This window comes from Bombina bombina, unplaced genomic scaffold (genome assembly GCF_027579735.1).
Source record: "Bombina bombina isolate aBomBom1 unplaced genomic scaffold, aBomBom1.pri scaffold_754, whole genome shotgun sequence".
NCBI classification, from domain to species: Eukaryota; Metazoa; Chordata; class Amphibia; order Anura; family Bombinatoridae; genus Bombina; species Bombina bombina.
The window spans coordinates 66,980-192,316 of record NW_026511690.1 but is presented as its reverse complement, the minus strand read 5'-3'; the positions used below and the strand labels follow the sequence as shown (position 1 = coordinate 192,316).

Below are 125,337 nucleotides of genomic sequence, written 5' to 3'. Positions count from 1 at the left end.
CTAACAGCATAGGTGTAGGTCACTTTTGGCCCTATTCAGATATCTTAATAAGAGTCCAGGGGATCAGGTTGAGAGTAAAAATAACAACACAAAAAAAAACAAAAAAAAAAACTGGACAATAACAAGCAAATATAACATATACACAAAGAGTTACATATTTAAGAATTGATGGCATGGACTGAACCCTCTAATGTCAATCTGAAAAAGAATAATATGATCACATTCTGTAGATTATGTTTTTACAGGGTGGCTACATGGTCCCATATGTATATAGAGAAAATTAGTGCTCTTTGTATTTCAAATCTAGGGATTAAGGTTGATGAAATGCATAAAAACTTAATAACAGCATCATATTTTGCATAACATTTAGGTCTTATGTGTTCCACAGATCGACTGTATGAATACATTTTGCAATCTTCATACATTTTATCCAGTATGATTTACATAGAAGCCCACAACCCTTGATGGAGTGTATGATACAACCTACTTCGCCCAATGCCCCGGCCGCTGGTCACCAAGCTAGTTTATTCTATAATGAACTGTGGGCGTATGTAGTGTTGTCCTAAATTAGGACTTTAAGCTGAGATCAATACTACTGTGATATATATAGTAAGTATACTGATACCGTAAAACAATCTCGTGGAACCTTGTGATGTGTCAAAATATCTGCTTACAGCATGCAGTGTACACACACCTAATAAATAACAAATGGCTTAAATACATACAACATTTTAACTAGATTGGGTATTAAACTTTTACCAACTGGAGATCTATGTTATACTATGCTACGAGGTTTTATTTACCCATTTGGTATTACTTCCATAGCAATATGTAAGTCACTAGACAGGACAAAAGCAGAATAGTTCCACAAGAGCAAAGAAGCACCATGTGAGATCTCCGGGTCCCTTAGCGTTTGCAAAATGTCCGTTGTTATTGGGGCTGCTTCTGGAAGTATATGGTATAAGTCCATTAAGCCCGATATGGCTGCCCGCGTGAACAGTGATTTCAGCTCTGCCCTGGCGACCTGGGGTTCCCCCCCGGAACCTCCTCCATCTACCGATTTATGTGCCTTCTGCCACTTGGGCCAAATGGACCCAACGGGTGGTTCCAGGGTCTCTTGTCTAGCTTGGCTCTTCTGTTCCGGGGCTGCTGCGTGCAAGTCCTCCTCCATCTTTACTGCCGGCATGGCTTGCTGTGACTCGCGGGGTAAGATATTTACTGAGAGCTCCTCTTGGTTGTCATACGTGTCAGCAGGTATCAGAGCAAAGTGCTTCATTAGGATATCATACGGAGCCTTGTCTAGTAATCGCTGGCACAATAGTTCAAGCTTGCTCCATCGTGTTTGAAAGCTGTCTTGTTTATCTGCTTCTCCCAAAGTGGCCATCTTGTCCATTCAGTAACAGATGGCGTATGCCTTTTTTTACTCTGTATCTGATGGGAAAGGTTGTGTGAGTCCAAAAATGAGTATCCTCTTGTAACTCAATGCGTTATTATATAGATAAAGTCAGTAGGGCAGAAACCTGCTGCCTGCACTGAATACCCGGAGGAGCCGGGGGAGGTCGTTACCTATTAGTAGGCCACCGCCTTAGGTCTTGTCTTCCGAACTACAGCTCCAATATCATTAAAACAACAAACAAATGATATACTATAGTCACCGCTGCCTCCGTGACTCTTTTATATTAAAATGTATATATGTTTTAGTTGTTAGATGTTCTTGAATCGGTGGATTGTAGAAAGATCCTTTAGAGCTAGTAGTAGATGCGTCCTGTTAGGTACGCTGCACGGACACGCCCCCGAGCTCTCCCTTTTATTTCTCTTTTTTTCCGTTGTAGTGAGCTACTGGAGATCTAGGTCTGTGTTTTTCCACTCCGGTTCTCAAGGCAAACCATTGGGCCAGATTTGCATGATACCTTAAAGGGACAGTCTACAATAGAATTTTTATTGCTTTAAAAGATAGATAATCCCTTTATTACCCATTCCCCAGTTTTGCACAACCTACACAGTTATATTAATATACTTTTTTTACCTCTGTGATTATTTTGTATCTAAGCATTTCTAACAGTCCCCTGATCACATGACTGTGACTATTTAAAATCTATTGAGTTGCATTTAGTACTGTGTTGTGCTAGCTCTTAAATAACTCCTCGGACGTGAGCACAATGTTATCTATATGGCCCACATGAACTAGCAGTCTCCTGTTGTAAAAAGCAAATACAAAAGCATGTGATTAAGAGGCTGTCAATAGTGCCTTTGAAACAGGCAGAACTTTAGAGGTTTACATGTTATAAAGTATATTAAAGGGACAGTCAACACCCTCCACAACAGGATTCCATATGTTTGTAACGCAAACGAAGATCTGGCTGCACCACCTCCCTTCTCTATTACCTCTATCCTTGTCCTAGTAATCCTTCCAAATAGATCCGTTAATCTACTCGAAATATGGCCGCCAAACTCCTCCCCCTTCTTCCCCATCTCTATTTCAAATCCGGCTCGTTCATGTAGGGATTGATGACGCGCACGATCTGTCATTACGCATGCGCATTTGTAATTCAGTCCGATTGTAAACAGTAATCGGACTTGTCGCAGCATACACACATTTTAATTCATTTACTATAAGGAGTTCATATTTATGTTCAAAATGCAATATAAATGACAATTTAGAAGTGCAAAAACAACGCTTATAGTGAAGGTAACAATAACCTATTATAATGGTAATAAGGTTCTGTTAAAAATATAATACGTCAGAAACTATTGGGGATAATAAAGTTCGGCTTTTTTGGTTCCTATTGAATTGCGCATGCGCGAACCGCCGTGAACGAGTTTGAAGATTCTGACCGAGGATTACATTTGATTGGAGAATGGATTGATTGGAGAATGGATTGAAAGAGAAGGTTAGTACGTAATGGTGGGGGGAGTTTGGCGGCCATATTTCGAGTAGATTAACGGATGTATTTGGAAGGATTACTAGGACAAGGATAGAGGTAATAGAGAAGGGAGGCAGTGCAGGCAGATCTTCGTTTGCATTACAAACATATGGAATCCTGTTGTGTTGGGTGTTGACTGTCCCTTTAATCTAACAATGTTGGTTGTGCAAAGCTGGGGAATGGGTAGTAAAGGCATTATCTATCTTTATAAACAATAACAATTTTTGTGTAGACTGTCCCTTTAACTAGAGCACAGGTGAAATAATCAGCTAATGAGAGCAGGTTAGTTACTATGGTTACTGATCAGCTGATTATTTCACCTATGCTCTAGTTTAGTTCAGATATCATCAAAACCTGACCTGCTAGGGTTACTTGAGGACTAGAGTACAGAAACCCCCTGCATTCAATTTCTCTTTTTCTCCCTTAAAGGAACAGCAAATACAGTAGATTTAGATAAACAACAAATGCCTGATAAAAAGACAATTCAAATGAGTAGTAGATTTTATTCTGACAAATTTCAAAGTTATGTATATTTCCACTCCCACTGTATCATGTGACAGCCATCAGCCAATCACAAATGCATATATGTTTATTCTGTGAATTCCTGCACATGCTCAGTAGGAGCTGGTGACTCCAAAAGTTTAAATATAAAAAGACTGTGCACCTTTTGTTAATGGAAGTAAATTGGAAAGTTGTTTAAAATTGCTGCTACTCTATTAACTACCACAGTGGATTTAAACATACATTTGTGTCCAATATAAATACAGTAATACTATATTCCGATTTCAGCTACTCATGTGGGCTCCTGGATGCATAAAATTGATTTAGAAAAAAATAACTAAATCATAGGTTAGGTACATAGCTTTAGAAACCCAAATGCTTTTTCTACAAGAGGACACCATTACCTTGTTGAACTGGACGGTGCTGAAGATGTCAATCCGTTCAGAAAACAACTTCTGAATGTTACTGAGTAGGTTGGTGTCCATAGGGGCACTGCAGGAAATGAGTAACAACATATAACACATACAAAGCCTGGCTAATACAGACATAATATACAGTAAAACAGAGTCATATACAGAGCTTTAGACAAACATAAAATACCTTTTAAGGATACAAAGTTAAGAGTGACACCCAAAAGAACATTCACTAACCTTGGAGTGTAGCTCTGCGCATATCGTCCCTGCAGACGAGAACTGCTGTACACAGAGAACGTGCGCTTACTGGAGTCACTGCTGTGAGCTTTGCGGACACCCTCCTCATAGAGTAGGCCAACCTGTTAATGAAAATAGTGAGTGAAAAGTGCATTCAGTACCATTGTATCTGTAGGCATAGGCTATATCAGTAATTAAAGGGATAGAAAGGTCAAAATGTGTGCATGGTTTTTGCAATATACGTCCGTTAGCAAAAATGCTTCTAGAATAAGTTATTACGGTTTTTCAGCGGCATACACACATATGCTGTGAGGGCCTGTGCACTAGTATTCAAGCTCAGAGCGATGGCGCTGTTGTGTATTGTTGTCTTTTTCTTCATTCTCTTGGTATCTTTATTTGAAAAAGCAGGAATGTAAGATAGGGAGCTAAATGTAGCCACCAATCAGCAAGCACTATCCAGGGTGCTGAACCAAAAACAAAATTTATGCTTACCTGATAAATTTCTTTCTCTTGTGGTGTATCCAGTCCACGGGTTCATCCATTACTTGTGGGATATTCTCCTTCCCAACAGGAAGTTGCAAGAGGACACCCACAGCACAGCTGTCTATATAGCTCCTCCCCTAACCCCCACCTCCAGTCATTCGACCGAAGACAAGAAGATAAAGGAGAAACTATAGGGTGCAGTGGTGACTGTAGTTTTAAAATAAAAAACACCTGCCTTAAAGTGACAGGGTGGGCCGTGGACTGGATACACCACAAGAGAAAGAAATGTATTTATTTTTATTTTTTTTATTTTTTTAAATTTTGTTTTCTCTTGTAAGGTGTATCCAGTCCACGGGTTCATCCATTACTTGTGGGATACCAATACCAAAGCTTTAGGACACTGATGAAGGGAGGGACAAGGCAGGAACTTAAACGGAAGGCACCACTGCCTGCAAGACCTTTCTTCCAAAAATAGCCTCCGAGGAAGCAAAAGTATCAAATTTGTAGAATTTAGAAAAAGTATGAAGCGAAGACCGAGTCGCCGCCTTACAAATCTGCTCAACAGAGGCCTCATTTTTAAAAGCCCATGTGGAAGCTACCGCTCTAGTGGAATGAGCTGTAATTCTTTCAGGAGGCTGCTGGCCAGCAGTCTCATAAGCTAAACGGATTATGCTTCTCAGCCAAAAAGAAAGAGAAGTTAGATTTGGATGTTTGAATGGACCTTGGAGTAGAAGGTCCTGCCTCAGCGGCAGAGTCCATGGTGGAAAGGATGACATGTCCACCATATCTGCATACCAAGTCCTGCGTGGCCACGCAGGTGCTATCAAAATCACCGAAGCTCTCTCCTGCTTGATCTTGGCAATCAGACGAGGGAGGAGAGGAAATGGTGGAAACACATAAGCCAGGCTGAAGGACCAGGGCACTGCGAGATCATCTATCAGCGCTGCCTGGGGATCCCTTGACCTGGACCCGTAACAAGGAAGTTTAGCGTTCTGACGAGACGCCATCAGATCTATTTCTGGTTTGCCCCATAGTTGAATCAGCTGGGCAAATACCTCCGGATGGAGCTCCCACTCCCCCGGATGAAAAGTCTGCCGACTTAGAAAATCCGCCTCCCAGTTCTCTACTCCTGGGATATGGATAGCTGAGAGATGGCAAGAGTGAACCTCTGCCCAAAGAATTATCTTGGAAACCTCCATCATTGCCAGGGGACTCCTTGTTCCCCCCTGATGGTTGATATAGGCTACAGTCGTGATATTGTCCGACTGAAATCTGATGAACCTGGCCGCAGTTAGTTGAGGCCAAGCCTGAAGAGCATTGAAAATCGCTCTTAGTTCCAGATTGTTTATCGGAAGGAGGTCTTCCTCCTGAGTCCACGAACCCTGAGCCTTCAGGGAGTTCCAGACTGCACTGTCACTATAGTCCACTCTGGCCTGCGGAAACTCATTCCCCTGGACAGATGGACCCGAGATAACCACCAGAGAAGAGAATCCCTGGTCTCTTGATCCAGATTTAACTGAGGAGACAAATCTGTGTAGTTCCCATCCCACTGATTGAGCATGCAAAGTTGCAGTGGTCTGAGATGTAGGCGGGCAAACGGAACTATGTCCATTGCCGCTACCATTAGGCCGATCATTTCCATACACTGAGCCACTGACGGCCGAGAAGTGCAATGAAGAACACGGCAGGAAGTTAGAAGCTTTGATATCCTGACCTCTGTCAGAAAAATTTTCATTTCTACCAAATCTCAGTGTTCCTAGGAAGGACACTCTTGTGAGGGGGGAGAGAGAACTCTTTTCTCTGTTCTGTTCACCTTCCACCCGTGAGACCTTAGAAAGGCCAGAACAATGTCCGTATGGGACTTGGCGATTTGAAAAGTCAACGCCTGGATCAGGATGTCGTCTAGGTAAGGAGCCACAGCTATGCCCCGTGGCCTTAGAACCGCCAGTAGGGACCCTAGAACCTTCGTAAAGATTCTTGGTGCCGTGGCTAATCCGAAGGGAAGAGCCACAAACTGGTACTGCCTGTCTAGGAAGGCGAACCTGAGGAACTGATGATGATCTCTGTGAATCGGAATGTGGAGATAAGCATCCTTTAAGTCCACGGTAGTCATATATTGACCCTCCTGGATCATAGGGAGGATGGTTGGGATTGTCTCCATCTTGAAAGATGGGACCCTGAGAAATTTGTTTAAAATCTTGAGATCCAAGATTGGTCTGAACCTTCCCTCTTTTTTGGGAACCCGGGAACTATAAACAGGTTTGAATAGAAACCCTGCCCCTGTTCCTCCCTTGAAACTGGGTGGATCACTCCCATAACCAGCAACGTAAGAATGCCTCTCTCTTTATCTGGTTTGCAGATAGTTGTGAGAGGTGAAATCTCCCCTTTGGAGATGAAACCTTGAATTCCAGAAGATATCCCTGGGAAACAATCTCCAGAGCCCAGGGATCCTGGACGTCTCTTGCCCAAGCCTGAGCGAAGAGAGAAAGTCTGCCCCCGACTAGATCCGGTCCCGGATCGGGGGCTACTCCTTCAGGCTGTCTTAGAGGCAGCAGCAGGTTTTTTGGCCTGCTTCCCCTTGTTCCAAGCCTGGTTAGGTCTCCAGACTGGTTTGGACTGGGCGAAATTTCCCTCTTGTTTTGCATTAGAGGAAGTTGAAGCTGCGCCACTCTTGAAGTTTTGAAAGGAACGAAAATTATTCTGTTTGGTCCTTAATTTATTGGACCTATGCTGAGGAAGGGCGTGACCCTTTCCTCCAGTAATATTTGAAATGATCTCCTTCAGTCCAGGCCCGAATAGGGTCTGCCCTTTGAAGGGGATGTTAAGAATCTTAGACTTTGAAGAAACGTCTGCTAACCAGGACTTAAGCCATAACGCCCTATGCACCAGGATGGCAAAAACATAATTTATGCTTACCTGCTAAATTTATTTCTCTTGTGGTGTATCCAGTCCACGGATCATCCATTACTTGTGGGATATTCTCCTTCCCAACAGGAAGCTGCAAGAGGATCACCCACAGCAGAGCTGTCTATATAGCTCCTCCCCTAACTGCCACTACCAGTCATTCGACCGAAGACAAGCAAGAGAAAGGAGAAACTATAGGGTGCAGTGGTGACTGTAGTTTAAAAATAAAAAACACCTGCCTTAAAATGACAGGGCGGGCCGTGGACTGGATACATCACAAGAGAAATAAATTTATCAGGTATCCTTCTTGGGGAAAAGATAATATCCTAGGAATCCTGACCTTACTCCATGAGTAACCCTTGGATTCACACCAATGAAGATATTTACACCATATCTTATGATAGATTTTCCTGGTGACAGGCTTTCGCGCCTGTATTAAGGTATCAATGACCGACTCGGAGAAACCACGCTTTGATAAAATCAAGCGTTCAATCTCCAAGCAGTCAGCCGCAGAGAAATTAGATTTGGATGGTTGAAAGGACCCTGAAGTAGAAGGTCCTGCCTCAGAGGCAGAGTCCATGGTGGAAAGGATGACATGTCCACCAGATCTGCATACCAAGTCCTGCGTGGCCACGCAGGTGCTATCAAAATTACTGATGCTCTCTCCTGTTTGATCTTGGCAATCAGACGAGGGAGCAGAGGAAACGGTGGAAACACATAAGCCAGGTTGAAGGACCAAGGTGCTGCTAGAGCATCTATCAGCGCTGCCTTGGGATCCCTGGACCTGGATCCGTAACAAGGAAGCTTGGCGTTCTGGCGAGACGACATGAGATCCAGTTCTGGTTTGCCCCAACGTTGAATCAACTGTGCAAACACCTCCGGATGGAGCTCCCACTCCCCCGGATGAAAAGTCTGACGACTTAGAAAATCTGCCTCCCATTTCTCTACTCCTGGGATATGGATAGCTGATAGATGGCAAGAGTGAATCTCTGCCCATTGAATTATCTTTGAAACCTCCAACATCGCTAGGGAACTCCTTGTTCCTCCTTGATGGTTGATGTAAGTCGTGATGTTGTCCGACTGAAATCTGATGAACCTCACTGCCGCTAGCTGAGGCCAAGCCTGAAGAGCATTGAATATCGCTCTTAGTTCCAGAATGTTTATTGGAAGGAGTGCCTCCTCCTGAGTCCACGACCCCTGAGCCTTCAGAGAGTTCCAGACTGCACCCCAGCCCAGAAGGCTGGCATCTGTTGTTACTATTGTCCAATCTGGCCTGCGGAAAGTCATACCTTTGGACAGATGGACCCGAGATAGCCACCAGAGAAGAGAATCCCTGGTCTCTTGATCCAGATTTAGTAGAAGGGACAAATCTGTGTAATCCCCATTCCACTGACTGAGCATCCAGAGTTGCAGCGGTCTGAGATGTAGGCGAGCAAACGGAACTATGTCCATTGCCGCTACCATTAAGCGATTACTTCCATACACTGAGCCACCGAAGGGCGAGAAGTATAATAAAGAACACGGCAGGAATTTAGAAGTTTTGACAACCTGTCCTCTGTCAGGTAAATCCTCATTTCTACAGAATCTATCAGAGTTCCCAGGAAGGATATCACAAGCAAAAACAGTTAGGAGCACCAAAAAGCGAGTGAAAAACAAAATTTATTATTTAACAAAAAGGGTTAATTAACCCCAGGGTAAGAGTGTGTAAGAAATATAAAATGAAATACAGAGAACAAAAAGGCTGACCGGTTTCGGCGTCTGCCTTAATCCTAGCCTGCTTAAAAAGTGTTTGTAAGTTCACAACTTAAAAACCCACCTCTGTGTTTCAATTGGGTGTGGAATTCACACCTTTCAAATAGTTAACCAATACAAAACATTCAAATTGATCAGACACCTGTGTTCCTTACTGACATCACTGCTGTTAGATGTGGCGATGTCGGTTCAACCCTCATAAAGTTTTAACTGTAAACTTTCCATTGCTGTCAACCAAATCGCATGAAAAACATAATTTAGGCTTACCTGATAAATTCCTTTCTTCTGTAGTGTGATCAGTCCACGGGTCATCATTACTTCTGGGATATTACTCCTCCCCAACAGGAAGTGCAAGAGGATTCACCCAGCAGAGCTGCATATAGCTCCTCCCCTCTACGTCACTCCCAGTCATTCGACCAAGGACCAACGAGAAAGGAAAAGCCAAGGGTGAAGTGGTGACTGGAGTATAAATCAAAAAATATTTACCTGCCTTAAAAACAGGGCGGGCCGTGGACTGATCACACTACAGAAGAAAGGAATTTATCAGGTAAGCATAAATTATGTTTTCTTCTGTTAAGTGTGATCAGTCCACGGGTCATCATTACTTCTGGGATACCAATACCAAAGCAAAAGTACACGGATGACGGGAGGGATAGGCAGGCTCTTTATACAGAAGGAACCACTGCCTGAAGAACCTTTCTCCCAAAAATAGCCTCCGATGAAGCAAAAGTGTCAAATTTGTAAAATTTGGAAAAAGTATGAAGCGAAGACCAAGTTGCAGCCTTGCAAATCTGTTCAACAGAGGCCTCATTCTTGAAGGCCCAAGTGGAAGCCACAGCTCTAGTAGAATGAGCTGTAATTCTTTCAGGAGGCTGCTGTCCAGCAGTCTCATAAGCTAAACGAATTATGCTACGAAGCCAAAAAGAAAGAGAGGTAGCGGAAGCTTTTTGACCTCGCCTCTGCCCAGAGTAAATGACAAACAGAGAAGACGTTTGTCGAAATTCCTTAGTTGCCTGTAAGTAAAATTTTAGAGCACGGACTACATCCAGGTTGTGCAGTAGACGTTCCTTCTTTGAAGAAGGATTTGGGCATAAGGAAGGAACAACAATCTCTTGATTGATATTCCTGTTAGTAACTACCTTAGGTAAGAACCCAGGTTTAGTACGCAGGACTACCTTATCCGAATGAAAAATCAAATAAGGAGAATCACAATGTAAGGCTGATAATTCAGAGACTCTTCGAGCCGAGGAAATAGCCATTAAAAATAGAACTTTCCAAGATAACAACTTTATATCAATGGAATGAAGGGGTTCAAACGGAACGCCCTGTAAAACATTAAGAACAAGGTTTAAACTCCATGGTGGAGCAACAGTTTTAAACACAGGCTTAATTCTGGCCAAAGCCTGACAAAAAGCCTGGACGTCAGGAACTTCTGACAGACGTTTGTGTAACAGAATGGACAGAGCTGAGATCTGTCCCTTTAATGAACTAGCAGATAAACCCTTTTCTAAACCTTCTTGTAGAAAAGACAATATCCTAGGAATCCTAACCTTACTCCAAGAGTAACCTTTGGATTCACACCAATATAGGTATTTATGCCATATCTTATGGTAAATCTTTCTGGTAACAGGTTTCCTAGCCTGTATTAAGGTATCAATAACTGACTCAGAAAATCCACGTCTTGATAAAATCAAGCGTTCAATTTCCAAGCAGTCAGCTTCAGAGAAGTTAGATTTTGATGTTTGAAGGGACCCTGTATCAGAAGGTCCTGTTTCAGAGGTAGAGACCAAGGTGGACAGGATGACATGTCCACCAGGTCTGCATACCAAGTCCTGCGTGGCCACGCAGGTGCTATTAGAATCACTGATGCTCTCTCTTGTTTGATTCTGGCAATCAATCGAGGAAGCAACGGGAAGGGTGGAAACACGTAAGCCATCCTGAAGTCCCAAGGTGCTGTCAGAGCATCTATCAGGACTGCTCCTGGATCCCTGGATCTGGACCCGTAACGAGGAAGCTTGGCGTTCTGTCGAGACGCCATGAGATCTATCTCTGGTTTGCCCCAACGTCGAAGTATTTGGGCAAAGACCTCCGGATGAAGTTCCCACTCCCCCGGATGAAAAGTCTGACGACTTAAGAAATCCGCCTCCCAGTTCTCCACTCCCGGGATGTGGATTGCTGACAGGTGGCAAGAGTGAGACTCTGCCCAGCAAATTATCTTTGATACTTCCATCATAGCTAGGGAGCTTCTTGTCCCTCCCTGATGGTTGATGTAAGCTACAGTCGTGATGTTGTCCGACTGAAACCTGATGAACCCCCGAGTTGTCAACTGGGGCCAAGCCAGGAGGGCATTGAGAACTGCTCTCAATTCCAGAATGTTTATTGGCAGGAGACTCTCCTCCTGACTCCATTGTCCCTGAGCCTTCAGAGAATTCCAGACGGCACCCCAACCTAGAAGGCTGGCGTCTGTTGTTACAATTGTCCAGTCTGGTCTGCTGAATGGCATCCCCCTGGACAGATGTGGGCGAGAAAGCCACCATAGAAGAGAATTTCTGGTCTCTTGATCCAGATTCAGAGAAGCGGATAAGTCTGAGTAATCCCCATTCCACTGACTTAGCATGCACAGTTGCAGTGGTCTTAGGTGTAAGCGTGCAAAGGGTACTATGTCCATTGCCGCTACCATTAAGCCGATTACCTCCATGCATTGAGCCACTGACGGGTGTTGAATGGAATGAAGGGTGCGGCAAGCACTTTGAAGTCTTGTTAGCCTGTCCTCTGTCAGGTAAATCTTCATTTCTACAGAATCTATAAGAGTCCCCAGGAAGGGAACTCTTGAGAGTGGAACGAGTGAACTTTTCTTTTCGTTCACCTTCCATCCATGTGACCTTAGAAATGCCAGCACTAACTCTGTATGAGACTTGGCAGTTTGAAAGCTTGAAGCTTGTATCAGAATGTCGTCTAGGTATGGAGCTACCGAGATTCCCCGCGGTCTTAGTACCGCCAGAAGAGCACCCAGAACCTTTGTGAAGATTCTTGGAGCTGTAGCCAATCCGAATGGAAGAGCCACAAACTGGTAATGCCTGTCTAGGAAGGCAAACCTTAGGTACCGATAATGATCTTTGTGAATTGGTATGTGAAGGTAAGCATCTTTTAAATCTACAGTGGTCATGTATTGACCCTCTTGGATCATAGGTAAAATTGTCCGAATAGTCTCCATCTTGAACGATGGAACTCTTAGGAATTTGTTTAGGATCTTTAAGTCCAGGATTGGTCTGAAAGTTCCCTCTTTTTTGGGAACCACAAACAGATTTGAGTAAAACCCTTGTCCCTGTTCCGATCGTGGAACTGGATGGATTACTCCCATTAACAAGAGCTCTTGTACGCAGCGTAGAAACGCCTCTTTCTTTGTCTGGATTGTTGACAATCTTGACAGATGAAATCTCTCTCTTGGAGGAGAGTATTTGAAGTCCAGAAGGTATCCCTGAGATATTATCTCTAGCGCCCAGGGATCCTGAACATCTCTTGCCCAAGCCTGGGCGAAGAGAGAAAGTCTGCCCCCCACTAGATCCGATCCCGGATCGGGGGCCCTCAATTCATGCTGTTTTAGGGGCAGCAGCAGGTTTCCTAGTCTGCTTGCCCTTGTTCCAGGACTGGTTAGGTTTCCAGCCTTGTCTGTAGCGAGCAACAGCTCCTTCCTGTTTTGGTGCAGAGGAAGTTGATGCTGCTCCTGCTTTGAAATTACGAAAGGAACGAAAATTAGACTGTCTAGTCTTGGCTTTGGCTTTGTCCTGAGGCAGGGCATGGCCTTTACCTCCTGTAATGTCAGCGATAATCTCTTTCAACCCGGGCCCGAATAAGGTCTGCCCTTTGAAAGGTATATTAAGCAATTTAGACTTAGAAGTAACATCAGCTGACCAGGATTTTAGCCACAGCACCCTGCGTGCCTGAATGGCGAATCCTGAATTTTTCGCCGTAAGTTTAGTAAGATGTACTACGGCCTCCGAAATGAATGAATTAGCTAGTTTAAGGACTCTAAGCCTGTCCGTAATGTCGTCCAGAGTAGCTGAACCAATGTTCTCTTCCAGAGACTCAATCCAGAATGCCGCTGCAGCCGTGATCGGCGCAATGCATGCAAGGAGTTGCAATATAAAACCTTGTTGAACAAACATTTTCTTAAGGTAACCCTCTAACTTTTTATCCATTGGATCTGAAAAAGCACAGCTATCCTCCACCGGGATAGTGGTACGCTTAGCTAAGGTAGAAACTGCTCCCTCCACCTTAGGGACCGTTTGCCATAAGTCCCTTGTGGTGGCGTCTATTGGAAACATCTTTCTAAATATCGGAGGGGGTGAGAACGGCACACCGGGTCTATCCCACTCCTTAGTAACAATTTCAGTAAGTCTCTTAGGTATAGGAAAAACCTCAGTACTCGTCGGTACCGCAAAATATTTATCCAACCTACACATTTTCTCTGGTATTGCAACTGTGTTACAATCATTCAGAGCCGCTAACACCTCCCCTAGTAATACACGGAGGTTTTCCAGTTTAAATTTAAAATTTGAAATATCTGAATCCAGTCTGTTTGGATCAGAACCGTCACCCACAGAATGAAGTTCTCCGTCCTCATGTTCTGCCACCTGTGACGCAGTGTCTGACATGGCCCTAATATTATCAGCGCACTCTGTTCTCACCCCAGAGTGATCACGCTTACCTCTTAGTTCTGGTAATTTAGCCAAAACCTCAGTCATAACAGTAGCCATATCCTGTAATGTGATTTGTAATGGCCGCCCAGATGTACTCGGCGCTACAATATCACGCACCTCCCTCTGAGCGGGAGATGTAGGTACTGACACGTGAGGCGAGTTAGTCGGCATAACTCTCCCCTCGTTGTTTGGTGAAATTTGTTCAATTTGTACAGATTGACTTTTATTTAAAGTAGCATCAATACAGTTAGTACATAAATTTCTATTGGGCTCCACTTTGGCATTGCAACAAATGACACAGGTATCATCCTCTGAATCAGACATGTTTAACACACTAGCAAATAAACTTGCAACTTGGAAATACAATTCAATTAGAATAATATTAAAATGTACTGTGCCTTTAAGAAGCACAGAAGATCTATGACAGTTGAAAATTAATAAATTGAAACAGTTATAGCCTCAATCCTTGTAAACAACACAACTTTAGCAAAGGTTTAATCCCATTAGCAAAGATAACAAATTCTGAAAGCAGGAAACAAATTACAGAATAAACGTTTTTTATCTCAGTCAAACTATAATTCTCACAGCTCTGCTGAGAGAAATTACCTCCCTCAAAATAAGTTTTGAAGACCCCTGAGCTCTGTAGAGATGAACCGGATCATGCAGGGAATACAATGAGTTGCTGACTGAAATATTTGATGCATAGAAAAAGCGCCAAAAAACGGCCCCTCCCCCTCACACACAGCAGTGAGGGAGAACAGAAACTGTCAGAAAAACAGATTAAGCAACTGCCAAGTGGAAAAATAGTGCCCAAACATTTATTCACACAGTACCTCAGCAAATGAAAACGATTTTACATTCCAGCAAAAACGTTAAACATAATCTCTAGTTATTAAACAGCTTTATGTATTTCTTACAGTGTAATTCTAGTGAAGTACCATTCCCCAGAATACTGAAGTGTAAAGTATACATACATGACATTATATCGGTATGGCAGGATTTTCTCATCAATTCCATTGTCAGAAAATAAAAACTGCTACATACCTCTATGCAGATTCATCTGCCCGCTGTCCCCTGATCTGAAGTTTACCTCACTCCTCAGATGGCCGAGAACAGCAATATGATCTTAACTACTCCGGCTAAAATCATAGCAAAACTCTGGTAGATTCTTCTTCAAACTCTGCCAGAGAGGTAATAACACACTCCGGTGCTATTTTAAAATAACAAACTTTTGATTGAAGATATAAAACTAAGTATAATCACCATAGTCCTCTCACACATCCTATCTAGTCGTTGGGTGCAAAAGAATGACTGGGAGTGACGTAGAGGGGAGGAGCTATATGCAGCTCTGCTGGGTGAATCCTCTTGCACTTCCTGTTGGGGAGGAGTAATATCCCAGAAGTAATGATGACCCGTGGACTGATCACACTTAACAGAAGAAATGCTCATCGCCACATCTGTTCAAGTAATAAAACAAATAAGAGTTGTAAATCTAATCAGACACTTTACTTGTATAACAATTCAGTAAATTGCTTCTGTATATTCTCTTTTGTATGTGTACATATCTCCGTGTCTAAAATGCTCACTAATAACTTGCGTTCTTTGATTGTTACAGCATCTTTGAAAAGAAAAGAAACCTGAGACTGCCTTGGTCCAATGCTACTCACTGTCATATAGAGTATGTATCCTCATAGCAAGGGATCCGATTTCAGCTGATTGGAATGCGTGTATGTTTGTTGACTAACATGACGTATATGTCACACCTCTTGTTGCGCCCTATAGGCTAGCATTCCCCTCAGCTTCCATAACGTGAAGCAATTTACTGAATTGTTATACAAGTAAAGTGTCTGATTAGATTTACAACTCTTATTTGTTTTATTACTTGAACAGATGTGGCGATGAGCATTTTCATTGCGATTTGGTTGACAGCAATGGAAAGTTTACAGTTAAAACTTTATGAGGGTTGAACCGACATCGCCACATCTAACAGCAGTGATGTCAGTAGGGAACACAGGTGTCTGATCAATTTGAATGTTTTGTATTGGTTAACTATTTGAAAGGTGTGAATTCCATACCCAATTGAAACACAGAGGTGGGTTTTTAAGTTGTGAACTTACAAACACTTTTTAAGCAGGCTAGGATTAAGGCAGACGCCGAAACCGGTCAGCCTTTTTGTTCTCTGTATTTCATTTATATTTCTTACACACTCTTACCCTGGGGTTAATTAACCCTTTTTGTTAAATAATAAATTTTGTTTTTCACTCGCTTTTTGGTGCTCCTAACTGTTTTTGCTTGTGATATTCGAATAGTTTGGCCATTGTGAGCACACTAAGCGAGTTCAAATACTATCAATATTCCCTATTGCGGAGGTTTAGCAATTCCCAGCTTGGATACTCACCAGTTGCAAATAGGAGTATAAAAATAGGAGCATTACAACAAGGATAAAACCAACAGCACCACAAGGAAACAAGAGGAAAGATTAACCCGAAACAGGACTGTGGTGAGTCTTTTTGAGACACATATATAAGTGAAATTATTTTACTGCATTGGAGAGTTTCATATATATAAAAACATTTTCATTCTAATTTGGCTATTGTCAGGGGAGACTGGGGGTGACCCACTGACATAGCATGACCATAAACTTTTGTCTGTTTAACCAAGCTGGTTGCGCAATGTGATTTATTATATTAACATATGAAATTATATACAACGTACACACCCAACCTCAGCACCCCTATTTTTCTTTGACTGTTCCCAGGAAGGAAACTCTTGTGAGAGGGGATAGAGAACTCTTCTTTTCGTTCACTTTCCACCCATGAGACCTCAGGAATGCCAGAACAATGTCCGTATGGGACTTGGCAATTTGGAAATTCGACGCCTGTATCAGAATGTTGTCTAAGTAAGGGGCTACTGCTATGCTATGAAGTGACCCCAGAACCTTCGTAAAGATTCTTGGTGCTGTAGCTAACCCAAAGGGAAGAGCCACAAACTGGTAATGCCTGTCTAGGAAGGCGAACCTGAGAAACCGATGATGATCTTTGTGTATCGGAATGTGAAGATAACCATCCTTTAAGTCCACGGTAGTCATGTATTGACCCTCCTGGATCATAGGTAGGATGGTTCGAATAGTCTCCATCTTGACAGATTTGTTTAGGATCTTGAGATCTAAGATTGGTCTGAAGGTTCCCTCTTTCTTGGGAACCACAAAGAGATTTGAATAGAAGCCTTGCCCCTGTTCCTCCTTTGGAACTGGGTGGATCACTCCCATAACTAGGAGGTCTTGAACTCAATGTAAGAATGCCTCTCTCTTTATCTGGTCTGCAGATAATTGTGAGAGGTGAAATTTTCCTTTTGGGGAAGAAGCTTTGAAGTCCAGAAGATATCCCTGGGACATAATTTCAAACGCCCAGGGATCCTGGACATCTCTTGCCCAAGCCTGGGCGAAGAGAGAAAGTCTGCCCCCTACTAGATCCGTTACCGGATAGGGGGCTGATCTTTCATGCTGTCTTAGAGGCAAGCAGCAGGCTTCTTGGCCTGCTTACCTTTGTTCCAGGCCTGGTTAGGTCTCCAGACCGGCTTGGACTGGGCAAAATTTCCCTCTTGTTTTGCATTAGAGGGAGTTGATGCCGCGCTCGTCTTAAAGTTTCGAAAGGCATGAAAATTAGTTTGTTTGGTCCTTAATTTATTAGACCTATCCTGAGGAAGGGCATGACCTTTTCCTCCAGTAATATCAGAAATGATCTCCTTAAGTCCAGGCCCGAATAGGGTCTGCCCCTTGAAGGGAATGTTGAGAAACTTAGACTTTGAAGTAACGTCAGCTGACCAGGATTTAAGCCATAGCGCCCTACGCGCCTGTATAGCAAAACCTGAGTTCTTAGCCGTTAGTTTGGTTAAATGAACAACGGCGTCAGAAACAAATGAATTGGCTAGCTTAAGCACTTTAAGCTTGTCAAGTATATCATCCAATGGAGTTTCTACCTGTAAGGCCTCTTCCAGAGACTCAAACCCGAAGGCCACAGCAGCAGTGACCGGGGCAATGCATGCAAGAGGCTGGAGAATAAAACCTTGTTGAATAAAAATTTTCTTAAGGTAACCCTCTAACTTTTTATCCATTGGATCTAGAAAAGCACAACTGTCCTCGACGGGAATAGTTGTACGCTTAGCTAGGGTAGAAACTGCTCCCTCCACCTTAGGGACCGTTTGCCATAAGTCCCGTGTAGCGGCATCTATTGAAAACAATTTCTTAAAAATAGGAGGGGGAGAGAACGGTACACCTGGTCTATCCCATTCCTTAGTAGTAATTTCTGAAAACCTTTTAGGTATTGGAAAAACATCAGTGTAAACAGGCACTGCATAGTATTTATCCAATCTACACAATTTCTCTGGCACTATAATGGTGTCACAGTCATCCAGAGTAGCTAAAACCTCCCTGAGCAACACGCGGAGGTGTTCAAGCTTAAATTTAAATGTAGACATATCAGAATCAGGTTGAAGCATCTTCCCTGAGTCAGAAAAATCACCCACAGAAAGAAGCTCTCCTGCCTCAGCTTCTGCATATTGTGAGGGGATATCAGACATAGCTACTAAAGTGTCAGAGAGCTCTGTATTTTTTCTAGCCCCAGAGCTGTCTCGCTTTCCTTGTAACCCTGGTAGTTTGGACAATACCGCTGTAAGGGTATGATCCATAACTGCCGCCATGTCTTGTAAAGTAAATGCCATGGGCGCGCTAGATGTACTTGGCGCCACTTGAGCGGGAGTCCCTTGAGCGGAAGTCAAAGGTTCTGACACGTGGGGCGAGTTAGTCGGCATAACTTCCCCCTTGTCAATTTCCTCTGGTGATAAATCTTTTAAAGACAGAATATGATCGTTATAACTTAAAGTAAAATCAGTACATTTGGTACACATTCTAAGAGGGGGTTCCACAATGGCTTCTAAACATAATGAACAAGGAGTTTCCTCTATGTCAGACATGTTTAAACAGACTAGCAATGAGACCAGCAAGCTTGGAAAACACTTTGATAAATGTAAACAAGCAAAAAATAAAAACGGTACTGTGCCTTTAAGAGAAACAAATTTTGTCAGAAATTGAAAAACAGTGATAAAAAGCAGTAAATCTTACGACATTTTTACAGTGTGTATAATAGACTAACAGAGCATTGCACCCACATGCAAATGGATGATTAACCCCTTAGTTTCAAAACCGGATAAAAAAAAACGATATAAACGTTTTTTTAACAGTCACAACAAACTGCCACAGCTCTGCTGTGGCCTTACCTGCCCATACAACGACTTTTGAAGGCACAAAAACCCTTTGTAGAGGTCCTAAGTGTTCAGGGGACTCCTTCAGGGAAGCTGGAAGTCTCAAGCTGCAAAAACTACTGCATGATTTAGGCCTGAAATTAGGCCCCTCCCAACCTGTACTCACAGTGAGAGGGCCATAAAAAACTATCCCTAGGCAAAATCTAGCCAGCCATGTGGAAAAAGCTGGGCCCCAATAAAGTTTTATCACCAATATGTAGAAAAAAACGTTTAAACACTTCCAGCAAACGTTATCTTATTTTCAGTAATGTGAGAAAGTAATAAGAATATTACCTTTTACAGCAAGCATGATACTAGTCGTTATTAAATCCCTGTAATCAGGCTTACCTTAAATAAATCCGGTATTAACAGCATTTTCTAGCATATTCATTTCTCTAGAAAAATTTAAACTGCACATACCTCATAGCAGGAGACCATGCACGCTATTCCCCCAGTTGAATTTACCTCATCTCTTCAGTTATGTGTGAGAACAGCAATGGATCTTAGTTACAACCTGCTAAGATCATGAAAAACCACAGGCAGACTCTTCTTCAACGTTCTGCCTGAGGCTAAAACAGTACAACTCCGGTACCATTTGAAAATAATAAACTTTTGATTGAAGATAAACTACATAAATTTACTACATCTCTCTAGCTACTTCCTATCTTGTCGAGAGCTGCAAGAGAATGACTGGTAGTGGCAGTTAGGGGAGGAGCTATATAGACAGCTCTGCTGTGGGTGATCCTCTTGCAGCTTCCTGTTGGGAAGGAGAATATTCCACAAGTAATGGATGATCCGTGGACTGGATACACCTTACAAGAGAAACCTGAATTCTTAGCCGTTAGCTTGGTTAAGTGAAAAACGGAGTCAGAAATAAAGGAATTAGCTAACTTAAGAGCTTTAATCCTGTCTAAATTATCATCTAACGGGGTCTCCACCTGTACAGCCTCCTCAGGAGACTCGAACCAGAAAGTCGCTGCAGCAGTAACTGGGGCAATGCATGCAAGAGGCTGGAGAATAAAACCTTGCTGTATAAAGATTTTCTTAAGGAGACCCTCCAATTTTTTATCCATAGGATCTAGGAAAGCACAACTGTCCTCGACGGGGATAGTTGTACGCTTAGCTAGTGTAGAAACTGCTCCCTCCACCTTAGGGAGGGTCTGCCACGAGTCCCGGGAATCATCTTTTTAAAAGCAGGAGGGGGAGAGAACGGCACACCTGGTCTATCCTATTCCTTAGTAATAATTTCCGGAAACCTCTTAGGGACTGGAAAAACATTAGTGTAAACAGGCACTGCAAAGTATTTGTCCATTTTACACAATTTCTCTGGAACTACAATGGGGTCACAGTCATCCAAAGTCGCTAAAACCTCCCTGAGCAATAAGCGGAGGTGTTCAAGCTTAAATTTAAACGCTGTCATTTCAGAGTCAGACTGAAGTAACGCCTTCCCTGAATCTGAAATGTCACCCACAGATAGAAGCTCTCCTGCTTCGGCTTCTGAGTAATGTGAGGGTATATCGGACACAGGTATTAAAGCGTCAGAAAGCTCTGTATTTGTTCTAGCCCCAGAGCTGTCTCGCTTTCCTTGTAACCCTGGCAGTTTGGACAATACCTCTGAGAGGGTAGCATTCATAACTGCCGCCATGTCCTGTAAGGTAAAAGAATTAGACGCGCTAGATGTACTTGGCGTCACTTGCGCGGGAGTTATAGGTTCTGACACGTGGGGAGAGCTAGGTGGCACAACCTCCCTTTTGTCAGTCTGAGAATTCTCTGGTGATAAATCTTTATGTGCCATAATATGGTCTTTATAGTTTATAGAAATTTCAGTACATTTGGTACACATTCTAAGAGGGGGTTCCACAATGGCTTCTAAACATATTGAACAGGGAGTTTCCTCTATGTCAGACATGTTTAACAGACTAGTAATGAGACCAGCAAGCTTGGAAAACACTTTAATAAATGTGAAACAGCAATTAAACAAAACCGTTACTGTGCCTTTAAGAGAAAAAAACTAGCACATAAACTGCAAAACAGTGTTAAAAAGGTAGTAAACTCTTCGAAATTTTTACAGTGTGTATAAGGGACTAAAGCAACATTGCACCCACTTGCAAATGGATGATTAACCCTTTAGGCCCCAAACCGGATTTAAAAACGTTAAAAAAACGTTAAAAAGCAGTTAATCACCTTGCCACAGCTCTGCTGTGGCTCCTACCTGCCCTCAAATATCAATTAGGGAAGAAATAAGCCCTCTATAGTGGTCCTCAGATGTCAAAGGACTCCTCTAGGGAAGCTGGATGTCTCAATCTGAATATGAACTGCGCATCTAAGGCGCGAAAATAGGCCCCTCCCACCACACACTCAATGTCAGAGGGGCCTTAAGAAAATACTTCTAGGAGTATCTGACTAGCCATGTGGAAAACTAGGCCCCAAATAAAGACTTATCACCCTCAGAGAAAAAACGTTCAATCTATATAACATATTACCCTGTTTTGTAAGCATGATCCCAGTTGTTAAATCACTGCATCAGGTTTACCTCAATACACAAGGCTCTGTCAGCATTTTCTAGACCTTATCATCTCTCTAGAAATAAATATACTGAACATACCTCAAAGCCGGTAATCTGCAGACCATTCCCACAACTGAAGTTTTCCCATATTCCTCAGTTATGTGTGAGAACAGCAATGGACCTTAGTTACAAACCGCTAAGATCATCAACCTCCAGGCAGAATTCTTCTTCTAATTTCTGCCTGAGAGTAAAACAGTACGACGCCGGTACCATTTAAAAATAACAAACTCTTGATTGAAGGTAAAACTACACTAAGTCACCACATATCTCTTATACTTCCTATCTTGTCGAGAGTTGCAAGAGAATGACTGGAGGTGGGGGTTAGGGGAGGAGCTATATAGACAGCTCTGCTGTGGGTGTTCTCTTGCAACTTCCTGTTGGGAAGGAGAATATCCCACAAGTAATGGATGAACCCGTGGACTGGATACACCTTACAAGAGAAAATGGGTCGGCTCGTAAGCTTACATTCCTTCTTTTTCCAATAAAAAGATACGAAGAAAAAAATAATAGGAGTAAATTAGAAAGTTGCTTAAAATTGCTGCTCCATCTGAATCTTAAAAAAGAAAAAATGTGGGTTCAGTGTCCCTTTAATTTGTGTCATACAAGCAACTGCTGAGTCTCTGAGAAGGTTTGATCTTTGAATACTGGTGCACAGGCTAACACAGCATATGTGCCTATGCCACTGAAAAACAGTCATATTTTTTACTGTAATGTTGCTGAATAGCCTCACATGCAGGCATCCAGCAAACAGAATGCAATTAGCGTGTATCTCATGTAATGGAGGCAACCCAATGACAGGCATGCAATCCCTAGCCTGGGTTGGCCTCCATGATGCTATTTCTGAAATTCCTCACTCATAAGGCATGTAGAAATAGTGCAGTGCTGCTGTTGGTAAGACTGCTCTGTAACAGCCCAGGACATAGCCGCTCTACAGGGTATATATATATATATATATATTTATTTATTTTTTTTGTCTCATCCTAAAATAATAGGTTGGGCTTACCATATGTAGATCTTTCTGTCAAGGGATAGGCAGGATTAGGTTCCTTCTCCAATTAGCAGAAAGAGGATTCCCACAATGACTTACTAGAGATCTATATATGGGCTCTGCCATTTGGGGTCAACTAGGAGGCTTAATGTGTACATTTGAATTTGAAAGCAGTGCTTGTGTAGGCAATGTGTTTGATGGGTCAGTCCTGTACCTCTAGTATAACTCCCAACATTTGTGGCTAGGTATCTCTGATGAAGCACATGAATGCATGTGCGAAACGTGTCAGTTCACTGACACTGCCTTGACACTGAAATCTGTTCAGAGAGAGTAAATCGCACAGTGGCTTCAACCTTATACTAGCTAATCATTCTCTCTTTTCTGCTGTGTACCTAGCGGTTGGGAGTACCGCTTTCAGAGACTGTTGTCCAGTGAGGATTATTAAGTCCAAGAGCTTTTCCTTACTAACAACTTCTAACATTATTCAAGCTTCCAACATAATACCTACTACAAGAGGAGTGCAAACCTTCCACTATCAAGCACTGTGACCAATCGTTACTCAGTATGCGCAACAACTAGTGATAGTGTATTGGACAAACGAGGATCACAGAGGTACTGTCTGAATAACTGTGGAGCTTGGAAGCTGCAGGATGCCAGAACTGTAGACAGGAGGCTATACACCCCTTTCGCATGCGCGTCACAGTGATACATGAGCAAGGGGAGAGAGTGGTGTGTGTACTAAAGTAACACAGGAGCAGTGAGCAGATAGTGTGCATGCATGTCACAGTGCTACATGAGCGAGGAGGCAGAGTGAGGTGTGTGCTACAGTAATACAGGAGCAGGGGGCAGATAGTGGGCATGCTCGTCACAGTGATACATGAGGGAGAGGAGAGAGAGGTGTGTGTACTACAGTAAAATGAGCAGATAATTTGCATGCGCGTCACAGTGCTAAATGAGCGAGGAGGCAGAGTGAGGTGTGTGCTACAGTAATACAGCAGCAGGAGGCAGATAGTGTGCATGCGCATCACAGTGATACATGAGCGAGGGGAGAGAGTGGTGTGTGTACTACAGTAACACAGCAGCAGGAGGCAGATAGTGTGCATGCGCATCACAGTGATACATGAGCGAGGAGGCAGAGTGAGGTGTGTGCTACAGTAATACAGGAGCAGGGGGCAGATAGTGTGCATGCGTGTCACAGTGATAAATGAGCAAGGGGAGAGAGAGGTGTGAACTACAGTAATAAAGCAGCAGGAGGCAGATAGTGTGCATGCGCGTCACAGTGATACATGAGCGAGGGGACAGAGTGGTGTGTGTACTACAGTAATACAGGAGCAGGAAGGCAGATAGCGTGCATGCACATCACAGTAATACATGAGCGACGGAACAGAGAGATGTGTGTGCTACATTAATACCGGAGCAGTGGGCAGATAACATGCATGCGCATCACAGTGATACATGAGTGAGGAGACAGAATGAGGTGTGTGCTACAGTAATACAGGAGGCAGATAGTGTGCATGCGCGTCACAGTGCTACATGCGCGAGGAGACCGTAAGATGTGTACTACAGTAACACAGGAGCATGGAGGCAGATAGTGTGCATGCGCATGACAGTGATACATGAACGAGGAGACAGAGGTGTGTACTACAGTAATACAAAAGCAGGGAGGCAGATAGTGTGCATGCGCGAGGGGACAGAGTGTGTACTACAGTAATACAAAAGCAGGGAGGCAGAAAGTCTGCATGTGCGAAGGGACAGAGCAATGTGTGTACTACTGTAATACAGGAGCAGTAGGCAGATAATGTGCATGCGTGTCACAGTGACACGAGTGAGGAGACAGAGCGCTGTGTGTACTACCATAAAACAGCAACAGGAGGCAGATAGTGTGCATGTGTGTCACAGTGATACATAAGAGAGCAGACAGAGTGAGGTATGCACTACAGTAATACAGCAGCAGGAGGCAGATAGTGTGCATGCGCGTCACAGTGATACATGAGGGAGGGGAGAGAGAGGTGTGAGCTACAGTAATACAGCAGCAGGAGACAGATAGTGTGCATGCGCGTCACAGTGATACATGAGGGAGGGGAGAGAGAGGTGTGTGCTACAGTAATACTGCAGGAGGCAGATAGTGTGCATGCGTGTCACAGTGATACATGAGGGAGGGGAGAGAGAGGTGTGTGCTACAGTAATACTGCAGCAGGAGGCAGATAGTGTGCATGCGCGTCACAGTGATACATGAGGGAGGGGAGAGAGAGGTGTGTGCTACAGTAATACTGCAGGAGGCAGATAGTGTGCATGCATGTCACAGTGATACATGAGGGAGGGGAGAGAGAGGTGTGTGCTACAGTAATACTGCAGCAGGAGGCAGATAGTGTGCATGCGCGAGGGGACAGAGTGTGTACTACAGTAATACAAAAGCAGGGAGGCAGATAGTCTGCATGCGCGAGGGGACAGAGTGTGTACTACAGTAATACAAAAGCAGGGAGGCAGAAAGGACAGAGCAATGTGTGTACTACTGTAATACAGGAGCAGTAGGCAGATAATGTGCATGCGCGTCACAGTGACACGAGTGAGGAGACAGAGCGCTGTGTGTACTACCATAAAACAGCAGCAGGAGGCAGATAGTGTGCATGTGTGTCACAGTGATACATAAGAGAGCAGACAGAGTGAAGTATGCACTACAGTAATACAGCAGCAGGAGGCAGATAGTGTGCATGCGCGTCACAGTGATACATGAGGGAGGGAAGAGTGAGGTATGCACTACAGCAATACTGCAGCAGGAGGCAGATAGTGTGCATGCGCGTCACAGTGATACATGAGGGAGGGGAGAGAGAGGTGTGTGCTACAGTAATACAGCAGCAGGAGGCAGATAGTGTGCATGCGTATCACAGTGATACATGAGGGAGGGGAGAGAGAGGTGTGTGCTACAGTAATACTGCAGGAGGCAGATAGTGTGCATGCGCGTCACAGTGATACATGAGGGAGGGGAGAGAGAGGTGTGTGCTACAGTAATACAGCAGCAGGAGGCAGATAGTGTGCATGCGTATCACAGTGATACATGAGGGAGGGGAGAGAGAGGTGTGTGCTACAGTAATACTGCAGGAGGCAGATAGTGTGCATGCACGTCACAGTGATACATGAGCAAGAGGAGAGAGAGGTGTGTGCTACAGTAATACAGCAGCAGGAGGCAGATAGTGTGCATGCGCGTCACAGTGATACATGAGCAAGGGGAGAGAGAGGTGTGTGCTACAGTAATACAGCAGCAGGAGGCAGATAGTGTGCATGCGCGTCACAGTGATACATGAGCAAGGGGAGAGAGAGGTGTGTGCTACAGTAATACTGCAGGAGGCAGATAGTGTGCATGCACATCACAGTAATACATGAGCGACGGAACAGAGAGATGTGTGTGCTACATTAATACCGGAGCAGTGGGCAGATAACATGCATGCGCATCACAGTGATACATGAGTGAGGAGACAGAATGAGGTGTGTGCTACAGTAATACAGGAGGCAGATAGTGTGCATGCGCGTCACAGTGATACATGAGCAAGAGGAGAGAGAGGTGTGTGCTACAGTAATACAGCAGCAGGAGGCAGATAGTGTGCATGCGCGTCACAGTGATACATGAGCAAGGGGAGAGAGAGGTGTGTGCTACAGTAATACTGCAGGAGGCAGATAGTGTGCATGCACATCACAGTAATACATGAGCGACGGAACAGAGAGATGTGTGTGCTACATTAATACCGGAGCAGTGGGCAGATAACATGCATGCGCATCACAGTGATACATGAGTGAGGAGACAGAATGAGGTGTGTGCTACAGTAATACAGGAGGCAGATAGTGTGCATGCGCGTCACAGTGCTACATGCGCGAGGAGACCGTAAGATGTGTACTACAGTAACACAGGAGCATGGAGGCAGATAGTGTGCATGCGCATGACAGTGATACATGAACGAGGAGACAGAGGTGTGTACTACAGTAATACAAAAGCAGGGAGGCAGATAGTGTGCATGCGCGAGGGGACAGAGTGTGTACTACAGTAATACAAAAGCAGGGAGGCAGAAAGTCTGCATGTGCGAAGGGACAGAGCAATGTGTGTACTACTGTAATACAGGAGCAGTAGGCAGATAATGTGCATGCGCGTCACAGTGACACGAGTGAGGAGACAGAGCGCTGTGTGTACTACCATAAAACAGCAGCAGGAGGCAGATAGTGTGCATGTGTGTCACAGTGATACATAAGAGAGCAGACAGAGTGAGTTATGCACTACAGTAATACAGCAGCAGGAGGCAGATAGTGTGCATGCGCGTCACAGTGATACATGAGGGAGGGGAGAGAGAGGTGTGAGCTACAGTAATACAGCAGCAGGAGGCAGATAGTGTGCATGCGCGTCACAGTGATACATGAGGGAGGGGAGAGAGAGGTGTGTGCTACAGTAATACTGCAGCAGGAGGCAGATAGTGTGCATGCGCGTCACAGTGATACATGAGGGAGGGGAGAGAGAGGTGTGTGCTACAGTAATACTGCAGGAGGCAGATAGTGTGCATGCATGTCACAGTGATACATGAGGGAGGGGAGAGAGAGGTGTGTGCTACAGTAATACTGCAGCAGGAGGCAGATAGTGTGCATGCGCGAGGGGACAGAGTGTGTACTACAGTAATACAAAAGCAGGGAGGCAGATAGTCTGCATGCGCGAGGGGACAGAGTGTGTACTACAGTAATACAAAAGCAGGGAGGCAGAAAGGACAGAGCAATGTGTGTACTACTGTAATACAGGAGCAGTAGGCAGATAATGTGCATGCGCGTCACAGTGACACGAGTGAGGAGACAGAGCGCTGTGTGTACTACCATAAAACAGCAGCAGGAGGCAGATAGTGTGCATGTGTGTCACAGTGATACATAAGAGAGCAGACAGAGTGAAGTATGCACTACAGTAATACAGCAGCAGGAGGCAGATAGTGTGCATGCGCGTCACAGTGATACATGAGGGAGGGAAGAGTGAGGTATGCACTACAGCAATACTGCAGCAGGAGGCAGATAGTGTGCATGCGCGTCACAGTGATACATGAGGGAGGGAACAGAGAGATGTGTGTGCTACATTAATACCGGAGCAGTGGGCAGATAACATGCATGCGCATCACAGTGATACATGAGTGAGGAGACAGAATGAGGTGTGTGCTACAGTAATACAGGAGGCAGATAGTGTGCATGCGCGTCACAGTGCTACATGCGCGAGGAGACCGTAAGATGTGTACTACAGTAACACAGGAGCATGGAGGCAGATAGTGTGCATGCGCATGACAGTGATACATGAACGAGGAGACAGAGGTGTGTACTACAGTAATACAAAAGCAGGGAGGCAGATAGTGTGCATGCGCGAGGGGACAGAGTGTGTACTACAGTAATACAAAAGCAGGGAGGCAGAAAGTCTGCATGTGCGAAGGGACAGAGCAATGTGTGTACTACTGTAATACAGGAGCAGTAGGCAGATAATGTGCATGCGCGTCACAGTGACACGAGTGAGGAGACAGAGCGCTGTGTGTACTACCATAAAACAGCAGCAGGAGGCAGATAGTGTGCATGTGTGTAACAGTGATACATAAGAGAGCAGACAGAGTGAGGTATGCACTACAGTAATACAGCAGCAGGAGGCAGATAGTGTGCATGCGCGTCACAGTGATACATGAGGGAGGGGAGAGAGAGGTGTGAGCTACAGTAATACAGCAGCAGGAGGCAGATAGTGTGCATGCGCGTCACAGTGATACATGAGGGAGGGGAGAGAGAGGTGTGTGCTACAGTAATACTGCAGGAGGCAGATAGTGTGCATGCGCGTCACAGTGATACATGAGGGAGGGGAGAGAGAGGTGTGTGCTACAGTAATACAGCAGCAGGAGGCAGATAGTGTGCATGCGTATCACAGTGATACATGAGGGAGGGGAGAGAGAGGTGTGTGCTACAGTAATACTGCAGGAGGCAGATAGTGTGCATGCGCGTCACAGTGATACATGAGCAAGGGGAGAGAGAGGTGTGTGCTACAGTAATACTGCAGGAGGCAGATAGTGTGCATGCACATCACAGTAATACATGAGCGACGGAACAGAGAGATGTGTGTGCTACATTAATACCGGAGCAGTGGGCAGATAACATGCATGCGCATCACAGTGATACATGAGTGAGGAGACAGAATGAGGTGTGTGCTACAGTAATACAGGAGGCAGATAGTGTGCATGCGCGTCACAGTGCTACATGCGCGAGGAGACCGTAAGATGTGTACTACAGTAACACAGGAGCATGGAGGCAGATAGTGTGCATGCGCATGACAGTGATACATGAACGAGGAGACAGAGGTGTGTACTACAGTAATACAAAAGCAGGGAGGCAGATAGTGTGCATGCGCGAGGGGACAGAGTGTGTACTACAGTAATACAAAAGCAGGGAGGCAGAAAGTCTGCATGTGCGAAGGGACAGAGCAATGTGTGTACTACTGTAATACAGGAGCAGTAGGCAGATAATGTGCATGCGCGTCACAGTGACACGAGTGAGGAGACAGAGCGCTGTGTGTACTACCATAAAACAGCAGCAGGAGGCAGATAGTGTGCATGTGTGTCACAGTGATACATAAGAGAGCAGACAGAGTGAGGTATGCACTACAGTAATACAGCAGCAGGAGGCAGATAGTGTGCATGCGCGTCACAGTGATACATGAGGGAGGGGAGAGAGAGGTGTGAGCTACAGTAATACAGCAGCAGGAGGCAGATAGTGTGCATGCGCGTCACAGTGATACATGAGGGAGGGGAGAGAGAGGTGTGTGCTACAGTAATACTGCAGCAGGAGGCAGATAGTGTGCATGCGCGTCACAGTGATACATGAGGGAGGGGAGAGAGAGGTGTGTGCTACAGTAATACTGCAGGAGGCAGATAGTGTGCATGCATGTCACAGTGATACATGAGGGAGGGGAGAGAGAGGTGTGTGCTACAGTAATACTGCAGCAGGAGGCAGATAGTGTGCATGCGCGAGGGGACAGAGTGTGTACTACAGTAATACAAAAGCAGGGAGGCAGATAGTCTGCATGCGCGAGGGGACAGAGTGTGTACTACAGTAATACAAAAGCAGGGAGGCAGAAAGGACAGAGCAATGTGTGTACTACTGTAATACAGGAGCAGTAGGCAGATAATGTGCATGCGCGTCACAGTGACACGAGTGAGGAGACAGAGCGCTGTGTGTACTACCATAAAACAGCAGCAGGAGGCAGATAGTGTGCATGTGTGTCACAGTGATACATAAGAGAGCAGACAGAGTGAAGTATGCACTACAGTAATACAGCAGCAGGAGGCAGATAGTGTGCATGCGCGTCACAGTGATACATGAGGGAGGGAAGAGTGAGGTATGCACTACAGCAATACTGCAGCAGGAGGCAGATAGTGTGCATGCGCGTCACAGTGATACATGAGGGAGGGAACAGAGAGATGTGTGTGCTACATTAATACCGGAGCAGTGGGCAGATAACATGCATGCGCATCACAGTGATACATGAGTGAGGAGACAGAATGAGGTGTGTGCTACAGTAATACAGGAGGCAGATAGTGTGCATGCGCGTCACAGTGCTACATGCGCGAGGAGACCGTAAGATGTGTACTACAGTAACACAGGAGCATGGAGGCAGATAGTGTGCATGCGCATGACAGTGATACATGAACGAGGAGACAGAGGTGTGTACTACAGTAATACAAAAGCAGGGAGGCAGATAGTGTGCATGCGCGAGGGGACAGAGTGTGTACTACAGTAATACAAAAGCAGGGAGGCAGAAAGTCTGCATGTGCGAAGGGACAGAGCAATGTGTGTACTACTGTAATACAGGAGCAGTAGGCAGATAATGTGCATGCGCGTCACAGTGACACGAGTGAGGAGACAGAGCGCTGTGTGTACTACCATAAAACAGCAGCAGGAGGCAGATAGTGTGCATGTGTGTAACAGTGATACATAAGAGAGCAGACAGAGTGAGGTATGCACTACAGTAATACAGCAGCAGGAGGCAGATAGTGTGCATGCGCGTCACAGTGATACATGAGGGAGGGGAGAGAGAGGTGTGAGCTACAGTAATACAGCAGCAGGAGGCAGATAGTGTGCATGCGCGTCACAGTGATACATGAGGGAGGGGAGAGAGAGGTGTGTGCTACAGTAATACTGCAGGAGGCAGATAGTGTGCATGCGTGTCACAGTGATACATGAGGGAGGGGAGAGAGAGGTGTGTGCTACAGTAATACTGCAGCAGGAGGCAGATAGTGTGCATGCGCGTCACAGTGATACATGAGGGAGGGGAGAGAGAGGTGTGTGCTACAGTAATACTGCAGGAGGCAGATAGTGTGCATGCATGTCACAGTGATACATGAGGGAGGGGAGAGAGAGGTGTGTGCTACAGTAATACTGCAGCAGGAGGCAGATAGTGTGCATGCGCGAGGGGACAGAGTGTGTACTACAGTAATACAAAAGCAGGGAGGCAGATAGTCTGCATGCGCGAGGGGACAGAGTGTGTACTACAGTAATACAAAAGCAGGGAGGCAGAAAGGACAGAGCAATGTGTGTACTACTGTAATACAGGAGCAGTAGGCAGATAATGTGCATGCGCGTCACAGTGACACGAGTGAGGAGACAGAGCGCTGTGTGTACTACCATAAAACAGCAGCAGGAGGCAGATAGTGTGCATGTGTGTCACAGTGATACATAAGAGAGCAGACAGAGTGAAGTATGCACTACAGTAATACAGCAGCAGGAGGCAGATAGTGTGCATGCGCGTCACAGTGATACATGAGGGAGGGAAGAGTGAGGTATGCACTACAGCAATACTGCAGCAGGAGGCAGATAGTGTGCATGCGCGTCACCGTGATACATGAGGGAGGGGAGAGAGAGGTGTGTGCTACAGTAATACAGCAGCAGGAGGCAGATAGTGTGCATGCGTGTCACAGTGATACATGAGGGAGGGGAGAGAGAGGTGTGTGCTACAGTAATACTGCAGGAGGCAGATAGTGTGCATGCACGTCACAGTGATACATGAGCAAGGGGAGAGAGAGGTGTGTGCTACAGTAATACAGCAGCAGGAGACAGATAGTGTGCATGCGCGTCACAGTGATACATGAGGGAGGGGAGAGAGAGGTGTGTGCTACAGTAATACAGCAGCAGGAGGCAGATAGTGTGCATGCGCGTCACAGTGATACATGAGCAAGGGGAGAGAGAGGTGTGTGCTACAGTAATACTGCAGGAGGCAGATAGTGTGCATGCACATCACAGTAATACATGAGCGACGGAACAGAGAGATGTGTGTGCTACATTAATACCAGAGCAGTGGGCAGATAACATGCATGCGCATCACAGTGATACATGAGTGAGGAGACAGAATGAGGTGTGTGCTACAGTAATACAGGAGGCAGATAGTGTGCATGCGCGTCACAGTGCTACATGCGCGAGGAGACCGTAAGATGTGTACTACAGTAACACAGGAGCATGGAGGCAGATAGTGTGCATGCGCATGACAGTGATACATGAACGAGGAGACAGAGGTGTGTACTACAGTAATACAAAAGCAGGGAGGCAGATAGTGTGCATGCGCGAGGGGACAGAGTGTGTACTACAGTAATACAAAAGCAGGGAGGCAGAAAGTCTGCATGTGCGAAGGGACAGAGCAATGTGTATACTACTGTAATACAGGAGCAGTAGGCAGATAATGTGCATGCGCGTCACAGTGACACGAGTGAGGAGACAGAGCGCTGTGTGTACTACCATAAAACAGCAGCAGGAGGCAGATAGTGTGCATGTGTGTCACAGTGATACATAAGAGAGCAGACAGAGTGAAGTATGCACTACAGTAATACAGCAGCAGGAGGCAGATAGTGTGCATGCGCGTCACCGTGATACATGAGGGAGGGGAGAGAGAGGTGTGTGCTACAGTAATACAGCAGCAGGAGGCAGATAGTGTGCATGCGTGTCACAGTGATACATGAGGGAGGGGAGAGAGAGGTGTGTGCTACAGTAATACTGCAGGAGGCAGATAGTGTGCATGCACGTCACAGTGATACATGAGCAAGGGGAGAGAGAGGTGTGTGCTACAGTAATACTGCAGGAGGCAGATAGTGTGCATGCGCGTCACAGTGATACATGAGCAAGGGGAGAGAGAGGTGTGTGCTTCAGTAATACAGCAGCAGGAGACAGATAGTGTGCATGCGCGTCACAGTGATACATGAGGGAGGGGAGAGAGAGGTGTGTGCTACAGTAATACTGCAGGAGGCAGATAGTGTGCATGCGCGTCACAGTGATACATGAGGGAGGGGAGAGAGAGGTGTGTGCTACAGTAATACTGCAGGAGGCAGATAGTGTGCATGCGCGTCACAGTGATATATGAGGGAGGGGAGAGAGAGGTGTGTGCTACAGTAATACTGCAGGAGGCAGATAGTGTGCATGCGCGTCACAGTGATATATGAGGGAGGGGAGAGAGAGGTGTGTGCTACAGTAATACTGCAGGAGGCAGATAGTGTGCATGCGCGTCACAGTGATACATGAGCAAGGGGACAGAGTTGTGTGTGTACTACAATAACACAGGAGCAGGGAGGCAGATAGCCGTGTGTTACCATGATACAGAAGCAAAGTGACTGCCATGTGTAGCAGAGATAAAGGTAAAGCGTGACCAATATCTGTGCATATATCACAGAGATACAGTAGGTAGCTAAAAACGCTTCCAATATTACCTGCACGTCCACTCCTGTAATGTCCTCCACTACTCTCTTCATTACAGCTCGGACATTGCGTGGCTCAATGGTTGTTACCCAGTCCCGAGTCTCAACACTTTTACGTAGCATCTGGGACACAACCAGACCTTGGCACTTGACATACTGATTGAGGAGAGTCTGAGCTGATGAGTGAGCGAAGGAGCAGAGCGTACTCACAGGGGTGACTAGGGAGTGATCCTGAGAATAGTCAAAAGAAAAAACAAATAAAAAATGCATTTTAAAAGCATTTGCTTTTTTTTAAAGTGTGATGTTTTGTAGTGTAGGGATATACCCCTTGAAAAACCTTGAATATATCATCTTCTTTACTGTGGCTAATTTAAAGGGACATTCTCTTGATTTAATTTGTTAAAGGAGCAGCAATGCACTACTGGTTTCTAACTGAACTTATGGGTAAGTCAATGACAAAATCGGTATATACACGTATATGCAGCCACCAAACAGCAGCTAGAACCTAGGTTCTTTGCTGCTCCTGAGCTTTCCTAGATAAATCTTTCAGCAAAAGATAACAAGAGAAGGAAGCAAATTCAATAAAATAAGTAAATTGGAAAGTTGTTTAAAATTGTATGTTCTGTCTAAATCATGAATGTCTTATTAGGACTTTACACATGAGCTATTACACTGATAAAATAATTGACTGACTATAGATCATGTATGATATACTCCAGCTGCATGGGAAAAAAGGACATACATAGTGCACTGCTACATCTTCAACAAAGGATACCAAGAGAATGCAAATTTGATGTTAATTGGAATGTGGCTTAAAATTCTATGCTCTATCTGAATTATTAAAATAAAAAAAATGCTTACCTGCTAAATTAATTTATTTTATGGTGATGAGAGTCTATGAGTCATTATTCCTGGCAACTAGGAGGAGGAAAAGGTTCCCAAAACTTCAAGCGCACTTAAACCCTCCCATCTCACTGGAAAGCCTGTCTCCAAGTAAGTCATGTAAATCAAACCTTTTAGCCAAGAAGCTAAAGTAATGGCTGTGGACTTTTGAGCTATTCTAGAATCAGAGAAATTCATAAACAAACAAGGTTTGTCTAAAATCCTTAGTTGCTTGCCAACAGAGTTTCAAGGCTCCATATTATAGAATAGCCTCTCTTTAGAATTCTTTGGATTAGGACAAAGAGACTACCAATTGAAGTTATCAGAAGAAAATTGAAAGAACCAAAATCTAACCTTTTAAAGAACTAGCAGGTAAACCTTTATCCAAGCCATCTTGAAGAAATAGATGAATTCTAAAAGAATGTCAGTTAAAATGTTCACACCAAGAGTGATAAATCTTTCTTGTTACTGGTTTACATGCCTCAATTAAGGTTTCAATTACAGAATCGGAAAAACCTCTCTGTCTTAAAATTAGGCGTTCAATCTCCAAGCCATCAAGATCCCAATGAAAGGACATTTTGACAGAAGGTAGTATCACAGTGGAAGAGACCATGGAAGACAAATGGACATTTGCACCAGATCCGCAAACCAAGTTCTGAGAGGTAAAGCTGGAAAAATTAGAATTACTGATGACAGCTCCTGCTTTATCCGAGCTATCATTCTGGCAGAAGAACAATTGGTGGAAAGATAAAAATTATCAAGAAGCTACTAGAGCATAAGCAAATGCCACCTGAGGATACCTGGACCTTGCAAAATATCTGTGAAGCTTGTTGTTCAAATGAGAAGCCATCAAGTCCATCTCTGAAAGACTCCACCATTTTACAATCTCATTGAAGACTTCCAGATGAAGAGGCCACTCCCTAGGATGAAGGAATTGTCGACTGAGATAATCAGCTTCCCAAATTGTTCACGCCTGGAATATGAACTGCAGAAATTATACAAAGATTGTTCTGCACAAGTCAAATTTCGGGAAACCTCCCTCATTACCAGGGAACTGAGAGCTCCCCCTTAATGATGGAAATAAGCCACTGCTGTGACATTGTGCAATTGAAAACACAGATAAGTCTCTTTTCAGGAGAGGCCAGCTATGAAGGGCCCTGTTGATTGTACAGAGATCCAGAATATTTATTGATACCCTCACCTCCTGAGGAAACCAAACTCCATGTTCTCTCCTGAGCCCTGGACTGCACCTCAACCCGAGAGGTTTGCATGTGTCAAATAATAGTCCAAGTTGGATGAATAAATAATGCCCCCAGAGAAATTAACTTGGTGATCTATCCACCAGGAAAGAGATATTGTTCTCCTGAGGCTCCTGACCTCTTCTGGATGTATCTTAATTTTAACCTTCTTACATTCAAAATTCATCATAATTATTTCAAGGACCAATACCGACTCCACATAACGCACAACTAGACTCATAAAAATTGAACGGATGACATTACTAAAGTGAGATACTCAACGGATGGAAATATACACCCACCGGATCATCTTACTACCAGAAAGAGATACCTTCAGCTGAACACCACAAACAAGGTACACTTAAACTAAAAAAAAAAAAAAAAAAAAAAAAAAAAAAAAGACTCAACCCATGCACAAATTGGGTTTTGGATTTCATCATCCATTTAGCAATGCTCAGATTTCATTTCTAAACACAAGAAAAACTAATTGATTAAGTCTATTTTACTAAAATGCATTGGTTTTAAAACCCCTGCATGCTTTCTTATCTGTTATCTACAATGCAGCCTGAAGTGCAAAATCTCACACCTCACTCTGGCCTGAATCCTATAGAGCAGGGCAATGTAACCAGCCCCCACTGCTAACATTCCTACAAATACTAGAAGCTATTTTAACCCCTTCACTACAGAGGGAATGACAACCTATATGCCCTCACATCTGCACTCCTTAAGACCCCAAAAAAGCGGTCGCGGCACTCAGTCCCTCACTAGTGGCTACCTTAAAATCACTCAGCATTTTCAAAGGGACCGACAGGGGCTGTCGTGGAGGAAAATCAAAATTTAAAGTTCTATATCCTGACACTATCACAGCTGCCCCACCACCCTGTCCACCCGCAAGCCCAACTGAAGTGATCCAACCTAAAAGCCACAAAAACCGCACTATCAAATCAAGAAAATCTTTGTGTGATCCCTATTAGAAGACACGTTGTCTCCAAAGTACAGAGCAAAAACTCAGAATCCCAAGACTGTCCTATCAGAGCAATCCTATGCAATGCCAGATCAATAAAGAACAAAACAGCTATTATTTCCGACCTTATTGAAACATGCGAATTAGCATGCATCACAGAATCATGGTTAGATGAAAATGCAGGGCCTATTCTAGAGGCAGCTATTCCAGACAATTACACAGTGTTCCACCGCCCGAGACAAGATCGCAAGGGAGGCGGAGTTATGATCTGTGCAAAATAATCCTTAAATCCCAGACCAATATCAGTCCACAAAACCCAATCTTTTGAATGTGTAGCTGCCAGCCTCTCAATAGAGAGAGGATTCCGAATACTGCTAATATACAGACCCCCAGGAGATGGGAAGAGATTTCTTCAGGAACTCCCAGACCTGCTGGCTTAATCCTTGAACACCCCAGATGGCTTATATTAGGAGACTTCAACACTTGGATTGACAACACCCTATCCCTGCTTGGGCAGGATCTCCTCAGGATGAGTACACTCCCACACTTGATCTAGTGTTTCAGTCTGGACTAGAAGTGTCACCAGTAACTGTAAACCCAGTTACCTGGTCAGACCACCACTCCATTCACTTCTCCATTGTATCACAATCAACCAGACACCAGCCTCAGAACCTGGTCAAACACCGCTCATTAAAAGGGGTGACACCACTGGATGTAGCATCACATATGGATCTAAGTGAACTAATGGGCACCTGCGAAGACCCAAGCTCCTTAGTCCGACTCTACAACAAAACCATGAGAGACACCCTAGAAAGCATTGCACAATCTCGCATACGCACTGTCCAAACCCACAACAATGCACCGTGGTTTAATAGCTCCATCAGAGAAATGAAAAGAACAGGACGTAAGCTCGAGAGAAAGTGGCGCAGAACACATGATCCAGAGGATAAAGCCGCTCTTACCAAACATCTAAATAAATATCAATCCAAGATAACTCAGAAAAAATCTTCATTTTTATCACGCGAAATTGCACTCTCCCACAATAGACCCAGGCAACTGTTTCGCACAGTAGAAAGGCTCTGAAAACCAGCATGCATGCTTAGCCCCACCAACTTTTCTCAGGATAAATGTGAAGCATTTGCGAACTTCTTCAGAGACAAGATTTTGCCCCAGTTTATGGTCCACTTTTACAAATGTGGATATAAAAGAAGTTAAAAGCACCATACAAAAGTTGCACCCTACTACGTGTGATTTAGACCCTGCTCCAACTCAGCTCATATCTGGATGCATTGAAACACTCGCCCCAGTCCTCACAAAAATAGTGCAGTGTTCACTAAAAACAGGAGACTTTCCAGATCCTCTAAAAGCTGTGGTAAAACCACTCCTAAAGAAACCTTTATTAGACCCAGACTGCATGACTAATTACAGACCAGTATCCAACCTCCCATTTCTGGGGAAAATAATTGAAAAAGTAGTGGCAACTCAACTGGAAGCCCATCTATCACGCCTAAACATATTCGATCCTTTCCAGTCAGGCTTCAGATGCCACCACAGCACTGAAACAGCGCTAGTCTGAGTGCTAAATGATCTCCTCATGGCAAGAGACAAAGGTGATTACTCCATTCTAATCCTCCTGGATCTCTCAACTGCATTTGACACCATTGACCATAGGATTCTAATAGAGCGATTGCAGTACATCTGTGGTCTAGGAGGCACAGTCCTTAACTGGTTTAAATCCTTCCTCACTGGTAGATCACAGAGAGTAATATCAGGATCAAGCGCATCAGCACCAACAGAACTGGACTGCGGAGTTCCACAAGGATCTATCCTGTCTCCCATGCTATTCGCAATTTACTTACTACCACTGAGGGACATCATTAACCGACATGGCCTAAGGTATCATTGTTACGCTGATGACACACAACTCTACTTCTCCTTTGCTCCAGATACTACAGACCCAGCATGCCGTATAAACAGTTGCTTAACAGACCTCATAGAATGGATGAATGCTAGCTGTCTCAAAGTGAACCCGGACAAAACAGAGTTACTCTTGGTGAGGGGACCCCGGGCATCAAAAATATCCCACGATCACCTAACTGGCCTGGAGCTTGGAGGCTCTGAACTCGTTAGTTCAGCAAAGGTACGAAACCTCGGAGTGCCGATTGACGCTGGACAATCTTTTAAACAGCAGATTTCCTCCGTAATAAAATCTGCCTACTTTCATCTGAAAAACATAGCCAGGATACAACACTTAATTCCACCGGATGAAATGCCAACATTAATCCATGCATTTGTATCCTCTAGGCTAGATTACTGCAATGCACTTTACTTGGGCCTCCCAAAAAAAGAACTCCATCGCCTTCAGACAGTACAAAACGCAGCAGCAAGATTATTGACCAATCAAACTCGCTCCTGCCACATAACACCTGTTCTCCACTCCCTGGATTGGGTTCCAATTAAATGGCGAACATATTTTAAAATTGGCCTGCTGACCTTCAAAGCTTTAAACAACCAAGGCCCACAGTACCTGAAAGAGCTCCTGACACCCTACATCCCATCCCGTTCACTTAGGTCAGCCAACACATCCCTCCTCTCAGTGCCAAGAATAAGGGCAAACTCAGGCTCCAGAGCATTCTGCCACGCTGCCCCTACTTTCTGGAACTCTTTACCGTGCGCAATCAGAGAGGCTTTTAAAAAACATAATTTATGCTTACCTGATAAATTTATTTCTCTTGTAGTGTTATCCAGTCCACGGATCATCCATTACTTATGGGATATTAACTCCTCCCCAACAGGAAGTGCAAAAGGATTCACCCAGCAGAGCTGCTATATAGCTCCTCCCCTAACTGCCATTACCAGTCATTCGACCGAAAACATGTAGAGAAAGGAAAACCATAGGGTGCAGTGGTGACTGTAGTTTAATGGAAAAATTACCTGCCTTAAAGTGACAGGGCGGGCCGTGGACTGGATACACTACAAGAGAAATAAATTTATCAGGTAATCATAAATTATGTTTTCTCTTGTTAAGTGTATCCAGTCCACGGATCATCCATTACTTATGGGATACCAATACCAAAGCTAAAGTACACGGATGACGGGAGGGACAGGCAGGCTCTTTATACGGAAGGAACCACTGCCTGAAGAACCTTTCTCCCAAAAACAGCCTCCGAAGAAGCAAAAGTGTCAAATTTGTAAAATTTGGAAAAAGTATGAAGAGAAGACCAAGTTGCAGCCTTGCAAATCTGTTCAACAGAAGCCTCATTCTTAAAGGCCCAAGTGGAAGCCACAGCTCTAGTAGAATGTGCTGTAATTCTTTCAGGAGGCTGCTGTCCAGCAGTCTCATAGGCTAACCGTATTATGCTACGAAGCCAAAAGGAGAGAGAGGTAGCCGAAGCTTTTTGACCTCTCCTCTGACCAGAATAAACGACAAACAGGGAAGACGTTTGTCGAAAATCCTTAGTTGCCTGTAGATAAAATTTCAGGGCACGGACTACATCTAGATTGTGTAGCAGACGTTCCTTTTTCGAAGAAGGATTAGGACACAAAGATGGAACCACAATCTCTTGATTGATATTCCTGTTAGTGACCACCTTAGGTAGGAACCCAGGTTTAGTACGCAGAACTACCTTGTCTGAATGAAAAATCAGATAAGGAGAATCACAATGTAAGGCAGATAACTCAGAGACTCTTCGAGCCGAGGAAATCGCCATTAAAAACAGAACTTTCCAAGATAACAACTTGATATCAATGGAATGAAGGGGTTCAAACGGAACCCCCTGTAAAACATTAAGAACTAAGTTCAAACTCCATGGTGGAGCAACAGTTTTAAACACAGGCTTGATCCTAGCTAAAGCCTGACAAAAAGCTTGAACGTCCGGAACTTCTGACAGACGTTTGTGTAAAAGAATGGACAGAGCTGAAATCTGTCCCTTTAAGGAACTAGCGGATAAACCCTTTTCTAAACCTTCTTGTAGAAAAGACAATATCCTCGGAATCCTAACCTTACTCCATGAGTAACTCTTGGATTCGCACCAATATAAGTATTTGCGCCACATCTTATGGTAAATCTTTCTGGTAACAGGCTTCCTAGCCTGTATTAAGGTATCAATAACTGACTCAGAAAAACCACGTTTTGATAAAATCAAGCGTTCAATTTCCAAGCAGTCAGCTTCAGAGAAATTAGATTTTGATGTTTGAAGGAACCCTGGATCAGAAGGTCCTGTTTCAGAGGTAGCGACCAAGGTGGACAGGATGACATGTCCACTAGATCTGCATACCAAGTCCTGCGTGGCCATGCAGGTGCTATTAGAATCACTGATGCTCTCTCCTGTTTGATTCTGGCAATCAATCGAGGAAGCATCGGGAAGGGTGGAAACACATAAGCCATCCCGAAGGTCCAAGGTGCTGTCAAAGCATCTATCAGAACCGCTCCCGGATCTCTGGATCTGGACCCGTAACGAGGAAGCTTGGCGTTCTGTCGAGACGCCATGAGATCTATCTCTGGTTTGCCCCAACGTCGAAGTATTTGGGCAAAGACCTCCGGATGAAGTTCCCACTCCCCCGGATGAAAAGTCTGACGACTTAAGAAATCCGCCTCCCAGTTCTCCACTCCCGGGATGTGGATTGCTGACAGGTGGCAAGAGTGAGACTCTGCCCAGCGAATTATCTTTGATACTTCCATCATTGCTAGGGAGCTTCTTGTCCCTCCCTGATGGTTGATGTAAGCTACAGTCGTGATGTTGTCCGACTGAAACCTGATGAACCCCCGAGTTGTTAACTGGGGCCAAGCCAGAAGGGCATTGAGAACTGCTCTCAATTCCAGAATGTTTATTGGTAGGAGACTCTCCTCCTGATTCCATTGTCCCTGAGCCTTCAGAGAATTCCAGACAGCGCCCCAACCTAGTAGGCTGGCGTCTGTTGTTACAATTGTCCAGTCCGGCCTGCTGAATGGCATCACCCTGGACAGATGTGGCCGAGAAAGCCACCATAGAAGAGAATTTCTGGTCTCTTGATCCAGATTCAGAGTAGGGGACAAGTCTGAGTAATCCCCATTCCACTGACTTAGCATGCACAATTGCAGCGGTCTGAGATGTAGGCGTGCAAAGGGTACTATGTCCATTGCTGCTACCATTAAGCCGATCACCTCCATGCATTGAGCTACTGACGGGTGTTGAATGGAATGAAGGACACGGCATGCATTTTGAAGCTTTGTTAACCTGTCTTCTGTCAGGTAAATCTTCATTTCTACAGAATCTATAAGAGTCCCCAAGAAGGGAACTCTTGTGAGTGGAAAGAGAGAACTCCTTTTCGTTCACCTTCCATCCATGCGACCTTAGAAATGCCAGTACTAACTCTGTATGAGACTTGGCAGTTTGAAAGCTTGAAGCTTGTATCAGAATGTCGTCTAGGTACGGAGCTACCGCAATTCCTCGCGGTCTTAGTACCGCCAGAAGAGCACCCAGAACCTTTGTGAAGATTCTCGGAGCCGTAGCCAATCCGAATGGAAGAGCTACAAACTGGTAATGCCTGTCTAGAAAGGCAAACCTTAGATACCGGTAATGATCTTTGTGAATCGGTATGTGAAGGTAAGCATCCTTTAAATCCACTGTGGTCATGTACTGACCCTTTTGGATCATGGGTAAAATTGTCCGAATAGTTTCCATTTTGAACGATGGAACTCTTAGGAATTTGTTTAGGATCTTTAAATCCAAGATAGGCCTGAAAGTTCCCTCTTTTTTGGGAACCACAAACAGATTTGAGTAAAACCCTTGTCCTTGTTCCGACCGCAGAACCGGATGGATCACTCCCATTAATAAAAGATCTTGTACGCAGCGTAGAAACGCCTCTTCCTTTATTTGGTTTGTTGACAACCTTGACAGATGAAATCTCCCTCTTGGGGGAGAGAATTTGAAGTCTAGAAGGTATCCCTGAGATATGATCTCTAACGCCCAGGGATCCTGGACATCTCTTGCCCAAGCCTGGGCGAAGAGAGAAAGTCTGCCCCCCACTAGATCCGTTCCCGGATCTTGGGCCCTCGATTCATGCTGTCTTAGGGGCAGCAGCAGGTTTCCTGGCCTGCTTGCCCTTGTTCCAGGACTGGTTAGGTCTCCAGCCTTGTCTGTAGCGAGCAACAGCTCCTTCCTGTTTTGGTGCAGAGGAAGTTGATGCTGCTCCTGCTTTGAAATTACGAAAGGAACGAAAATTAGACTGTCTAGCCTTAGGTTTGGCTCTGTCTTGAGGCAGGGCATGGCCTTTACCTCCTGTAATGTCAGCGATAATTTCTTTCAACCCGGGCCCGAATAAGGTCTGCCCTTTGAAAGGTATATTAAGCAATTTAGATTTAGAAGTAACATCAGCTGACCAGGATTTTAGCCACAGTGCTCTGCGTGCCTGAATGGCGAATCCGGAATTCTTAGCCGTAAGTTTAGTTAAATTTACTACGGCATCTGAAATAAATGAGTTAGCTAACTTAAGGGCTTTAAGCTTGTGTGTAATCTCATCTAATGGAGCTGATTCAAGTGTCTCTTCCAGAGACTCAAACCAAAATGCTGCTGCAGCCGTGACAGGCGCAATGCATGCAAGAGGTTGCAATATAAAACCTTGTTGAACAAACATTTTCTTAAGGTAACCCTCTAACTTTTTATCCATTGGATCTGAAAAGGCACAGCTATCCTCCACCGGGATAGTGGTACGCTTAGCTAAAGTAGAAACTGCTCCCTCCACCTTAGGGACCGTTTGCCATAAGTCCCGTGTGGTGGCGTCTATTGGAAACATCTTTCTAAATATCGGAGGGGGTGAGAACGGCACACCGGGTCTATCCCACTCCTTAGTAACAATTTCAGTAAGTCTCTTAGGTATAGGAAAAACGTCAGTACTCGCCGGGTACCGCAAAATATTTATCCAACCTACACATTTTCTCTGGTATTGCAACTGTGTTACAATCATTCAGAGCCGCTAACACCTCCCCTAGTAATACACGGAGGTTTTCCAGCTTAAATTTAAAATTTGAAATATCTGAATCCAGTTTGTTTGGATCAGAACCGTCACCCGCAGAATGAAGCTCTCCGTCCTCATGTTCTGCAAATTGTGACGCAGTGTCTGACATGGCCCTAATATTATCAGCGCACTCTGTTCTCACCCCAGAGTGATCACGCTTACCTCTTAGTTCTGGTAATTTAGCCAAAACTTCAGTCATAACAGTAGCCATATCCTGTAATGTGATTTGTAATGGCCGCCCAGATGTACTCGGCGCTACAATATCACGCACCTCCCGAGCGGGAGATGCAGGTACTGACACGTGAGGCGAGTTAGTCGGCATAACTCTCCCCTCGTTGTTTGGTGAAATATGTTCAATTTGTACAGATTGACTTTTATTTAAAGTAGCATCAATGCAGTTAGTACATAAATTTCTATTGGGCTCCACTTTGGCTTTAGCACATATAGCACAGATATCTTCCTCTGAATCAGACATGTTTAACACACTAGCAAATAAACTAGCAACTTGGAAATACTTTTCAAGTAATTTACTATAATATGAAAACGTACTGTGCCTATAAGAAGCACAGAAAAAGTTATGACAGTTGAAAATTAATAAACTGAAAAGTTATAGCATCAAATCTTTGTAAAAAACACAATTTTAGCAAAGGATTGCTCCCATTAGCAAAGGATAACTAACCCTGATAGCAGAAAAAAAATACAGAAATAAACGTTTTTTTATCACAGTCAACTACAATCTCACAGCTCTGCTGTGAGTGATTACCTCCCTCAAAACAAGTTTTGAAGACCCCTGAGTTCTGTAGAGATGAACCGGATCATGCAGGGAAGACAATAAACTTCTGACTGAATTTTTTGATGCGTAGCAAAAGCACCTCTCCCCCTCACACATAACAGTGAGAGAGATCAGTAAACTGTCATAAATTAAATAAAACGACTGCCAAGTGGAAAAAAATAGTGCCCAAAACATTTTTTCACCCAGTACCTCAGAAAATTAAACGATTTTACATGCCAGCAAAAAACGTTTAACATTAATAAATTGAGTGTTATTAAAAAGCCTGTTGCTAGTCCCTGCAAATTAGGCTAAAGTTTTATGCATACAGTATAATTCCAGTGAAGTGCCATTCCCCAGAATACTGAAGTGTAAAATATACATACATGACAGCCTGATACCAGTTGCTGCTACTGCATTTAAGGCTGAGTTTACATTATATCGGTATGGCAGAATTTTCTCATCAATTCCATTGTCAGAAAATAATAAGCTGCTACATACCTCTTTGCAGATTAATCTGCCCGCTGTCCCCTGATCTGAAGTTTACCTCTCCTCAGATGGCCGAGAAACAGCAATATGATCTTAACTACTCCGGCTAAAATCATAGAAAAACTCAGGTAGATTCTTCTTCAAATTCTACCAGAGAAGGAATAACACACTCCGGTGCTATTATAAAATAACAAACTTTTGATTGAAGGTATGAAACTAAGTATAATCACCACAGTCCTCTCACACATCCTATCTATTCGTTGGGTGCAAGAGAATGACTGGTAATGGCAGTTAGGGGAGGAGCTATATAGCAGCTCTGCTGGGTGAATCCTCTTGCACTTCCTGTTGGGGAGGAGTTAATATCCCATAAGTAATGGATGATCCGTGGACTGGATACACTTAACAAGAGAAAAAAGCTAAAGACCCACCTCTTCCATCAGGCATTGAGTCCGCTTATCTGACCTTCAGAAACTCCTAACTTTTATGTCTTATGTTGGTACAGTATATTTGTAAAGTGCTTTGAGTCTCACAGGGAGAAAGCGCTATATAAATCGCAAATTTTTATTATATAAATTATTATTGTTCTGCAATCCAAAAGGATTCTCTGTAGGAGCCGAGTGTAATCCTTGCACCATTGCCAAAGCATATAAAGCTAAAAATCATGTATCATGTGAAACCGAAACAGAATTTCTACAGTGACTGGAAGAAACCTTCCACAGGGAGGCCTTGATTTGAAGCCTATTCTGTATCCCTGGGAGACTATGTTTAGAACCCATGGATCTAAAACAGACTGATACCAGGCCCCCTGAAAAAGGTGCTATCTGCCACATACCAAAAGATATGTATCGGGCTGTACTTTCAAGCTCATTTAGTAGGAGGATGAAGGCTTTTTTGACTGTTTGACCTTCTTCCAGTTAGAATTGGTCTTCCAGAAGAATCCTGCTTATGAAAAGGAGGGGGATTTTTGGTTCCTAGTTTGACGAGAGGAAAAAAAACTGCTAGTAGCCCTGTTCTTTCCTTTAGACTCATTGTCCTTTAGAAGAAAAGCTCCCTTTCCTCCAGTCACAGTAGAAATAATAGCATCAATAACAGGCCCAAAAAAAATCTTTCCCTGAAAAGGAAGAGTTAAAAGTCTAGACTTTGAAACCATGTCAACTAACCAAGATTTTAAACACAAGGCCATTCTGATAAAAATGGCTAACCACATATTTTTGGCATCAATCTTAAAAAAATTAACAACAGCTTCACAAATGAAAGTCTGCTGAAATTGTGAAAAATGCTCAGATAAGACAACAAAGAGTAGAAACTACTGCAAAACAATAGATGCTAATCGCTGGCCTAAAAAGAAAACCTGCTTGCTAAAAAGCCTTTCTATGAAAGAACTCTAATTTCCTATTCATAAGGTCCTTGAAAGTAACACTATCCTCTAAAGCAGGGGTGTCAAACTAATTTGAGTCACAGGCCATTTTCCATACAAGTACAACTCACATCATATCTTGTCATTGCTAAACAAAAGCAGTGGCATTTGCTATAACTGTATGCATTTCAAAAGATTGAGTTCTCCAAATCCTAATTAACTAACTCTGGCTTGATGAAACGTGCTCTAATGCTTTTAAGAAGGTGACACACACGCTCCATCGGGTTGCTCTCCCACAGAGTCTGTGTTATTTTTTTTCTCTAGCAGCCCTGTTCCGGGTGCACTCACAGTTTAGCATACGCATGCGCATAGTATAACATTTCATCTGCATTATAAATAGTGGATCACAATGGTGTCAGCATAGCGACCCACTGTTTATATAGTAATAGACATGTACCTTTTGTATAGAATATATATTTATCAAATATTAAGTATGTGATTTTAGTTAAAGAGAAAATTTTGGAAAGGAATGGACAGAAATGATGCGTGAAATCAGTGCTGCCATAGTAATGAACACGTGTGTCAAATAAATCATTATGCACTTATCTGTTTGTCTTTTTCTTTTTAATAACAATGTTACTTGTTAAAGACTGAGGGGTTTTAACGTATGTGCATCCCTAACAGTAAGCGCACTCGCTGTTTAAGTAATAAGCATATTATAAATATTTGTCATGGAGGTGGGCCGCACAAAATTAGGTCGAGGGCCGCATGAGGCCCGTGGGCCACCAGTTTGACACCCAAGCTCTAAAGGAATAGTAGTGTGTTTAGCCAAAGCAGAAATAGCACCATCCACCTTTGGAATAGTTTCCAAAAGTTCTATGCTAGAAGCAGGTATAGGAAACATCCTTTTAAATTGTAAAGCTGGATTAAAAGGAATAGCAGTTTTAGACCACTCTTTAGATTATATTTCAGAAATAGCTTCAGGAACTGGAAAAACCTACGGAGCTTAAAGGGACACTGAACCAAAATTGTTTATTTCGTGATTCAGATAGAGCATGCAATTTTAAGCAAATTTCTAATTTACTCCTATTATCAAATTTTCTTTGTTCTCCTGCTATCTTTATTTGAAAAATAAAGCACAGCCACTTTTTGGTTCAGAACCATGGACAGCCCTTGTTTATTGGTGGGTGAATTTGTCTACCAATCAGCAAGAACAACCCAGGTTGTTCACCAAAAATGGGCCGGCATCTAAACTTACATTCTTGCTTTTCAAATAAAGATACCAAGAGAATGAAGAAAATTTGATAATAGGAGTAAATTAGAAAGTTGCTTAAAATGGCATGCTCTATCTTAATGACAAAAGAAAAAATTTGAGTTCAGTGTCCCTTTAAAGGGACAGTCTACAATATAATTTTTATTGTTTAAAAAGATACATAATCCCTTTATTACCCATTCCCCAGTTTTTCATAACCAACACAGTTATATTAACACTTTTTATCTCTGTGATTACTTTGTATCTAAGCATCTTCTGACAGCCCCCTGATCACATTACTTATTATTTATTATCTATTGACTTGCATTTAGTACTGTGTTGTGCTAACTCTTAAATAACTTCTTGGCTGTGAGCACAATGTTATCTATAAGGCTCCTGTTGTGAAAAGCTAATAAAAAAGCATGTGATAAGAGGCTGTCTTTAGTCGCTTAGAAACAGGCAGACATTTTTTAAAGGTATAAATGTTATAAAATATATAAATCTAACAATGTTGGTTGTGCAAAGCTGGGGAATGGGTAGTAAAGGCGTTATCTATCTTTTTGAACAATAACAATTTGAATGTATACTGTCCCTTTAAGCAGGTTGGAAAATTAAGTTGCTTAACAGATTTTTCCTCAGGAACTTTAGGATCTTGGACAAGTAAAGTGCATAAAACCTGCTTCAAAAGAGAACAAAGATGTTCAAGTTAAAACATAAAAGTGCAGAGTCTGTGCCTTCATCAGAAACCGACTCCTGATAATGTGAAATGATCTCACCCTCAGAAGAAAACTCTGAGGAGTCAGTCTGAAACATTAAATGTACAGTCTAGTCTAAAATTAACTTACATGATTCAGATAGAGCATGTCATTTTATACAACTTTCCAATTTACTTTAATCACCAATTTTGCTTTGTTCTCTTGGTATTCTTAGTTGAAAGCCAAACCTAGGTAGGCTCATATGTTAATTTCTTAGAACTTGAAGGCCACCTCTAACTGAAAGCATTTTTGACAGTTTTTCACCACTAGAGGGCGATAGTTCATGTGTGTCGTATAGATAACACTGTGCTCACGCACGTGAAGTTACCTAGGAGTGATTATGTCACTACCCAATACTCCATTCTCCCCTCTGTCCTAAACAGCAGCTCTCTGAATGGGAAAATGGGCCTCAAATCAGTCTGAGGACCCCTCTCAACAGATAATCTGAAGTACCTCAATTCTTCACCTTCCTACGGTTGAGGTTTTAAGTGTTCTTGAAGTTTTGGAAAACTTTGTCTCCTCCTAGAGGCCAGAAGTGGAATTCTCAGGAGTAATGGCTCATGGACTCTCATCACCTTTATGAAAGAAATGTGAGCTTCATGTTTAAAATTTACATAAAATAACAGATATAAATGAGCTAATACACTCATCAAGCAATCTACTGTACAGGGTGTTGTGGAGTCAAGGTACTAGATCATGTACGATATATTCCAACTAAGTGGAAAAACTCAATTTTTACAGATAAACATGTTGAGTTTTAGACAAAATGGATGAGGCAAATTATTTACACTTTTCACAACAAAGTATTGTTTAATTCCAAAGTAAGGCAATAAAAGGGTGTTTACCTGGCCCAAGAACTGCTCATCTGTGAGGGTTAGGATGTAACTGATAGTCGACGTTTCATAGTCCAGGCACAAGCGTGATAGTAGCAGCAATAAGGCTGGTGGGGTACTGGTTCCTTTTTCGCTAGGGGAATCACAAAACTGGCGAGCTGTCTGACACACAGACTTGATAAAAGCAACTATTAGACCCTCGCGGACCCCCTGACTGCAGAATTCTCCCTGTCAACAAAGGAGGAAAGAAAGCAAGAAGTCAAACAGGGAACTTTAAATAAATATATATATTTGGTCTGAGGAAGGGGAGAGTATCCCCGAAAAGTTATGAATTAAAACTACACTTTAAAAGGACCAGAGAAGAATGCGTGTGTGCATGCATGTACGTGTGTATATATATATATATATATATATATATACACACTGCTCAAAAAAATAAAGGGAACACTAAAATAACACATCCTAGATCTGAATGAATTAAATATTCTAATTAAATACTTTGTTCTTTACATAGTTGAATGTGCTGACAACAAAATCACACAAAAATTAAAAAATGGAAATCAAATTTTTTAACCCATGGAGGTCTGGATTTGGAGTCACACTCAAAATTAAAGTGGAAAAACACACTACAGGCAGATCCAACTTTGATGTAATGTCCTTAAAACAAGTCAAAATGAGGCTCAGTAGTGTGTGTGGCCTCCACGTGCCTGTATGACCTCCCTACAACGCCTGTGCATGCTCCTGATGAGGTGGCGGATGGTCTCCTGAGGGATCTCCTCCCAGACCTGGACTAAAGCATCCACCAACTCCTGGACAGTCTGTGGTGCAACGTGAAGTTGGTGGATGGAGCGAGACATGATGTCCCAGATGTGCTCAATTGGATTCAGGTCTGGGGAACGGGCGGGCCAGTCCATAGCATCAATGCCTTCATCTTGCAGGAACTGCTGACACACTCCAGCCACATGAGGTCTAGCATTGTCTTGCATTAGGAGGAACCCAGGGCCAACTGCACCAGCATATGGTCTCACAAGGAGTCTGAGGATCTCATCTCGATACCTAATGGCAGTCAGGCTACCTCTGGAGAGCACATGGAGGGCTGTTCGGCCCCTCAAAGAAATGCCACCCCACACCATTACTGACCCACTGCCAAACCGGCCATGCTGGAGGATGTTGCAGGCACCAGAACGTTTTCCACGGCATCTCCAGACTGTCACGTCTGTCAAATGTGCTCAGTGTGCCCCTGCTTTCATCTGTGAAGAGCACAGGACGCCAGTGGCGAATTTGCCAATCTTGGTGTTCTCTGGCAAATGTCAAACGTCCTGCACGGTGTTGGGCTGTAAGCACAACCCCCACCTGTGGACGTTGGGCCCTCATACCCCCCCTCATGGAGTCTGTTTCTGACCGTTTGAGCAGACACATGCACATTTGTGGCCTGCTTGAGGTCATTTTGCAGGCCTCTGGCAGTGCTCCTTCTGTTCCTCCTTGCACAAAGGCAGAGGTAGCGGTCCTGCTGCTGGGTTGTTGCCCTCCTATGGCCTCCTCCACGTCTCCTGATGTACTGGCCTGTCTCCTGGTAGCGCCTCCATGCTCTGGACACTACGCTGACAGACACAGCAATCCTTCTTGCCACATCTCGCATTGATGTGCCATCCTGGATGAGCTGCACTACCTGAGCCACTTGTGTGGGTTGTAGACTCCGTCTCATGCTACCACTAGAGTGAAAGCACAGCCAGCATTCATAAGTGACCAAAACATCAGCCAGAAAGCATAGGAACTGAGAAGTGGTCTGTGGTCACCACCTGCAGAACTACTCCTTTATTGGGGGTGTCTTGCTAATTGCCTATAATTTCCACCTGTTGTCTATCCCATTTGCACAACAGTATGTGAAATTGATTGTCACTCAGTGTTGCTTCCTAAGTGGACAGTTTGATTTCACAGAAGTGTGATTAACTTGGAGTTACATTGTGTTGTTTAAGTGTTCCCTTTATTTTTTTGAGCAGTGTATATACACACACACACACACATATATACACATACACACACACTCACATATATATATATATATATATACACACACACACTCACATACATGCTTAGAACTGTAATGTATATATATATATATATATATATATATACACACACATACACACACACACTCACATACTCACATACATACACACACAGATACATATATACACATACAAACACATGCTTATAACTGTATATCGACAGTGCCAAAGACAGGAACACTTCCAATATAAGTATTTATTAAAACAATAAAAATATCACAAAAGTGTATACAATCAAAGCGGATAAAAAAAAGAGAGTCAAATTTTTTTAGCTATTTAACAATCACGACTAAAAAGCATAATTTTGAAAGACAATAATACTGCTTGCCTGGCCAGGTAAAACAATCCTTAAAAGGGACACTAAACCCAAAAAATTTATTTCATTATTCAGGTAGATAATACAATTTTAAACAACATTCCAATTTACCTCTATTACCTAATTTGCTTAATTCTTTAGATATCCTTTGTAGAAGAAATAGCAATGCACATGGGTGAGCCAATCACACAAGGCATCTATGTGCAGCCACCAATCAGCAGCTACTTGAGCCTATCTAGATATGCTTTTCAGCAAAGGATATCAATAGAATGAAGCAAATTAGATAATAGAAGTAAATTAGAAAGTTGTTTAAAATTGCACGCTCTTTCTAAATCATGAAAGAAAAATTTGGGTTTCATGTCCCTTTTTATTATCATCATCATCATCATCATCAGGTATTTGTAGAGCGCCAACAGGTTCTGCAGCGCTATGAGCATAGGTGGTATATAAAAACAATTACAGGGATCAAATGGGTAGAGGGTCCAGCAGAGAGTTGCACTGTTGTAGTCGGCTCTTATGAAGGTGAACTACAAACAGCTGGGCTCTTGTGGGAGCCAGCCTGGAGAAATAGGGAATGTGAGGAGGTAACAAGAGAGGAGGAGAGTAGGAGGTCATGTGCGGAGCGAAGGGGACGAAAGGGAATCTGGAGGCAAGGTCTGAGATGTAGGGGGGGAGCAGTGCAGTTGAGGGCTTTGTGTGTCAGAGTGAGAATTTTGTGTTTAATCCTAGAGGCAAGAGGAAGCCAGTGAAGGGATTGGCAGAGAGGTGCGGCAGATGAAGAGCGACGTGTAAGGAAGAGGAGTCTGGCAGAGGCATTCATTATGAATTGTAAAGGAGCTATGCGGCAGCTAGGGAGACCAAAGAGGATGGAGTTGCAGTAGTTGAGGCGGGAAAGGATGAGAGAGTGGATTAAAATCTTAGTTGTGTCTTGTGGAAATGTCTAATTTTAGCGATGTTTTTAAGGTGGAAGCGGCTGGCTTTAGCCAAGGACTGAATGTGAGGACTTTAAACGTGTTTCTAGGCTCCTCCCTCTTCTTCAGGTCTGTCTGGATTGCAGTCACCTGATGAATGGGGAGGAGCCCAAAAACGCATCTTGAGGATAGTTTTGCCTGGCCAGGCAAGCAGTGTTATTGTTTCCATATAGTGCTTTTTAGTAGTGATTGTTAAAAAACTAAGGCCTAGATTTAGAGTTCGGCGGTAAAAGGGCTGTTAACGCTCCGCGGGTTTTTTTCTGGCCGCACCATAAATTTAACTCTGGTATCGAGAGTTCAAACAAATGCTGCGTTAGGCTCCAAAAAAGGAGCGTAGAGCATTTTTACCGCAAATGCAACTCTCGATACCAGAGTTGCTTACGGACGCGGCCGGCATCAAAAACGTGCTCGTGCACGATTCTCCCATAGGAAACAATGGGGCTGTTTGAGCTGAAAAAAAACCTAACACCTGCAAAAAAGCAGCGTTCAGCTCCTAACGCAGCCCCATTGTTTCCTATGGGGAAACACCTCCTAAGTCTGCACCTAACACCCTAACATGTACCCCGAGTCTAAACACCCCTAACCTTACACTTATTAACCCCTAATCTGCCGCCCCCGCTATCGCTGTCCCCTGCATTACACTTTTAACCCCTAATCTGCCGCTCCGTAAACCGCCGCCACCTACGTTATCCCTATGTACCCCTAATCTGCTACCCCTAACATCGCCGACCCCTATGTTATATTTATTAACCCCTAATCTGCCCCCCACAACGTCGCCGACACCTGCCTACACTTATTAACCCCTAATCTGCCGAGCGGACCTGAGCGCTACTATAATAAAGTTATTAAGCCCTAATCCGCCTCACTAACCCTATCATAAATAGTATTAACCCCTAATCTGCCCTCCCTAACATCGCCGACACCTACCTTCAATTATTAACCCCTAATCTGCCGACCGGAGCTCACCGCTATTCTAATAAATGTATTAACCCCTAAAGCTAAGTCTAACCCTAACACTAACACCCCCCTAAGTTAAATATAATTTTTATCTAACGAAATAAATTAACTCTTATTAAATAAATAATTCCTATTTAAAGCTAAATACTTACCTGTAAAATAAATCCTAATATAGCTACAATATAAATTATAATTATATTATACCTATTTTAGGATTAATATTTATTTTACAGGCAACTTTGTAATTATTTTAACCAGGTACAATAGCTATTAAATAGTTAAGAACTATTTAATAGTTACCTAGTTAAAATAATTACAAATTTACCTGTAAAATAAATCCTAACCTAAGATATAATTAAACCTAACACTACCCTATCAATAAAATAATTAAATAAACTACCTACAATTACCTACAATTAACCTAACACTACACTATCAATAAATTAATTAAACACAATTGCTACAAATAAATAACATTAAATAAACTATCTAAAGTACAAAAAATAAAAAAGAACTAAGTTACAGAAAATAATAAAATATTTACAAACATAAGAAAAATATTACAACAATTTTAAACTAATTACACCTACTCTAAGCCCCCTAATAAAATAACAAAGCCCCCCAAAATAAAAAATTCCCTACCCTATTCTAAAATACAAATATTACAAGCTCTTTTACCTTACCAGCCCTGAACAGGGCCCTTTGCGGGGCATGCCCCAAGAATTTCAGCTCTTTTGCCTGTAAAAAAAAACATACAATACCCCCCCCCCAACATTACAACCCACCACCCACATACCCCTAATCTAACCCAAACCCCCCTTAAATTAACCTAACACTACCCCCCTGATGATCTTCCTACCTTGTCTTCACCATGCCAGGTTCACCGATCCGTCCTGGCTCCAAGATCTTCATCCAACCCAAGTGGGGGCTAGACATCCACTGAAGAAGTCCAGAAGAGGGTCCAAAGTCTTCCTCCTATCCGGCAAGAAGAGGACATCCGGACCGGCAAACATCTTCTCCAAGCGGCATCTTCTATCTTCTTCCATCCGATGACGACCGGCTCCATCTTGAAGACCTCCAGCGCGGATCCATCCTCTTCTTCCGACGACTAGACGACGAATGACGGTTCCTTTAAGGGACGTCATCCAAGATGGCGTCCCTCGAATTCCGATTGGCTGATAGGATTCTATCAGCCAATCGGAATTAAGGTAGGAATTTTCTGATTGGCTGATGGAATCAGCCAATCAGAATATAGTTCAATCCGATTGGCTGATCCAATCAGCCAATCAGATTGAGCTCGCATTCTATTGGCTGTTCCGATCAGCCAATAGAATGCGAGCTCAATCTGATTGGCTGATTGGATCAGCCAATCGGATTGAACTATATTCTGATTGGCTGATTCCATCAGCCAATCAGAAAATTCCTACCTTAATTCCGATTGGCTGATAGAATCCTATCAGCCAATCGGAATTCGAGGGACGCCATCTTGGATGACGTCCCTTAAAGGAACCGTCATTCGTCGTCTAGTCGTCGGAAGAAGAGGATGGATCCGCGCTGGAGGTCTTCAAGATGGAGCCGGTCGTCATCGGATGGAAGAAGATAGAAGATGCCGCTTGGAGAAGATGTTTGCCGGTCCGGATGTCCTCTTCTTGCCGGATAGGAGGAAGACTTTGGACCCTCTTCTGGACTTCTTCAGTGGATGTCTAGCCCCCACTTGGGTTGGATGAAGATCTTGGAGCCAGGACGGATCGGTGAACCTGGCATGGTGAAGACAAGGTAGGAAGATCATCAGGGGGGTAGTGTTAGGTTAATTTAAGGGGGGTTTGGGTTAGATTAGGGGTATGTGGGTGGTGGGTTGTAATGTTGGGGGGGGGTATTGTATGTTTTTTTTTACAGGCAAAAGAGCTGAAATTCTTGGGGCATGCCCCGCAAAGGGCCCTGTTCAGGGCTGGTAAGGTAAAAGAGCTTGTAATATTTGTATTTTAGAATAGGGTAGGGAATTTTTTATTTTGGGGGGCTTTGTTATTTTATTAGGGGGCTTAGAGTAGGTGTAATTAGTTTAAAATTGTTGTAATATTTTTCTTATGTTTGTAAATATTTTATTATTTTCTGTAACTTAGTTCTTTTTTATTTTTTGTACTTTAGATAGTTTATTTAATGTTATTTATTTGTAGCAATTGTGTTTAATTAATTTATTGATAGTGTAGTGTTAGGTTAATTGTAGGTAATTGTAGGTAGTTTATTTAATTATTTTATTGATAGGGTAGTGTTAGGTTTAATTATATCTTAGGTTAGGATTTATTTTACAGGTAAATTTGTAATTATTTTAACTAGGTAACTATTAAATAGTTCTTAACTATTTAATAGCTATTGTACCTGGTTAAAATAATTACAAAGTTGCCTGTAAAATAAATATTAATCCTAAAATAGGTATAATATAATTATAATTTATATTGTAGCTATATTAGGATTTATTTTACAGGTAAGTATTTAGCTTTAAATAGGAATTATTTATTTAATAAGAGTTAATTTATTTCGTTAGATAAAAATTATATTTAACTTAGGGGGGTGTTAGTGTTAGGGTTAGACTTAGCTTTAGGGGTTAATACATTTATTAGAATAGCGGTGAGCTCCGGTCGGCAGATTAGGGGTTAATAATTGAAGGTAGGTGTCGGCGATGTTAGGGAGGGCAGATTAGGGGTTAATACTATTTATGATAGGGTTAGTGAGGCGGATTAGGGCTTAATAACTTTATTATAGTAGCGCTCAGGTCCGCTCGGCAGATTAGGGGTTAATAAGTGTAGGTAGGTGTCGGCGACGTTGTGGGGGGCAGATTAGGGGTTAATAAATATAACATAGGGGTCGGCGATGTTAGGGGTAGCAGATTAGGGGTACATAGGGATAACGTAGGTGGCGGCGATTTGCGGTCGGAAGATTAGGGGTTAATTATTTTAAGTAGCTTGCGGCGACGTTGTGGGGGGCAAGTTAGGGGTTAATAGATATAATACAGGGGTCGGCGGTGTTAGGGGCAGCAGATTAGGGGTACATAAGTATAACGTAGGTGGCGGTCGGCAGATTAGGGGTTAAAAATTTTAATCGAGTGGCGGCGGTGTGGGGGGACCTCGGTTTAGGGGTACATAGGTAGTTTATGGGTGTTAGTGTACTTTAGGGTACAGTAGTTAAGAGCTTTATAAACCGGCGTTAGCCAGAAAGCTCTTAACTCCTGCTATTTTCAGGCGGCTGGAATCTTGTCGTTAGAGCTCTAACGCTCACTGCAGAAACGACTCTAAATACCAGCGTTAGAAAGATCCCATTGAAAAGATAGGCTACGCAAATGGCGTAGGGGGATCTGCGGTATGGAAAAGTCGCGGCTGAAAAGTGAGCGTTAGACCCTTTAATCACTGACTCCAAATACCAGCGGGCGCCCAAAACCAGCGTTAGGAGCCTCTAACGCTGGTTTTGACGGCTACCGCCGAACTCTAAATCTAGGCCTAATTGTTTTTGACTCACTGTTTTTTAATCCGCTTTGATTTATGAATTTATGTATACAATTTTGTGATATTTTTATTATTTTAATAAATACTTATAGTGTTCCTGTTTTTGGCGCTGTCAATATTTAACTAGTTTAAAATTAATCCTATTATAGATAGCAGCCTAGGATATACTGATTGTTTTTAAATAGAATCGGCGCTCTCATTTACTTGTTAAATAACTGTAATATATATTAGAGATATAAAGCTGAACACTTGATATATAGTATGGTTTGTGAGTATAATAAAACACTAAAAACAGAATTTATGCTTACCTGATAAATTACTTTCTCCAACGGTGTGTCCGGTCCACGGCGTCATCCTTACTTGTGGGATATTCTCTTCCCCAACAGGAAATGGCAAAGAGTCCCAGCAAACCTGGTCACATGATCCCTCCTAGGCTCCGCCCACCCCAGTCATTCGACCGACGGACAGGAGGAAATATATATAGGAGAAACCATATGATACCGTGGTGACTGTAGTTAGAGAAAATAATTCATCAGACCTGATTAAAAAACCAGGGCGGGCCGTGGACCGGACACACCGTTGGAGAAAGTAATTTATCAGGTAAGCATAAATTCTGTTTTCTCCAACATTGGTGTGTCCGGTCCACGGCGTCATCCTTACTTGTGGGAACCAATACCAAAGCTTTAGGACACGGATGAAGGGAGGGAGCAAATCAGGTCACCTAAATGGAAGGCACCACGGCTTGCAAAACCCTTCTCCCAAAAATAGCCTCCGAAGAAGCAAAAGTATCAAATTTGTAAAATTTGGCAAAAGTGTGCAGTGAAGACCAAGTCGCTGCCTTACATATCTGGTCAACAGAAGCCTCGTTCTTGAAGGCCCATGTGGAAGCCACAGCCCTAGTGGAGTGAGCTGTGATTCTTTCAGGAGGCTGCCGTCCGGCAGTCTCATAAGCCAATCGGATAATGCTTTTAAGCCAAAAGGAAAGAGAGGTAGAAGTCGCTTTTTGACCTCTCCTTTTACCAGAATAAACAACAAACAAGGAAGATGTTTGTCTGAAATCTTTAGTAGCCTCTAAATAGAATTTTAGAGCACGGACTACGTCCAAATTGTGTAACAAACGTTCCTTCTTTGAAACTGGATTCGGACACAAAGAAGGTACAACTATCGCCTGGTTAATATTTTTGTTGGAAACAACTTTCGGAAGAAAACCAGGCTTAGTACGCAAAACCACCTTATCTGCATGGAACACCAGATAGGGCGGAGAACACTGCAGAGCAGATAACTCTGAAACTCTTCTAGCAGAAGAAATTGCAACCAAAAACAAAACTTTCCAAGATAATAACTTAATATCTACGGAATGTAAGGGTTCAAACGGAACCCCTTGAAGAACTGAAAGAACTAGATTTAGACTCCAGGGAGGAGTCAAAGGTCTGTAAACAGGCTTGATCCTAACCAGAGCCTGAACAAATGCTTGAACATCTGGCACAGCTGCCAGTCTTTTGTGAAGTAAAACAGATAAAGCAGAGATCTGTCCCTTCAGAGAACTTGCAGATAATCCTTTCTCCAAACCTTCTTGTAGAAAGGATAGAATCTTAGGAATTCTTATCTTGTTCCATGGGAATCCTTTAGATTCACACCAACAGATATATTTTTTCCATATTTTATGGTAAATTTTTCTAGTTACAGGCTTTCTAGCCTGAATCAGAGTATCTATTACAGAATCTGAAAACCCACGCTTTGATAAAATCAAGCGTTCAATCTCCAAGCCGTCAGTTGGCGGGAAACCAGATTCGGATGTTCGAATGGACCCTGAACAAGAAGGTCCTGTCTCAAAGGTAGCTTCCATGGTGGAGCCGATGACATATTCACCAGGTCTGCATACCAAGTCCTGCGTGGCCACGCAGGAGCTATCAAGATCACCGAGGCCCTCTCCTGATTGATCCTGGCTACCAGCCTGGGGATGAGAGGAAACGGTGGGAATACATAAGCTAGGTTGAAGGTCCAAGGTGCTACTAGTGCATCTACTAGGGTCGCCTTGGGATCCCTGGATCTGGACCCGTAGCAAGGAACCTTGAAGTTCTGACGAGACGCCATCAGATCCATGTCTGGAATGCCCCATAATTGAGTTATTTGGGCAAAGATTTCCGGATGGAGTTCCCACTCCCCCGGATGGAATGTCTGACGACTCAGAAAATCCGCTTCCCAATTTTCCACTCCTGGGATGTGGATCGCAGACAAGTGGCAGGAGTGATCCTCCGCCCATTGAATTATCGTGGTCACTTCTTTCATCGCCAGGGAAGTCCTTGTTCCCCCCTGATGATTGATATATGCAACGGTCGTCATGTTGTCTGACTGAAACCTTATGAATTTGGCCTTTTATCGGGAGAAGAGACTCTTCCCGAGACCATAGACCCTGAGCTCTCAGGGATTCCCAGACCGCGCCCCAGCCCACTAGGCTGGCGTCGGTCGTGACAATGACCCACTCTGGTCTGCGGAAGCTCATTCCCTGTGACAGATTGTCCAGGGTCAGCCACCAACGGAGTGAATCTCTGGTCTTTTGATCTACTTGAATCGTCGGAGACAAGTCTGTATAATCCCCATTCCACTGTCTGAGCATGAACAGTTGTAATGGTCTTAGATGAATTTGTGCAAAAGGAACTATGTCCATTGTTGCAACCATCAATCCTATTACTTCCATGCACTGCGCTATGGAAGGACGAGGAACAGAATGAAGTACTTGACAAGAGCTTAGAAGTTTTGATTTTCTGACCTCTGTCAGAAAAATCCTCATTTCTAAGGAATCTATTATTGTTCCCAAGAAGGGAACTCTTGTTGACGGGGACAGAGAACTTTTTTCTTTGTTCACCTTCCATCCGTGAGATCTGAGAAAGGCTAGGACGATGTCCGTATGAGCCTTTGCTTTTGACAGGGACGACGCTTGAATCAGGATGTCGTCCAAGTAAGGTACTACTGCAATGCCCCTTGGTCTTAGAACCGCTAGAAGGGACCCTAGTACCTTTGTGAAAATCCTTGGAGCAGTGGCTAATCTAAATGGAAGTGCCACAAACTGGTAATGCTTGTCCAGAAAAGCGAACCTTAGGAACTGATGATGTTCCTTGTGGATAGGAATATGTAGGTACGCATCCTTTAAATCCACGGTAGTCATAAATTGATTTTCCTGGATAGTAGGTAGGATCGTTCGAATAGTTTCCATTTTGAACGATGGTACCCTGAGAAATTTGTTTAGGATCTTTAGATCCAAAATTGGTCTGAATGTTCCCTCTTTTTTGGGAACTATGAACAGATTGGAATAAAATCCCATTCCTTGTTCTCTTATTGGAACTGGATGTATCACTCCCATCTTTAACAGGTCTTCTACACAATGTAAGAATGCCTGTCTCTTTATTTGGTTTGAAGATAATTGAGACCTGTGGAACCTTCCCCTTGGGGGTAGTTCCTTGAATTCCAGGAGATAACCTTGAGAAACTATTTCTAGCGCCCAAGGATCCTGAACATCTCTTGCCCAAGCCTGAGCAAAGAGAGAAAGTCTGCCCCCCACTAGATCCGGTCCCGGATCGGGGGCTATCCCTTCATGCTGTTTTGGTAGCAGTGGTAGGCTTCTTGGCCTGCTTACCCTTGTTCCAGCCTTGCATTGGTTTCCAGGCTGGTTTGGGTTGTGAAGTATTACCCTCTTGCTTAGAGGATACAGAATTAGAGACTGGTCCGTTTCTGCGAAAAGGACGAAAATTAGGCTTATTATTAGCCTTAAAAGACCTATCCTGTGGGAGAGCGTGGCCCTTTCCCCAGTGATGTCTGAAATAATCTCTTTCAAATCAGGTCCAAATAATGTTTTACCTTTGAAAGGAATGTTAAGCAATTTTGTCTTGGAAGACACATCCGCTGACCAAGACTTTAGCCAAAGCACTCTGCGCGCCACGACAGCAAACCCTGAATTTTTCGCCGCTAATCTAGCTAATTGCAAAGCGGCATCTAAAACAAAAGAGTTAGCCAATTTAAGTGCTTGAACTCTGTCCATAACCTCCTCATACGAAGATTCTTTACTGAGCGATTTTTCTAGTTCCTCGAACCAGAAACACGCTGCCGTAGTGACAGGAACAATGCATGAAATTGGTTGTAGAAGGTAACCTTGCTGTACAAAAATCTTTTTAAGCAAACCCTCTAATTTCTTATCCATAGGATCTTTGAAAGCACAACTATCTTCGATAGGAATAGTAGTGCGTTTGTTTAGAGTAGAAACCGCCCCCTCGACCTTGGGGACTGTCTGCCATAAGTCCTTTCTGGGGTCGACTATAGGAAATAATTTCTTAAATATAGGGGGGGGAACAAAAGGTATGCCGGGCCTTTCCCACTCTTTATTTACTATGTCCGCCACCCGCTTGGGTATAGGAAAAGCGTCGGGGGGCACCGGAACCTCTAGGAACTTGTCCATCTTACATAATTTCTCTGCAATGACCAAATTGTCACAATCATCCAGAGTAGATAACACCTCCTTAAGCAGTGCGCGGAGATGTTCTAATTTAAATTTAAATGTCACAACATCAGGTTCAGCTTGATGAGAAATTTTTCCTGAATCTGAAATTTCTCCATCAGACAAAACCTCCCTCATGGCCCCTTGAGATTGGTGTGAGGGTATGTCAGAACAGTTATCATCAGCGTCCTCTTGCTCTTCAGTGTTTAAAACAGAGCAATCGCGCTTTCTCTGATAAGTAGGCATTTTGGATAAAAGATTTGCTATGGAGTTATCCATTACAGCCGTTAATTGTTGCATGGTAATAAGTATTGGCGCACTAGATGTACTAGGGGCCTCCTGTGTGGGCATAACTGGTGTAGACACAGTAGGGGATGATGTAGTATCATGTTTACTCCCCTCATTTGAGGAATCATCTTGGGCAATATCATTATCTGTTGCATTACTGTCCTTACTTTGTTTGGACACTATGGCACAATTATCACATAAATTTAAATGGGGAGACACATTGGCTTTCATACATATAGAACATAGCTTATCTGATGGTACAGACATGTTAAACAGGCTTAAACTTGTCAACAAAGCACAAAAAACGTTTTAAAATAAAACCGTTACTGTCACTTTAAATTTCAAACTGAAAACACTTTATTACTGAATATGTGAAAAAGTATGAAGGAATTGTTCAAAATTCACCAAAATTTCACCACAGTGTCTTAAAGCATTAAAAGTATTGCACACCAAATTTCAGAGCTTTAACCCTTAAATTAACGGAACCGGAGCCGTTTTTACATTTAACCCCTATACAGTCCCAGAATGAGGCTCTGTCTATAACTAGAAAGGCCCCCATCTGAAAAAGGTGTCCAACACAGTGCCTGCCGTTTTTCTAAACGTTCCCCAAGATTATAATACCAATAATTAGTTAGAATCTGCATAATATGCCTAGTAAAGCAATTGTTTTAGCCCAGAAAAATGTCTACCAGTTTTTAAGCCCTTTTTGAAGCCCTTTATTCTTTTATGTTTAACTAAGAAAATGGCTTACCGGTCCCCATGAGGGGAAATGACAGCCTTCCAGCATTACATGGTCTTGTTAGAAATATGGCTAGTCATACCTTAAGCAGAAAAGACTGCTAACTGTTTCCCCCAACTGAAGTTACTTCATCTCAACAGTCCTGTGTGGAAACAGCAATCGATTTTAGTTACTGTGCTAAAATCATCTTCCTCTTACAAACAGAAATCTTCATCCTTTTCTGTTTCAGAGTAAATAGTACATACCAGCACTATTTTAAAATAACAAACACTTGATAGAAGAATAAAACTACATTTAAACACCAAAAAACTCTTAACCATCTCCGTGGAGATGTTGCCTGTGCAACGGCAAAGAGAATGACTGGGGTGGGCGGAGCCTAGGAGGGATCATGTGACCAGCTTTGCTGGGACTCTTTGCCATTTCCTGTTGGGGAAGAAAATATCCCACAAGTAAGGATGACGCCGTGGACCGGACACACCAATGTTGGAGAAATATAAACCAAATAGTATAGAGGTAGACAAGAGATAACAAATTTGCTTTGAGGTCCCCTAAGGCATACAAGCTTTTGTACAATACTAAAATGCTCTAGCTATATGTTTAACCTCCTGAAAATGTTAAAAACATAGTCCTAATGCACTGGACTCCTGAGCTAGACATGGCCGGTGATTACATACTAATTAATACTATGTGACGCTTGATTGGCCAACTGAATGCGTCAAGCTAAGAAGCAGTGCTCTGCGGGGACCCAAGCAATACTTTTATGTGTGATGCAGGGTCGCTAGTCTAGTGTGTGATGCTCTGAAATAATATAGCAAGTATTTTATTTTTACTAGAATGACCCTTTAAATGTGTTTTCTCTCTTTGAAATGTGTGTGTAAAAGAGCAGATTACAGTTGCATTGTTATGGTTACATATATAGAAATAAAAAAAATTTTCTTTTATTGTAGAGAAAATAAATAAAATAACTGATCTAAACAAGAGAGCGTCAAGCAGCAAGTTAGTCTACATCTAAGCGCAGTCCAGCTCACCTTGAAGTATGGCTTGTCAGAGAATGCCACGTCTTTGGCTGTGAACAGGTGCACAGAAGCTAACACTGATTTAATCTGATTTAATATAGAGGCAGACAGCCCTGACAGCAGCTCACTAAGGGCTGACGGCTCCTTTCCAGGTACACGCGGTGCAGCTAGTGCCTGCCTCACATCGGTTAGGCATCCCTGGAAGAAATCCTTAAGTGCCTGCAGATACTGAGCCAACCGTTCCTGTGCCGCCTTCACCACAATCTCGGTGCCACGCCGGTTGAAGCCACACCCTGGTACCAGTTTGGATGGAGCCTGCAACCGACGGTGGAACCTATCCAGTGCCCGCACTAGAAGTGAATTGTCTCCCAGGCTTTTTTCTTGCTTCAACCTCTTCTCTACCAATTCAAAGTAACCTTGACTCAGAATCTCCAAAAATGCAGTCAGCTTTCCTTCAGCCATCTGGGTTGTGCTTCCTGGCTCCTTGCAAAAGAGACCTTGATAAGATGCAGCTAATAGGCAGGCATCACTGATGAACCCGCCACAGCCCCGGTCAATAAACTCCAGAATATCTCCTGCACCTTCTAAGTCAGATAGGTGGGAGTCCAAGCGGCCACGCCCATGCGCCAGGAATTCATCACAGAGGAGGTGAGCTGGTTCCTCCAAACTTAGAAGCAGCTCTACGCACTCAGAGAGTTCCTGTGGGGAGGTAGAAGGGTCCCTGCATGGAGAGAAGAGCTATAAAATCAGAAAGTGGAATAATAATCATTATCAAATAGCGTCAATCACATATGTTTAGAATGCAGGTATTTGTCTGAGATAAAGACAAACAGAGAGACAGGTCATGTTTAGACATTAGTTGACCTAGAAGTATTTTGCTTATAGTGAGCAAAGTGACTTATTTTTCACAGGGTCCAACACAGCAATACAGCAACGTTTCGGGCTTACAATAAGCCCTTTATCAAGCATGACATTAAGTGAATAAAACAGTGTTTAAATAGCCACAGTGGCGCCAAACAATTGTGATACATGCATACATATCGCCCTCTAATGATAAAAAAACATAATTTATGCTTACCTGATAAATTTATTTCTCTTGTAGTGTGTTCAGTCCACGGGTCATCCATTACTTATGGGATATATTCTCCTTCAGAAAAAACCACGTTAAAGCAGCACTCTTTAAGTGCCCAACTGGCACTTAGTCATAGGATAATCTGAGTGTCTACTGCTCCACACCTTTATACGCTAAACACCCAAAGCAATCAGCTGAGCACCATTAGCCATAATGTATTCTTAAAGGGATGGAGCAGTGTCACTCATGTTGCATATTAAAAACACTGTTACAATTACATTGCACTGAAGAAATCATTATAAACATTTTTTTGTTCAGAGCATCCTTTATCTTTCACTTACAGGGCTGTGTGGGTACATATTTAAAACATAAAAGTTTCTGAATACCCCCAGTCTTTTGTTTTGAATAACAGCATTGAATTGGTGTGTGTGTACATATATATTTTTTTCACACATATGTTGTTTTCATTTATGTGCTGTTTCAATCTTGAGGAGATTTAAGGACTTGAAAATTTAAAGTCATACACCGCCTATTTGGAACTTTCTTACTATCTTTAGGGCTGTGGGGGTATACAAATAATCAATACCCTCCTTGTTTGCCTTTTTTTGATTCCATGTGAGAATTTAAAAGTTTCAAATAACACAGAAAAAATTACAAAGAATATAAAGTGTATGCTTTTTTCACTAAAATCATAATCCTCAAGATCTACTTGCTGTGAGTTTAACATTGTTTGGGGTGAAGATTATTGAATTATTAGACGTCAATTGGGAATAAGTTGAAAAAAACACATCCAAGATGGAGGGTGAAAACATAAGTCTAAAGAAATCAATATTCAATATTGAAAATAGGAAGAGTTACTTTGACAAAATATTTTCAACACCAGGAAATGTGGAGAGTACTCCTAGAGATATGAAAAGCCTATTTAATCAGATGGAAAAATTCCTTTTGACTGATCTGCGCTTAATGTGGGATCAAGTGACCTTTGAACATTATATTGATGTTGAGAGAATACCCAGAGGTTTACGCATAAAGAAATGTCCATCTTATGATTTGGAGGATGAGGAATTGGAGCAAGAATGGAAGAATGCGTTAACAACTTGTTCATTAACACTGTTAAACATTTTGGCGAGAAGTAAATCCAACAAAAGGGATGCTCTGAAAGAAAAAATCATGAGTACCAAATTGGAGCTGAAAATGTTTAAAGATGATGAGAATTATCATGGTTCAAAAGTTGGTATGAAATTAAGAATTAAGAAATCTGACAATGAGCTTGCAGCACAGAAAAGCCAGAAATTTAACAGAGATTTGGAGGATTATCAGAATAACAAGGTGTATGATTGGTCACGGTTCGTTAGAAGACCAAGGCGATTTCATAACAGGAAGAAGAATGGAGATGAATCGGATAAAGAAAAGGGCCACAAAAAAGAAAAAATGAGCAAAGTAGCTCCTAAATCTATTTTGAAGAGTAAAAAGGCTAAGCATGTGGGCTTTTCGTCAACAGAAGGCGATACATCAGATCCGGATGGTGGAAGTGTATCTTCTGTCTCTCTTTCTTCTCTTCCTTCTTTTTCTTTGCAGGATTCGTCTGATAGTGATTCAGGGGAAGAACAACCGGCAGCACGAGCAAAGAATAAGAATACCTTTATCCCTTTAGGAGGAAAAAAACTCGCAGAGCAGGGAGAAGAAAAATCAAGAAAATCAAAGAGGGCGCAGAAGAAGGACTAGGTCTGACAGTTATAAATTTGTCAGATTTTGAACTTAATAAGGACCATCTGAGTGTTCTTTCCAGAGGACTTGGGTTTGCACCAACAAATATTTTTTCACCTTTCAAAACACTAATTGATATAAATAAATTAGTTAGAAAATTGGCATTAAAAAGATTTTTTCATCTTAATAAAAGTGTGGATGAGGTTGTGAGAGAACCTTTGATTTCTGCGGAATGTGATGAAATGATTGGTTATTTTGACTTCAAAGATAGTTGTATGTTAGAACAACTCAGAGATTTGGATGACAAAGATGGTTATCTGGGTGATGAAAAATGTCACAAACCAGTAAAGAAAAAGTCAGATTTTTATCCCACTAATTTCAGGGGTTCGTGTTTGAATGTATTTCCCAGAAAAGTAGAACAGGAAATTATAGAATTGGGAGAAAATAATAAGATTAAGGGTTTCCGACATAATCTTTCTATCAAGGAGAGAAAAGCTTTAAATGAATTACAGGATAGCGGCGACATTGTCATCAGGTCCTCGGACAAAGGGGGCAATGTCGTCGTTATGAGAAAGGAAGACTATTTTACAGAGGCAGCCAGACAATTACAGGATACAGTCACATATAGGAGTTTAATGTACAACCCTATCCATGAATTTGATAACAAGATGAGGAGATTGCTTCAGCAGGCTGTTGCTTTGAATATTTTGACGGAGGATGAGGTTGATAACCTGATTCCTGAGCATCCAGTTGTGCCCATCTTCCATTTCTTGCCTAAGATACATAAGGACCCCAAAAAACCACCTGGGAGGCCTATCATTTCGGGGATTGGCTCACTCTTTGAGCCACTCTCCGAATGGGAAGACAGCATATTACAACCGTTGGTTAAGAATTTGAGTAGTTATCTCAGAGATACGGGGCACTTGTTGTCTATCTTGAATAACATTAGGTGGAGAGATGGGTACAGCTGGGTGGTCATTGATGCAGCAGCTCTTTACTCGAGCATTCCTCATACCTTGGGTATCACAGCTATAAAGTTCTTTTTGGACAGAGATACTAATTTTTCTGTGGAATTTAAATTGTTTCTCTGTGATGTAGTGGAGTTCCTACTACAGCATAATTTTTTCTTATTTGATAACACATATTATTTGCAAGTTTGTGGTACAGCGATGGGGGCCAAGTTTGCCCCCTCGTTTGCAAATTTATATGTTGGATGGTGGGAGCTTACACACATTTATGGAGAAACAAATCCTTACAGCTCTAATATTATACAATATAACAGGTTCATAGATTATCTGATTTTTATTGTAGATTATCCTTTTGAGTTTGAAGCTTTTTTGGAGTATGTGAATAATAATGAGCTGGGGCTAAGATTCACAGGAGAGCAAACTAAAGATAAGATTAATTTTTTGGATTTGGAATTGACAGGCTCAACTGCACAGGGTTTAATTATAACTGACACTTTTAGGAAGTCTACAGCAGGCAATACAATTCTGCACGCAAACTCTTGCCACCCAATGCATCTGATCAAGTCAATTCCGAAAAGTCAACTTCTGAGGTTAAAGAGGAATACTAATTCTGAATCATGTTTTGAAGTGCAAGCTGATTAATAGACTCAAACATAGGGGCTATGAAGAAACGAAAATGTTACAGGATTTTCAGGAAATTAAAACAATGGATTCCAGAACTAAGAGTAGGAATAAAGAAAGAAATTGGAATTTGGGGGGGGTTAAACAACCAATTGTTTTCTCCACTGAATATTCAATTCAGTTTAGACAAGTCTGTGATATTATTAAAAAGAATCTAGAGGTTTTAAAAAGTGATGACATTCTATCACCTTTAATAGAAAACATTAGATTTGTCTCAAAAAAACCACCAACCTTGGCAAGCAAATTGTCTCCAAGTTTGGTATATCGTAAAGGTAATCGTACTGGAACTAACTGGTTAAATAAAAAAGGCACTTTCAAGTGTGGAGTTAGTAATTGTGGTACGTGTGAACACATTGTGAAAGGTGAATCCTTCAAAAGTACCACAACAGGGAAAGAATATAAAGTTAACCATTATGGAAATTGTAGCACGGAGTACGTTGTGTATCTCTTGGAGTGCACAATTTGCCATGAACAATACGTTGGTCAAACGACTCGTAGTCTGAGAACTAGAATTGGAGAGCATAAAAGAGATATTAAGAACTATAATAAGGGCTCTGGAGTGGCTAGACACTTTAATTGCTTTCATTTTTTGAACAAACCTGAAATAGGAGTTAAGATAATAGATTTAGCCAAATTGCCACCTAGGGGTGGAAACAGGAACAAGATTTTACAGAAAAAAGAGCTTTATTGGATATTCATGTTGAGAACAAAAATGCCATTCGGCATGAATAAAGAATGGGATATGAGTTATTATGTGGATTGAAGATGTGTTTTAAATGCATACCCTCATATACTCTTGCATTTATATCCTTGTTGTATGTTGGACTTCAGGGTTCTTGCTTATCATTCTCTCTTCTTTCTTTTTTCTCTTTTCTCTTTTTTGTATCTCTCTATATCTTTTCTTAGTTATCAAAGGATAATTGAGAATTATTTCATCTAGCATTTCCTGTTTTTGGATTTAATAGTATTCTGCTGCATTGGGTGAAATGTCATATATATGAATCTATTGATGTGATTCATTACATATTCTATATGAATGACAATATGGCAAAATCACAGAATCCAGCGGAAACTATATTGTTTTTTGAAAAATAATTATCTTGTGGTATTGGGTGAACTGTCATACATATGAATATTTTGATTGGATCAAATATATATTTAATACGAATAACAATGTGACATATACATTGATTATGATATATTTACATGACATATTCACAGAATTCAGCAAGATAAAACTTCATCTCATATATGAGATGGAGATATACAAATTTCTATAACTTTGTAATTTCTTCTATAACGTTGTACTTGGGGTTAATAATATTTGTATAGTGTATGTTTACTCCCTTGTCTAATTTTGGCAGGTTTTGTATAAAGTTATACATTCATCTATTTATGTGTGTTTTTTTACCCCAAGTTCACATCATAGTAATTTTGATTTCTTCAGTGCAATGTAATTGTAACAGTGTTTTTAATATGCAACATGAGCGACACTGCTCCATCCCTTTAAGAATACATTATGGCTAATGGTGCTCAGCTGATTGCTTTGGGTGTTTAGCGTATAAAGGTGTGGAGCAGTAGACACTCAGATTATCCTATGACTAAGTGCCAGTTGGGCACGAAACGCGTAAGGATGTCTTGTGTTTACCCCCATTGTTGGAATGTGTTATTTTAAAGGACCTTAATAAAGTGACTTTTTATCTTTCCTTAAAGAGTGCTGCTTTAACGTGTTTTTTTCTGGAGTTGGTATTACGGCTTGCTCAGCCGTCAAGCGTGCACCACGTCACAACAACCACGTCCTTAAAGAGTGCTGCTTTAACGTGTTTTTTTCTGGAGTTGGTATTACGGCTTGCTCAGCCGTCAAGCGTGCACCACGTCACAACATTCAGCTCACGCCCCAAACAATTGCAGCACGCTACTCTGTTAGTGGAGGAGACTGTCGGCTCTAGCCTTGGAGCAGCGTAGAGGATCTGTTTAGATATATTCTCCTTCCCAACAGGAAGTTGCAAGAGGATCACCCAAGCAGAGCTGCTATATAGCTCCTCCCCTCACATGTCATATCCAGTCATTCGACCGAAACAAGACGAGAAAGGAGAAACTATAGGGTGCAGTGGTGACTGGAGTTTTAATTAAAATTTAGAACTGCCTCAAAAAGACAGGGCGGGCCGTGGACTGAACACACTACAAGAGAAATAAATTTATCAGGTAAGCATAAATTATGTTTTCTCTTGTTAAGTGTGTTCAGTCCACGGGTCATCCATTACTTATGGGATACCAATACCAAAGCTAAAGTACACGGATGATGGGAGGGACAAGGCAGGAACATTAAACCGAAGGAACCACTGCCTGTAGAACCTTTCTCCCAAAAACAGCCTCCGAAGAAGCAAAAGTGTCAAATTTGTAAAATTTTGACAAGGTATGAAGTGAAGACCAAGTTGCAGCCTTGCAAATCTGTTCAACAGAGGCCTCATTCTTAAAGGCCCAGGTGGAAGCCACAGTTCTAGTGGAATGAGCTGTAATTCTTTCAGGGGGCTGCTGTCCAGCAGTCTCATAGGCTAAACGAATTATGCTACGAAGCCAAAAAGAGAGAGAGGTGGCCGAAGCCTTTTGACCTCTCCTCTGTCCAGAATAAACGACAAACAGAGAAGAAGTTTGCCGAAAATCTTTAGTTGCCTGTAAGTAGAACTTCAGGGCACGGACTACATCCAGATTATGCAAAAGACGTTCCTTCTTCGAAGAAGGATTAGGACATAATGATGGAACAACAATCTCTTGATTGATATTCCTGTTAGAAACTACCTTAGGTAAAAACCCAGGTTTAGTACGCAGAACTACCTTGTCTGAATGAAAAATCAGATAAGGAGAATCACAATGTAAGGCAGATAACTCAGAGACTCTTCGAGCCGAGGAAATAGCCATCAAAAACAGAACTTTCCAAGATAACATCTTAATATCAATGGAATGAAGGGGTTCAAACGGAACACCTTGAAGAACTTTAAGAACTAAGTTTAAGCTCCACAGCGGAGCAACAGTCTTAAACACAGGCTTAATCCTAGTTAAAGCCTGACAAAAAGCCTGAACATCTGGAACTTCTGCCAGACGTTTGTGTAAAAGAATAGACAGAGCAGAAATCTGTCCCTTTAACGAACTAGCAGATAAACCCTTTTCTAAACCCTCTTGTAGAAAAGACAATATCCTAGAAATCCTGACCTTACTCCATGAGTAACTCTTGGATTCACACCAGTATAAATATTTACGCCATATCTTATAGTAAATTTTTCTGGTAACAGGTTTCCGAGCCTGTATTAATGTATCAATAACCGACTCCGAGAAACCACGCTTTGATAAAATCAAGCGTTCAATCTCCATGCAGTCAGCCTCAGAGAAATTAGGCTTGGATGGTTGAAAGGACCCTGAATTAGAAGATCCTGCCTCAGAGGCAGAGACCATGGTGGACAGGACGACATGTCCACTAGGTCTGCATACCAGGTCCTGCGTGGCCACGCAGGCGCTATCAAAATCACAGATGCTCTCTCCTGTTTGATCCTGGCAATCAATCGAGGCAGCAACGGAAACGGAGGAAACACATAAGCCATCTTGAAACCCCAAGGGGCTGCTAGAGCATCTATCAGCACCGCTCCCGGGTCCCTGGATCTGGATCCGTAACAAGGAAGCTTGGCGTTCTGGCGAGACGCCATGAGATCCAGTTCTGGTTTGCCCCAACGAAGAATCAGTTGAGCAAAGACCTCCGGATGAAGTTCCCACTCCCCCGGATGAAAAGTCTGGCGACATAGAAAGTTCGCCTCCCAGTTCTCCACGCCTGGGATGTGGATCGCTGACAGGTGGCAAGAGTGAGACTCTGCCCAGCGAATTATCTTGGAGACTTCTAACATCGCTAGGGAACTCCTGGTTCCCCCTTGATGGTTGATGTAAGCCACAGTCGTGATGTTGTCCGACTGAAATCTGATGAACCTCAGTGTTGCTAACTGAGGCCAAGCTAGAAGAGCATTGAATATTGCTCTTAATTCCAGAATATTTATTGGGAGGAGTTTCTCCTCCTGAGTCCACGATCCCTGAGCCTTCAGGGAGTTCCTGACTGCGCCCCAGCCTAGTAGGCTGGCATCTGTTGTTACAATCGTCCAATCTGGCCTGCGAAAAGTCATTCCTTTGGACAGATGAACCCGCGACAACCACCAGAGAAGAGAATCTCTGGCCTCCTGGTCCAGATTCAGTAGAGGGGACAGATCTGAATAATCCCCATTCCACTGACTTAGCATGCATAATTGCAGCGGTCTGAGATGCAGGCGCGCAAATGGCACTATGTCCATTGCCGTGACCATTAAGCCGATTACTTCCATGCACTGAGCTACTGATGGCCTTGGAGTGGAATGAAGGACACTGCAAGCATTTAGAATCTTTGATAACCTGGACTCTGTCAGGTAAATCTTCATCTCTACAGAATCTATCAGAGTCCCTAGAAAAGGAACGCTTGTATCAGAATGTCGTCTAGGTACGGAGCCACCGCTATGCCTCGTGGTCTTAGTACCGCCAGAAGTGAGCCCAGAACCTTTGTAAAAATTCTCGGGGCCGTAGCTAACCCGAAGGGAAGAGCTACAAACTGGAAATGCCTGTCTAGAAAGGCAAACCTTAGGTACCGATAATGATCTTTGTGAATCGGTATGTGAAGGTAGGCATCCTTTAAGTCCACTGTGGTCATATACTGACCCTCTTGGATCATGGGTAGGATGGTTCGAATAGTTTCCATTTTGAACGATGGAACGGAACCCTTAGGAACTTGTTTAAGATCTTTAGGTCCAAGATTGGTCTGAAGGTTCCCTCTTTTTTGGGAACCACAAACAGATTTGAGTAAAACCCTTGCCCTTGTTCCGTTCGCGGAACTGGGTGGATCACTCCCATTACTAAGAGGTCTTGTACACATTGTAGAAATGCCTCTTTCTTTATTAGGTTTGTTGATAACCTTGACAGATGAAATCTCCCTTGTGGAGGAGAAGCTTTGAAGTCCAGAAGGTATCCCTGAGATATGATCTCCAACGTCCAAGGATCCTGGACATCTCTTGCCCAAGCCTGGGCGAAGAGAGAGAGTCTGCCCCCCACTAGATCCGTTTCCGGATAGGGGGCCCTTCCTTCATGCTGTCTTAGGGGCAGAAGTAGGCTTTCTGGCCTGCTTGCCCTTGTTCCAGGATTGGTTGCTTTTCCAACCCTGTCTGTAACGAGCAGCAGTTCCTTCCTGTTTTGGAGCGGAGGAAGTTGATGCTGCTCCTGCCTTGAAATTACGAAAGGCACGAAAATTAGACTGTTTGGCCTTTGATTTGGCCCTGTCCTGAGGAAAGGTGTGACCCTTACCTCCAGTAATGTCAGCAATAATTTCTTTCAAGCCGGGCCCGAATAAGGTTTGCCCTTTGAAAGGAATATTAAGCAATTTAGATTTAGAAGTCACATCTGCTGACCAGGATTTAAGCCACAGCGCTCTGCGCGCCTGGATGGCAAATCCGGAGTTCTTAGCCGTTAGTTTGGTTAGGTGCACAACGGCGTCCGAAACAAATGCATTAGCTAGCTTAAGTGCTTTAAGCTTGTTCATGATCTCATCCAATGGTGCTGTGCGAATAGCCTCTTCTAGAGACTCAAACCAGAAAGCCGCCGCAGCAGTGACGGGCGCAATGCATGCAAGGGACTGTAATATAAAACCTTGTTGAACAAACATTTTCTTAAAGTAACCTTCTAATTTTTTATCCATTGGATCTGAGAAAGCACAACTATCCTCCACCGGGATAGTGGTGCGCTTAGCTAAAGTAGAAACTGCTCCCTCCACCTTAGGGACCGTCTGCCATAAGTCTCGTGTGGTAGCGTCTATTGGGAACATTTTTCTAAATATCGGAGGAGGGGAAAAGGGCACACCGGGTCTATCCCACTCCTTGCTAATAATCTCTGTAAGCCTTTTAGGTATAGGAAAAACGTCAGTACACACCGGCTCCGCATAGTATTTATCCAGCCTACATAACTTCTCTGGGATTGCGACCGTGTCACAATCATTCAGAGCCGCTAACACCTCCCCTAGCAATACATGGAGGTTCTCAAGCTTAAATATAAAATTTGAAATTTCTGAATCCGGTCTCCCTGGATCAGATCCGTCACCCACAGAATGAAGCTCTCCGTCCTCATGTTCTGCAAATTGTGACGCAGTATCGGACATGGCTCTCGTGTCATCAGCGCGCTCTGTCCTTAACCCAGAGCTATCGCGCTTGCCTCTTAACTCAGGCAAATTAGATAATACTTCTTTCATAACATTAGCCATATCTTGCAAAGTGATTTGTAAGGGCCTTGATGTACTTGGCGCCACAACATCACGCACCTCCTGAGCGGGAGGCGCAGGTACTGATACGTGAGGAGAGTTAGGCGGCATAACTTCCCCCTCGATGTCTGGTGATAATTTCTTTACCGGTAAAGACTGACCTTTATTTAAAGTAATATCAATACAATTGGTACACATATTTCTATTGGGCTCCACATTGGCTTTTAAACATAATGAACAAGCAGATTCATCTGTATCAGACATGTTTAAACAGACTAGCAATGAGGCTAGCAAGCTTGGAAATTACTTTCAGATTTTCAAGCAATGTAAAAACGCTGCTGCGCTTTTAAAAACACAAAAAGACAATTACAGTTGAAATAACAATGAACTAATTCAGTTATAGCAACCAATCTTTACATTAAATGTATGAAATCAGCAGAGGATTGCACCCACTAGCAAGAGGATGATTAACCCCTTAATACCCAAAAACGGATAATCAATTTAACAGTTAACGTTTTTATCACAGTCAAACACACTGTCACAGGTCTGCTGTGACTGATTACCTCCCTCAAATATAAATTTTGAAGACCCCTGAGCTCTCTGGAGACGTCCTGGATCAAGGAGGAAGAAACAGGAAGACTATGATTGAATTTTAACTGCGCAACAAGGCGCTAACAAAAGCCCCTCCCACTCATATTACAACAGTGGGAGACCAGCTATAACGGTTTCTATGCAGAAATATACGTTAGCCATGTGGAAAAAATCATGCCCCAAGAAATTTATCACCAAAGTACCTCACAAAACGATTAATATGCCAGTAAACGTTTTTTAAAAAAACAACATTTCAGATGCTGTGTAAAGTTATCACTAAGCCTGCTACCAGTCGCTTCTACTGCAGTTAAGGCTCATACATTTTTTCAGTATTAACAGTATTTTTTCAGTCAAATGCTAGTCCCTAGAAAATAACTCTACTGTGCATACATTTACCAGCCTGATACCAGTCGCTACTACTGCATTTTAGGCTGTACTTACATCATATGGGTATCGGCAGTGTTTTCTTAGTCAATTCCATTCCTAGAAAATATTTTACTGCACATACCTCATTTGCAGGGGACCCCGCATGCTATTCCCTTTTCTGAAGTTACCCCACTCCTCAGAATGTTCGAGAACAGCCAGTGGATCTTAGTTACGTCTGCTAAGATCATAGAAAACGCAGGCAGATTCTTCTTCTAAATACTGCCTGAGAGAAAAAACAGCACACGCCGGTGCCATTTAAAATAACAAACTTTTGATTGAAGAATATTAAGTAAAAAACTCCTAACTCCTCTCACGACCTCCTTCTTTGTTGAGAGTTGCAAGAGAATGACTGGATATGACATGTGAGGGGAGGAGCTATATAGCAGCTCTGCTTGGGTGATCCTCTTGCAACTTCCTGTTGGGAAGGAGAATATATCCCATAAGTAATGGATGACCCGTGGACTGAACACACTTAACAAGAGAAATGAGTACTACATGTAAAAATACATTCCATACAAAATGCATTGTTACAAAGTATGTGTTACAAAAATTATGCTTACAAAATATATGTGACAAGACTCTACAATCTATCTTCTTAGGGACAAATGCCAAGTGATCTTATAAAAAATAAATAAAATAGAAATGATAAATATCAATCAGTGACAAACATATAATGAATTCAATACAAGTTTTTTTTTAAAAAAAATGAATTAATAACAACAATACTCATTCTATTATAATTCAATATATAAAAAAAATTTCATTTATAGAAACACTATCACCTGAATGGATAACATTTAAAAATTAATGCATATGGGGATCCTACCAAATAGGACACCCATACCTTTAATAAGTCAAAAGAAATATGAAGCTCATGGATACTAGATATATAGATGGGTCCTTTTCAACATTGATATCTAATATCATTATATAAATAAATGCTTTAGTTCAACCTAACCCATAACAATGCAAAAAATTAAACACATAAAGTGATTGCATAATCAGGAATTGCCAACCATAAACTAATTCAAAAACTAAATAACTCAAAAACGAAATAACTGGATCCTAGATCTTGAATGTTGTCCAATTGCACTCTCTATTAAGGCCCTTAGGCCATAAGGTATTAAGTTCGTTAATCCAAAAGGCTTCCCTTTTATTTAAAAAAGCCTCCCTGTCACCACCTCTTCTGGGCATATGAACTTGTTCCAAAATCTGGAAACGTAGTTGACTGATATTATGTGCCATCTTTACCACATCTGATATTTGACTTGTGTTCAGAAATTCTCTCACGTGCCTCCCTAGTAGATTGTCCAATATATAATAACGAGCGTGGACACTTGATTGCATAAATGATGAATTCTGATCTACAAGTCAAATAATCTCTAATCTGATATTTTCTGCCTGTGTAAGGATGAAATTTTTTATCACCTTTAATCATAAAGTTGCAATTAACACATGAGAGACAGGGGTAACAACCTGTTTGTCGCTTACCAGTAATAGTTTTTTGGATATGTTTGCGACTGCCAACATCTGCTCTAACTAATTGATCTTTTATGTTAGAACTCCTTTTATAGGCTGGCATAGGGGGCTCTGAAAATGCATTAATGTCAGGATGGCACTTCTGTAGAATGTGCCAATACTTCCGTATAATTTTATTTACCTGACCACTTCTAGTGTTATATTGTGATACAAAGATTAATCTTCCATCTTTTTCTTGTCTTTTTTTGTTACAATAGGCCCAGTATTTTTAGATCTTAAAATGATATTCTGCTTTTCTTTATGTACAAGATCAGCAGGGTAACCTCTTTGTATAAAATTCTTAGTCATCTGTCCCAAACGTATTGTTTTTAAATCAATATCAGACACAATGCGATCCACTCGCAATAGTTGACTTTTAGGTATAGCTCTAAAGGTAGAAGGTGGATAAAAGCTTTTAAACAACAAAGTGTTGTTTTTATCTGTTGGCTTTGAATAAATATCAGCTCTCAAACCATGTTCCCCTTTATAGATACATGTGTCTAAAAATTGAATGGACTGTTCATTCCACGTCAAGGTGAACTTAATACCATTGACAGATCTATTAAAGGGACACTGTACCCAAAAAATTTCTTTTGTGATTCAGATTAAGCAACTTTTTAATTTACTCATATTATCAAATTTTATTCATTCTCTTGGTATCTTTATTTGAAATGCAAGAATGTAAGTTTAGATGCCGGCCCATTTTTGGTGAACAACCTGGGTTGTCCTTGCTGATTGGTGGATAAATTCATCCACCAATAAAAAAGTTCTGAAACCAAAAAAAAGCTTAGATGCCTTCTTTTTCAAATAATGATAGCAAGAGAACGAAGAAAAAATGATAATAGGAGTAAATTAGACATTTGCTTAAAATTGCATGCTCTTTCTGAATCACAAAAGAAAAAATTTGGGTTCAGTGTCCCTTTAAGATCATCAACAAAGGAGAATAGGGACCCAATGTCGCGTACCATATGCCAAACACATCGTCAATGAACCGCCACCAGGTGGCGCCAATTTTTTTAAACAATGTGTGTTCATACACAAATATTTCTTCAAAATTGTTCATAAATATGTTGGCATAGGTAGGGGCGACAATGGATCCCATGGCAGTACCTTTTTTCTGAAAGAAAAATTCACCTTTAAAAAGAAAATAATTCATGTAAAGTATAATTTCCAATAATTCCAAAAAAAATTGAATTTGAACCAAACTATACTTATTGTCACACCTTAAAACTTTGGCTACCGACTCGATCCCACTTGTTTGTTTAATAGATGTGTAGAAGCTTGATACATCAAGTGTAAACAAGATTGCTTTATTATTTTCCAAGTTAAGCTGTTCAAGCTTTTTTAGAAAACCATATGTATCTTGGATATAAGGTGAGGATTTAGTTACATAGGGTTGCAAAATTTTATCTAAAAAAATTGAAATATTAGTAAAAATAGATCCTGATCCTGCCACTATGGGTCGACCTGGTGGTTTTAATTCATCTTTATGGATCTTGGGTAAACAATATATAACTGGTCTTACAGGATGTTTAATATTCAAAAATGCATTCAACCCTTTTGACTTCAACCCATTATTCCTAGCTTTATGCAAAATACTTATATTGAATTCATTATATGTTTGTCACTGATTGATATATATAATTTCTATTTTATTTATTTTTTATAGGATCACTTGGCATTTGTCCCTAAGAAGATAGATTGTAGAGTCTTGTCACATATATTTTGCAAACACAATTTTTGTAACACATACTTTGTAACAATGAATTTTGTATGGAATGTATTTTTACATGTAGTACTCATTTTTTACCATTAGAGGGCGATATGTATGCATGTATCACAATTGTTTGGCGCCACTGTGGCTATTTAAACACTGTTTTATTCACTTAATGTCATGCTTGATAAAGGGCTTATTGTAAGCCCGAAACGTTGCTGTATTGCTGTGTTGGACCCTGTGAAAAATAAAAGTCACTTTGCTCACTATAAGCTGGAGATTTCTTTTCATTTGGATCTATGTGGGCTTGGTAAGCCTTCTCCGTGCTCTGTGGGTAGTGAGTGCTGTATTCATCCTTTGCTACTAGAAGTAATTTGCACAAGTGTAATTTTACAGAAAGGATAGAATTTACTAGCAATAGACTTTCAGTATTTGTAAAAAAAACACTAAACAATTAGTGGAATAAAGAATGCACAGGGCAGACACAATATCCTCAAAAATAATTATCAGAAACAGTAAGCACCTGGAGATAGTAATATAAAAAAAAAACATTGCAATAATGATTATTTTGCACCATTTTCCTGTAATTTATGTGGGTTCTCCAGTTCTAAGACATTACAAACCTAACCCTGCACATATCTGTCCCCTAACTGACTTAAAGGGACAGTCTACTTAAAAAAATGTTATTGTTTTAAAGGATAGATAATCCCTTTATTACCCATTCCCCAGTTTTGCATAACCAACACAGTTATATTAATATACTTTTTACCTATGTGATTACCTTGTATCTAAGCGTCTGCAGACTGCCTTCTTATCTCAGTTCTATTTACAGAATTACATTTTAGCCAATCACTGCTGACTCATAAGTAACGCCACTGGAGGAGCAGTGAGCACAATGTTATCTATATGGCACATTTGAACTAGCACTGTCTGGCTGTGAAAAACTATCAACATTTACTGAGATAAGAGGCGGCATCCAAGGGCTTAAAAACAGGCAGAAATGTAAAGGTTTAAAAAGGTAATAAAGACATTTATGTTGAGTTCCTATAGAATAACAGATCAGCCAAGTCTAAATGTTTTAAAACAAACATCTTATTTGCTGCAATTGTTTTTCAACAGCCAATCTTCACCCAGGAGTCAATCTGGGCTTTAGTCTGCAGACAAAAAAGGCTAGTTACTGTCACCATGTTTATATAACATAATGTCACCGTTTTGCAGTTATCTGCTAAAGTCAACTAGGGACATATATGTAGCAGGATTAGCCTTGAAAAGTCAACTCTTACAATGAGAAAATGCTAAATTTTCAGAGCTAAATAACATGAAGAGGGCAAAATAAATAATGAAAATAAATTGCAAATAACTAAACATTTTATATACAAATATCAAGGTGTTAACTATCCAATAAAGCAGAGATAACAACTGCAGAACAAAGCATGTTTTGTTAATATAATGACCCTCAGCTGTGTGTATTCCGGATTGGATCTTACAAATAAGGCAAGTGGTGGTAGAAGTTTATCTATTGAAAAACAGTTGCAGCAAGTAAGACAATCTATAATAAAAAAATAAAAAATCTTGAAATTACAAAGTTGGTTTTTTTTTAGATATATTATACATCATTAGACTGGACACCCTGGCAGTTACTCCAGCATTCTGAATATCTTCCCCTTTGTTGCTTATTATATAAATATATTTACCTGAATATACAATATTAAAATTTAAAGGAACAGTCTACTCCAAAATTGTAAATTGTTTCAAAAGATAGATAATGCCTTTACTACCCATTCCGCAGTTTTGTACAACCAACATTGTTATATTAACCCCTTAAGAAGCAAGGACGTACAGGGTACGTCCTACAAAAACTATCACTTAATGACCAAGGACGAACCCAGTACGTCCTCACTGTTTTCAAGCGCTGGAAGCGATCGTGATTGCTTTTATGTTATTGCAGTGATTCCTCAATATTGAGGCATCCTGCAATAAAAAATGTAGGCATCCGATGCAGAGAGCCACTCTGTGGCCCTCTCTGCATCTGCCAGCGATGGCGCCGATCGTTGGTGGGTGGTAGCCATTGCAGGGAGGCGGGTGGGTGGCCCATCGCTGGTGTGACTTCCTGATCCTGTTCCTTACTCTCCGGGAGAGCGTGAGGGGCCGGGGATCAAGAGTGTGCGCGCGTACAGACATTAACGTTAAAGGGACAGTGAACCCAATTTGCTTCTTTCGGGATTCAGATAGAGCATGCAATTTTAAGCAACTTTCTAATTTACTCCTATTATCAAAATGTTCTTCATTCTCTTGGTATCTTTATTTGAAAAGCAAGAATGTAAGTTTAGATGCCGGACCATTTTTGGTGAACAACCTGAGTTGTTCTTGCCGATTGGTGGATGAATTCACCCACCAATAAAAAAGTGCTGTCCAGGGTCTGAACCAAAAATCAGCTGGCTCCTTAGCTTAGATGCCTTCTTTTTCAAATAAAGATAGCAAGAGAATGAACAAAAATTGACAATAGGAGTAAAATAGAAAGGTTGCTTAAAATTGCATGCTCTTTTTGAATCACAACAGAAAAAAAATTGGGTTCAGTGTCCCTTTAAGCCTAAAGTGTAAGAGGAAAAGGGAAAAAAAAAAAATTGGAAAGGGATCCTGGAGGGGGGTAGGCAGACTTTTTTAGTAAACTGGGTACTGGCAGACAGCTGCCAGTACCTAAGATGGCGGCCAATAGGTCGAGGCTTAGAGAGCTGTTTGGGGGGGAATCAGGGAATCCTACACTTCATATAAAATATATGTAAAAAAAAAAAAAAAAACACCTTTATTTTTATACTGGCAGACTTTCTGCCAGTACTTAAGGGGACACTGTACCCAAACATTTTCTTTCGGGATTCAGATTGAGCATGAAATTTTAAGCAACTTTCTAATTTACTCCTATTATCAAATGTTCTTGGTATCTTTATTTGAAATGCAAGAATGTAAGTTTAGATGCCGGACCATTTTTGGTGATCAACCTGGGTTGTCCTTGCTGATTGGTGGATAAATTCATCCACCAATAAAAAAGTGCTGTCCAGAGTACTAAAACCAAAAAAAAAGCTTAGATGCCTTCTTTTTCAAATAATAATAGCAAGAGAACGAAGAAAAATTGATAATAGGAGTAAATTAGAAAGTTGCTTAAAATTGCATGCTCTTTCTTAATTACAAAAGAAAAAATTTGGGTTCAGTGTCCCTTTAAGATGGTGGTGACAATTGTGAGGTGAGGTAGGGAAGAGAGCTGTTTGAGGGGGGTCAGGGAGGGATCAGAGGGTGGGATGTGTCAGGCGGGAGGCTGATCTCTACACTAAAGCTAAAATTAACCCTACAAGCTACCTAATTAACCCCTTCACTGCTGGGCATAATACAAGTGTGGTGCGCAGCGGCATTTAGAGGCCTTCTAATCACCAAAAAGCAATGCCAAAGCCATATATGTCTGCTATTTCTGAACAAAGGGGATCACAGAGAAGCATTTACAACCATATGTGCCATAATTGCACAAGCTGTTTGTAAATAATTTCAGTGAAAAAAAAAAACTAAAGTTTGTGAAAAAGTGAACTTTTTTTTTTTTATTTGATCGCATTTAGTGGTGAAATGGTGGCATGAAATATACCAAAATGGGCCTAGATCAATACTTTGGGTTGTCTACTAAAAGAAAAATATATCCATGTGAAGGGATATTCAGAGATTCCTGACAGATAGTGTTACAATGTAACTTTTGCTAATTTTGGGAAAAAACAGAATTTATGCTTACCTGATAAATTTCTTTCTCTTACGGTGTATCCGGTCCACGGCTTCATCCTTACTTGTGGGATATTCTCAATCCCTACAGGAAGTGGCAAAGAGAGCACACAGCAGAGCTGTCCATATAGCTCCCCTCAGGCTCCGCCCCCCCAGTCATTCGACCGACGGTTAGGAGAAAAAGGAGAACCATAGGGTGCAGTGGTGACTGTAGTTTACAAAAATAAATTTAAACCTGACTAAAATTGCCAGGGTGGGCCGTGGACCGGATACACCGTAAGAGAAAGAAATTTATCAGGTAAGCATAAATTCTGTTTTCTCTTACATTGGTGTATCCGGTCCACGGCTTCAACCTTACTTGTGGGAACCAATACCAAAGCTTAAGGACACGGATGAAGGGAGGGAAACAGTCAGGTAACCTAAACGGAAGGCACCACTGCTTGCAAAACCTTTCTCCCAAAAATAGCCCCCGAAGAAGCAAAAGTATCGAATTTGTAAAATTTAGCAAATGTATGCAGTGAAGACCAAGTCGCTGCCTTACAGATCTGTTCGACAGAAGCCTCATTCTTGAAAGCCCATGTGGAAGCCACAGCTCTAGTGGAATGAGCTGTAATTCGTTCAGGAGGCTGCCTTCCAGCAGTCTCATAAGCCAACCGGATGATGCTTTTCAGCCAGAAAGAAAGAGAGAGGTAGCAGTCGCTTTTTGACCCCTCCTCTTGCCAGAATAGACGACAAACAAGGACGATGTTTGTCTGAAGTCTTTAGTTGCTTTTAGATAAAACTTTAAAGCACGAACCACATCAAGATTGTGTAACAGACGTTCCTTGTTAGAAACTGGATTAGGACACAGAGAAGGAACAACTATTTCCCGGTTAATATTCTTATTGGAAACCACTTTTGGAAGAAAACCAGGTTTGGTACGCAAAACAACCTTATCTGTATGGAACACCAGATAGGGTGAATTACACTGCAAAGCAGACAATTCAGAAACTCTTCTAGCAGAAGAAATAGCTACCAAAAACAAAACTTTCCAAGATAGTAACTTAATATCTATGGAATGTAGAGGTTCAAACGGAACCCCTTGAAGAACTGAAAGAACTAAATTTAGACTCCATGGAGGAGCCACAGGTCTGTAGACAGGCTTGATTCTGACTAAGGCCTGTACAAACGCCTGAACATCTGGCATGGCCGCCAGACGCTTATGCAACAGAACGGACAGAGCAGATATCTGTCCCTTTAGAGAACTAGCTGCCAACCCTTTCTCCAATCCTTCTTGGAGAAAGGATAGTAACCTTGGAATCCTAATCTTACTCCATGAGTAACCCTTGGATTCGCACCAACAAAGATATTTCCGCCATATCTTATGGTAAATTTTCCTGGTAACAGGCTTTCTAGCCTGGATCAGAGTATCTATAACTGATTCAGAGAACCCACGCTTAGCTAGAATTAAGCGTTCAATCTCCAAGCAGTCAGTTGCAGAGAAACTAGGTTTGGATGCTTGAATGGACCTTGGATTAGAAGGTCCTGTCTCAAAGGTAGCTTCCATGGTGGAGCCGATGACATATCCACCAGGTCTGCATACCAAGTCCTGCGTGGCCACGCAGGAGCTATCAGAATTACCGAAGCCTTCTCCTGCTTGATTCTGGCTACTAGCCGAGGGAGAAGAGGAAACGGTGGAAAGACATAAGCTAGATTGAACGACCAAGGCGCCACTAAGGCATCTACCAATGTCGCCTTGGGATCCCTGGACCTAGACCCGTAACGTGGAACCTTGGAGTTCTGGCGTGACGCCATCAGATCCAGATCTGGAAAGCCCCATAATTGGGTTAACTGGGCAAAAACCTCTGGGTGGAGTTCCCACTCCCCTGGATGGAAAGTCTGACGACTCAGATAATCCGCCTCCCAGTTGTCCACTCCTGGGATGTGAATTGCGGATAGATGGCAGGAGTGATCCTCTGCCCATTTGATGATCTTGGATACCTCCCTCATCGCCAGGGAACTCTTTGTTCCTCCCTGATGATTGATGTACGCTACAGTCGTGATGTTGTCCAACTGAAATCTGATGAATTTGTTCTCCGCTAGCTGAGGCCAGGCCTGGAGAGCATTGAATATCACTCTCAATTCCAAAATGTTTATCGGGAGAAGAGATTCTTCCCGAGACCATAGACCCTGAGCTTTCAGGGAGTCCCAGACCGCACCCCAGCCCAAGAGGCTGGCGTCGGTCGTGACAATGATCCACTCCGGTCTGCGGAAACTCATTCCCTGAGACAGGTGATCCTGAGACAACCACCAGAGGAGTGAGTCTCTGGTTTTCTGGTCCATTTGTATCTGGGGAGACAAATCTGCATAATCCCCATTCCACTGTTTGAGCATGCACAGTTGCAGTGGTCTTAGATGGATTCGAGCAAAGGGGACCATGTCCATTGCCGCAACCATTAGCCCTATTACCTCCATGCACTGAGCCACAGAAGGCTGAGGAATGGCATGAAGAACTCGACAAGTGTTTGAAAGTTTTGACTTCCTGACCTCCGTCAGAAAGATTTTCATTTCTACCGAGTCTATTATTGTTCCCAGGAAGGGAACCCTTGTGAACGGGGACAGAGAACTTTTTTCTACGTTCACCTTCCACCCGTGAGACCTTAGAAAGGCCAAAACAATGTCTGTATGAGCCTTTGCTCTGTGAAAGGACGACGCTTGTATTAGGATGTCGTCTAGGTAAGGTGCTACTGCAATGCCCCTTGGTCTTAGTACCGCTAGAAGGGACCCTAGCACCTTTGTGAAAATTCTGGGAGCAGTGGCCAATCCAAAGGGAAGAGCCACGAACTGGTAATGCTTGTCCAGAAAGGCGAACCTCGGGAACTGATGGTGATCTTTGTGGATAGGAATATGCAGGTACGCATCCTTTAAATCCACGGTAGTCATATATTGGCCCTCCTGGACCATTGGTAAGATTGTCCGAATGGTTTCCATTTTGAATGATGGAACTCTGAGGAATTTGTTTAGGATCTTTAAGTCCAGGATTGGCCTGAAAGTTCCTTCCTTTTTGGGAACTACAAACAGGTTTGAGTAAAAACCCAGTCCTTGTTCTGCCGTTGGAACTGGGTGTATCACGCCCATTTTTATAAGGTCTTCTACGCAGCGTAAGAATGCCTGTCTCTTTGTCTGGTCTAAAGACAAGCGAGAAATGTGGAACCTTCCCCTTGGAGGAAGGTCCTTGAATTCCAGAAGGTACCCCTGAGCAACAATTTCTAGCGCCCAGGGGTCTGGAACATCTCTTGCCCAAGCCTGAGCAAAGAGAGAAAGTCTGCCCCCTACTAGATCCGGTCCCAGATCGGGGGCTACCCTTTCATGCTGTCTTGGTAGCAGCAGCAGGCTTCTTGGCCTGTTTACCCTTGTTCCAGCCCTGCAAGGGTTTCCATGTTGGTTTGGGCTGGGAAGCGTTACCCTCTTGCTTAGCGGCTGTAGAGGTTGAAGCAGATCTGTTCCTGAAATTGCGAAAGGAATGAAAATTAGCCTTGTTTTTAGCTTTGAAGGGTCTATCTTGTGGAAGGGCATGGCCCTTTCCCCCAGTGATATCTGAAATAATCTCTTTCAACTCTGGCCCGAATAGGGTCTTACCCTTGAAAGGAATATTAAGCAATTTTGTTTTGGACGACACGTCCGCCGACCATGATTTTAGCCAAAGCGCTCTGCGCTCCACGATGGCAAAACAAGAATTTTTCGCCGCTAATTTAGCCAACTGAAAAGCGGCATCTGTGATGAAAGAATTAGTCAACTTCAGGGCGTGAATTCTGTCCATGACCTCATCATAAGAAGTCTCCTTCTGGAGCGAGTTTTCCAGTTCCTCAAACCAAAAAGCCGCTGCAGTGGCTACAGGAATAATGCAAGAAATTGGTTGAAGAAGGAAACCTTGTTGAACAAGTATTCTATTAAGTAAACCTTCTAATTTTTTATCCATAGGATCTTTGAAAGCGCAACTGTCTTCTATTGGTATAGTCGTGCGCTTGGCTAGTGTTGAAACTGCCCCCTCTACCTTAGGGACCGTCTGCCACGCGTCCCTTCTAGGGTCAACAATGGGGAACATTTTCTTAAATATAGGAGGGGGAACGAAGGGTACACCTGGTCTCTCCCACTCCCTAGTCACTATATCCGCCACCCTCTTAGGGATCGGAAACGCGTCAGTGTGTACCAGGACCTCTAAGAATTTGTCCATTTTACACAATTTTTCTGGGCCCACCAAGGGGTCACAATCATCTAGCGTAGCCAGGACCTCCTTAAGCAGGGCGCGGAGGTGTTCTAGCTTAAATTTAAATGCTATGGTATCTGGCTCTGCCTGCTGAGAAACTTTTCCTGTGTCAGAAATTTCTCCCTCAGACAGGCCCTCCCTCACCGCCAAGTCAGATTGTTGTGAGGGCACTACAGATAAATTATCCAATGCGTCTGATTGCTCATTCTCTGTATTTAAAACTGAGCTATCGCGCTTCCTTGGAAATGCTGGCAGTTTGGATAAAAATGCTGCAAGAGAATTATCCATTACTGCTGCTAACTGTTGCAAAATAATAGGGATCGATGCGCTAGAGGTACTGGGCATCGCTTGCGCGGGCATAGCTGGTGTCGACACAGGAGGAGAGGAGAGAGTACTATCCTCACTACTTTCTGCTAAAGAATCATCTTGGGCTACATTTTTAAGTGTCACTGCATGGTCCTTAAACTGCTTAGACGCTATAGCACACTTTAAACACAAATGCAATGGGGGTACCGCCATGGCTTTTAAACATACAGAACAAGGGCTATCTGAAGGCTCAGACATGTTTGACAGACTTAGACAGCACTATAATGCAAGAAAAAATACTTTTTGAAAAAACGTTACTGTGTCTTTAAATAATAAAAAGCACACACTTTTTTACCAAAACATCAAAGAAACATCCGATCTTAATGAAATTTTCACCACATAATCCTAATGCTTTGAAATGATTGCACACAAATTTTCAAATCAATTAACCCCTTATTGCCCAAACCGGAGCTAAAAGAAGCAGTCAACCGGTTGCAAACACTACAGCACTATGCCACAGCCTCTACTGTGGCTTTTACCTTCCTTAGGGATTATTTGAAGAAGAAATAAGCCTCTCTGAAGTCCTCTCTGAGGTCTCTGGACTCTCCACATGAAGCTGCATGAACTGTCTAGCAAAAACAACTGCGCAACTGAGGCGTGAAAATGAGGCCCCCTCCCTCTTCATTCCAGAGTGATGGGGCCTCTGAGATAGATTAGGTGTCTAATAAAGTGCCAGGCGAATAAAAAACCCCATAAGTGTTTTATCAGTCTAAAAATACCAGATTCAATATGAAATCATGCTAATAAAGCAATCGATTGAGCCCAAAATAGTGTCCACCAGTATTTAAGCCCTTAATCTAAGCCATCCTTCTATACTGAGTCTGAGAAAATGGCTTACCTTCCCCCATGGGGATTCCTGTCAGTCTTCTAGCATTACTGGGTCTTGTTAGAAAAATGACTGATCATACCTGAAGCAGTTAAGACTGCAAACTGTTCCCCCCAACTGAAGTTCTCCGGTATTCAACAGTCCTGCGTGGGAACAGCAATGGATTTTAGTTACTGGTGCTAAAATCATATTCCTCTCAGCAGAAATCTTCATCACTTTCTGCCTCAGAGTAAATAGTACAAACCGGCACTATTTTAAAATAACAAACTTTTGATTGAAGAAATAAAAACTACAAATCTAACACCACAAACTCTTTACCCTCCTGTGGAGATGCTACTTGTTAGAGCGGCAAAGAGAATGACTGGGGGGGCGGAGCCTGAGGGGAGCTATATGGACAGCTCTGCTGTGTGCTCTCTTTGCCACTTCCTGTAGGGATTGAGAATATCCCACAAGTAAGGATGAAGCCGTGGACCGGATACACCAATGTAAGAGAAAAATGGTTTGGAAATAGCAAAGTGCTACTTGTATTTATTGCCCTATAACTTGCAAAAAAAGCAAAGAACATGTAAACATTGGGTATTTCTAAACTCAGGACAAAATTTAGAAACTATTTAGCATGGGTGTTTTTGGTGGTTGTTTTTTTCCATTTTTTCCTCATATTTTATAATATTTTTATGGTAAATTATGAGATGAAAATAATGGTATCTTTAGAAAGTCCATTTAATGGCGAGAAAAACGGTATATAATATGTGTGTGTACAGTAAATGAGAAAGAGGAAAATTACAGCTAAACACAAACACTGCAGAAATGTAAAAATAGCCCTGGTCCTTAAAGGGACATTATACACTCATTTTTTTCTTTGCATAAATGTTATGTAGATGATCTATTTATATAGCCCATAAAGTTTTTTTATTTTTTTAATAAAAATGTATAGTTTTGATTATTTTTAAATAACATTGCTCTGATTTTCAGACTCTTAACCAAGCCCCAAAGTTTTAGGATAATACTGTCAGATACCTACTCCAGCTTGCTCCTGTTTGTGAAAAGGGTCTTTTCATATGCAAATAAAGGGGGAGGGGGGGAGGGTCTTATTTCCCACTTGCAGTGGGCTTTCCAGCTACCTTTTCAACAGAGCTAAACTGAGAGCTTCTAAGTACGTTTTTAAACCGTTTTATACTGGATTTTTATATCAGTATCTGTGCATCCTATTCTTTATAGTAGTGTCTATTACATGCAGTTATATGAAAATGAGTGTATACTGTCCCTTTAAGGGCATGAAAATAGAAAAATGGTCTGGTCACTAAGGGGTTAATATAATTTATAACCTTTAAATCTGCTAGTTCACGTCTGCCATATAGATAACATTGTGCTCACTCCCGTGGAGTTATTCACAAGTCAGCACTAATTAGCTAAAATGCAAGTCTGTAAAAAGAACTGAGATAAGGGGGCTGTCAGAAAATGCTAATATAATAATGTTGCTTATGCAAAACTGGGGAATGAGTAAAAAAGGGATTATCTATCTTTTTAAACAATACATTTTTTTGGAGTAGACTGTAACTTTAATGGAAACACCACCCAGCTAAAATATAAGCCAATATTAAAAGCTAAAATTAGCTAATATTTTCTTCAATGATTTCTGCACGGATTATAATTAAATAAATGTATGCTAAAATTATGCAATTAATTTGGGCTTTGGATAGCGTAAGTAACATTTATAAATAACAGCAAATTACTAAGTATTACATTGCCTTCACATGGCTACTTTAGAACGCCACTCAACATATCTTTTTTTTACAAACAGAAACAGACATCACAGATCGCATCTATATCTCTGACCTCGTCTCCAGATCCTCTCCCTCTGGTCCCCTTCGCTCTGCTCATGATCTCCTGCTCTCCTCCTCTCTTGTTGCTTCCTCACATTCACAGGACTTCTCCTGACTGGCCCCTATCTCTCTGCCTCGTTCTACAAGGCTCTCCCCTAGTTTTAAAACTTTCAAGCACTCCTTAAAAGGGACATGAAACCCAATTTTTTTCTCTTTCATGATTCAGATAGAGAAAACAATTTTAAACAACATTCCAATTTACTTCTGTTATTTAATTTGCTTCATTCTTCACATATCCTTTGTTGAAGAAATAGCAATGCACATGGGTGAGCCAATCACATGAAGCATCTATGTGCAGCCACCAATCAGCAGCTACTGAGCCTATTTAGATATGCTTTTCAACAAAGGATATCAAGGGAATGAAACAAATTAGATAATAGAAGTAAATTGAAAAGTTCATGCTCTTTCTAAATCATGAAAGGAAAAAAATAGCTTTTCATGTCCCTTTAACAACGCTAACCTTTCTTAACTCAGTCCCTCTCCTGCTCCTTTTGTCATCCTCTTGAACCCCCTTTGCCTATAAGCCTTAGAGCCTGGCTGTTTTGTAGCTCACCTTCATGTGAGCTGATTTACAACAGTGCAACTCTAAGCAGGGCCGTCTATGCATCTAAGTCTTAAAAATGCTACCTTTGCATATTATACCTATATTTAGAGCACTGCGGCAGTAATGGCAAACATTGGCACTCAAGATGTTTCAGAACTACATTTCCCATGATGCTCGACTGGACTGCAGAGTGCCTAAGCATCATGGGAAATGTAGTTCTGAAACATCAAGGTTCGCCATTACTGTAGTAGGTTATAGAAATCACTGACCACTCTCAGTAACGGATAATTCATCTATTTTATTAAACTGCAGAATAATGTAAATGCACAGCTGGTACCTGAATTTCTCACGGAGAGTTTGCGCCAGTCCTGCCATAATAGCCTGGCAGTCTGTCTGGATGCCATGGAAGGACGGCATGTGCTGATACTGATGGAGGACACTACGGGCTTTGGAGTGGTAAGAGACAGCTTGTGCATAGGCTCCCAGCTCAATGCATTTCTTCAAGCGAGCAGGCAGCTCAAACAAGAACTGTAACTTACGGAGCAGGGTATGAACACCTGGGAAGCGAGAAACACAGGAGCAATGAAAAAAAAAGGAAGAGACAGAGAGAGACGAAATAAGGGGGATTCTTACTAAATACAAAGTCAAAGAGACATTAAAGGGACATTAAACACTACAAATGCTAGATAGAATTATGCATTAAAAAAAAGATTAGCCTGAGAATAACAACATGTAGATGTATTTTACACAGCTAATGTATTTTACATAGCTGTTTAAATATTGACAACATAAGTGTAAAGTATTAGTGTCTATAAAACAATGGGGGCTGCCATGTTGTAACTTAGGTTACCTTCTCTGCTGTGGCCAATTAGGGACAGTTATAAATAGGTCACTAGAGAGTGCAGCCAATGGCTGTGCTGGATTTAACAGTGTTTTGCACTTCCATTTCTAACAGGAACTGAAAAGCTCACAATTTCAGAATGGAATTAAATGGGAACAAAATGAATAATGAAAGTTTATTGTAGAGTTTCTTTTATATATACAATTTATCATTTTTTGTAACTAACTCAAATGGTTTAATGTCCCTTTAAGCCCAAAATGTATTTCCCTATAAAATGTTTAATACACTTTCCTTGTTTTAAAAGGACCAGTAGAATTGCATGATCTACAAAGTGTGTAATAATAAAAACAGAAAATTGAAAAACAGTCAGAATTACAAATGAGTAGTAGATTAGTTTCATTCTCCACCCCCTATGCATCATGTGACAGCCATCAGCTAATCACAGACTCATATATGTACAGGTATACCTCACTTTACAGCGCTTCACTTTACAGCGCTTCGCTTATACAGCGCTTTGTGAAGCTGAAGTTCAGCCTCCAAGGATTTTGAAACAGTGCTGTAATCTTTGTAAGATTGCAAAAAAAAGTGACTGGCACCATTTTATTATGCGCAGTTCACTCTGTTTACAGCATTACAGTGCAATCTGTGTCTCAGTGTTATAGTCTGGCAAATTTTACTACAGTAATTGTCACTATTTTACAGGTACAGTATTTATTAAATACTGTATTGTGCTAGTGTTAAACTACACATAGTACTATTGCACCCCTAATATATGTTAGTTCAAACATGTTTTCAAGTTTTTAAACACACTGGCAAGTGAAAAGAAAGCTAAAAACTCCTTGTTTCACTTTAAAGCGGTTTTCACTTTACAACGGGGCTCCGGTCCCTAACCTGCTGTATGAGCGGGGTATACCTGTATATACTGTGAATTCTAGCACATGCTCAATAGGTGCTGTTACCTCAGAAAGTGTGCATATAAAAATACAGTGCACATTTTGATAATGGATGTGAATTGGAAAGTTGTTCACAATGGAGTGCGCTATCTGAATCATGAAAGTTCAATTATGACTTTAGTGGTCCTTTAACTTTATAAACTAAGATTTTTCCACTGCGCTCAGAGATGCTTGAGTTAATTCTGCTGTATTAAGAACCATAACCCTACAATATCCTACACAGTGATTAAATCATCAGTGCAAGAGCTCAGTTATATATATCTGTAACTGGCCACAGCAGAGGAAAGAAGATAAAAATACTCAAAATGTGTGTCCCTGGACTGCAAGATAATAATGATACTTCTGCTAACAAAATTACAGTTTTAAATACTTTTAAAAATGTATTTTGTATTCTAAGATAAACTGCTGGTATATTTATGCAAAATTATTTTAATGACCCTTTAACCCCTTTCCTAATGGCAATATCAGAGAAAATTTTGACCAAAGCACCGGATAATTTTTAGCATTTTTTTATATCACTCTGTTTAAACAGAAATAGAGCCTTTGTTTGTTTGTTTTTTATTTACTTTTGAAAACGATATATATTTTTAACATAGATAACCCTAGGTATTGATCTAGGCCCATTTTGATATATTTGATGCCACTATTTGGCCGCCAAAAACATATAAAAACAAATTGTTAACTTTTTCACAAACTTTCTGTTTCTCACTGAGATTATTTACACACAACTACTGCAGTCATAAGACAAAATGGTTGTAAAAGCTTCACTGTGGTCCCCTTTGTTCAGAAACAGCAGATCTGCATGGCTTTGCCATTGTTTTGGAAAACCACTAATTGCAACTTTGCGCCATACTTCTGAAAAACTGCCAGTTACAGAGTGACACAGACAGTTTCACTCTCTGTAAAGATCACCGATCCGGCTTCATATGGTAAGGAGCATGATCAGTTTTCCCTAACCATATGAAGGCAGATGCCTTCTGCCCCAGCTGCAGACTCCGCTGTATAAGCGGACATCGGGGACTTCAGCATGTGCCTCTGTGTTGTGCTAAGTACTGCTGTTAAAAGGCAGAGATGTAAGTTCAGGAGCGTGCACGTGTCTGCAGCAATATGGCAGCAGTTATGCAAGAATGCTATCCATTTGCAAGAACACTAGATGGCAGCACTATGTCCTGTCATGTAGCCCTCCAGACACTTACAGTGGATATAAAAAGTCTACACACCCCTGTTAAAATGTCATGTTTCTGTGATGTAAAAAAAATGACACAAAGGTAAATCATTTCAAAACTTTTTCCACCTTAAATGTGACCTATAAACTGTACAACTCAATTGCAAAACAAACTAAAATCGTTTAGGTAGAGGGAAGTAGAAATAAAAAAACTAAAATAATATGGTTGCATAAGTGTGCACCCTTAAACTAATACTTTGTTGAAGCACCCTTTGATTTTATTACAGCACTCAGTCTTTTTAGGTATGAGTTCAGCATGGCACATCTTGACTTGGCAAGATTTGCCAACTCTTCTTTGCAAAAACACTCTAAATCTGTCAGAATGCGAGGGCATCTCCTGTGCACAGCCCTCTTCAGATCACCCCACCGATTTTCGATTGGATTCAGGTCTGGGCTCTGACTGGGCCATTCCAAAACTTTAATCTTCTTCTGGTGAAGCCATTCCTTTGTTGATTTTGCTTCTTGTTCAGCTTTCTAGCAGAAGCCTGAAGGTTTTGTGCCAATATTGTCTGGTATTTGGAACTGTTCATAATTCCCTCTACCTTGACTAAGGCCCCAGTTCCAGCTGAAGAAAAACAGTCCCAAAGCATGATGCTGACACCACCATGTTTCGCTGTGGGTATGGTGTTCTTTTGGTGATATGCAGTGCTGTTTTTACGCCAAACATATCTTTTGGAATTATGGCCAAAAAGTTTAATCTTGGTTTCATCAAACCAGAACACCTTTTGCGACATGATTTTAGGAGACTTCAGATGTGTTTTTGCTAAATTTAGCTGGGCTTGGATGTTTTTTTTTGTAAGCAAAGGCTTCCATCTTCCAACTCTACCCCATAGCCCAGACATATGAAGAATACGGGCGATTGTTGTCACATGCACCACGAAGCCAGTACTTGCCAGATATTCCTGCAGCTCCTTTAATGGTGCTGTAGGCCTCTTGGCAGCCTCCCAGACCAGTTTACTTCTCGTCTTTTCATCAATTTTGGAGGGACGTCTAATTCTTCATAATGTCACTGTTGCGCCTTATTTTCTCCACTTGGTGATGACCGTCTTCACTGTGTTCCATGGTATATCTAATGCCTTGGAAATTCTTTTGTACCGTTCTCCTGACTGATACCTTTTAACAATGAGATCCATCTGATGCTTTGGAAGCTCTCTGTGAACCATGGCTTTTGCTGTAGGATACGACTAACAAAATGTAAGGAAAGACCAACTAGAACAGCTGAACTTTATTTGGGGTTAATCAGAGGCATTTTAAATGATGGCAGGTGTGTACCGACTCCTATTTAACATGATTTTGAATGTGATTGTTTAATTCTAAATACAGTTACATCCCCAGTTATAATATTATTATACTATATTATATGTACCTAGGTATTTCTTCAACAAATTATAACATGGGAACTAAGCAAATTTGATAATAAAAAAAAAAATTGGAAACTTTTTTAAAACGGTATCCTCTATCTGAATCACAAAATTAAATTTTTTGAGGTTCATATTCCTTTAATTATTTAATTTTGCTTAGTTATATTGATATGGCTTTTATGAAATAAAAATGGCACTATTTAAAAAACAAACTTGCGTCTCTGACAAATGACTGCAATCTTCCCCACTCACCGCTCAGCTTGGTGATGTGCTGATGCCTCTCCTGCAAGGTACTGCTGATTCGGGCACTAAATTCTGTGATGACAGCCATGTTTGCTGCCAGACCATCCATTTCATCCTCCATCTTCTTAAAATCATTCTTCATCTTACGGATGGTGTCTGCAAAGAAGATTTGAAATTCAGGTTCTAAAAATTCACACTGACAATCACACTTTGTGACAAAACCTTGCACAGGAGCTCGACAAAACCAGAAGCCAGGAAGCCACTGGCTCCTAACTTTTTGGGCTATTCTCCATATATCTATATACAAATACCACTGTCTGTCTCCTAAAAGTATATCTGGTTCCTGCATATTTTTATTGGCTCCTAAATTTTACACAGATTTGTAAAGCAGATTGGTTTGGTATAAGGAGTCAGCTCTATCAATGTGTAAGCATCAATAATACTTAAGGTGAATGTAAACTTTCATGAATCAGTGCCCGGTTTTTAAAAATACTATTAAAACCAAGGGTACTTTCATTCATAAAACTTTACATTGCAGCGTTTTGTTTTTTCCTTTTTCTGCAGCATAGCTGGAGCGGCGATCCCCGTCCGCTTTGCATGCTGTACTTAGCACAGCAATGACGAAACCGGCTTCCTCCAATCACGGCGTGGCCTCACGAGATGGACAATATGGGACGCACGCCATGAGGAAGCCGGTTTTGTCATTGCTGACGTTAGTAAAGCGCGAGAAGCGGGCGAGGGATCGCTGATCCGGCTTTGCTAAAGAAAAAGTTGTTTTTTTTGGGGGGGGGTTTTAAACGCTGCAATGTAAAGTTTCATGAATGAAAGTTCCCCTCTTTTGAATAGTATTTTTAAAAACCGGGCACTCATTCATGAAAGTTTACATTCACTTTAAAGGGACACTGAACCCAAATGTTTTCTTTTGTAATTCAGATAGAGCAGCAATTTTAAGCAACTTTCTAATTGACTCCTATTATCAAATGTTCTTTATTCTCTTGCTATCTTTATTTGAAATGCAAGAATGTAAGTTTAGATGCCGGCCCATTTTTGGTGAATAACCTGGGTTATTCTTGCTGATTGGTGGATAAATTTATCCACTAATAAAAAAGTGCTGTCCAGAGTCTGAACCAAAAAAGAAGCTTAGATGCCTTCTTTTTCAAATAAAGATAGGAAGTAAACTAAGAAAAATTGATAATAGGAGTAAATTAGAAAGTTGCTTAAAATTGCATGCTCTATTTGAATCACGAAAGAAAATATTTGGGTTCAGTGTCCCTTTAAGTATTATTGATGCTTACACATTGATAGAGCTGACTCCATATACCAAACAAATCTGCAACCTAAGTTATATCAGCATTTTTATACAGTATTAACTGTAGCAACAGATATGCACATCCTCCTTCCCATACCTGTTGCGGATATGAATTTGTTATAGTTTTCATACACAAGAGTCTGCATGTCACTGTCCAGTGCTCTGATCTGACGAACCATATCAGATTCAACATCCATGAGATGAGATAAGGAACTCTCTTTCCTCAGCTAGGGACAGATAAAGAGACAGTTATTACACTAATTAAAAGGCTGCTACAGTAAAAAACAACAATTGTGTAACTAGTGCTGCTGTTTAGATCAGCATCAGTTTTTGCTCAGGACCAGCAGTGAACTGTGGGTCCTGAGGAGTACTTTTACTATGGGTTTAAGACACTTATTGACTATAATGACCCTTTAATCATTAAGGTTAGAAATGTATTAGGTATAATCCATATCTATAGAGTTCCTAAGCAGATAGCCAATGTGCGTTTTGTACCCATACAATATAACCCACACTTCCTTCTTGAGGAATTCCTGTTACATACCTGGTCTGATGTTTAACATACACAACTCCTGACAATACTACAGATAGATCTGCATTTATTAAATGACACACACACACAATGAAACATACCAATAGCTGCCAATACTACAGTATGCAGATTAAGCCGTGCTATAGATATGAACTTTTATTATTATGCCGATAGCTGCTGATAAAACAGTATGCACATTAAGTCATGCTATAGATCTGCACTTATAAACACACACAATAAGACTATACCAATAGCTGCCAATACTACAGTATGCAGAGTAAGTCATACTAAAGATCTGCACTTATAAACAGACACAATAAGACTATACCAATAGCTGCCAATACTACAGTATGCAGAGTAAGTCATACTAAAGATCTGCACTTATAAACAGACACAATAAGACTATACCAATAGCTGCCAATACTACAGTATGCAGAGTAAGTCATACTATAGATCTGCACTTATAAGCAGACACACTGAATATATGCCAATACTACAGTATGCAGAGTAAGTCATGCTATAGATCTGCACTTATAAACAGACACACACACAATAAAACGCTGCCAATACTACAGTATGCAGAGTAAGTCATACTAAAGATCTGAACTTATAAACAAACACACACAATTAAACTATACCAATAGCTGCTGATAAAACAGTATGCACATTAAGTCATGCTATAGATCTGCACTTAAACACACACAATAAAACTATACCAATAGCTGCCAATACTACAGTATGCAGAGTAAGTCATGCTATAGATCTGCACTTAAACACACACAATAAAACTATACCAATAGCTGCCAATACTACAGTATGCAGAGTAAGTCATGCTATAGATCTGCACTTATAAACAAAAACAATAAGACTATACCAATAGCTGCAGATAAAACAGTATGCAGAGTAAGTCATACTATAGATCTGCACTTATAGCTATACCAATAGCTGCCAATACTACAGTATGCAGAGTAAGTCATGCTATAGATCTGCACTTAAACACACACAATAAAACTATACCAATAGCTGCCAATACTACAGTATGCAGAGTAAGTCATGCTATAGATCTGCACTTATAAAGACACAGACACAATAAAACTATACCAATAGCTGCTGATAAAACAGTATGCAGAGTAAGTAATGCTATAGATCTGCACTTATAACTATACCAATAGCTGCCAATACTACAGTATGCAGAGTAAGTCATACTATAGATCTGCACTTATAACTATACCAATAGCTGCCAATACTACAGTATGCAGAGTAAGTCATACTATAGATCTGCACTTATAACTATACCAATAGCTGCTAATACTACAGTATGCAGAGTAAGTCTTGCTATAGATCTGCACTTATAAACAGACACACACACACAATAAAACACTGCCAATACTACAGTATGCAGAGTAAGTCATGCTATAGATCTGCACTTATAAACAGACACACTGAATCTATGCCAATAGCTGTCAATACTACAGTATGCAGAGTAAGTCATGCTATAGATTTTTACTTATAAACAGACACACATAATAAAACTAAGCCAATAGCTGCTAATACTACCGTATGCAGAGTAAGTCATGCTATAGATTTGTACTTATAAAGAGACACACATAATAAAACTATACCAATAGCTGTCAATACTACAGTATGCAGATTAAGTCATGCTATAGATCTGCAATTATAAAGACACAGACACAATATAACTATACCAATAGCTGCCAATACTACAGTATGCAGAGTGTCATGCTATAGATCTGCACTTATAACTATACCAATAGCTGCCAATACTACAGTATGCAGAGTAAGTCATGCTATAGATCTGCACTTATAACTATACCAATAGCTGCTAATACTACAGTATGCAGAGTACGTCATGCTATAGATCTGCACTTATAACTATACCAATAGCTGCCAATACTACAGTATGCAGAGTAAGTCATGCTATAGATCTGCACTTATAACTATACCAATAGCTGCCAATACTACAGTATGCAGAGTGTCATGCTATAGATCTGCACTTATAACTATACCAATAGCTGCCAATACTACAGTATGCAGAGTAAGTCATGCTATAGATCTGCACTTATAACTATACCAATAGCTGCCAATACTACAGTATGCAGAGTAAGTCATGCTATAGATCTGCACTTATAACTATACCAATAGCTGCCAATACTACAGTATGCAGAGTGTCATGCTATAGATCTGCACTTATAACTATACCAATAGCTGCCAATACTACAGTATGCAGAGTAAGTCATGCTATAGATCTGCACTTATAAAGACACACAATAAAACTATACCAATAGCTGCCAATACTACAGTATGCAGAGTAAGTCATGCTATAGATCTGCACTTATAAAGACACACAATAAAACTATACCAATAGCTGCCAATACTACAGTATGCAAAGAGTAAGTCATGCTATAGATCTGCACTTATAAAGACACACAATAAAACTATGCCAATAGCTGCCAATACTACAGTATGCAAAGAGTAAGTCATGCTATAGATCTGCAATTATAAATAGACACACAATAAAACTATACCAATAGCTGCCAATACTACAGTATGCAGAGTAAGTCATGCTATAGATCTGCACTTATAAATAGACACACAATAAAACTATACCAATAGCTGCCAATACTACAGTATGCAGAGTAAGTCATGCTATAGATCTGCACTTATAAATACACAATAAAACTATGCCAATAGCTGCCAATACTACAGTATGCAAAGAGTAAGTCATGCTATAGATCTGCACTTATAAAGACACAATAAAACTATGCCAATAGCTGCCAATACTACAGTATGCAGAGTAAGTCATGCCAGATCTGCACTTATAAAGACACACAATAAACCTATGCCAATACTACAGTATGCAGAGTAAGTCATGCTATAGATCTGCACTTATAAAGACACAATAAAACTATGCCAATAGCTGCCAATACTACAGTATGCAGAGTAAGTCATGCTAGATCTGTACTTATAAAGACACACACAATAAACCTATGCCAATAGCTGCTAATACAACAGTATGCAGAGAGTAAGTCATGCTATAGATCTGCACTTAAACACACACAATTAAACTATGCCAATAGCTGCTAATATAACAGTATGCAGAGAGTAAGTCATGCTATATATGCTTATAAGCGGACACACTGAATATATGTCAGTACTACAGTATGCAAAGTAAGTCCTACTATAGATCTGCACTTATAAAGACACACAATAAAACTATGCCAATAGCTGCCAATACTACAGTATGCAAAGTAAGTCCTACTATAGATCTGCACTTATAAAGTGATACAATGTTACTATATAATGACGTCACATTGGTGAGGAAGAGTTCCGGGTTGAAGTGAACGCCATCAATATCCGTCGGCTCCAGCAGGCTCTCCCCGGGTTTCCCTTCCTCTGTGATACCGTAGTAAAGTTTAAGCATCCCGTGCGTCTTCCTCCGCTTCGCGGCTTCCTCCTCTTCTAAAGCACTTGCAGTTGCCATCTTCCTATAACCACAACAGCGTTACACTGTTGCGCATGCTCAGATCTTACTCGGTGTGCCGCGCGTGCGCAGTGTGAAGAGCTGTTTGACAGCTAATAGGAAGCGGAAATGGGATTCGGCGCATGCGCATTTGTTAGACACAAGCATAATGATAAGACACCCTTACCGTGTGTTGGTTATCAGTTAAGAGCTCTGTGTGTTCTTCAAGCAGAAGATTAGAGTTATGGTTGCTTATATTTTTATTTAATAGTCACACTCCATTGAAGCAAACTTCCATTTACTATTAAACTTCTTACCTCTGCTGTTTAGTTGACATGGCTCTAGATAAAAAGAGACATTCAATCAGTTTTTATATAGAATATATTATGCACTATATAGGAAACTAGTCCTAAAGCCCGTGTACACGGGCCAATTTTTTAGGTACCGCGGTTTCAACCCTTGCTCCCTCTCTCTCCCCCCTCTCTTTTGCGCTCTCTCTCCCCCCTCTCTTTTGAGTTCTCTCTCTCCCCCTTATTTTGCACTCTCCCCCCTTTTTTGCTCTCTCTCTCCCCTCTTGTGCTCTCTCTCCCCCCTCTTTTGCTCGCTCTCTCTTTTCCCCCCCATCTGCTCTCTCCCCCCTCTTGCTCTCTCTCGCCCTCTTTTGCTCTCTCTCTCCCCTCTTTTGCTCTCTCCCCCCTCTTTTGTTCTCTCCCCCCTCTTTTGCTCTCTCTCTCTCCCCCCTCTTTTGCACTCTCTCTCCCCCCTCTCTTTTGCTCTCTCTCCCCCCCTCTCTTTTGCTCTCTCTTTCCCTCTCTTTTGCTCTCTCTCCCCCCTCTCTTTTGCTTTCTCTCCCCCCTCTCTTTTGCTTCCCCCCCTCTCTTTTGCTCTCTCTCCCCCCTCTCTTTTGCTCTCTCTTCCCCTCTCTTTTGCTCTCTCTCTCCCCCTCTCTTTTGCTCTCTCCTCCCCTCTTTTGCACTCTCTCTTCCCCTCTTTTACGCTCTCTCCCCCTCTCTTTTGCTCTCTCCCCCTCTTTTGTGCACTCTCTCTCCCCCCTCTCTTTTAAACTCTCTCCCCCCCCTCTCTTTTGAGCTCTCTCCCCCTCTCTTTTGAGCTCTCTCTCCCCCCCTCTCTTTTGAGCGCTCTCTCCCCCTCTTTTTTGCGCTCTCTCCCCTCTCTTTTGTGCTGTCTCCCCCTTGCGCTCTCTCCCCCTCTTTTGCACTCTGTCTCCCCGTTCTCTTTTGCACTCTCTCTCCCTCTTTTGCACTCTGTCTCCCCCTTCTCTTTTGCGCTCTCTCCCCCCTCTTTTGCGCTCTCTTTTAAACTCTCCCCCCTCTCTTTTGCGCTCTCCCCCCTGTCTTTTGCGCGCTCTCTCCCCCCTCTCTTTTGAGCTCTCTCTCTCCCCCTCTCTTTTGCACTCTCTCTCTCCCCCCTCTCTTTTGAGCTCTCTCTCCCCCCTCTCTCTCCCCCTCTTTCTCTCCCACTCTCTTGCGCTCTCTCTCCCTCTTTTGCTCTTCCCCCCTCTTCTGCTCGCTTTCTTTCTAAATTCTTTCCTTCCTTCCTCTGGGTCTCTCCCGTCGGCCACGCCGCTCCCGCAAGGCCACGCCCGCCGGTCACGCCCCCTCGCCACGCCTGCCCCCATCACGGCATGCCCGACGCCGGTCACGCCCCCACCAGGCAGCTTCCGCAGTGCGCACTACTCTGCAGCTGAAGGCCAGCTGTGTTTGTCCTCGCGCAGTCTCTACTGCGCATGACGGCTTCAGACAAACACACTTGGCCTTTTATAATAAAGGATAGCTGCAAACAAGATACATGTTAAAAGCATTTTAACCATTTTCATGGTTTTGAAGTCCAGGGATACACCCCTTGAAAAGCCTCTTGAGTATATTCATCTTATGTCATTTGCTGTAGCCAATTAAAGAGTACACACATGAGCCTCAGCACTGATGAAGCGTTATTTTGTAGCATGTTGCAGTGTCTAGAATCCTACAGGAACCACCAGAACAGAGCTTTTTTTTTCCCTTTTTACATTGGAAATGTTTTCATGACCCCCATTATTATAGAAAGAGTCCAAAACAAACCCCTTGTCAGACTGGTATATATATTTTTTTGTATACATTAAAATACCACACCAATGAGAGAAAAATTAACAAAAATAAGTAAATACAACTTTCGTAACCATTGCTAATTTCTAATCTAACTTCATAGAATCACCAGGTCCTTCAAAAAATGTAATCTTCAGTCATTTCTAAATAACATCAAGAACTTTTAAAAAGAACCTCGCAGATTTAGACTCTGCAGTGGAATTCTTTCAGTCCGAACTCCTACAAGTTTGGAATGTGCATGTCCCGTAAGGTGAGAGTAAAAGGAGCGCATATGAATTGGATACCAGCTGACCTCATATAGACAATGGCGAAATATATGCACTAAACAAAAAATTGGCCAAGGCCCAATATTTCTGTGAAAATCTGAACAGAAACATATCAAACCCTAGAAAGTTTTGGAAAGTCATAAATAATTTACACACTCCCCTAATCCACTCCCAACCCTCCCCTGTCAAAGTGGACAACCAAACCCTGCAACTTCCCTTAGAAGTAGCAAATGCCTTTAACAATTATTTTGTCAGATGCTCCACCACCCTGATTGACAAACTAATAAATGAAACACATGCTGAAAATACAATTGTGGATCAGGCCCCAATAAATCTGCAAAAACCCAATATAGAGAAGTTCAATTTTAGACCTGTACCCATCAATGTCATTAAGAAACACCTTAAAGTGTCAGTAAACCATAAAAAAAATGTTATATAATTCTGCACATAGTATAACATTATAATAGCGCAAACATTGTAAAACCAAATTTCCCCTTTTTTTTCCGGGCTGTGACTATACAGCTGGCCCGATGTGCTGTTTGAAAAAAACAGACCCGCTCAGAAGATCACAGAGAGCAGGTCTGTAAAACAGCAGTTATTTTTTAAATTCAAAGGGGAAATTTGGTTTTACAATGTTTGCGCTATTAGAATGTTATATAATTCTGCACTATGTGCAGAATTATATAACATTTTTATTATGGTTTACTGTCCCTTTAATAATCTAAAAATTAAAAACCAGTCTGGACCTGATCAAATGCTATTGAAGCTCAGTGCGCCGGCAATTGCTAAAGGGACACTGAACCCAAATTTTTTCTTTTGTGATTCAGATAGAGCATGCAATTTTAAGCAACTTTCTAATTTACTCCTATTATCATTTTTTTCTTCATTTTCTTGCTATATTTATTTGAAAAAGAAGGCATCTAAGCTTTTTTTGGGATTTCAGAACTCTGGACAGCACTTTTTTATTGGTGGATGAATTTATCTACCAATCAGCAAGGACAACCCAGGTTGTTCACCAAAAATGGGCCGGCATCTAAACTTACATTCTTGCATTTAAAATAAAGATACCAAGAGAATGAAGAAAATTTGATAATAGGAGTAAATTAGAAAGTTGCTTAAAATGTCATGCTCTATCTGAATCATGAAAGAAAAAATGTGGGTACAGTGTCCATTAAACCTGTCACAACCCTAATTAACGAATTCTTGGAGTCTGGATACATACCCAAACTTTGGAAGACTGCAAGAGTAGTGCCTATCCATAAAAGTGGTGAGTTAATATTGGTTACTAGCTATCGCCCAATATCATTGCTCCCAGTATTGTCAAAAATCTTAGAAAAAATGCGTCCATACGCAACTATGTGAGTATTAACAACAATCTAACTACAGGGAGTGCAGAATTATTAGGCAAGTTGTATTTTTGAGGATTAATTTTATTATTGAACAACAACCATGTTCTCAATGAACCCAAAAAACTCATTAATATCAAAGCTGAATAGTTTTGGAAGTAGTTTTTAATTTGTTTTTAGTTATAGCTATTTTAGGGGGATATCTGTGTGTGCAGGTGACTATTACTGTGCATAATTATTAGGCAACTTAACAAAAAACAAATATATACCCATTTCAATTATTTATTTTTACCAGTGAAACCAATATAACATCTCAACATTCACAAATATGCATTTCTGACATTCAAAAACAAAACAAAAACAAATCAGTGACCAATATAGCCACCTTTCTTTGCAAGGACACTCAAAAGCCTGCCATCCATGGATTCTGTCAGTGTTTTGATCTGTTCACCATCAACATTGCGTGCAGCAGCAACCACAGCCTCCCAGACACTGTTCAGAGAGGTGTACTGTTTTCCCTCCTTGTAAATCTCACATTTGATGATGGACCACAGGTTCTCAATGGGGTTCAGATCAGGTGAACAAGGAGGCAATGTCATTAGATTTTCTTCTTTTATACCCTTTCTTGCCAGCCACGCTGTGGAGTACTTGGACGCGTGTGATGGAGCATTGTCCTGCATGAAAATCATGTTTTTCTTGAAGGATGCAGACTTCTTCCTGTACCACTGCTTGAAGAAGGTGTCTTCCAGAAACTGGCAGTAGGACTGGGAGTTGAGCTTGACTCCATCCTCAACCCGAAAAGGCCCCACAAGCTCATCTTTGATGATACCAGCCCAAACCAGTACTCCACCTCCACCTTGCTGGCGTCTGAGTCGGACTGGAGCTCTCTGCCCTTTACCAATCCAGCCACGGGCCCATCCATCTGGCCCATCAAGACTCACTCTCATTTCATCAGTCCATAAAACCTTAGAAAAATCAGTCTTGAGATATTTCTTGGCCCAGTCTTGACGTTTCAGCTTGTGTGTCTTGTTCAGTGGTGGTCGTCTTTCAGCCTTTCTTACCTTGGCCATGTCTCTGAGTATTGCACACCTTGTGCTTTTGGGCACTCCAGTGATGTTGCAGCTCTGAAATATGGCCAAACTGGTGGCAAGTGGCATCTTGGCAGCTGCACGCTTGACTTTTCTCAGTTCATGGGCAGTTATTTTGCGCCTTGGTTTTTCCACACGCTTCTTGCGACCCTGTTGACTATTTTGAATGAAACGCTTGATTGTTCGATGATCATGCTTCATAAGCTTTGCAATTTTAAGAGTGCTGCATCCCTCTGCAAGATATCTCACTATTTTTGACTTTTCTGAGCCTGTCAAGTCCTTCTTTTGACCCATTTTGCCAAAGGAAAGGAAGTTGCCTAATAATTATGCACACCTGATATAGGGTGTTGATGTCATTAGACCACACCCCTTCTCATTACAGAGATGCACATCACCTAATATGCTTAATTGGTAGTAGGCTTTCGAGCCTATACAGCTTGGAGTAAGACAACATGCATAAAGAGGATGATGTGGTCAAAATACTCATTTGCCTAATAATTCTGCACTCCCTGTATCTGACCCCTGTTCGATCAGGTTTTCGCCCGAATCACTCCACTACAACTGCCCTCCTAAAAGTTAGCAACGGCATCCAAACTGGCATGGAACAAGGAGAGCTAACTGGAGCATATTTCCTTGATTTTGCAAAGGCCTTTGACACAGTAGACCACGACATACTACTGCTCAAACTAAAAAACTCAGGTAATGGTGATCGTCCGCTAACCTGGTTTCGATCATATGTATCGGATCGATCGCAATATGTCTCCATTTCTGACAGCGACTCCCTCCCTCTCCCTGTCACGTGTGGTGTTCCCCAAGGTTCCATTCTCGGCCCCCTACTATTCACATTATTTATAAATGATTTACCTAATGTCTGCAAATCCTCAACTGTACACATGTACGCAGACGACACGGTAATCTATGCAAACAAATCTGATCTGCTGCAGCTTGAAACAGTGCTCCAAGACCAGTTCACAGAGGTAGAAAAGTGGATCTCAAAAAACAAACTCTTCCTAAACACTGACAAAACTGTCACAATGATCTTTGGAACAGGACCTAAACTACACAAACTACAAAATTCCCATCTACGCATCAAAACAAAATCAAATTGCACACTGACCGCAGTCTACCCTTTCAAATACTTGGGTATGTTGTTAGACCCCAATCTATCTTTTGGCCTCCACATAGAAAAACTTGCATCTAAACTTTATCCAAAATTAGGTGCCCTGTACAGAAACAAATCCTGCCTCAGCCCTACAGTAAAGGAAAAGATTGTAAAGCAAATGCTAATGCCAATCGTGGATTATGGGGACGTAGTATATGCACCAGCACCGCAAACTCACCTTAATAAACTTAATACATTGTATAACTCGTTCTGCCGCTTTGTGCTACAATGTAACTACAGGACCCACCATTGTGACATGCAAAAAGAACTAAACTGGCTGTCGCTGGAATCCAGACGCACCTTCCATCTTTCCAGCCTTGTGTTTAAGAGCTTTTCTGGGAAGCTCCCACCCTACCTGAGCAGAATGTTCTCTCCAGCTGTTCCCACCTCCCATAACCACATTATTTAGTTTGCCTCAATACAAAAAGAAAGCAGCTCGATCCTCCTTTTCCTACAGAGCACCACAATTATGGAACAACCTCCTGCACACTTTAAAACCTTCCCCAAGCATAAAATCCTTTAAGAGATCCCTCTCTATATATCTCAAAACAGAATGCACCTGTCATGGTTGATTATATATTTCCTACCTGTTCTATGTTACATTTTGCATATATTATGTATTAATATTGTTTTTGTATTTTATTGTACCCTATTGTATCAATGCAATGTTTTGTGGACCCAGGATATACTTGAAAACGAGAGAAATCTCAATGTATCCTTCCTGGTAAAATATTTTGTAAATAAATAAATAAAAATAAATATACCTTCTCCCGCACATATGGCAGTAAGCAACGCCCATGCTCTGTGTGTACTGTGCACTCAGTAATTTTTTTTTATTATTTTTTTTTATATATATATATACTTTATTAGTTTTTCAAATAAAATAAACAAGTACAACATTAGTACGACCAAAGCGTACTATTCCAGTGACAGACATAAATAATGGATACATAAGAAAACACAGAGCATGCAACAAGAGATCTTATAAATATATGTAGCCTCTATATCCAACATAGAGGGATAACAAATTGTACACTTGAATCAAAAGTGAGTAATAAGGGGAGGGGGGGGGGGAGGGGATCATCCAAGGAGAAGAGGGGGGGGAGGGAAAGCAGGACCTAAGGTGCCGGGTATGGACCTACGATGGACACTTAGTTAAAACTGAGTAGGTGTGGGATGGCGTACCGACACTATTGGGCGAAGAAACAATGTCTTAAGTCTCAAAGTTAGGGAGCCATGTCATATCAAACCTGTTCTTCCATTCTGCCCACATTAGTTCAAAGAAGTCAACTCTACCCTTGGAGTAATAGATAGGCTTTTCCATGGTGTAGATATAGGCCATGGTTTGAGTAATGTCAGACCAAGGTGGGGGGTTAGTTCTCTTCCAAGCTTTGGCAATGTTAAGTTTAACAGCTGAAAGGAGATATATGCTTAAGGAAGCGTAGGGTCTGGGGAGTTTACAAGTACCCACATGGAGTAAGGCAACTTCTGGGGTGCAGGGGAGAGAAATACCCATATTTGATAAGTTTGAAAAGCACTTGTTCCAGGTGGGCCTCAGCTTGGGGCAAGACCACCAAATGTGCGTCATGTCTCCTACCATGCCGCAGCCTCTCCAGCAGATCGGAGATGCTTCAGGGAAAATCGCTGCTAATCTAGTAGGCACAAAATACCATTGTGTAAGCAATTTAATGTAAGTCTCGTGCATAGTGACACAATGAAGTGTTTTATTTGTGAGAAGTAGTGTGCGGTGCCATTCTTTAGCGGGGGCAGTGAACTCAAGTTTCTGCTCCCATTTAGTGATGTGTATTGCCTTGTCTGTAGGGGTTGCTCCCTCCATGATGGAATAATGGAGAGATAGTGGCTTGCCCAGCCTTAGTCCCTGCTGCCATCTGGCTTCCCAAATGGCCGGGATAGAGATGGTTTAAAACCCCAGCTAGACAAAAAGCTGAGGACCCTAACATGTTCGAATCGCATGTAGGGCGGAGGAGGTGACGAGTCACCTAATTGGGCAAAGGGCACAAACGAATCACAAGGAGATGAGGACCATGGTCTGCCACTCTCGAGACACCTAGTCTCTGCCACGACAAAGGATGAGAGTCTGGAAGGCCAGAGAGGAGACCAGTTAATGAAGTGATGGGGGACGGGTGGGGAGCCACCTGGGGATAGTGTCTCAGCTGCTCCCAAGTAGCCAAGCATTCTCGGATTATCTGATTCTCTATCCCTAAGGATCTCCGACAGTGAGGAGGGGTCCATATCAAGTCCCTCAGGGTGAGGTCAAAAGGTAGGGAGGCCTGTTCGATCGACCTCCATCTACTATCAGAATTCTTTACTCCCCATTGGGTAATATGCGTAAGCATGGCGGCTTCGTAGTATCTGGAAATAGATGGGGAGGCCACCCCCCCGTGCATTCTGGGGTACTGCAGAAGTTTGTGAGCTACTCGTGGAGGTTTATTCTGCCATATATATTTGGTGCAGGCGCCTTGAAACTGGGTAAGAAGAGATCTAGGTACTCTGATAGGGAGGCATCTCATGACATATGTCAGTTTTGGAAGATAGCTCATTTTAAGGGCTGCTACCCGACCGAGCCAAGAGATACATCTATAGTTCCACTGCTTGGTCAGAGTATGCAATTCAGCTAAGAGGGGCTTATAGTTATTCGAAATTAGGTTGGGGATGGAGTTAGATAGTTTGACTCCTAGATGAGAGATATATGCATTGTTAACGACAAAATTATATTTGTCTCGTATGGAGTTGGTAACTAGTTCTGAAAAGCCCTGCGTGTAGAGTTCCGATTTGGATTGGTTTAGTCTATAAAAGGATAGGCCACTGAAAGTATCCAGTATGGATAAGAGCCAAGAGATACATCTATAGTTCCACTGCTTGGTCAGAGTATGCAATTCAGCTAAGAGGGGCTTATAGTTATTTGAAATTAGGTTGGGGATGGAGTTAGATAGTTTGACTCCTAGATGAGAGATATATGCATTGTTAACAACAAAATTATATTTGTCTCGTATGGAGTTGGTAACTAGTTCTGAAAAGCCCTGCGTGTAGAGTTCCGATTTGGATTGGTTTAGTCTATAAAAGGATAGGCCACTGAAAGTATCCAGTATGGATAAGAGCTTAGGGAACTCGCTTAGGGGGTTTGCAGAGAATATAGTAGTATCATCTGCGAACAGAGCCACTTTGTGAACTGTTCCATGGAGGGTAACTCCAGATATTCTGCTATCTGCTCTAATAGCAGCTGCTAGGGGTTCTATGGCCAGCGCGAATAGAATGGGTGAAAGGGGGCATCCCTGCCGGGTGCCATTAGAGATAGGGAAGGGAGAGGAGTGAAACCCCAGACCTCTGACTGAGGCCGTGGGGGCCGAGTATAAAGCCCGCACCGCTTGGATGATGGAAACCGGGAAAAGAAAGGTCGCTAGTACCTCCCACAGGAAATCCCACCGGACCCGGTCAAACGCTTTCTCAGCGTCAAGAGAAAGCACGGCTATTGGTTTGTTAAGTCTTTTGGCTTCTAGGAGAATATTGAGGAGTCTTCTCGTGTTGTCGGGGCCTTCCCTTCCAGGTATGAAACCAACCTGGTCAGGGTTAATAAGCGTGGGGAGAAGTTTCGCGAGCCTATTGGCCAGGATTTTTGCATATATTTTAACGTCGGTGTTGATTAGAGATATGGGTCTATAGCTAGCGCAGAGGGTCGGGTCCTTGTTGGGCTTGAGAATCGTGATGATAGAGGCCTCTAGGAACTCCCCTTGAAATTTTCCCTCGTCCATAGCCAGGTTATAGAATCTGGTCAGGATGGGGGCAATCTCCCGCAGGAATGTCTTATAAAAGATCGCGGTGAAACCGTCCGGCCCAGGGGCTTTGAGAGACTTCAAATTTTTTACAACAAATTTAATCTCTTGAGGCATAATAGGGCTATCTAAACTGTCAATAATGGTCTCCTCTAAGGCTGGTAATTTTAAGGAGCGCAGGAAAGGACCTATAGCTTCCGACGGGGTTGGCTGGAATGAAGCGTCATTTTGGATATTATATAGAGCCGAATAGTACTCGTTGAACTGCTGGCCAATTTGTGATGGGAGTTTAAAGGACTGAACGCCTTTTTTAATCTCGTGAATACGAGAGATGCTAGTACGGTGTCTTAATTTGTTAGCTAAGAGCGCGTCTGCTTTGTTACCCTTAGAGTAAAACAGCTGTTTCAGCTTAAGTAAGTTATTTTGGATCTTAATGTATTCTAGCTTACATATATGTCTCCTCAAATCTCTAATCTCCTCCTCGATGTTTAAGTTAACTCCTGTCCGTCTTTGTGATTCGAGTCCCCTTAATTTACGGTGGGCCTGGGATAAGGAGAGACCTGCCTGTTTCCTCAAATGGGCTTGTTTTCGGATAAAGATACCTCTAGTGGTGGCCTTAAAGGCCCCCCAAAGTATATCGTCTCGCATCCCTGGGGTGTTGTTAATTTGTAAAGTGAAGTTTATTTCTTTCCTAAGTTCCTCTCTAAAGGGAATGTCGGATAGGAGGGTGTGGGGAAGCTTCCAGTTAGGTCTGGATCTGGTGGTGTCCTGTGACTCTAGGTTCATTAGAACCATGTCATGGTCTGACCATGGGCACGCACAAATCTTTGTGGAGAGTATAAGGTCCAGGGAGTCTGGGTGGCAAAACACATAGTCTAGTCTGGAATGTGTGGAGTGGGGTATGGAGTAGTGAGTAAAATCTCTGTCTAGAGGGTGTAAAGATCTCCAAACATCGAAGAGATTAAACTGGGACATAAGTTCCCGAAATCTCCGACATGTGGTCTCTGGACTAGGGGGACTCTTTTTAGATGACTTCGTCCTTCTATCAAGGCCGCCATCCCACACCATGTTCAGATCTCCTGCCAGAATTACTCTACCCTGTCGAACCTGGTCCACTTTACGTAAGATTTTCTTTAGGTATCTAAGTTGAAGGGTGTTAGGCAAATATACGGATACTAAGGTGTATGTGACATGGTCCAGGTTACATATCAGGATAAGGTACCTTGCCTGTGGATCTGTAATCTCGTGGAGAGATTCGAAGGCCACTCTTTTGTTAATCAGGATAGCTACGCCTCTAGCCTTCTTAGAATAAGAGGCAGTTTTTACAACAGGGTAGTCACGGAATGACGGGCCGGGGGGGGAATCTCTTAAGAGGTGTGTTTCCTGGAGGAAGGCCACATCGGCCTTGTGGAATTTTAGCGTTCTATATAGCAGGCTTCGTTTGCCAAAGGTGTTTAGACCCCTTACATTTAGTGTAAAAAATCTAAGGGGTGCCATTAACAAACAACAAACACTTGAGGATTAGGGGTAAGGAGAGGTCAGTGGGGAGGGTGGAAGGTGTAGGAAAGGGGATTAAGGACAGGGGGAGGCTGGTGGAAATAGTCCACCTAAGTGGGACCCAAGCGTGGGTTCCGAGATCTGGGGGGGGGAGCTAAACCAAACTATTAGGGTAGGGCTAATAAACACATAGCCCCGCTCTCGAAAGAAATGCAGGGTGGCTAGCAGTCTGGCCGGGTCGCATATCAACCATGGCAATCTTCCATGTGGGTATTAACTTACTTCTCACACAACCGTCCAGCCAGAAGCCAGCCAACCCGCACTGCTCTTAATAATTAAACAGAACCATCTGCATACAGAGTAAAAAATGTTAGCAAAAATCAATTAACATTCAAACAGGTGTAACAGAAAACTATCAAGTAGGTGAGGCTTGAGGCCTCGCGATGTGGTCAGGTGGATTGGGTTTCTGGCGCTTAGGCCTCTGCTCTTTGAGAGACCATGCTGGGGCTGAGACACGTAGCTTAGACTGGGCAACTGTGTGAGATTCTACTGCAGGCTGCAGGCCCCAAGTAGCCAGGAGAGTACTGCCCACCACAGGGGAAGAGATAACATGAGACCGATTGTCCTTTGTCACTATTAATTTAGTGGGGAATCCCCACCTGTACTTGATGTTGGCCTTCCTGAGTTGTGCAGTGATAGGGGCATATAATCTTCGTTGTTGCAGCGTGTGCGATGAGAGATCCGGGAGGAGCTGAATATCCTTGAGGTTATCAGGCAGACTGGGTTTATTATAGGACGCCTGCATCAGGCGGTCCTTAAATTTGAAGTTATGGAAGCAAACCACCACATCTCGTGGCTTGTCGGAAGACATTGACCTCGGCCTAAGAGCCCTATGCGCTCGCTCCATATTGTGACTATCACCCTCCAGGGGGCCAAGCAGAGCAGTGTAGAGGGATGTGAGAAATTCTTGTAGATCTCCCGGCAGAACTGACTCAGGTATGCCTCTAAACCTTATATTATTTCTTCTGGCCCTATCTTCCACATCGGCCAGTTTTAATTCAAGCTGAGAGATCTGTTCTGCCAAGTTTTCAGCGTATGCTAGGATGTTAGAGTTGTCTGTGGCGAGGTCGTCATGCTGTCTCTCCAGAGTATCAATCCTGTCACCCATCTCCCCTATGTCTTTCCTGAGTTCCGCTGAGCTCCTCTGAATCTCGGCTGTGATAGATTTAGTTTGAGCCGCAAGCATCTTTTGTAGTGTGCTCTCCGTGATGTAATGGTTTAAGTGGGCTCCTGATTGGGAGCTTGATTGGGAGTCCTCATCCTGCGACTCGGGGTCGCTTACTGCCTTCCGCATAGGAAGAGGGTCCTTTATGGGCTGAGAGAAATGATCGAGCACAGTTTTTTTGATTGCTGCAGGTGTTCTGGGATTCCTTCTAGATGCGTGTGGCATGGCTATTGCCTCTTTAGAGCAGCTGCAAACTTAAAAAATGAACCACCTTGACCACTCCAGGACCTGTAGAGATAACTGTTAATGCAGAAGGACTACCTAGTAGAAGTTATAACATCTAAGGATAAATACTGCAATACAGAGATATATAAAAGATAAAGAGAGCGAGGCTAGGCATAACCCACATATAGTATTGATGCTTAGTACATGATGGCCTATCGCTGAGCCAACGGCTCAGGGAAAGTCGGCTCTGTAACCTCCTACAAGGGATGGGAGGGGGGCCTCAGGAACCCCCACGCACCTCAGGGAGGGGGATACGACCAGAAGGAAGGGGAAAGGGTAGGGGACGTGACCAACCCAGACAGGCTGGGTCGGAAAGGGTGAGGTGCGGAGGGGGAACCAGGTAGAGCGGCCCACACCCCCAGGCACTCAGATAACCGGTGCCCCCGGTGTTGCAATTATGAGCTTATCCAATTATTAACAATACAGTGTTAACCCAGTATTTTATGCAGAGACATAAGAAATAGGTAACTGGTTAGATGATTCAGGAGCAGTGTAAATTAGGTTTGCTGTGTGGGTCCACCCCACGCCCAGTAGCGGCAGTGACCAAACGTCAGGCCGTCTAGAGGTTACAAGCACAGCCGAGGAGCCACCCAGCAAGCCACTAAGCGCCCCCTCTGGACTCAGGCAGTGGGGGATACGACTCAAAGGAAGGGAGAAGGTAGATGGAGGTGACTAGCCCACCACTTGAGTGGGCCGGAAAGGGAGAGTCCAAAGGGGGTTCACTGCAGTATTACCACACAAAACATATCCACAGCACTAACTAAATTAGGGAGAGAAAGCATGAGAGCTGCAGAGAGAAATCAAGCAGTTATATGCACAAGATGTAGAATGCAGCTCCTAAGACTAGTACTGTAGATAGGGCCTGCAGGCAAAAGTAATCATTAGTAGGATATTCAATAGCAATAACACTCCACTTTGAGCTGAGAGCCCAAAGGCACATAGGCTGGCGCAGCAGCAGTAATTACGCAAAATAATGAGACAGGCTATTGAGTCAAATCAGGCTCTGTAGTCACACTCTGAGTATAGGCTGCAAGGATATATTTACTGAGAGGTTGCAGTCCCACAGGGTTTAAGGATTTCTGTGTATTGTATGGATACAAGCAGCAGAGGAGGTCCAAGAGGTGGTTGTTGGCACAAATGTTTTCCTGTGGGGGAAAGTATGGTAGTAGAGGCTGCTCTCCCAGGTGGTAAAATGGAGAGCTCAACCTCACTCTCCTTAATAATCAGAGATCTCAGACCTGCTGGCAAAAGCCAGGCAAATTCTTTATTAGCTGTAGTGCAGAGCAATGTGCCAACTTATGTAGCTGTTAATACGGTAAATACCAATCCAAGTTGATGTGTCAGAGGACTTTTCCAATCAAGAGTGTCTCATCTGTAAACCCAGGGGCAGACAGGGAGGTTCCCCCAAATGAGAGGGTTAGTAGAACAGTCTTAATGGGCATAAAAATTGGTCTGCGTACAAGGGAGGTGTCCCACAGGTCAGGGGGGGGGTGGGGGGATTATTAATGCTGGATCCTGGTATTATTGTGCTGTCAGTGTAGCACAGCTGTTAGGGTAATTCTGTGCAGTAGGCTAGCTCTGGAATACTTGTCCCAATAGAAGGGTAATATAAGAAAAGTTATGTTTTTAGGACCCCCATAATTATAACAATGTAAGCAGAGGTAATTGGTAGTTTGGGGGAGTGCTAGCCGTATTGCAGATAATTTTACTTCCCTACTAATTGTGTCGGCTGTCTGCTGTCTGCTAAGTAGTGCTGGGGCAGTGAGCCAAGATGGCGGATTTTGGCGCCGTTTGTGAGTGATTTCTGGCAGCTTTAGGCTTTCCCTTCCCCAGGGCCAACTAACTGAACCTCAACACTTGTTAGGTGCCCTCAAACTAGGGTCATATACCTATAGGCTTTGATAGCTTACAAGCCCTCCGGACCCCAGTAAGCTGTACAGAAAAGCCCACGTGGTGAGCGTTCTTACCCGCAGTGAAGGTTGTAGGGTAAATGGGAGCCTCTCAGCATAGGCGCACAGGCGCATACAAGGTGTTGCTCTCTGCAGGCCCGCAACCGCCGTGACCCCCCACAACTGCACGCGGCATAGGGCTCAATCAGCCGCCTCTCTTCTCAGGCACCTGAAGACCTCTGCCAGTCACTCCGGAGCGGAGCACCGACCCTCCGGAGTGCAATTCACCTGCAGCGATGGATCCGGTTGCAGGATAAGAGTCTCTTAGGAGCGTGAAGTAGGTGGGCGGTAGGCTCGCAAGCTTAATCCACAGGCCTCTATCAGAGTCAGGGTATTACCTCCCCAATCTCGTTTCCTCCGGTCGAGCAGGCTCAATTCTTCCCGATATTCAGGGGATGCCACACTACATACAGTTGCTCCGGAGCGGGTCCCCGGCCCTCCGGAGCAAGTTAGAAGGCAAAGCTGAGAGTGGGACAGAGTCACTAGAAGCGGGCTGTATCTGTAACGATAGGCGTCCGGGAGAAGGCCTCTATTTATCGACAGGGTGGATGAGGGGTAGGTGCCCCTGCTCAAACTCTTGCTGGAAGTGTTAGATAGCTCTCCGGAGCGGAGCCCCGACCCTCCGGAGAGCAGGTCTCTCCTCTGATCCTTTTAGCAGCCCCGTCAGGCAGAGTAGCAGTGGAATACAAGGGCTGCGTGTACTAAGCCCACAGATTTCTTCAGCTAAGTTCAGGGTATTGATTGTTAGTGGGGCGAGTAGGATAAGAGAAAAATTTTATAGTTTAAATTATTGAGCAATAAAGATTAAATAGTTTGCTGGAGAGAGCTGCAGACAAACACGTCTTTACTCTTCAGTGGCTAGCTCCACCCCCCCAATTTATTTATTTTTTGAGTAGTGAGTCAGTGTGTACAAAAATATTGGCCTTTGCAATTTTTATCCAAGTGACTAAAATGTGTGCACACATTTAAAGAGTTAAAGAAAAAGTTACTCAAAAACGCACATACATACAGTAGTACATACATATACATATACACTCACAAAAAAACACACAACATACACTCAATTCTATACACAGACACACATACATAAAATAACACATATACACACATACATGCATAAGGTGACCATATTGCCGCTTTAAAAATGGACACATGAAAAATACATCAGGGCTGTTTTAAGAAATGTTTTGTATAAGAACCATGACATATGTATTTTTAATATGTGTCCCTTTTTAAAGCGGCAATATGGTCACCCTAGTGTAACTCACATATACACACATAGAAACATATACATACATATATACACACATTAACATACACACACACACACATGTGTACATACAAATACATACACATACATATACACATACATATACATACATACATACATATACACACACATACATACACACACACATACATACATACATATACACACATGCATACAGTACCTCACATATACAGACACACATATATATATATATATATATATATATATATATACACACATACATACAGTAACTCACATATACTCACAACACATACACACATACATACAGTAACTCACATTTACACACATACGTACATACATATGCACACTTACATACATATACACACATACATACAGTAACACACATACATATATATACATACATTCATATACACACATACAAAAAGTAACTGTCATGGTTATGGCCTGTACCTTTAAGTTACCTGCCTATATAAGGCTCCTCCTCCTACCATACTTTGCTTAGGATTGTTTGTAGGTAGGATTTCTGGATTCTCCTCTACACAGCACTTAAGCCTGGATTACAATAAGTATTGAGGAAGATACTTTTTGCAACTTTGTCACCTTTATTGCTACAACGTTACTAACCTGTTGTTTTGCATTTTTACTTATATCTGCAGCTTAATAACTTCTTGCCTTCTCTCATACGAACTACAGTTTTTCCCTCTGAACTACCAGAGCCGTCTGAGCTCACCTCTAGCTGCGCATCCACTTCCTGTGCAAACATTCAGCAGCCTCCACTGAAGCAAACAGTCTCCTGCTGCGACACCATCTCACTGGGATCCTTCGCGCCTCCTGCGCTGCAGCCTGTCAGCTCCGGTTCTCACACGAAACCCTGCAGAGGTACCTCTCTCCCCCTTATCAGCGGTGATTAGGAAAATTAGACTGCGCTACATATCAGCAGGTACCCAGCATAAAGACCAAGGTAAACTTGTTATATCTCCTTTCATAACTATTGTAGGGGTATTCAAGCTACTTACCTGTGTTTTACCGTAATCCTCTAGTTAAATAACAGTTGCCTGAAAACAGCCTGCATTATACCTGCTGTATCACAACTCAATACTTGCGCACATTTTACCAACTTTATCATCTTTGCATACTATCCTTTGTGAATGAACTAATTATTCTAAGAAGGTGACTAACTTTGGTCTCTTAACTATTTAATACAGTGAATATTACTTCACTACCAATCTGCTTTTTCCCTTTTGGGCCCTCAGTCTATGAACTGAATAGGGGTTATTTTATTTCTAACCCCGATACTTGTGAGACTGAGTGGAACTAGAAACTAATTCCCTACATATTGGTCCTGCATTACAGAATCCTAAGCCTTAAAGGGACATTAAACGCTAAATACATGATAGATAGAATGATGCATTCAAAGAAAAGATTAGTCCATGACTAACATGTAGATGTAATTTTTAAAGTTTCATTAGTTGTTTAAAAAGGGACAAAATAAGTTTAAAGTTTTAGTGTCTATAAAACACTGGGAGCTGTCATGTTGTAACTTGTGTTACCTTCTCTGCTCTGGCCAATTAGGGTCAGTTATAAATAGGTCACTAGAGTGTGCAGCCAATGGTTGTGCTGGATTTAACAGTGTTCTGCACTTCCATTTCTAACAGGAACTGAAAAGCTCACAATTTCATAATGGAATTACAGGAAAAGGGGACAAAATAAATAATGAAAGTATATTGCAGAGTTGTTTTATTATATACAATTTATCATTTTATATTACCATCTCAAAGTGTTTAATGTCCCTTTAAAAGTGGGAATTATAATGGAATTAGCAGACCTTACTAACAAAGTGAGAGCACTCACTCAGAATATGGATATTCTCATTCAAGGAATTAGAGAGATCCAATCTGAGAATCAATATCTAAGAACTGTGATTAGGGATCATGTAGACAAGAGGCCTTCCGCCTCAGACTCACAACCTAAACCCCAGGTTTGTCCCCCAGAAAGATTCTCAGGGGAAAGAAGCCAGTTCAGGGAGTTCAAAAATTCCTGCCTGCTTTTCTTCTCCCTGAAACCAAAAACATATCCCACAGAACGCATTAAAGTGCTTACTGTAATATCATATCTTAAAGGAGAACCCAATACCTGGGCAACTAACTTCTTTGAGACCAACGATCCAGTACTGGATTCTCTTCAGTCATTTTTTGACAAAATGTCATTTCTTTATGAAGATAAAAACAAACAAAGTTCTGCTGAAACTGCCCTCCGGGGACTCAAGCAAAACAAACGCCTAGCCGAAGATTATGTTTCAGATTTTAAGAGATGGGCACCAGACACACTCTGGAACGAAGCAGCCTTATTTTTTCAGTTCCGCCAGGGACTCTCTGACCCCATAAAAGACGAGCTGGCTAGGGGATCTCTACCAAGCACCTTAGAAGAGCTCATGACACAAGCCGTTACTATAGACCGTCGCTTACGTGAAAGAAGACACAAAAGAGGATTCTCAGATTATACCTGGAGGAAACCACCCACACCAACATCATCAGGACCTACCCAATGCAGCGCTGATGAGCCGATGGAGGTTGCCTTCACTAAAGGACCTCTCTCCACTGAGGAAAAGAACAGAAGAAGAACTAATAATCTTTGTCTGTATTGTGCCTCCAAGACTCATACTGTCAAGGAATGCCCCAGTCTGTCTAAACAGAAGGGTAAGCTACATACCAAGTGCCTTACTTCTGTTCATCACTCATCTCATAATTCTCATTGTAACATCTCTGTTTCCTTACAGTGGCATACCCGAAAAGTCCCGACACGAGCCATTATTGACTCAGGAACTTTTGGCAATCTAATTGATAAGGCTTTCACTGAAATGTTCCATATACCTTTAATAAAAAGATGTGATTCATTGGCTATCAGAGTTATAGATGGTTCATTTATTTCCTCTGGCCCTATTACCCATCACACTATACCTTTATTAATGACCACCAGTTCTGGTCATGAGGAATACGTGTCTTTTGATGTTATAGCCTCTCCCTTGTTTCCATTAGTTCTTGGGTTACAATAGTTACAAACACATGAACCACATATAGTCTGGAAGTCTTCACAAATAAATTTTGTTTCTGATCACTGTCTTAAGACATGTAATCATTCCACACAAATCCTTCAAACCACTGTTGTAGAACACCCAGTTCCTGACTGTTATACTGAGTTTTTAGATGTTTTTTCTGAGGCAGAGAAATTACCACCTCACAGATCATACGACTGCCCGATTGAGTTACTCCCAGGGGTTGATATACCTTATGGGCATATCTATCCTCGCTCAGAACCAGAGTTGGTACATTTAAAACAGTATTTAGATGACAACCTACGGAAAGGGTTTATAAGACCTTCTACCTCTCCTGCTGGAGCAGGTATGTTTTTTGTTCGAAACAAAGATGACACATTAAGACCTATAATCGACTATAGGGAATTAAATCGCCGTACAAAGAAAAACAGGTATCCATTACCTCTTATACCTGAGATAATAGAATGACTTCAGGGGGCTGTAATTTTCACCAAACTTGACCTTAGAGGCGCATATAATTTAATAAGAATAAAGTCTGGGCACGAATGGCTGACCGCTTTCCGTACTAGGTACGGGTTGTACGAATATACGGTTATGCCGTTCGGGTTATGCAACGCCCCAGCGACATTTCAATGTTTTATAAATGACCTTTTCAAGACATCCTGGATGTTTGTTTAATAGTATATTTAGATGATATACTTATTTATTCAAAGACTACAGAGCAACACATAGAACATGTTAAAATTGTTCTGCAAAGACTCAGGGAAAATTCTCTCTACGCCAAATCTGAGAAATGTATTTTTAATACCGATACTATATCCTTTTTAGGTTATATCATTTCCCCTAAAGGTATACAGATGGAAAATAAAAAGATTGAGGCTATAACATCATGGCCTATCCCTCAAAACATCAAGGATGTACAATGTTTTATTGGATTTTCCAACTTTTATAGAAAATTTATAAAAGATTTTTCCCGTTTGGCCAAAGCACTAACCTCTTTGACAGGTAAACAGACTCCCTTTGTCTGGAGTATTGAAGCAGACCTAGCTTTCAAAAATCTAAAGAAGGCCTTCACATCAGCTCCCATACTCAAATTCCCAGATCCCACTTTACAATACATCTTGGAGGTGGATGCCTCCGACTACGCTTTGGGATCTATTCTATCACAGCGTAAGTCACCTAAGTCCCCATTTCATCCTGTGGGGTTTTTCTCCAGAATCATGACCTCATCTGAATTAAACTATCCCATAGGAGAGAAAGAACTCTTATCTATTAAAAGTTCTTTTGAGTTCTGGAGACATCTCCTAGAGGGTACAACTCTACCTATACTGATCTACACGGATCATAAAAACCTAGAATATTTGAAAACAAATAAGACTCTATCAGCCCGACAGATCAGATGGAGTTTGTTTTTCTCCAGATTTGACTATATCATCACATACCGTCCTGGAAGTAAAAATGGAAAGGCGGATTCCTTGTCCAGGAAGGACCTAAAACCTATCCAAACTCCATCAGTCTCATCTATAACTCCTCAAGATAGATTTATTGGCTTATCACTAGATTCTGCCTCTCAAATGAGACTTTCTCAAGAACAAGATCTCTCCATGCCTAACCAGTCCTTAGTTAAGGCTAGTGACGGATTGTATTACCATAATGGGAAAATGTATGTACCCCCAGGGTTACGAAAGGAGCTGCTCCATTCTACTCATGATTCTATGATCTCAGGACATCCAGGCATACATAAAACTACAGTACTCCTAAAAAGAGATTTTTGGTGGCCTAATATGAACACTGATATCATACAATATGTAAAGGTATGTCCTATCTGTGCTATAACAAAGAATTCCAGATCACATCCATATGGCTTATTAATGTCTTTACCCATACCAGACAGACCGTGGAAGGACATTGCAATTTGCAATGGATTTTATCGTAGACCTTCCACCCTCTAACAACAATAACTGTATCCTAGAAGTAGTAGATTTGTTTACAAAGATGGCCCATTTCCTTCCCTGTCATTCACTACCAACAGCATCTGAGACAGCACAACTTTTCCTAACTCACATCGTTAGGTACCATGGCCTTCCTGATAGCATCACATCGGATAGGGGTTCTCAATTCACCTCTAAATTTTGGACACATTTATGTCAAATTCTAAAGATACAACTAGGCTCAGCACCGCATACCATCCACAAACAAACGGCCAAACAGAGAGAACAAATCAAACTCTTGAACAGTATTTAAGATGCTATTGTTCACAACTCCAAGATAATTGGACATCTCTTTTGCCCACAGCCGAATTTGCCTTCAACAACACCATCAATTCATCCCTGAAAATGTCACCTTTTTATGCTAACTATGGATTTCATCCTAGATTTCACCTTTACCCCCGAGACGAAACACCATCTCCATTGGTAAATGATATGATGAATGAACTTGCTAAACATTTTAACATTATCCAAGAGAACCTCAAAGATGCACAATCTCATCACAAGATTTACTACGATTTAAGACGCCGGAACCCACCCCACTATAAAATTGGGGATTACGTCTGGCTCTCCACCAGAAACTTACATCTTAAAGTTCCAACCAGAAAACTTGGTTCTCTTTTCATTGGACCATTCCCTATTTCAAAAATCATTAATTCCAATGCTGTCACTCTGGATCTACCAAAGGATCTTCCCATACATCCAACTTTCCATGTTTCCCTGTTGAAACCTTGTCTCTCCGATGTCGCTTCCATTTCTCGTCTACCTCCTTCTACTACTCCTCCGCTTGAGCCGGAGTATGAAATTCACTCCATATTGGATTCCAGATATTTCCGCAACACCCTTCAGTACCTCATTCATTGGAAGGGTTTCTCTCATGACGAGGATTCTTGGGAACCTTCATCCAACCTTTCGGCTCCCAGGCTGGTGTCTTTGTTTCACAGACGACACCCTGACCGCCCTAAGCCTTGAGCCTTGGAGTGGCTCTTTGGGGGTGGCTCCTGTCATGGTTATGGCCTGTACCTTTAAGTTACCTGCCTATATAAGGCTCCTCCTCCTACCATACTTTGCTAAGGATTGTTTGTAGGTAGGATTTCTGGATTCTCCTCTACACAGCACTTAAGCCTGGATTACAATAAGTATTGAGGAAGATACTTTTTGCAACTTTGTCACCTTTATTGCTACAACGTTACTAACCTGTTGTTTTGCATTTTTACTTATATCTGCAGCTTATTAACTTCTTGCCTTCTCTCATACGAACTACAGTTTTTCCCTCTGAACTACCAGAGCCGTCTGAGCTCACCTCTAGCTGCGCATCCACTTCCGGTGCAAACATTCAGCAGCCTCCACTGAAGCAAACAGTCTCCTGCTGCGACACCATCTCACTGGGATCCTTCGCGCCTCCTGCGCTGCAGCCTGTCAGCTCCGGTTCTCACACGCTTCCCTGCAGAGGTACCTCTCTCCCCCTTATCAGCGGTGATTAGGAAAATTAGACTGCGCTACATATCAGCAGGTACCCAGCATAAAGACCAAGGTAAACTTGTTATATCTCCTTTCATAACTATTGTAGGGGTATTCAAGCTACTTACCTGTGTTTTACCGTAATCCTCTAGTTAAATAACAGTTGCCTGAAAACAGCCTGCATTATACCTGCTGTATCACAACTCAATACTTGCGCACATTTTACCAACTTTATCATCTTTGCATACTATCCTTTGTGAATGAACTAATTATTCTAAGAAGGTGACTAACTTTGGTCTCTTAACTATTTAATACAGTGAATATTACTTCACTACCAATCTGCTTTTTCCCTTTTGGGCCCTCAGTCTATGAACTGAATAGGGGTTATTTTATTTCTAACCCCGATACTTGTGAGACTGAGTGGAACTAGAAACTAATTCCCTACATATTGGTCCTGCATTACAGTAACTCACTTGTACACAAATACATACATATACACACACATACATATAGACACATACATATACACACACATACATATAGACACATACATATACACACACAAACATTATACACACATATACGTCATACACACACACACATTATACAGACACACACACACAAATATATATATATATATATATATATATATATATACACACACACATACATTATACACATACACACACACATACATATACCCACATACATACATACAAACATTATACACACACAGATACCTACATTATACACACACATATATACATTATACAGACACACACGTCACACACACATACATACATAATACACATACACACACATACATATACCCACACACATATACATACATATACCCACACACATACATACATACATACACATACATACATACATACACACACATGCATACACACACAGCCCAAGTGTCCCAGGATTAATACAAATAATTGTATCTGCATTTATTTTCCTTTACGAATAAGTGTGTGTGAAGATTTGAAAACATTTATCTACACAAAATGTACATTTGAAGAACAAGAGGTGGTGAACGGCAACCTCCTATTCCTTTCTGTCTAATTGCTTCTCTGCTGTTGTTTGGTTAGTAATCGTAACTTAGCTCCCCTGTATTCATGTGCACAGTATAGAAAACAAAGTAAGGGTGATGATAGAAGTGAATAGGAAGGATTTTTTATTTATACACTCTATTTGAAACCTGAATTTAAAAAAATGGTATTCATATCCCTTTAATGAATATCTGATTTTTAATATAGTTAGTGTCTAGATAAGTCGTTGGACTATTATGGATGTATATTTATCAACAAAGCAATTTCTTCACATTTATAGTTGAACCAATTTCATTACTAGTACACATACAATCTCTTACATCTGGAGCATTTTGAAAAACCAAAGAAGTATCAAGGATGTCTGCCTGTTCTTCTTATTGCATAGCCAAATAAGAACCTATTTGGGGAGAGGGAGGAGAAAGGATATGACCCTGCAAATATGACACAGCTTTTGCGTTCATATTATTCCGGTGAAATGTGAAGAACCCGTTTATTGGGGGGATATACAGTATATATATATATATATATATATATATATATATATATATATATAGTCTGAGGTTGCCATGTTCCTTTTTCAGAGGAGAATTGTCTTGTATTTCAGGGCTGGACTTACTTGTATAGGCGGGATCAGACTAATATACTTAAGGAAAGTTCAGAGATAAAGCTATAGAGCTATTGTTTGTTCCTGGTTGAGCGATTCAACTTGTTATTAATATGTAAAATATGACTCTTGCGGGTCTTTTTAAGTGTCATGGAGAAACCAGATATGGATTCCCTGCTCAATGCACCCACAGGGATATGGCTGCCCCTCACTGATCATTCCCAAAGAAGGCCGAAACGAATGTCTGGGCTGGACAGACCTGTATAGGTGGGATCAGACTGATATACTTCAGGACAGTTCTCCTCTGTGAAACCACATTTGGGAAGAAAAAAAAAATCTGTTCCTGAGTGGCAGTTTGCCAAAAAACAAGCTATTGTTGGTTCTATTTGTTTATATATATATATATATATATATGTGTGTGTGTGTGTTCAGATAGAAGGGGTCCTTGGATCTATTGGAAGATACTAAATATCACCTCCTTACACAAGGGAGAACAGAACAAAAAGATGCACACGTAGAGGGGGAACAAAATAGGATACTGTATTTCATTACAGACTATAATGCAGATACATGAAACTGAAAAAAAGCTGTTTGCAACAACTGGAGAATATTGGAGGCTGAATAAAAATTGAGACCTTTTATATAGGCAGTTCCGGTAGATTAATATGAAGAGAATAGAACACATTTTTTTATCTAGAAAACCAGGTGTTTACCAATGTCATGGGTGTGTTACTTGTGACATTATTGTTTTTGGAGATGCCATGAATTGTGAATCCAAATGTGTTGTTTATATGATTGAATGTCACTGTAAGGAAATGTACATTGGTAAAACAGAATGCATGCTAAAATAATACATGACCATGCACAGAACATCTATCAGACAACCAATACGCAAGTGGTAAAATTGTGTAGCCTGTAGCAGCAAAACACTTTTTGAAACAAAAAAATCCAGTCTCTAGCTTGATGTGCCGCGGATTGATCAGATCCTGCCCTTAAAGAGAGGGGGTGATAGAAAAAAGACTATTATTGCAAAAGGAAGCACAATATATATTTGAGTTGGTCACTATGTATCCAAGGTGCCTGAATACTTATTTATCATTATCTTGCTTTTTGTAAATCACTATGCTGAAACATGAAATCATTTAAAAATATAGGGCTATTAGTAAATAGTTTCCTTTTTAAAAAAAAAAAAAAAAATTGGTGTATTTGTGCAGTTTCCAATGTGTAACCTGTGTGATTTATTTTTCCCCTAGCAAGAAACAGAGGAGAAAGATAGAAAGAAGAAACAAAT

The 125,337-nt window shown here is 42.0% G+C and overlaps 1 protein-coding gene across 1 annotated transcript; it reads right to left on the bottom strand.

Annotated features, from left to right (window-relative positions):
• Positions 1-3,829: 3,829 nt before the first annotated feature.
• On the bottom strand, positions 3,830-99,979 carry VPS51 (VPS51 subunit of GARP complex; the record flags this gene model as incomplete). The annotated part of the gene is given in 9 exon segments (XM_053696680.1): positions 3,830-3,917; positions 4,076-4,197; positions 33,500-33,718; positions 49,035-49,250; positions 63,377-64,085; positions 90,310-90,529; positions 94,605-94,751; positions 96,002-96,131; positions 99,768-99,979. Coding segments are annotated over 9 exon segments (2,022 nt in total), but the record flags the coding sequence as incomplete, so codon positions are not given.
• Between the last annotated feature and the right edge of the window lie 25,358 nt (positions 99,980-125,337).